The sequence below is a fragment of the Neovison vison genome, chromosome 7 (genome assembly GCF_020171115.1).
Source record: "Neovison vison isolate M4711 chromosome 7, ASM_NN_V1, whole genome shotgun sequence".
NCBI classification, from domain to species: domain Eukaryota; kingdom Metazoa; phylum Chordata; class Mammalia; order Carnivora; family Mustelidae; genus Neogale; species Neogale vison.
The window spans coordinates 6726835-6830012 of NC_058097.1; the positions used below are offsets into that span (position 1 = coordinate 6726835).

The following is a 103178-nucleotide window of genomic DNA, read 5'->3' on the forward strand; positions in this document are numbered from 1 at the left end:
GTGGGAGCTTAACTGTGCTGTCCAGTACCAAAGCCACTAACAGCACATGGCTGTCTATATAAATTTAAAGACAAATTAATTACAATGAAATTAAATTCCTCATTCATACTAACCACATTTCAAAGGCTCCACAGACACGTGTGGCCAATGGCTGTCATACTGGTGTGCGCAGACGAGACATCTCCATCGTCAGGGAAAGTTCTTTTGACAGTGCTGAGCTAGCAGGAGAGTTGCTAAGATGGCATTTATATATGACCAAGGTGGACAGAGGTAGCTATGGCTGCATGACAGGACAGTTTAGTTGGTACAATCATCAGAGAATTCTGTGGTTGGCAATGGGAAAAAAGCGGATTAGCCCATGTGTTTGTTCATTCACTCATTCATTCATTTGTCCCTCAAATATGGAGTGCCACCCATCTGATGGGAACAGTTGTACATCAGAGAGAGGAAAGAGGGGAATGATCACAGACTTGGGGCCTGGAAGCCGGGGTTGCTGGGAGACAGACAGGAAGAAGCAGAGAGCCAGTGGAGGACGGGAGTACCATGGAGGTACTGCCTGGCAGGGCTCCTTCTTGAGTCAGGTTGGGTATCTCCCAGGCTTCCTCCCAAGTCACACACACGTTTGCCACAAGCTGTCCATGTTGCCTCCAGGAGCGATACAGAGACTGTAGGAGGGGATTCACTCCCAGAGGGCGGAGGACTATGTATAGAATCACACATGGTCTGCCCTTCGGAGGGTCCGAGAAGCTCACTGGGCAAGCTGAAAGCCTTCATCTCCACCCTTTGATGGGGAAGAGAGGAGTTCATGGATGTGTGCCCCCTCCTCTGTTTTTTGGACACACCGTATCTTCTAATTCTGGCACAGACCTGGCAGGTACTATTATTATCCTCTTTTTTAATTAAGGAAGCAACTGAAGCTTCCTGAGCTTATGCCCATAACATGCAGCAGAGGTGGAAGATTTGAATGTGGGATCCTCTTACCTTATCATTAGGGGAAGGAGCAAGGAAGAGGAGGCTGCCTTTCCAGAGGCCACTTTTCCCATGGGATGTGTTGCATCCATAACGCAGTCATGAGGTATAGAAGTAAAAACTGAATTTGAAAAGTTTTTGTGCTGTAAAAAGCAAAACAAAACAAAACAGCGTTTTGTTTTTAAAGGCACTAAATGGTGCCTTTAATTAGCCAGCGTGATAAACTGAGCAGATAATGTGGAAATCTTGGTTAGCAGGGTTCAAGGTGACAGGCAAAGTCCCAGGAGAGGGGGCAGCTGCCTCCCCAAGGGAGAGTGACAGTGGTAAGCTCCAGAATGCCATACTCTCCACAGGCCTGCCTGACAGGGCAGAAGCAGGGTGTAGGGAGTGGTGGGAGGGCTGCCCTAGGACTCCTGGAGTGCACGCTTCACCACTAACATGAAAGACCATAATTTCCCCATTAAAACTTAGGAGGGTTCATCAATTCCACAAAGGACTACTAGATGCAGAGACTAGTGTCTGTTGGGTAGAAGAGATAGAGAGATGCGACATCGTAACTACTGGACCCAAAGAACTCACAGCCTAACATGGGAGAAAAGAAGGCAAAGAGTAAGTATTATAACAATGTGCCACGCCTAAGAGGTAGGAGGGACAAGACTGAAAGGCCGAGGGCATTACTGGTAGAGAAGGAAATGCCTTCCAATGCCTGAGCTGAAACTCTTTAATTTCTACTGTATTGTGCTCAGGCCCAGTCAGTGAAGCTTCACAAAAATTCAACTTAAATAACTGCTGTAGTCCTCATGTTTCAGCCTCCTAACTAATCTTTCCCATAGTTCCTCTTTCCTTCAGCCCCTAGCCACCGTCCGCCCTATTGCTCACCTCCTGGGAGCAGACTCCTCCTGCCTTCCTGCCTCCAGTCGCACCCACTCCAGTCCGTCCTCTTTGCTGCCACCAGGTGACCTGGCTAAAATGCCAGCCTGATCGTGTCACTGTCCTATTTAAAATCCAGAGTTTAGCACAGTGTCTGGCATGTAGTAGGTGTTCAACAAACATATACAGAACGAATGAATGTCCTGTGACGGCACTGTGCTGTCACCATCACATTGGTTTGCTAGAGCTGTCGTGACAAAAATACCACAAACATGGTGGCTTAAAGAGAAATTTATTCTGTCACAGTTCTGGAGGTCAGAAGTCCAAAATTAAAGCATCAGCGGAGCCATGATCCTTCTGAAATCTCTAGGGAAAAACCCCTCCCTGCTCTTTCTAACTTCTGGTGTGGTTGCCAGCAATCCTGGATGGTCCCTGCATCCAGTCTCTGCCTCTCTCGTTAAGTGGCTTTCTCCCTCTGTGTCTATTTGTCTCCGTGCTCAGATTCCCCTCTTCCTTATAAGGACCCCTGTCACTGGGTTTGGACCCACCCTCCCCCAGCACAACCTCATCTTGATTACATCTGCAAATGCCTTCCAAAGAAGGCACATGCACAGGTACCAACGGTTAGGACTCCCAACGTGTCTTTTTGGAAGACACAATTGAACCCATAATAGTCACTGAATAAAACAACTTAAAAGTAGAAATTTAAGGGGCACCTGGGTGGCTCAGTGGGTTAAACCGCTGCCTTCGGCTCAGGTCATGATCTCAGGGTCCTGGGATTGAGCCCCGCATCAGGCTCTCTGCTCAGCAGGGAGTCTGCTTCCTCCTCTCTCTCTGCCTGCCTCTCTGCCTGCTTGTCATCTCTCTCTGTCAAATAAATAAATAAAATCTAAAAAAAAAAAGTAGAAATTTAAAAGGACTTATTTTTACAGCCAAGTTCTCACAGTTTCTCTCTCATTGTCTCTTGCTCTCTTTTTTTAGGGCCAAATACTTTTAAACTGTGCTAACACAGAAGTAGATTAAATCGCTCTGAGGACATAGAAGCCATGGAAGTTAAGTCCTGTAAATCTCTGTAGAAGGCTTCAGAGAAGAGGTTTATAGTTGAGATGTTCTTGAGAAAAGAATGCAGGTATACAGACAAGCATAAAAGAGGAGACTTTTTTTTAAGGAATTTATTTAGAGAGAGAGCACATGTGCATGTAGGCATGGCCACTGGGACAGGGAGAGAAATCGTCAAGCAGACTCCCCACTGAGCACGGAGCCCAATGTGGGGCTTGATCCCAGGACCCCAAGATCACAACATGCACCAAAACCAAGAGTTGGACATTCAAGTTGGACTGATCCAGCCAGGTGCCCCAAGAAGAGGCATTCTTGGAAAAAAAGTACATGTTCAAAACAGCAGAATACCCCTTGGGGGATGGTGAAGGGGGCTTTAGTTTATGTTGGTTCTGGGATACTGCCAAGAAATAAGGATTTGGTGTTATAGAGCTTCTCCCTGAGATACACTTTCTACTAGTTCTGCCCCCACCCCTATCTCCAACCCCACACCTTTCTTCCTGGCTAGTCCCTCAAGACCCAGGTTACTAGCCACCTTATAGAAGCAAACAACTTAGCATAGGTGAAAACATGGACTCACCTACATACACATCTAAAAAACCAAGAAAATACCACCCACCATCCTATTGCCTGAGGTCATTATGAGATGGTCCCCAAGTATAAAATTGAAACCATCAGGAATGTGTGCACAACACAACTCACCTGTGTGAAACATGTTCATGGGATCTGATATGGAAGTCTGAGTCTTCAAGTAGGATCAACAACATGAAAAACCCAAAGATAACTGATCTGGTTCAAATAAGCGCCAAGTCCATACATAGCAAGACTCATGAAGATGTTCATGTGCTGTGGGCTAGGCAAGGATTCAAGTTCAAGTAGCTTAATTTGGGAGCTGAAGCCAGGAAATGCCAACAAGGGCATGGGGAAGTGAAACAAAGAGGGAAAAGGTCAAAGGTGCATCATCAAGGCTGTTCCCATCGTGGGCAACTGAAGCTCGATCTGGCTGTTGGGCTGTGAGAAGGGGTGTGAGCATGCTTTAGAGTTCTCTTAAGGGATCTGGGGGACAGATCCACCAACACTGGCCAATCAAGGGTGAGAGTTTCTCCCAAGAAAAACTCTTGGAGTTTCTTGGAGAAACTCTCCCAAGAGGTGCAAACTTCCAGGCATCATCATCCTGTCCATTGTTAGCAGAAGGGGGCAAAGAACTACAGGAGCTTGCATTTAGAAGCCTAACATGGTAAGTGTGAGGGGTCAAGATGAGCCCTTGATAATGCCTGCCACAACTCTTAGGAGATAGCTCAGGCTAAATGCCAAGAACAAGAAGATGTTCATAGCAGTGTTGACCAGTACTGTAATACTGAACACATAATAAACAGATGAGGAAAACCACACAAAGTATCCAGCACTGTGGGAACGGTGTAGTAAATATCTATTGAGGGAAAGGAAGCACAGCTCCCACCATGCCAATTCCAAAGCCTTCAGCAGCATGGGAAAGGCCTACCATCTAAAGCTAAGTGGGAAGTGTCCTATGAACTAATTATGTGAACACTACAGTTGTGCCTGGCCAAACACCCATCTCCTAGGCAAGAAGCACTTGAAGGAACCACAAAGAAATAAAACTGTATTGGGGTGAGGGGACCATGGGGATTCTTTTGTTATAATGTCTTTTAGCTGAATGGAGGGCAAAGATTCAATTCAGTTTATGACCAATAAAAACACCAATTCACATAAAACAATGTACTCCCCGTCTCTCCTGCCACTGTCTCCTGCAATCCCTCTTAAATAGATTGCTTTCTCTAAATTTCTTGTCTCAGTTAACTTCTAGAAGAACCCAAACTAAAATGGGTCTGTTCCCAGGACTGGGATGGCTGGGCCATAGGGCATGAACAACTCTATGGTTCTTTTCATGGCCTTAAGTCCCCATTTAAACCAAATTCACTCTCTCTGTTTTCATTTGCTGGTCTCAAAAATCAGGGTTTGGAGGCCCAGGCAGCTGGATCAGACACTGGAAACAGACTCACATGGGTCCAGCCACGTCCTGTTTCCTTTCTTCATGTACACAGATGTTAAGGCACACTGGGAGCTGACATCACCAAGATGAATTCCGTGCCCAGGAGTCTGGAATTTATCAGAATGTAAAGAATGAAAAAGTGGAATTTAGCCTGCAGATTTGCGCTTGTTATCAAATGTCTCCAAGCATGTTGCATGAGGGTCATAAATTAAGCCTTTACCCAGGAGATACATTATCGCTGTATGAGGCCTTCCACATAGTTTTCTAATAGAATTCATTAGAACCTTGGCCCTCTGAGATAAGAGAGCAATGTTTTCTGGGTTGCAGGCTATGACTCAGCAATGACATCGAGTCCTGCCCTGGGCTATTGGCAGGGCTACTCCAGAGGGCATGGAAGGGCTTCTGGGAAAGCAATGGGGGCCAAGGGTCAGTCCCGGTGTTGGTTTGAAAACTGGCATCTTTACATGTAGGGCAGGGAGAGACCAAAGAAAGAAGCCAGTCAGTCCAGACTGGTAGGTGGCAGATAATAAGCGGGGGACTTAACATAAAATGCTTGTCCTGGGTGCTGCAAGACGAGTTAATCTCTGTCCTCGCTGGCCAAATCTTAAAAGTTTATATGGACGCTTTAACTGGGTTCAATCATGTATACTGTCCAGATGGTTTCAACACCATATCATTATCTTAAGGCTGTGTCCTTGGGACAGCTTCTAGAAGTGGGGAAGGCAAGCAGAATGCACGTTCCAAGGACAGGGAGGGCGTGAGGAGCTTCTAATTGCCTGGGTCCCATTCATAGGTCAACTAGCAGTCACATCCTCTTGACCTCTCCCAATACCCAAGTTCCTGGGAGAAGGGGCCAGTCTGACAAAGGTTCATTGAGTCTTACTGTGGCCAGTCATGGGATGTGTAGAGATTAAGAGACTATCTCTTTCCTGCAAGAATAAAATGACCCAAATGTCCATCAGCAGATGAATGGGTAAGGGAAATGTTGTATATCCATACACAAGACATTATTCAGCTATAGAAGGGAATGAATTACTAATATACCCTCCAATGTAGATGACCCTGCAAAATAATTATGCTGAGTGAAAGCAGCTAAACACAAAAGGTCACACTTCTGTATAATTCCATTTACATGAAATGTCCAGAATCCATAAATTCATAGAGACAGAAAGTAGTGGTTGCCAGGGACTGGGGAGGAAAAAAAAGTTGAATTATGTTAGAGCAAGGGAATAATTTAAAGCCAGGTATTAAACAACTGTGTTCTCTAAAGCCTTTGGCTACACTGCTATAAGAAACTATTTGACTAATGCCTTTTCTTTTTAAGATGTTATTTATTTATTTGAGAGAGAAATCAAGAGAGAGAGAGAGCGAGCACACAAGTATGGAAGAAAGGCAGAGGGAGAGGGAGAAGCCAGCTCCCTCCTGAGTAGGGACCCTAGGATCATGGCCTGAGAATGATGTGAGCCAAAGGCAGACACCCAACCAACTGAGCCACCCAGCTGCCCCACTTAATACCTTTCTTGAAGGTTCTAGAGTCCTACCACATTGTGTAGTCAGTTCTCCAAACTTGAGTCACTAACATCTTATGCAGACCAGTCATCCAGCAGTGTGCTTTGTTGTAATAGTGCAAACCATACCCCTGGTGTCTCCCCATCCTAACCCAAAGGGTCTATCAAGATATTTTCCTAAAGAAAATGTCACCAAGAGGAACTCTGGTGTTAGTAGTTAAAACCATTTTCCCACCACCAAAGCAAGTTATTGTGTCAAACTCAGTTAATTTGGAAAGCTATCACGAACAACAAACATTACTCAACAAATAAGGAGCTGAGGTGGAGAATGGATTGGTTCTGGAAAACTCTTTATTTAGTTTTATCCTATAAACTTTTACTGAGTGCAAAAAAAAAAAAAAAGAGTAAAGTAGTGAAGTAATGGTCCAAGCTACAAGATGGAGGAACCTTGAAGACCCGACGCTACCGTGAGAGGAGCTGGTCACAAAGACCGCATGTTATGTGATTCTGTTTATATGACATGTGCACAGCAGGCAGACCCACACACCCATAAAGGAGATTAGTGGCTGGCAGGAGCTACAGGAGGGAGGTTTGGGAGTGAATGCCAATGGATGAAGGTTTTCCTTTCCGGGTCATGAAAATGTTCTAAAATTGATCATGGTGAAGGTTGCACAACTCTGTAAGTATACTAAAAACTACTGACTTGTATATTTTAAATCAATGGATTGTATGCTAGGTGAACTCTACCTTAATTTTTTATTGAAAGAAAGAAAAAGGAAACTCAGGAGAGAGAGGCATATTATATGAGGCAAGTTCTACAAAATACATGAAGGAACTGATGTTTGAGATAAGTCGTTTAGGTGAACAGGGCAGGACTAGAGAAAAAATGGCTCCTGGAAGAGGGAACAGCATGGGTACAGAGGGGCATCAAGGAAGGTCACCAGCAGTGAACTATGATAGAAAGAGATGGCACTTTGAGCTGTTAGGGGGATGATGGACTCATGGAGATGTTTTTTAAAAAGAATTTACTATTTTGAACAGGTAAGACATTCACATAGTACAAGACAGAAATTTTCAAAAATGTGGCCAATGAAACAAAAAAAGTCTTGCTCCTTCCTTTGTCTCCCACTCTCCTAGCTCCCTCCACCCCTGACCCAGGCATCACTATTGCCAGTCTCTTTTAAGTCCTTTGGGAGATATATTCCACAAATACAAATAAATGTTCATAGATATTTTTGTATAAATGGGGTCGAACCATCAACAATGTCTCATACTTTGCTTTTAAAATTAGCAAAAATCTTAGATATCCCTCCAAATTTATATAGAAAGAAGCTGCTCATTTTTTTGTGCATTTGGAGAATGTACCAATTTTGTTGACCACTTTCTAATCAATAGACATTTAGGTTATTTCCAATCCTTCCTTCTTTCAAAATTCTGTAATAAATAACCTTTAACATATGGCATATTGCACATGTATGAATTTATCTGTAGGTAAAACTTCTAGAAGTTGAACTCCTGCTTTTAAAATATTGTCAAAATCGATATGGTCCAATTGCCTACGATGGAGGTTGTACCAATTTACACTCCCATCAGCAATGGGTGAGTCTATTACCCCATACTTGGGGAATGTGTTTGAAAATATTATCAGTGGCAAGTTCATACCAAGCATTGTATATAAAACTAAGAAGCTTGAACTTGATCCAGAGGTCATCACACACACTGGAGGGTTTAGGAAGTGGGTGAGAATGGACAGATTTGAAGTTTTAAGAACTTGTTTTCATGATGATGTCAGAACAGTTTTGTAGAAAATCTGTTTTCTCCAACAGGCATGACTAGTAATGTGATGAGTCAGAGAGGGAGACAGCCGTTAGGATTTAAACTGTGCTGGGCAGAATGTGATTATCATTTGGGCACAGCCACCACTCTAGACAATAGCACTGGAGATGAGTGCATCTTGGTTTGTTTTGTTTTGTTTTGTTTTTGTTTTTTACCATCCCATCACTCTCCCTTTCCTGCCATTTTTCCTTTATCACATACTTCCCACATGCTAACGGCTTCTTGCAAAAAGAACAACGAAAAACCCATAGCAAGGAATTCTTTTCAGAAGCTAACAGTTGATGGAATGACAAGCAGACAGGTGAGACAGCAGCTATACGTCTTTCTCAAAGACTGTTTTGCAAACTAATTGGACTTGGAACAGGAATTGAACAAAGATCTGGGCAAAGCAAAAATGCAGACACATTCATCCTGAGGCTTTTGTTTCTTAAACAAGAGGTAGTACTATTATTTGATGACAAGAGAGCAGGAAAGATGGATGGCAGATGGCTGTAAGGCAGCCAGCATAAGAAGGACGTGAGTGCCAGCTCCATCCAGACGCTCCAGCAGTTGCTCAAGGATGAGTGCAGTGGGCTTGGTGCTCTTGGGGCTTGCTCTGAGGTTTAGGGCTGCAAGCTCTAAGCCAGAGGAGGGCAGCTTTTGCTCGAAAAGTCAAGTGGCCTTCAGAGACTCGTGCTATGAATTTGTGCCTCTCGGTCGCACCTTCTCTGGTGCCCAGAGCTGGTGTGAGGAGCAAGGGGGCCATTTGGTCTTCATTCACGATGAAGACACCCAGCAGTTTCTGCAGAAGCACATCTCCCAGGACAGGGAATGGTGGATTGGACTCACAGGGAACTCGGCTCAGAACGGAACCACAGAAGGTAGGTCCTGTGAAAGCTGTATTTCATGGGAAGCTTGTGGCTGTGATTCTAACTATTGCTTCTTACACAGAACCTCATGGAACAAATTAACATATCCTAAATTCTCATGAGGATACCCTCCTCTTTGACTGTTTTGTGGATCAAATGAAACAGCTCATGCACAGTACCTAGTGCAGAATCTGGCACTTTGCTGACACTCTGCAAACTTTCATTGTTTGAATGTTCCTGAAACGAAGACTAACTATGACTCCTCCAGTTCTTTCTGGAATAGTCCCAGGAACTATCCTTAGTCCTTCTCACCCACTATCACCTTCAATCTCTAAGATAACCAGTGAGATAACATTGTTGCTTCTATTTTACAGATGAGAAAACATCTTGGGAAATAATTACGAAGCTATTTTCAAAGCACTTCCAGGGGGCCCCTGGGTGGCACAGTCAGTAGAGCATCTGACTCTTGGTTTTGGCTCAGGTTGCGATCTTGGGGTTGTGATCTCAGAGTCATGAGATGGAGCCCCACGTCAGGCTCTGCACTCAGCACAGAGTCTGCTTAAATTTCTCACTCTCCCTCTGCTCCTCCAGCCACCCTCTCTCTCTCAAATAAATAAATCTTTTTTTTTTTTTTAAGAAAAAGGCACTTCTACATGCCTTTCCCCATTTCTTAAGGATTAAAGCAGGTTTAGAACTTGGCATCATTCCCTTCACATTAGACAGTTTCATTCTAATGGCTCTCTCAGAAACTCTTCCTTACCTTTTACTTTGTGAGGTCTCCCTCCTCCAACCCCAGTACAGTCGAGTCCTTCTCTCTGCACCTGTAGGGCCCTGTCCACAACCTGTGACGTTACTTCCGGCATAACTGCAACTTTTTACGTGTCGCCTTCCTTCCTAGACAATGAGTTCTTCGAGGCAAGGAAACATATTCTGGCCATTTTGTTTTCCCAGTGCCTGTACGTAGCAGAGAACGGACAAATGAACATTCATATTTAATCCTTGCACCGGCCCACGAGGTACACATTGCTACTTTTATCTTATGAATGAGGAACTTAAAGTCCAGGGGGAGGAAATGGTTTGCTCAAGATGATGCTGCCAGTGAAGAGCAGTGAGGACTCTGCCCGTGTCCCAGCACATCACATAGCCCTGTCAAAGCTACTGGGTTTTAGAAATGAGTCACTCGGTGTGGGGCTAAGCACTTCTATATCAGAGTGGATGGAAAGTCTTAATTAGGGAACAGTTGGAGAAGCTTGTTTTAGGAAATGCATAGTCTCGGGATTTGAATTCTAAAATGCATCTTCAGGCAAGATCTATTGAATGGTTTCCTGACTTGTAGACATAGCAGTTGTGGATTTCTGTATATTGAACGTCCACGCATGTGCAGTTAGAGTTGTGTCTGTTCGAAAATCACCAAGAGCTACCACATGGCTGTTACAGAGCATGAGGTAGCTCTGTGTGGGCTGACATGAAACCACCCCTAAGATTTAATATTATTTAAGAAGACAGGGTGCCGGGTACAATACGATGGCATTTGTGTGAATTGATTTCAGGCACTCATAGATGCTGATAGGTGGCTATAGGTCAGTCTGGATAATTCACAAGAAACACACCAGTAATGGGAGTACCTTGGAGGTTGGAAGAAGGGAGAGGTTTTCATTTTATATCCTTTTTCACTCTAAATTTTTTAAAAAATCCATTTGTATGGATTTTTAAAAATGAATAAATACACGTTTGAGTCTTCAGAGTAAATATTTTGCTTGTTTGTTTGTTTTTAAATATTTTATTTATTTGTCAGAGAGAGAGGGGTAGGGGGAAAGAGCGCACGCAAGCAGGGGGAGCGGCAGGCAGAAAGGAAAGCAGGCTCCCCACTGAGCAAGAAGCCCAATGTGGGGCTCGATCCCAGGACCCTGGGATAGTGACCTGAGCCGAAGGCAGACACTTAACCGACTGAGCCACCCAGGCATCCCTGAGTAAATGTTTTATATTTAGTGTTTTCTAGATTTCTAGTGTCCTCGAAATGCCTTTGTACCCCACACACATGCACAGGGCATTTCTTCCAGAGCACACCAAGGTGTTCCAGGGGCTGAAGAGTCTCAGAGTAAGGAAAACTGCTTCCATTTTAACTCAGCATGGCCCAGATGTATTTGGCAAGGGCCCCTGCCTCTCTACAGAACACCTTTGAACATACTTCTGTGCTCTTTTTTAGATTATGGTAAGACAGAGCTGGAAGCATCATATACTGAATCAAACCACTTTGTTTGCGCTTCCTGATGTGGCACCCTGGTTTGTAGGTTGAGTTCTTCTGCCTGGATGTTGGAAGGTAACAGCTACAAAGTCCCTTCATTGGCATGGGAAAGAGAGGTGTTCCGCCCGTCGGCCTTGACTGAGCACCTCCTGCTTCCCAGAGCTGAGCTGAGGCCAGCCCTGTCCATAAAAAAGGGTCAGAGAAACATTTCTAAGTCTTGGTGGTTGTGTTCCCATGCCAGGGTCAGGGAGCTGGCTGGACACCTCAAATGTGAGCTACAGCCACTGGCACGGAGGACAGGCCTCTCCTGCCCCAAATACCTGTGGTTACATCCAGAGAGACGCTTCCTTTGGGTGGGCGGCCTCAGACAACTGCACGCAGCAGTTCGCCTTCATCTGCGAGTTTGGTGAGTTGGTCTCTGTTGTGAGTCTCCCTCCTTCTGTCTCTCTGTGTTCTCTGTGTGTCTCTGTCACCAACTCTGTCTCTGTCTCTTTGACTTTGTGTCTCTGTCTCTGTGTTTCCCTACATTCCCACCCATCTCTGTCCGTGTGGTGCTCTGTGCCTGTCTCATACTGCCTTTCCAGCTCACACCCCGCCTCTCGTTGTCCAGTTACCTGCCTACCTGCTTAACTGATTTCATTCCCGTCCCTCTTTTCCTCTCAGATACCTGCATCTAGGAGCAAATGCCCAGCCCTATTTATTCTCTTTTTCCACTCTTCCAATGAAGGAGATGTGGTCCCGGGAGGCTGTTCTCACTCACCCTTGATTCCTGCGGCCCTGGCCGGCCTGGGTCTGAGTCCCGACCGTCCAGCATCCCGGACTCCTGAATTCTCCCACACTCTGCTCTTGTGTCCTTTCTAGCTGCTGTCCATGGTGGAACCCCTTTGCACCCGGGGCCCCTTCCCTGGGAACTCCGTGTAAGAGCCTGAGAGGCCTATAGTCCCATCCTGTGTGCTGCCTGCCATGTGGGGCCCTGGTATAGGGGCCTGGCCTTAGAGCCTCAGGGCCATGGCCTCCTGACTTTCAAGCCAGGCTTGACAGAAGCTTTCAGGCTTCCTGGGCTCAGTCCCCTCCTCCAAGGCCCTCAGTGAAGAATCCTAGCTCCCAGGGCCCACTCTGGGTTTGGGTACTTACAGAGCCCCCTGCCTCACTTCCCCTATGTCTGGGTTTAAATAGGTGTCATGTAGGCCCCTAGCCTGGCTAATTCTGAAAACTTGTAGCTTCGGGGACATATGGGTCATAAAACGTCCCCATTTATCACAGCCCTCCCAAAGCCTGCTCCCCTTCTGCACCCAACCTGAAATGTGTCTCAGAATCTGCCAGCCCCCAGGATCTGGGAGTCAAGCTCCGAGGTCACACCATGTACAGCTGACATGTATCCAGCGGGACCTCCAGGCACAGAGCTGTGCACTCTGTGTGTATTCACTAGAGGTACTCAGAAGTGCCTCTGCTCTTCTGTTGCAGGCTCATTCTAAAGCTAAGAACAGTGAGGCTCAGAGAGGATAAGCTCCTTGCCCAGGGCCACACAGCTGGGAAGTGACAACCTGGGTCTGCCTATGGTCAGACAGACTGGCAGATGCAGGGTCGCTGGCTTTGGGATGGAAGAGGGGTCACAATCCAACAAACGTGGATACCTCTGGAAGCTGGAAAAGGCTAGCGAGCACACCCTCCCCTAAACGCTCCAGAAGGAACCACCCCTTAATACTAGCCTAGTAAGAACCACTTTGGACTTCTGACCTTCATAACTAGAGGATGATCAATCTGTACTGGCTTCAGTCTTTAGTTTGGTGGGAATTTGCAGAGCAGCTGGAGGAAACAAACACAGATTTTGTCTCATCCCCTACCCTGTGACGTTCCTACCAGGCAGACAGGACTGAGTATGGATCCAGTTTCCTACTTTCTGGCTCTGCTGATCTGAGCCAGATTGTTCTTTTCCAAAAAATGTTTACTGAACATGGACCACATGCCAGGAGCTAGCCTGGAGTGGGGTCTCAACACAGTGACCCCCATGACCCTGATGTTCCTAGTGAGGAGGACAGGAGCCCAGTTTCTAGGACTGGTATAAAGACTCATTCATTCAGCAAATGCTTGTTTAGCATCTATCATATGCCAGGCGTTGCTTTCAGAAAAGGCTCAAGGAAGGTGCTCAGAGTAGGAGAATATAGGGCACCTGGGTGGCTCAGTCAGTTAAGCGGTTGTCTTCGGCTTGGGTCGTGATCCCAGGGTCCTGGAATGAAACCCCACATGGGGAGGGTCCCTACTCAGTAGGGAGCCTGCTTCTCCCTCTGCCTGCTGTTACCCCTGCTTGTGCTTTCTTTCTCCCCCTGCCCCATGTCAAATACATAAATAAAATCTTCAAAAAAAAATAGAATATAGTTGCCAGTTGTATAGTCCTTACTCTGCAAGTATAAACTCATTTAATCCTCCTACAGGCCCTATGTGCTGTGGTGCCGACACTCCCCCATGCTGAGGGGGCACAGAGAAGCGAAATAATTTGCAGAGGGTCACACAGCCAGTGCATGGGTGGTGGCATCTGCACCTTTGCAGTCTGGCTCCAGAGCCGTGTTCATGCCCACCACGTTCTATTTCTCACCCCTGTGGACCCAGCTCCTGCTGTGTCCCTTCATCTCAGCTCTGACCCCTGACACCCTTCCACTTCCCATCAACCTGCCCAGGCATGGCCATGATCCCTCCTAAGGTATCCCCTTTCCTTTGTCGCAGGTGCTGGCCAGAGTCTAGCCTGTGATGGCCTCAATGCCACGATGCACTGCGGCTCAGGGGAGGTCATCCGGATCCAGGATGCCTTCTACGGGCGCCACACCCCACATTACTGCACCCAGGGTGCTACAGGCCCCTTGGAGGAGGAATGCAGCTGGACCAGCGTCAAGGACGAAGTGGCAGGTAGGACAGCTCTGGCTGTGGAGGAAGAGCAGTTCCTGGTGTCCCATCTTCAGCAAAAGGGTCTGGAAGGCTTGAACAAGCTTCATATCTGGGCCTCCAACATTAGGAAAATGGGCCAGTCTCTGCCCATAGCACCGTACAGGGAAGCAAGGAAGCCGTGGCTCACCTCCTCACGGGACAGCAAACCCACCTGGATGGGCGAGGGAAGCATTTTGCTCCCCACTCCACTTGAACGCAAGAAACATTACTTTTATAAAATTTAAAAAATTTCTAAGTACTCCAAACATATATCATATGTATTATATACAAACATTTCAGTGAACTCGCATAGATTCACTACTCTTCATTGTAAAATCTTAACATTATGCCATATTTGCTTAACGTCCCCTCACTACAATAGTGAGTATGGCTTTAAATTTGCTCTTATCCACGTTGATACATGTACCAGTTTATTCGTTTAGTCTATTGTATAACTATACCATAATGTGTCTCTTTCTCTGTTGAGAGCTGAATGGGTTGTGTCTTAATCCTTGCTATTATGAATAATGCTGAAACACACATTTCTGGGGGTATCTCTTGTTCATATGGGAAGGGCTCTGCATGGCCTTGTTTTTCTAAATTAGATTAAATCTTCCTCTGAGCTACACTTGCCTGGTGATAAGGGCTCAGTTTCAGAGATGATGGGGGTTCCCTGCACCCTCCTGAGGGGTGGTGCAAAGTTCTCAGAAACTCTACTGTCCAGACACAGGGGCCTGCCTACTCTCTGCTGTGGTTAGTAGTGTCGGACCTGCAAGGTGCTAGGAAGGCAGGTGGTCTGTTGCTTCTGGGCCAAGTAAGGACACAGCAGTCTATGCCCAAGCTGAAAGCTCTGGGGCCTCGGGCTGGATCTCAACACACGGGCTTCTCAGCAGTTCACCGAAGGGCTCTGCCTCTACCCAAAGGCCCTGTGAAGCTTCAGGGTAGAATGCCCTATACTCCCAGAACTTGGCAAGTAGCCTCGTCCTCGGTTTGGGGAAGCCTGCCGTGTCTCCCTCTCCACGTCTGGTCCACATCATCCCTGGACCCTTAGAGCACATAGCGGGGGAAGGAAATGCTGAAATCTGCCACCTGGCTCCCACCCACTCTCCTCATTGCTCTCACATTCCTAAGGCTGTGGCCCCTCTTGAGAGGGAAAGGCCTGGGCTGAACGGGCTGAAGGGTGTGCCTCCCTCATGGAGGCCTCGAGGGGACTCAGTGAGCTATTTAAGCAAAGGCCCAGAAGCAAGTTCCCAAACCTTGCAGCCATACCCCAAAGAGCACCTTGGAGAGGAGCCCTGCATCCTTCTGGGAAGGGTCAGAGGAACAGAGCTGGGCAGGATCCCAAGGGAATCTGTTCGTATCTAAGTACCATGCTCACTCATTCATTGTCAGGTGGCCAATAAACATTCGTTGAGCCCAGCATTGTGCCAGGCTCTTTCCTGTGCTCTGTGGATAAAGGGAGGAATCAAACAGTCTGTTTTTCAAAGAGCTCGCAATCTAATGGGGAGACAGATATGGATACAAGCAATTACCTAACGCTGTGCTCAATGCCACAAAGGAGGGAGCAAAGGTGCTATGTATTTACTCGTGCAAAACTTATTTTGCATCTGCTATGTGCTGGGTACTGTTCTGTGCACTGGAGTAGAGATACAGCAGTGAACAAAAACAAAGCAAAACATTCCCTCTCTCTTGGAGACTGTAGTCTAGGGCTGTGGATGCACATAGTAAGGGCACGGAACTCTGACTAAGGAGTGTATCAAGCTAGGTCCCATTAGGAAAACAGAAACCATGCCAGGCCCTTCAGCAGAGGAAATTCAATGCAGGGAACATATTACCCAGCATGGAAGTGCTGAGAAATCAAACAGGGGATAATGATACCACCCCAAGATTAGCAGCAATGGATAGCCACTGCCACTCCTATGGGCCAGAGAGATGGCTAGAGGGGATGGACTTACCAAAACAGGAAGTCAGGGCCCTCCAGCCACTGCTAGAATCATGGTGGAGGCTGAGGACCACGAAGTGGAAGCGAGGACCACATGGAAGGACCTGTCCAGAGACAGCTGTGGTCAGAGAGAGGATGAAAAGACAGGATGAAAAGCATTCTGCATGAAAAAAGAAAGAAAGAGAGAGAGAGAGGAAGGAAGGAAGGAAAGAAAAGGGAAGGGAAGGGAAAGGAAAAGAAAAGAAAAACACTGCCCCCTTATGTATTCCCATCTGGGATAGCAGAGGTATGGCCCCCAAAATTTGCTACCCTAATCCCTGGAACTCTAGGTATGATGAGATATCGTGGCAAAGGGACTTTGCAGATGCATTTATGATTCCTAATCTGGATTATTCACGTGGGCACAATCTAACCACATGATCCCTTAAAAGCCAAGAAGTTTCTTTGGCTAGAAGCCAGAGACGGGGCTGATGGAGAAATCAGAGTTCAAGTGTGAGACAGATCCTATAGTACATTGCTGACTGGGAGATAAGAGAGGGCCACACACAAGGACCAGAGAATGGCCTCTAGGAGCTAAGGGGGTTCCCAGCTGACACCCAGCACAGAAGTGGGAGCTCAGTCCTACAACCAGGTAGCACCTGTCTGTCCTCTTCCTAGGCTTCTCTGTAGGCCTGGGCTCCCCATGCTTCTCCTTTTTGTGGGCACCTGGACGGGATTCCTGATCTTTCCCCTCTTTGCCAGTTCTCAAAATGTAAGTTCCCACATTAGGCCATCTGACTGGATGCTACTGGACTGGTGGTTCTGAAAGTGGGGTGCCTGGGCCAGCAACATCAGCACCACCTGAGAGCTTATTAGAAAAGTAAATTCTTACACAGCCTCCCCCCTACCTTCTGACTCAGAAGCACTGGGTGTAGGGTCTGGAAATCTGTGCCTTCCAGAGCCCTCCAGGAGATGCTGGTGTATCGTAAGATTTGAGAACCCCTGTGCTAGACCCTGAGCTGCTTGAGGGCAAGAATCCTACCTCTCTCTCCACCTAGTACCTAGGTCACTGTCTGGTCTTCCATGGATACTTGCAGATATTTCTTGGGCGGATGGTGGGTGAATGAATGAATAAACGAATGAGAGGTCATTTGTCTCTGTCTGAACCTGTCCCTTTTTGTCTTTCACACTGTTCCTGCTCCTGCTGGGATTCGGGCACTTCCCAGGCCAGTGCCAGGGGCTGCAAGTATGCCAGGTGGCAGCAGATGGGACCTACTTTGGAGACCTGTGCCCCACCCAGGGAAGCTACCTGTGGGTGCAGTACCAGTGCCAGGAAGGTGAGTCCTCAGCAAGAAACAAGGAATTCCCTTGTTTCTACACCAGGTCCAGCCCCACTTGGAGCAGAGGGAGGAGCACTTGGAGCAGAGGGAGGAGCCTCCCATGGGAGCCGATCTGTGTGCTAAGAGACTTCCTGACTCACACCTGATTCCTTGCAGCTGAACCCCCTGAAGTGGCCTAGTGTCATGGGGTAAAGAATTTGAGGCTATTGTTGCAGAAATGAGCTGTCAAGCCAGAAATAAAAAACGTATAATTTTTAATTCCCAGGACCCTTCCAATGAAATATCATGGGCGACCCTATAAACACGTCAGACAAAACCAGTATTGCATGACTGAAAGAAGTTAAAAGAGGTCTCACTACCACACCCCATGCCCACTCAACCACCACCCTGCCCATAGGCTGCATTTTAGAACACACAGGGACTTTTAAAAACTACAAATTTCGAAAGCCATAAAAATAGCCCGTATTACTACGCTTTATAAAAGTTTTATAAATCAAGGAAAAAAAATTCCTCCCTTCAATTCTACAGTCCTACTCTCCTTAAGGAAACCACCGTTAAATGTTTAGTTTAGAGTAAGTTCTTCTCTGCTTTTTAAACTGTTTTCATAGACGTGACTGTGTATGAATATATATACATAAAATGTAATCATGTTAAATATATTGGTTTATAGCTCAACATTTTTTTTTTTTTACTTCATAATATATCCTGGATGTCCTTCCCAGCCACGACCTTATTCTTTTAATGGCTGCGCAGTATCCCATCGTAGGACTGTGTCAGAATTCACTGGACCGGTCCCCTGCTGATGGACATTCAGGTTGCTTCTGATTTTTGCTGTTAAGTGTCACTCTGTAGCGCTCATTCTTGTGCATTTATCTTGACATGTGCCTGGTCATTTTTAGAGGCGAGATCCCTAGTAGAGGAGATGCTGGGTCCTAGGGTATATGCTTTTTAAATGTTAATCGAGATTGCAAATTACACGCCAAAACGGCTGCACTGATTTACATTCCCACTCAAAGTGTACATGTGCCACTTTCCCCTACGCCATTGTCCAGGGAATTAGTCACAACAGCACCAACAGAAAGGAGAGAGCGTGAGTGATGGTGCATGGAGCTCTGAAGGGAAGAAGTGACTCAGGGAATGCTGGGGTCCCCAAGGGCCATCCGAGAGAGCAGGGTCCGTGGGTGTAGAAGGGAGGACCACAAAGAGATGAGGAGAGGACAGGTTTCACCAGCAACATCAGTTTGCTAGGCACGCTTAGGTGGAGTAAGAGCAGGATGTCTTCATTCTATTTTCTGGGAAGAAGAGGCCATGGGGTTTGGCAGTGGTTTCCATTTGGTGCTTTTGCTAATGGACAAAGGGTGCCCTTTGGAGGTCCGCCAGTTGCAGTGCGACTGTCATTGGACCAATGTGTTGCTTCGGCTAGTAGGTATATTAGGTCTAGAGACCTTGGAGCAGATTTCCTGCCCCAACTTTGATTTCATATATCCTGCCCCCTTGTGAACCAGTGAGTTCTGATCACAGTGTTTCTGATTTGTAAAAGGAGAGACTTTATCCAGCATTCCCCCATCCCGTGCCCCCCACCACAGTACCCAGGAGGGCCTAGCAACAGTCCAAGTTTCCTCAGACAGCTGTGAATCAGGACAGCGACAACTTTCTGAGCAGCTTAGGAAAGCTCTTTTCGTTTACATTTAGCTCCTTCTATCTCTTCCTTCCTCAGTAGTGCTTGGAAACTGAAAGATTATGCTGCACAAATTAGCCCAGGCCTGTATGAAACCCTGGCAAACTCTACCTCACTCCCCATCCTCCAAGCTAACTTTGAAAGCTCAGTTTTATAAAATTTAATGTGCACTAAATGGCTTACAATGAATCATCAGCCACCTTAGCCCAGTCAATTTTCCTAAAGGTGCTTGGCCTTTTGTCTTTTTAAACATGATAAAATACATTTAGACAATCAATAGAATCCTGGTTAAATAAATTAGGGTACATTGTGCAGCCATTACAAAGAACAAGGCAGCTCTAACTGAATTCATTCAAAACAATCTCCAAGATATACTAAGTGAAAAAAAATGGAGGGTGTCAAATAGTGAATATACATCATGCACCATTTGTATAACTAGGAAAGCATGGATGTGCTTGGGGGGAATGTATAGATATCCCGAAAGTGACCCTGGATACTGGTAACAGTGATTGCCTCTGTGTGTGGGGGGATATGCTGAAGAAGGGAAGGAAGGGTTTCTTTTCATTCTGAACCCTTTATACATTTCAAATTTTGTAACTTGGTCACCTATTATCTATGAATTCAAAACAAAATTCAAAAGAACTTTAAAAAGTAAAAATAAAATTAAGAAATCTTTGAAAGTCCCACCTAATGATGAAGGACAAGTGGATAGAAGAGACTAGGTTTTAAATAGAAGCATGCAATTTTGATTTCTGATGGCACACAGCATTTCCCTTTTTGATCTGCAGGCCTCCAGCTGATGGTGTCCAATGAGAGTTTCATCTTTGACAATGTCACCATCTCCCTGACATGGCTTCTCTCTCCCTTCATTGGAAATCTGTCATGTATAATCAGTACAGGAGATGGCCACACTTTTGATCCCTACTACCCCCTCAGGTAAGAGGAATCTGAGACTTAAGTAGGGCTGTATCAGTCAGTTTCTGCTGCATAACAAAACATCCCAAACTTAGTAGCTTACGGTATTATTTCTCTGGCTTCTTTGGATAAGCTAAGTGGATTTGCTTATCTGAGCCAGTTCACCCTGGGGGTGGATGTCCTCAGAATTCCTCACTTGCATGTCTGGTGATTAGCTGAATGTTGGTTATGGGTGTGTGTTTCTAATCACCCAACAGGCTAGCTTAGCCTCACTGGCATGGTGTCTGAAGATTTCTAGCAGCAAATAAGAACAAGGCCTCATGTGCAAGCATCTTTCAAATCTCTACTTGTGTCTCTAATGTCTCATTGGCCAAAGCAAGTTCCGTGGCCAAGCCCAGTTTCAACAGATGGAGAAACAGACTCCACCTGTTGATGGAAGGAATGGCACAGCCACAACACCAAGGAGCATACATTCAAGAAGGGGAGGAAGTGGCACTCACAGGTTTTCTCATTATGGAGGCCACATGCACAGTCACGAAGAGCTGGGTCCTTTTGGCTTGGTTCTGGGTAGATTCTCTCCCAAGTGACCATCCAAAGAGTCGGTAATGAGGTGAAGAAGAAGCTCACCTGGGTGTGGGAATGTTTTCTGTTGGCAAGAATGATAAAAAATAGTAGCAACATTAAAAACAGTTCAGCCAAGCAACTCTCAGGTATAATCTCACATATAATCTCATTTCACCCTCACTGCAACCCTATCCAATAGAATAGCCACCTGCCGCATGCACTATTGAATAGTTGAAATGTAGCAGGTCTTAAGATACACTGTAACTGTGAAATACATGCAGGATTTTGGAGATTTAGTTCCCTCCATCTAACCTCCCATAAAAAATGTAAAATATCTCACTAATTTTTACGTTAGTTGCATGTTGGAATGAAAGTATTTTAGATATGTTGGGTTAAAGAAAATAAATTATTAAACTTAATTCTACCGATTCTTACTTTTTTAATGTGGCTATCAGAACATACACACCTACACAGTAACACGGCTCACACTGTGTTTCTATTGGATAGAGCTGAGCTAGGTAATCATTATCTTGTTTTTACAGACAAAGCCACTAAGGCTCAGAGGGGTAAAGCAGCACTGCCCAAGCCATGCAGCTAGTGAGTGGCAGCATAGTGGTGCAAGACAGGACTGTCTGGCATCAAAGCTGAGGCCCTGAAGCCCCCCAAGATGGATTACACAGCATGGGGGCACAGGGCCTGAAGGGACTGTGCTCTGAATCCTCTAGGGGAGCAGAGCCTCCCCAGCCTGGTAAGAGGCTGAATCAAGTTCATAACATTTCAAAGTCTTACCTGGGCCTGGGGTAAGCTCTTTTCTGCTCTGCTGGGTGCCCGAGAATGTTCCAGAATTTTCAGATGCTCATTGGGTTTGGCGGCTCCTTCCAGGGGTCCTGAGTTCAACATGAATCCCCAGGGAAATCCTGAAGGCTGTAACTCCACAACGTCTGCAGCTCTACCTTGAGGGAGCTAGAGGTTCTGAATCCATCCCTGTGCACGCTCTGCTTGCAGGAAACCCTGGGTGGGGCGGGTCCAAGAGGGGCCAGCTCTATCCGTGGCCCAAATCTGTCCCACTGAGTGCCAGTTTCAAACTCAACAGTCCTCTGTGGTCTCAGGCATCCTTCTATGCCATCAAAATAAAATGCCTTCTCCGGAAGGTTCTAATGCCAGCGAGACAATCCCTGGTCTTGGGTTTCTATTTCCTTCCCTGTTGCATTTACATTGATGACTGCCTTGATTGTTTCCTGGAGTAAAATGAGAAATTACATGTGAAGATACTCTGGGGAAGAAAATGTTTAAGTGACATAAATGCCCATGGCCTTGTTCTGCAGGTTTCTTCCTGCTTGCTACCATTCCATTGGTAAAACAACAAATGCTCAGCTACACAATCTTCCAGCCCCCAAATTTTAAACAACTTGCATTTGGCATTAGTCAAAATTGACTGTCAGTAGCTCTCTAAGACCTTTAGTTAAACAAGGACATTCCAGTAATGAGCAAACAGTAGCTAAAAACTGGAGAAAATGGGACAAAATGCTAGTATTTGTCAACTCTGGACGGTGAGGCGAAGGGTGTTTTTATCTTGCTCTCTGGATTCTCTGTGGTTTTTTGATAATTGAAGAGAAACAGTAATCAGTGTTTTACATTTGCAGTCCCTCTCGGCATTCGCTTGCAGCCAAAGCCACTGAAATCTTCTTTCCGAAAGAAATAGATGGTGAGAGCATCTGCCATCACTCCTCTCAAATAACCCAATTTCATCTATTTTAAAAACTTGTTGGACTTTGAAACTACCTGGCCACCACCTTCTATAATTTTTGTTAAATTTGGGAGATGTATTTCTGATGCTTTTTTAGCACGAGCAGCCTCAGCTAGAATTTTAGGAATGGCATGAAGTTTAAGTACACAGAAGTCACATAACTTGTGTGACCATTACTGTGGTTTTCTCTCATATGTTTGTACAGAACCCTGCTTCTGCTTAACTCCTTGTTAAGCTAAAACCTAAATCAGACACTTGAGCTCTGTTGTAGACAGCATGAGCTGACTGGGGAGAATCCAATCTCAAATAGAAACAGTGTAATAAAAGTCTAAGAATTTCTCTTTTAGAAGCTCCTTTTCACCTTGCATTTCCCATGTCTTGTGTTCACTTGAACCTAAGGCTGTTTTGCTTTACTGTTTGTTGTGGAAAACTGTCTTTGTTTCTGAAATTTATTATGCACCAATTTATTATGCAACAATTTGCGAAGGTGAAATTTTCCTTGTCCCGTGTTGGGTAACTTAGCGCCACCTATTGACATATTCGGAGATTGTCGTCATTTTGGGGTCTATTTAGAGCTGCCTCTGCACACAGCTGAGTCTGCAGGGGAAACTTCCCGGAAATCGGTAATTCTAAGACAACACGAAACGCAGAGTGACCTAGATGTACACAGAATGTTGGGAGGCTCAGAGGAATTATGTGGAGGGTGAAGTGATGGTCACAAAGGACTGAAGTCTTTCGGGGGAACCAGGCAGGACCAGAGGAGGTACAGCAAAGGAGGTCATGGATGTGAAGGGGTTGAGGTCCCCTCACGGAACTTAGAGCCCCGTAGTACAACAGGATTTCAGAGGTGTGTGGGAAAAATGAAAGACAATGCTGGAAAACTCAAAAGGGGTCTGCTGATGAACAGCCTTGCTGCCAGCCAGTTTAGAGAAATTGTTTTTGGAGAATATATAGGTTGGGTACCAGGAAACTGATTTGTGGCACAGGTTTCCTGGGGGGTACCTGGATGGAGAAGGGGCAGAAGTTGGACTGGGATACACTAGCAACACAGGCCCCTCTAAAACCCATAGAGAACTCTAGAGCTAGGACCTGTCTTGATTGAAGCAAGAGAGTGGAACCTTTGTACTCTGGCCCTGGGCAGCCATTGGAGGTAAGATGGCATTTTGTGGGAGGCAGCTCCCTTTAGCTAAGGGGAATTCCTGGAGATGGATTCAGCTGTGAGCCCTCCAGCACTAACAGGCCAAAGTGCTGGGGGGATGCAGACCTCGGTCTCAGAGGACAGGCTCTCGGTGACGTGCATCCACTACAGAGGATATATAAGAATCTTTAGGCATTCAGGTACATGATCTGTGATTGTTAATATTATTGCAAATATTGCTAATATCACTTGGTAATTTAAGGACTAAATGGGACTAAAAGAAGAAAAGAACCAGCACAGAGTTGATTCTCAGAAATGAACAACTGTGGCCATTATATTCATATTACATAGAAGTAGACACTACCTTTATTTCTAAGAGGCTAAGTGGCATAAATGTCATCCTATTATTACAAAAAAAATACAATATTTGAGTCCATTACATGCCAGGTACTTACTCAGCCATGGTCTCATGTAAACCCTAGAATGACCCAGCCGGGAATGGCTCTCGCCTTGTTATATGGACAAGGGCACTGAGACATTAGGTTATGCAGGTGACCGATGGAGCTCTGGAGACCTCACTTCCAGCTTCTGACCCTCTCCACTACACCACACTGCCCGATCTGTCCACGAAGCTGGCTAGCAACCTGTGAGTGACATGAACAAAATGACACAGACCTTGGTATTCATAACAACTGGACATTATGAGCAAAGATAAAAAATAAGAGCTATCTTCTCCATTTTCTTTCTAAAAGCCACATCCCATTAATGTCAACTACTAAGCAGCATGTACAAATCAGTGAGTGGCAGTATCTTAAAGTAATTTTAAACTTTTTATTGAAGCATAGATACATGCAAAAAATGCACACAAAGACACAGCTCAGTTAATTTTTACACAGTGAACACACCCATGTAACTAGCACTCAGATCAAGAAACAAAACAAGACCTGCCTCCCAGGAATCCTCCTCAGGCCCCAGTAGTACTGATTCCTACCACTATCAATCAGTGCGACCCGTTTGAAGCTTCTGTAAATGGAATCATAAAGTGTATTCTTTTTGTGTCTGACATCTGTTCAACAATACCTTTTTGAGATTTGTCCATATTGTTGTGCGTAACCATGATTTTTTTTCTCATTCTTATATAGCATTCCATTGTACGGACTGTCTTCAGTTTACTTATCCATTCTAGTGTTGGCAGTCCTTTTGGGTGATTTCCCATTTGGCAATTAGAAATTGCGCAGTTGTGAGCATTTGAGCACGTGTCTTCCGGTGCACACATGTACATGTTTCTGTTGGGTTTGTACACAGGAGTGGAATTGCTGGCTCATAGCGTCATAACAGAAATGTTTAGTTGTTGCCTCTGTTGCTTTGTACTCTGAGCATATCTTCTCTTTGTTGGCAGCAGTTTCTAAAACCACTTTGTTGTCTTTTCCCTTGGGTGAGCTCACTGGGAGACAAATTAGGAAAAATCCGTTTCTCTGCCTTTTAGTCCTGGGCAATTTCAGTTGGCAGCAGAGTTCAGAAAATGGAACGAGTTGCTTCTTCCAGGCAGATCCCTGAAAAACAGGCCAGATTTTGCTATTCAAAACCATCCTTCACATTTCTCTAAAGAGTCAGTGTTTTCTTGTTCTGAAATCTACCTAGTCTGATATTAATAAAGCCTTCTCCATCATTTTTTAATTAGTGTTTGCTGGTGTAGCTTCTATACTTGTACTTTTAACGTATCTTTATCATCGTATTTAAAGCGGGCTTCTTGTAGACAGTCTTTGGTTGTGTCTTGGTTTTTTAAAATCCCATTTGGCACAATAATTGTTGTGTTTAGACTATTTATATGTAATTATTGATATAGTTAGGTTTAGGTCTACTATATTTTGTTACTTGTTTTCTCTTCGCCCTTGTTTATTTTTCCCTCGGTTCCTCTCCTTTCTTGTCTTCTTTTGGAGTATTTGCATATTTTTAGTATCCGATTTTAACATATCTATTATTTGGTTCTCTTTATTACCTTTCTAGTAATTGCTTCAGGGATTACTATATATATATATATATCTAATCTTTCATTGTCCAAATGGAGTTAGTATTGACTTCAGTAAAATGTTGAAGCCTTACTGGCATATGGGTCTCATTGCCCACCCTCCTTTATAATTGTCCTATGTAGGACACTTACATACATCGAAAACCCTTTTCAACAGTCATACACATTTAAAGAACTTAAGGGAGAAAAGTAGCCTATTCATTTACCAAAGTAAGTAACCATTACTTGTACTCTCCCTTCATTCCTGAAATTCCAAGTTCCCCTCTGATATTTCCCATCAGCTGTAAAAACTCCCTTAACCATTTCTTTTATAGAAGATTTTCTGACAACAAATCCTCTTAGAGGATTTCTTTATTCCTGAGAATGCCTTTATTTTGCTCCACTCCCTGGAGGACTTTTCTGCTGGATATAGAATTAAGTGTTGAAAGTTCTTTTGTTTCAACACTTAAAGATGTTGCCACAGTCTTCTGACCACCATGGATTTCTGAGGGGAAATCTACATTCATTCACATGTCTACATGTAATGTGCCATTTTTTCTAGCAGTTTGATTTTTTTATTTATCTCATTAATCTTTGACTTTTGGCAGTTTGATAACTATATGTGTAGGGATGGTTTTCTTTAACTTTTTTTCCTTTGGCGGGGTCTGAATCTTTAAATGTAGGGTTTTCCCAAATTGAGGAGGTTTTCACCATTATTTCCTCAGTATATTTTTCTACACCAATCTTTCTCTTCTCGTTGGTACTCCAATGACACAAATATTTTATCTTTTCATACTGTCACATGGATTGGTGATGCTCTGCTCATTTTAAACAATTCAATATTTTATTAATATTTAAATGTATTTAACATCTGTTCTTCAACTTGGATGCTTTCTCTCGCTCTATGTTCAAGTCCACCAACTTTCCTCTGTTGTCACTATTCAGCTATTGCAGGCATCTAGTAAAATTTTTTTATTTCAGATATTGTGGTTTTCTAAATTTTCATTTTTTAAAAAATAGTTTCTGTTTCTCTGCTCAGAATGTCTAGCTCTCCATTCATTTAAAGAGGATTTACTTTTATGTCATGGAGCTTGGTTATGATGGTGGATTTCAAGTCTGTCTGATAATTTCCACCCCTGAGTCATCTATAGGCTGACATCTATTATGTTTTCCCTTGAGACTGGATCAAATTTTCCTCATTCTTTGTTTATCAGGCAATTTTGGATTGTATTCTGGACATTTTGACAGTAGGTTCTGAGACTCTGGATCCTGTTTAAATCCTCTGGAAAATGGCTTGTTGTTTTGTTTTAGCTGGCAGCACCCCTTGTTAGACTCAGACCACACTTCACAACTTGCCTTCTGTGAGCCCTGTTTCCCATGTCCATTCAGTTTCCAAAGCTGTTTGGGTCTGCCCCACACATGTGGCACTCCGGGTAGTGTTTATGTTGTAGTCTGACTTCAACAAAGCCTTAGCTGTGTGTCTTTGGGGCTGTTCTGCACCTGCATAATTTCTGGGTGAGGTCATGGTTTGTGCTGGGTTGTTCACAGAAGTGGGGGATCCTCCTCTCCAGATCTCTCCTTTTCAGGTTTTCCCCCACAGTTTCCAGCTCCCACAGGTCTTTCTCCATTGCTCCTCTGGCTAGAAAGATGGGTTTTCTCTTGGGGATTTCATGTTTGTATCCCCTTAAGTAGTCAATGCAGCTCTGAGGGAGGATAGCCTAGGTCAGGGCCAAGAGAGAAACAAGAGAACACAAAACAGATATTTTCCCTGTGCTTTCAAGCTCATTGGGTCCCTTTCCCTAGTTCTCTGGCTCAACAGAGGGTTTTTCTCTTGAGGTTTTTGTTTTCTTCATCCGTTGTGCAGTTTCATGACTCAGGCTACCCTATGGACAAAGCCAAGAGATACAGGAGGTTAAAAAATACACAAAACAGGAAAATTCCATCTTTATGGATAACTCTTAAAGTTTTTACTTTCTTCCCCACCTGTCAACTGTTGTTTACTTTTCAGTATCTTCGGGAAGTTTCTTTTTGAAATCTGCCCAGGGTTTTCATGGTAATCAGTGGAAGAAATAGGCTGTGGTGGGCTTACACTGTGGTGGCCAGCACCAAAAGTCAGGTTACTGTTTTCCATGCTTTTTCACAAATATGCTCATTTGTCAAATATTTCTCAGCATCCACTCTGTGCTGGGCACTATGTTGGTGTCATATTTATAACTGAGAATTAGACACTGTGTGGACAACCTTGCAGAAAAAAACGAGAGTGACTGAGCAAGCGCACAGGGATGAGTGTCACCCAGGAGAAGCAACGAAGCTGCAGCATTTCCTACATAGGGAACCAAAGGAAGGTCTCCTTGAGGAGGCGATGTTTAAGCTGAGAACAGAAGGAACAGTGTGAGTGTGAGCAGAGATGGGCAAGAGCTTTCCCAGCAAAGAACAGCACACTTGCAGGCCTTGAGGCAGACAGGAGGTGGTATATTCCAGGAACTGAAAAGAGGTGGGAGTAGGCATTGAGCTAGGGGGCTGTGGCAGGAGATGGGGATGAGGTCAGGAAGGCAAGTCATGTGGGTCTTTACAGGCCCTGTTAAGAGATTTTTAATTAGTTTCATTGGGAAAATGAGAAGCAAAACATACCCATAATTCTGATAGATTTGGGCTAGGGTCCCCTTTTACATATGGGAAAATATGGCTCAGAAAGGTAGACTGGGGCATAGTATTTTACAGATGAAGCAAGAAAGGGGATTTATGTGAGCCACAGAAGAAATAAATAGCAGAAAAAGGACTTGTAACCAAATATTCAACTCCCTGGCTGGTTATTGCTCTTTCTTTCACTTCTACCTGCTCCAGACATTTCCATGTAATCTTCATGAACACCAACAGCTTGACTGACTAGCGTCTTTTTCTTCATTTATCTTTGCAGAGCAGGGGAGTGTGAGGCGGGTGAGTGCATGGGTGCACACATGTGTGAATGTATGTGTGTGTGTATTCCTAACACTGGTAACACCGACTATTGCCGGCAGTTCATCCAGCAACATCATCCACCAGTTCACGGCCCCCGGGGAATTCACTGTGTTTGCGGAATGCACAACCACTGAGTGGCACGTGATGGCTCAGAAGCATGTGACGATCCGAGACAAGATAGGGCAGCTCAGTGTGACTGGGTGCTCCAGCCTGGCCCAGTCAGGGGCCAGCCCTCTTTGCCGCACTGTCTTCGGGGACACATTGTGGATTCAGGTGGTGCTTGATGGAGGTGAGTCTACAGAAATGGTCAAGGTCAAGGCAACCTTGATTTTCCCCAAATCTATCCATCCAACTCCCAGGCTTTGGCACTCAGGTATCGAGTCAGTTTTTTAGCTCATTTTCTTAGCACCTAGTATGTGCCTGTAACTGGTCTAAGTGCTTTACATGTACTAGTTTTATCTCCATGTACTGTTACACGTTACTACTATCATCTCTATTTTACAGATGAAGAAACAGAGGGAACGTTCAGAAATTGGCTCAAAGTCTTAAGCCCAGTAAGCTAGTGAAGCTCTCAGCCTTCTGAATGCCATTTTTGCACGCACACAGTCCCGTAAGAAGAGCTGAATTTCCAAGTCACTCCTCGTTGGGGGAACTTGACTAGGGCTGGGAGAGCTACCAGCTGGGCCTGAGGCCATCCCAGTTCAGCCAGCACTGCCCAGCTTGGCACAGTGATGCTGCCCCCAGTCAGGGCTGCTAGTCAGTGACGAGCACTGCTCCAGCGACAGCACCTCTTATGGCTGGCGTCTGCTCTGACTGGCCAGTTTCTTTTCTGATTGGTCACAGAGGCCATTCTAATTGGTCATTGTGACCATTTTCATTAGGCAAGGTGTCCCTTCTGATCGGTCACAGCATCTGTTCCGATTGGTCACAGCGTCCATCCTGATTTATCAAAATATCCATCCTATTTTGTCGGGAGGGACCCACGCAATTTCACCTGTTGAATACTCTTGAATATCATCCCTTTTCTCACTAGAGACCCTACCAGCTAAGACCCATCATCACCGAAGGCAGCCTCTTTCCTGCAGGCACAGGTCCAATGTGCGACCTGGACAGAAGCCTGTTGAGGTAAACTGCGTTGACGTGGAGCTGCAGAGGTGAGGACGTGACTCAGTCCGACCTTGCAGCTCCCAGAGCCTCACTCAGCAGGGACTTCACGGAGCCATTGCGGGCCCTTAAACGCGGTACTTGGGGCTCCTCTCTGTTCTGGTGTCCTTGTCGGCCGAAGATGGCTGCTCTCTGCACCTGGGAAACCCAAAATAATCCTTCATTCATTTTTCATTCTACAAATATAATTGAGTGCCTGCTCTTCACTGAGTGTGGGGAGAGGGAGCAGTAAATGGGAGAATCAGAGGGCTAACATTATTCTATTCTCTGCAGCGTTAGCTGCGTCGTCCTTGCTCAAACAAGAAAATATACTCGCTTGGTTTCTATTGGAGAGAATCATAATTCCGTGGTTTAAATCCGATTTTCAGAGTCAACCAAAGTATTCCGCTGGACAGCCAGTGCCAACCTGTAAGGGAGCCCCATCTTAATGGGGACAGGCTGCGTGTTCCTGAGGAGCAGGGTTCCAGGCAGTCTGCTACAGAGGTGGAAGGAAACGGCTTCAGCTACTCCTGCCTAGAACAAGACTGGAGGCTAACTGTCATGCACAAAAATCAGCCATGCCTCGGGACATGCTTCCTTCTTAGCCTTCTTCCAAGGCCAAACCTGTCAACAAAATGTTCTCAAATCTTTATTACAAACCTTTAAGTTTATGGGTAGCACATGCATAGTATAAATTAGAACGTGCAGATGAGCAGAGAGGACCCAAAAAGAAAAATCCTTCATGCACCCATTACTCAGAGATAACCACAGTTAATACTTGGGGTTGGGACTCACACTTCCACATGTCTTTATGGCTATACCATGCCCCTAGCTATATCCAGAACTTGACCTCAGAGCTAGTCTTGACTACCCTGGTACAGTTACCAGCATGGTTGTTGCCAACATTCTTAAATATTTCTTATCCCACACAGGAACAGGGGTGACTTACACTGTGCTGTCAGGCAACACAAGCCTGGCTGAGTTCACCACACTGAGCGGCCTGCTGCCCTACAATCTGACCCTGGACCGAGCGGCCCAGCAAAGGATTGGCCCTGGGATGCACCAGCTGGAGATCCGAGCCACCAGTACCAGCACCACCTCTGCACCCTCTAGAAACATCACAGTCCACTTCATGGAGCCTCTGTCAGGGTTACAGGCCTCCTGGGGTTCTGACCACTTGGAGCTTGGACAAGACCTACTGGTCAACATCTCGGTGGCTCATGGTGTCCCAGAGGGGCTGACCTTTGAAGTGGCAGGACTCAATGCAACCCTCACCCACCAAGAAGAAAGCCTCAAGGCGCCATCTGGGATTTACCATGTGGCAGTTCCTCTTGAAGGTACTTGGGGTTGGCAGATCCCCTTTCCAAACTTCCTTCCTCTTCCCTTCCAGACTTGGGTGTCCAGCATCCTGCCAGCCAGTTTCAGTGTGTCCTGGTCACAAACCTGGTTCACAGCATCCAGCCTATGTCACAAAAATAAGGAAGAGACTTATTATCTGCCTTCATAGAGTTCAGAGTCACAGGAGTTCTCAATTCTGGCCCTTCTGACATTTGGGACTGGGTCATACTTTGTTGTATGACCCAGTGGTCATACAACATACAATGGGATGTCCCATACAATGGACTGTCCTGCCCATTGTAGGATGTTCAGCAGCATCCCTGGCTTCTATCCACTAGATGCCAGCAGCTCCAGGCCCCTAAGTCCCAACAAACAGAAATGCCTCCAAACATTGCCAACTGTCCCCTGGACAGCAAAATCTCCCCCCACTGAGAACCACTGAAGGAGGGCTGGAGTGGTCCAGTTTTTCCATCATTTCTACTTGAGTGTGTGGTTCAGGAAACTAGTCCATGCCCTTGGGGGAGAGAAAGAGGTAAAAACAAGGGTGGGAGAGGGAGGGAGAAGAGAGAAAGTGTCACGATGTGGCTGGAACAGAGAGAGGGTGACAGACTGGCTGGCACCACCAGGGGCGGAGGCCACAGCAGATATTTGCATTTCATCTGGAGAGAACAGAGTCCTTCAGGGCAGTGCAGTGAGGTCAGCAGCAGGAATGTGATGAGGGTCACAGAGCCTCCAGCCCACCCAGAATCTTGCCCCCAGGGTCCCTAGCCCTGGGTCTCAGAGGTATGTCAGAAAGAGGGGAACACTGTACAGGTATGGGGTTATCATGCCCTCAGCAGCAGAGCTGGCAAAAGACATAGCAGGTTAAATGACAGATTTGAGAAGAAGAACACTGGAACTCTGCCAGGTATCAGAGGTCCAGCTTGAAACAGGGGGTATCCAGAATGGAATGAAATGACAATGGAAAATACATACAACATATAGGCTATAATTCAAATGCAAATTAATTTTTGTCTTCTATAAAAGTTGCTTGGCAGGGGATAATAGATAAAATCTTTGCAGGCCCTATGAGGTTTTGGCTTACTCTTAGATGATAAGTAGTCTTCTCCCCACAAGAAAAACAGATTTGGATGGCTCCAGGAATGAAGGGGGTGAGGAGGAAGGAGAGGGAACCAGGTAGGACAGAAATCCTCACTTGGTGGCATTGGCTCAGTCCTGGCTGGTCTTGCTGTCAGCAGATGTTTGCAGCTGTCTTATGGGAGCTTCTCTGGGCTTCTGAGGCCCCTGCTGTGTCCCTCAGCTTCCGGGACAGGGGTGATGCCTCTCCCTCAGCTGGCCACAGCTGGCCAGCTGCTGCTGCTTCTGGATCACCAAGAAGGTCAATGAGAACAGAGGTTCTCATTCTTGCTGCCCTTTCCAGCACTCCCTCTCCCCTAGACAAACAAATGGTCTGCAGAAAATTCTCACCTTTTCCTTGGCCAGCTACCGGTAGTGACTGTAGTTTTTTCCAAAGGCAGGAATGCAGAACTTTTCCTCCCTCCCTCTCTCCCTCTCACTCCACCCTCTGTCATAGACCCTCTGTCATGACCCCCTGTCATAGACCATCCTCCCAGGGCATGAGTAAGGAACACTTCCATGGGGGTCCTCAACCTCAAAGAGCACACATTCACCTTTCCAAGCGTCCCCTCTCATGAGTTTCCCTCTAGACTTGAGAAGGTAGCACCCACCACCCTTCCCCATGACAGAAGAGGGGTGGGATACATATGTACCCCAAATAAGTCTTACAAATTCTCTTCTGTTTTCTACCCCGCAATCTTTTAAAAGTTCTGTCATGTCTTTCCTTCTGCTGGAATCTCTCCTCAAAGGATGGACACTATTTTTGTCCTTTGAACTTTAGTTTTAACCCCCTCTATGAACCATGATCCATGATCCATAAAGTGATCCCCTGCTCCGTGTCCACAATGCCCCCATACCAATTTCTGCCATGGTCTGGCACTTGGTCTCTTGCATATCTACTAGACTATAAGGACCTTGAAGACAAAGACCACATTTCATTCATCTCTGTGTCCCCAGAGCCTTGCACCATGTCTGGTATACAACAGGGGTTCATTAAATGCTCAGATGATGAAAGATTCAAATTCTGCCATCAGTGGAACTGAGAAGTACATGCTAGGAGAGCTGTCTTAGCAAAAGTCAAACAATTTACTACAACACCCATAATTCTCTACCCTTTGCATTGCAGGTACCTTTCTGGTCACTGTGATGGTGAGGAATGCCTTCTCAAACCTAAGTTTGGAAGTCGGAAGCATCACTGTCACAGGCAAGGAATTTCGGGAAGTGGGTACAAAACTCATGACCAGAGTCTGGGGCGTTGCACTTGCTTGGGATCCAGTGAGGAACTCTTCAAAACAAAGCTCTGAAATACTTACCTCGCTCTATAGATGTTAAGGGGCAGTGAAATAAGCAGTAAAACATTCAACCATTGTTAAGAATTCTGAAACATCCGAGTTTGTATTCATTATGTTGCTTTAGGCTCCAAGCAACAGAAAGCCCAACAAAGGAGGCTTTCTGCTCAAGGTTTTATTGTTCCACCTACTAAGAATTTAGGAGGTAAGTAATTCCAGGGTTGGTTCAGTGGCTTAGTGTCACCACAAGGACCCAGGCTCATTCTGTTGACATGTTCTTTTTTTTTTAACAATTTTATGTATTTATTTGACAGAGAGCATAAGCAGGGAGGGGGGAGCAGGCAGAGCGGGGAGCTGGACTCAGGGCTTGATCCCAGGGTTCTGGGATCATGACCTGAGCTGAAGGCAGGCACTTAACAGACTGAGCCATCCAGGTGCCCCTGTTGTCCAGTTCTGCCATCCTGAGAGCTTCTGCTTTGTTCTTAGGCTTGCATCTCATCAACATGGCTGCTGCAGTTCCAGACATCACATGTCAGTCCAGCATTACCCAGCAGCTGCTCCAGCTTTTTTCCCTTTCTGTAGCTCTTGTTACTGGGGTGGGGAGGGAGCATTTCCCCCGCTCATCCCTAGCAATCTTCCTGTCAGATACCATCACCCAGGGTCATGCACCCCAGTTGTAAGGAATGCTGGGAAGCAGGTATCCCGCACCTCCGGCTTTGTGGGAAAAGGTAGATTCTGGCAACCGGGAAGAGTGGGGAACTGGCTGCTGGGTAGGCAACCAACAGTGGCAGTCACAGAGCTGAAAGTTCATCTCAAATGTGTTTGCCAGGGCTCTTTGAGCAGCAATGGACAGAAAAACAGCTCAAACTAGCTCAAGTCAGAGGAAGTTTTATCAACTCAGAAAAGGCCAGGGTTTAGTCACAGCTGGATCCATCACTCAATCATCAGTCATCAGAAATCTGTCTCTTCCCATCTCTTCGTTCTACTCAGGCTTCATTGTGATTCCCTCTTCCCAAGCAGTAGCAGGATGGCCCCAGGCTTCAATCTTTAACCCTAGAGGAGGAGTGCCTCTTTGTGGATATTTCCAGAAGTCCTAAGGTTGCCTCTCCTGGTCCAAGCTTGGTTCATGTTCCCTTCAGGACCCAGTGCTGAGGCCAGGGGAAAGTGGTATTGGGCAGACCAGAATCACATGTTCACCCAGAATATGATGAGGGGTCAGCTTCACCCAAACCAAGTACTGAGAGTGGGAGAAGGAGGGTTCCTCAGGGAAAATGTCACCTGTAAGTGCTCTTACCAAGAGAAGGGGGACCTGAAAACCTGGATGGGGGAAAATGACATCTGTCCTTGTTACTGTCCATGGCCCTCATTTTCCACATATGGAATTTGAGGCTGAGAGAGGTTAAATGACTTTCCAGAAGTCACTCAGCTAATTCATAGCAGGATCAGAGGTAGCAACTACTTTTCCTGATTTCTTCACTCAGGGTTACTGGACCATCTTTCTTCTTAAGATTAAGAATGGTGGGGCGTCTAGGTGGCTCAGTGGGTTAAGCCTCTGCCTTTGGCTTGGGTCATGATCTCAGGGTCCTGGGATCAAGCCCCCCATCAGGCTCTCTGCTCAGCGGGGAGCCTGCTTCCTCCTCTCTCTCTGCCTGCCTCTCTGCCTACTTGTGATCTCTCTCTCTGCCAATTAAATAGATGAATGAAATCTTATATATAAAAAAGATTAAGAACAGCTTCTGTGTCTAGCATCTTAGCTTTGCTTTGTATAATTTTTACAGACCTTCGAAGTTGGAGTTCTCTGAATGGGAATTCACTGGGAGAGAATTTTTTACAGATCAATGGTACTCAGATCTTAAAATAACCAGGTCACTGGGGTCTAGAGACGCACATGAATCTGCCAGTGCAGATAAAACACATTCCTATCTTAATCACTATACTTTAATATATTCATGGTTTAGTATTTTCAGAGCATACCAACTGCATGTACATTTTCCATTTTTTAGACTTGATATAATAATATTCTTTACAGATATATACAGATGACAAAGCAATTAAACACAGCATTCAGCCCTTGAGAAATGGGAATTGCCTTGCTGTAAGGGGTGAGAAACCTAAGACTCAGAATAACTAACACTCCGAGGTTCACACAGCCGGTAAGAGGCCAATAGAAGAACCCAGAAATGTACCATGGTGTGCTGAGGCTGGCTGCCAGCAGCTTGTGAGAGCTGGTTCTGTCCACCTCTTTTTTTTTTTTTTTAAAGATTTTATTTATTCATTTGACAGAGAGAGATCACAAGTAGGCAGAGAGAGAGGAAGGGAAGCAGGTTCCCCGCCGAGCAGAGAGCCCGACGCGGGACTCGATCCCAGGACCCCGAGATCACGACCCGAGCCGAAGGCAGCGGCCCAACCCACTGAGCCACCCAGGCGCCCCCTCTTGCTCTACAATCACTGCCGTCAGCTTGGCAGCTTGAAATCTGCCTTAGTGGCAATACAGACACCAAAGAAAGCAGCAAACACTACAAATCAGAGCTCCCCACTCCCTCCCTTAACTGGTAGTTAAACATTAACAACATACGGCCACAGGCCTGTCTCCAAATCTTGTGTTATCTGCACTGGCAACTGCCTGCCTCTTTCCTAACAACCAAAGAGGTGTCTTTAGTCCAATGGTGGACAAGATGGTTTGAGTTTTTACCCATTTCTATGGCCTAAATGTATGCTAAATTTCTGAGCATACCTCTGCCTCTGCCCTTTGGCAATCTCATCAACACTACCCAAGTCTGATGCTTGTTCCCACTGTGTTTATAGCTCCTTCCAGTCTGCAAGAACCAGCTGGAATAAATGCCAAGGAAAAGAATGTGAGTATTTGTTTTTTTAGACACTTAACACCTCACCAGAAAAAGATGTCTAAACACTCTACTTTAGTTTTGGTTTTGGGCTTATTGGTGCTAATAGCCAGAAAACTAGGAAGCATAGAGGTTTCTTCCATTTGAAAAGAGATCCAGAAGGAATGGAATCAAACCAAGCATATTCTCCAACCACTACAGTATCACATTACAAATCAGTAATAAGATATCTGGGATAGGTACATACCTTTTAGACATCTTGGATATTCAAGAGCATATTTGAAAAACATCAAGAGGTCAAAGGAAAAATTCACAAGGAAAACTTTAAGATATTTTTGAGTGATGATAGTACAACCTATCCAAATTTGTGGGATGAAGCTAAAGCAGGGCTCAGAGGAAAATTTATAGCTGTTGATGCTTAGAAAACACACCTGGGTTCCTTAGTTTTTACAGCAAGACTAAGTCCTCAACTCCTTGCTATTGACATTGTCTGTGCATGTCAATAACAAAAACTGTGCATCTACATTATCCAAGGCCTGGTGTTAGGGACTGCAGCTACAAAAGCGAATAAACAGCCATGGTCCCTGCCTTCTTGGAGACTAGTAGGTGAAACTACTGAATAAATTAGCATCTGGTTAGGAGTTGTGATAAGTGTCTAACTAGAAGCAATGGGGTGCAGTGACAGCAACCAACACAGGGTGGCCTAGCAAATGTGATCAGGCCTGTCGGAAGGAGACATTCAAGTTGGAACTTGAAGATAAGACAGTCAGTCATGCTGGAATGCAGAATAAGAGCTTTCAGGGTGCACAGATATGAAGGCCCTGGGGCTGGAATTTGGCCTGAGGCCAAGGGGGCTGGGTAGGAGGAGCATGTAGGAGATTACAGAGAAATGGACAGAGGCCAGATCCCATGAGGTCTTAGGTACCAAGACAAGGACTTGGGTTTTATTCTTAGGCCATGGGAGACCACTAGGGGTTGAGTTCTGCCATGTAGCTTCCTGCTATACAGGCTGTCCTCTCAGGCTGGCCGTTTAATAGGTCCTACTAGAACTTACTCAAGGAGAATACCTTATGCCTCTTGATCTCTCCTCCTAGAACCCACAGGCTCACTTACTCCTCTTCCTTCACAATAGCTCTATGATCCTGTCCTCTGGAGAAACTTGCCCTGATACCAGCTATCCACTTTGTAGAGGTCATAGCTCTGTGCCTTCCTCTGCACCAGATACAGCAGAAAGCATGTCACACCCTCCCCTCATTTAATCCACAGCAGCCCAGGAATCGAATGATATCAAATCTTCATAGAAGCAGATGTTCTCAACCTACTGCCTCCCTCTTACACATTCTCACAATCCTCTGGACCCCCTCTCTCCGCAGCAGTTAGCACTCTGTATTTTGTCTGTTTCCTTGTTTGTCTTCCCTCCCAAACTTAAGGGCAAGGCCCAGGTCTCTATTCCTGTATCTCTGGGCGTCAAGCATGGGGCCTGGTCCAGAGCAGGCTCTGTTAAAGGTGGATGCATGGTGGACCCTTAACACTGAGCCCACATTCAGACTAAAGTTACTTACCCTGTGATTCATCCCTGGAGGTGAGCCACGTGGGTCCCACAGGGTCTGTTTCCATTCCACACCCTATACTGTGGGTACCCTTGGCACAGTTGCTGTGGGGTGGGAGGTGGTGTGCCAACTGTGGATGGGCATTTCACCAGCCAGCTGTTTTTTCTGCAGAGAGAGAAAGGGAACGTGCAGGTATACGTGGAACCTGGTCAGTATGTGGATCCTTTCACGACTGTGACTCTGGGCTCGCCAGACAGTGACAAGGATTTACGTTTCCAGTGGTCATGTGGTAGGTGTCTGCAGAGTTCTAGAACTATCCTATCTCGCCACAAAGTAATGGACAGAGGTCAGCTTTGCCATTTTTTAACCTTCACACAGGTAATCACTTTTGCCTGCCCCTTGTAAGTGCCAGATTAAGAATTCCATGGAAATGGCAGGGTGGGGGGAAGCAGTGGGAAACCAAGGCAGATGTAGCCTTGAAGGCAGACAACAAGGAGATGCACTATCTGTAAAATATGTGAGAACAATAATTAATCCTAAAAGTCAATCTGCTTTATTTTCACCGCAAAAGTCAGTAATAAAATAAAAACAACAACTGCCCTCCTTTCACTTCCTTGCCCTTGATACATTGCCAGGGAGAGTCTAGAAGTGAGGAGGCATTTTCAGACAAATCAAGAGAGTAGCACCAGTGCCCATTACTTAGAAATGGTTGTCCTCCTCTCTATAGGGATATAGCCTAGGTGGGCAGTCATTCTTTTGAAAATTAATGCCATCCCTACTGTACATATTATTTTTGTTAACTGTTTTTTCTTTGAACAATATATCCTGCATATTTTAATGTCATGATATCTTCTCCATCTTGATTTCACAATAAGTGTATAATAGACTGTCCAGTTAGTGTATGATCATTTATTTACTGGTACCCTATTTTTTGGACATTTAGGTTGTTTTGAATTATTTGCCCTTATAAACAACATTGTAATGAACATCCCTATAGTTCTATCTTTATTTGATTCTCTGGTTACTTTCATAAATAAATTTTTAGAAAATAATAAATTTTAAGAAATGGAATAGCTGGGTCAAAAGTCATGGAAATCTTGAAGCCTTTTGATATCCACTGGTAAGTGCTCAGGATACCCTTTTGAATATTAATTCTCATTATCAGGATTCATAGAGGATGCACATATAGAGTTTGGGTGGTTGAGCTGATGGCCTGACCCTAGATCATGTCTCATGAATGGCACTGGTGGAAATAGCAGATGATTGCAAGCACCCTGAATATTTATCAAGAGGTACATCCAGACAGGGAGGACTACATAGCTGTTAACAAAAATAAGGCAGCTGTATGGCTACGGGATGCTTACTAAGATGCATTAAGAAAGGCCAAGTCCAGAAGGGCATAGAGAATGCTATGTGTGGAACAATGAAACACACACAAACATACATACCTATATTCCGACGCAGGCAGGGATTGGCTCTGGAAGGACACGCCAGAACTCTGTGCAAGACAAAGATGGGAAGGCAATCACCTCCACTCTGTGCGTTTGGTACCTATAGGGAGTTAAATACTGAATCCGAAAGGATACGTTCATGTCCTCATCCCCAGAACAATGACCTCTGCAATGAGTCTCTGCAGAGGTAATTAAGACTCTGCAGATGAGGTCATCGTGGATTACCTGGGTTGGCCCTAAATCCAATAATGAGGGGGACGGGGGAAGCGAGGTGATTGATGGATAAACATCCATCAACAGAGATGAAGGGCAAAGGATACAGGGACTTACTGAGATGGTATCATAAAGCCAGAGGGGACATGCGGCCTCTCAGATGGGATACAGGCCCCAGGTCCCCAGGTCCCCAGGTCCCCATTGTACCCACAGGGACGTACAGGTGAGGTCAGCCTTCCAGATGGAGTGAAATTACACCAGGGACAAGAAACTGCCTGGGTGCTCACCCAGGCAGAGCTGTCTATCCTCCTGGCCTCTCTCCTGCTGTATGCCTGGCCGTTCATTCTTCAGCCAGTGGCCGGTGCCACATGAAGTAAAAGCAGCTGACATCCCCTGCAGGTGTGCTCAGAGTCAGGGGGAAGCTCCAATCATTTCCCCAGGAGCATCCTTCCGCAGCACTGTCGCCACACCCTACAAGTGGGAGTGCTCCTCAAATTCTCTCTTTGGAGCTCCTTCTCTTATCTATGACTCTTTTCTTCCCCAAAACGCCAAACCGAAAGGGTCCTTGGATTGGTAACAGCATTTTCCCCCTTCCCCTCAGGACGCTGCTGGGCCCAGTGGAGCTACTGTGTTGAGAGGCAGCTGCTCCGCACGGACCAAAGGGAGCTGGTGCTTCCTCCGGCCTGCCTGCCACCGCCCAACTCCACCGTCACCCTGCGCCTGGCCACCTGGAGAGGCGGGGAGCTGCAGAACCGGGAGGAGCAGTGCCTCTATGTGTCTTCCCCCCTGGAACTCAGGCCTCGAGTCAGGTGGGGGCAAGAGAGCAAATTCCTGTGGCATTGCCATCCCTTCAGCCACCATTTACTGAAGACCTAGCTCGGGATGTTATAGACATAGGGACAAGTCTTATAGGAGTGGCCCAATAGACCTGGTCACAGTTCTCACACGGAGTGCTTCCTGGTGGTCAGCAATGATTGGCCCCAACGAATGCAGGGAGGTAGTGTATCCCAATGACAGCATCCCGGACTTGGGACCAGGGAAGGTTTCCCTTAGCAGAGATGTGAAGGAAGAGGAACTAGCATGGCAAGAAAAGGGGGCAGGAGAGGAAACTGGATGGCAAAAGTAAGGAGCACAGAATAGCTGGAAGTGAAAGAGACAGGTATGGCTCAAGTATGGAGGGAGAAAGAGGGGCAAAAAGAAACTGGGAGAAAAGGCAGGGCCTGGCTCTGGTGGAACCTTGTGGGTTATATCACAGACATCATTTTGTAGAGTTCTGGAAAAGTCACCCAAGAGTTGCAAGTAGGCCGGGGATGGGATCGTGCCTTACTTCAAAATTCTGTGGTAACAGGGTGGAGAGTGGGTTGAAGGAGGGCAAGAGAGGGCTCCGGGAGATCACTTGAGTTCTTGCAGGAGTCAAGGTGAGAGCTCAAGGTAGCCTGGTCTATCAAGTGGGTGCGAGCAAGAAGTAGATGTCTCAATTATCATATGATCTCCCTGATATGAGGAATTTGAGAAGTAGGGCAGGGGGTCAGAGGGGGAAGGGAGGGAGAAAAAAATGAAACAAGTTGGGACCATGGAGGGATACAAACCATAAGAGACTCTTAATCTCAGGAGACAAACTGAGGGTCAATGGGGCGTGGGGGAAGGGACAGGGTGGCTGGATGATGGACATGGGGGAGCGTATGTGCTATGGCGAGTGCTGTGAACTGGGTAAGACTGATGATTCACAGACCTGTGCTCCTGAAGCAAATAACACATTATATGTTTAAAAAAGAAAAAGAAGTAGCTGTCTCCCTCAAACTGGGAGTTGATGAGAGTTGGACAAAGGGTCTATATGTACAGATGCAGGCAGGGATAAGGGAACAAACTAGGGTTGGCAGTGCAGGACTACAATAGGAGGAAGCCACTTTCCTTCTCAGGATTGCATAGGAAAGGAGGGGGGATGGCATTGCTAGGACCACCGGGAGCTGGGGTCTTGGTTAGAGGAACAGCCATTGCCAACTCCTGCCCACCTGTTAAGGCGCAGGTTCATTGGTAAATAAATACCCACCTCCCCCACCTTCACCATCTGATCCCCAGCCAGTGCCTCCCATTGCTAGACCCAACCAGAAGCCAGAGGCATGGAAACTCAGGTGACACAGTCCATGGAGATTAGTCACAAAGATTTGTAGGAGAATGTCTGGTACACCTGTGCTAGGATGGACATGAAGACAGAAGTAGGGAGATTGAGAGTTGCAAAGAAGTTAAAGCTGAAAGGTCCTGCACATGGACTGGACACACGGCAGGCGCCAGAGTGACCTTTTATTGGCACTAGGGAGGGAGTGGGATGCTAGAGAGAAGGCCCAGTGTCTGAACATAGACGTGTTGGTGCGTGTTCCCTTTCCCCACTAAGGAGTTATATGACCTGGGACAAATCACATTGGCTCCCTGAGCTTGCTTTGCTTGTCTGTGATAGGGGATTCTAATACATTGCTCCTAGGGTCGTGGTAAGCCCTGGATAAGCAAACAATGATGCAAATCATTTATAACCTGTGGCATGCATGCAATAAAACCACAGCATTCCTTTATTACTGTTAGAACTAGAAGGAATCACGGAAATATCGTCTGCTCTTATCACCCCTTGCCACTTTGCAGGTGAGGAAACTGAGGCTCAGAAAGTTAAAGTGACTCATGCAAGGTAACCATTCTTACGAGACAGGGACAGGATCGGAGGACCCTAGGTTTCATGCACTTTCCATACCATTGTCTTTCATCGGGAGTGAAGTGGGAATTCAGTCAGGCACAAATCATTCCATCTCCATGACCAACGCTATGTCCTGGTTTTGGTTGGGGCATGGGTTGCTTTTATTTCCTCTTTCACTTGAAAAAAAAGCCCTCTGCCACCTTCACAAATGACCTGAGAAGAACCAGACAAAAGACGACGAGGCCACAAGGCTGAAGTGAACTTCCACACTCTGTTCTATCTCCCTCTCAGCTGTGAGAACTGTGGACCAGCGAATGCCAGTGAAGATGTCGTGCTCAGAGTCACCATGGGGGATGACTCCTCAGTAGCCATGTTCAACTGGGACTTAGAGGACGCCTCTCTGGGGAAGGTGAGGACACTGGCAGCCACTCCTGTTTTGGCTGACTGTCAGCCACATGTGTCACATGCCCAGGACTGAGCTGAGGATAGGGGGATGGGGTGGTGGTGTTCCCCAGAGGAAAACCAGGGCATTGGTCAGAAGGGAGAATGAACACAAGGGAGCAGAAGCAATGGGGAAACATCACAGCAAATGCTGCGGGGGCCCCAGCTCAGTCCCTCTGCCCAGGCTGACACACCCGTCCCAGCCTCTGTGGAGGGACTGCTCACTGGTCACCGATGGACGCGGGGGTCTAATGGCCCAGCCCCCTGCCTCTGAGTAAGAGAACTTCTGTGGTACAGCTCACGCTCACTGTGGGATCAGGCTGAGGCTGGCTGGACACCTCCTGAAACCATTTCTCTGCCCTCTGCTTCCCTCTCCGCTCTGGTTTTCCCAAGAGCCTCCCTCAGTAAATGACCTGCACATGAATCCCAGTCTAGGGGTGTCCTTCAAGGGACACCTTTTGTCTGATCTCAGACAAACACCTACACTGGGCTAGAAATTGGGTATTTGGGCTGACTCGGGGAAGCGTGTGGTGTCTTTGCTCGAAGGCCCCAGGGGTGAGAAGCCACTGTCCTGCTGAGTCCGGGAGCCTGGTTGAAGCCTCAGGGTCTCTACGCTGCTGCTCTCTTTCAGGCTGAGCCTCTCCCGGCTGCCTGCAGATTCCGGGGATTTTGGCTGAGTGCTTCAACCCTCCCTCAGAGCAACACCTCCACACTGCGGCGGAACAACTCCTTCTTGCAGACCTGGGGCCAGGCCACGCGGATCGGAGCCACAGGTGTGCAGGCCTCCGCTCAGTTTCTTGTCATGGGTCCCGTCTGCCACAGAAAGTGAACCAAGACAAACCCAGAAGCCCTGAAATGTGGGACTTTGGTGCAGGGTCAGGGGCCAGACACAGGCTCTGGGGTTCATCCCTTTGCCACCACTTTCTAGCTGGGAGGCGAGGCACTTCAACTCTCTGCACCTCAGTTTCCTGCCTCTGAATTGCATTATGCAGGGTGGAGGAGACAGATTGTTCCGGGGTGGTGCAGTCCGCGTGTCCTGCCAGAAGATTCTCACTTTAAACAAGCCCAGTGCGGTAGGAAATGTAGATTCTCAAAACGACAAATGATGGGTGATTATTCTTTTGGGGATGGATTCACTTGACTCAGTTTTTCTCAAAGTGGCCCACGGACCTCCCATACTGGAACAACCTGAGGTACTAATTCAAAATGAACACTCTGAGGTGTGCCCCGAACCTTTTGGATTAGGTCTACACTAATCATTTTTTTAAGATTTTTTTATTTGTTTGACAGAAGGAGAGACACATCGAGAGAGGGAACACAAGCAGGGCATAGTCAGAGAGGGAGAAGCAGGCTTCCCGCTGAGAAGGGAGCCTGATGCGGGTATAAAGGGCTCGAGGGTCATGGCCTAAGCCAAAGGCAGATCCTTAATGACTGTGCTACCCAAGCGCCCCTACACTAATCATTTTGGTTAAAGATTGGTTAAAATTGGTTAAAAATTGGTTAGGACTTGGTTAAAATCATATTGGTTAAAATTCTCTTTATGCCCAGCTCTTCCAGGTATATATTCTTTTTGAAATACCAGTGATATAGGATGCTGGTGCAGGTGGAGGCCTGGAAAAAGCAAGGCTTTGGGCAGAATCAGCCTGTTTCTAGATTCTGGGCATGGCCCTTCTGAGCTCGGTGACCTTGAGCAAGTCATTTTGTTTCCCAAACACTTCCTCCTCACCAAAGCGGTGAGGAAGCTACTAATATTAGCCCTTTTTGGGTGCCTGGATGGCTTGGTTGTTAAGCGTCTGGCTTCAGCTAAGGTCATGATCCCAGGATCCTGGGATCGAACCTCACATCAGGATCCCTGCTCAGCAGGAAGCCTGCTTCTCCCTCTACCACTTTCCTTGCTTATATTTCTTCCCTTGCTATGTATCTCCCTGTCAAATAAATACATATAATCTTAAAATATATGTAAAATATATATAAAAATGTGTGTGCGTATATATATAGATATAGATATAGATATAGATATAGATATAGATATATATCAGCCCTGTTTTACAGATGAAGGACTGACTCTCAAAATGTGAGGCCCCAGGATACCCGGCATCAGGGAGAGCTGTGAGATATGCAGATTTCTGGGCCTCAGTCCAGAACCTCCAGAGAGGTCTGAGGCTCAGGGTCAGGACACGGGCTGGGACTCTGCATGCTTAACAAGCTCCCAGGGCGATCCTGAAGCCTGGTGGTCTGTGTGACCCACAGAACCCCTCAAGCACCCTTCGTCTTCACTCCCAGCAGTAACCAGGCACGCCCACGGAGAGGACACCCATGTGATCAGCTCTCTGCCTCCCCCTGCGGTGCCCACGTGCACCATCACCCCGGAGGAGGGTACCATTCTGACGCGCTTCACCATCTTCTGCAATACATCCTCGGCCCTGGCCCCCCTGGAGTACTGCTTCTGCCTGGAGTCAGGTACCGGCCCAGGGCTCCTGCTCTCCCTTCAGCTGCTAGGCTCCACTTCTCCTAGAACAGGGAGCCGCAAAAAGTGTGTTGCATGTGTGAAAGAGGTTTGCAGAATAAAGAAGCGCCTACACCTTAACCCCAGCCCCAGGCACACTGACCCAGCCACACACCTGCAGGGAGGGGGTGCTATTTTTAAGGTCTCCTCCTCCTCTCTTCCTCTTCCTCCTCCTTTTTGTAATTTAGTTTGTTACCTTTAATTTTTTTTAAACCTGTAAAGAGGGAAACAATTTTTGAAATTTTTTATGGATTCCAGTAAACTTATTCCAAAGTCCTAGCAGAATATGATTACCTAGGGAGGCCAGCGGATCAGTATAGGTGGCTGTGTTCTCTCTGAAAGCATGGGGTCCCTGAGTGCCTGCCATGTCTTCATGAGCTGTGGGTTTTGTGTCCTTGTCAGGCTCTACCTTGGTGGGTTTCCAGTCTCCCTGGAGCCTGGGAATGCCCCCCTAACTGTTCAGTTTCCATTTACCAGGTTCCTGTCTACACTGTGGCCCAGAGCCTGCCCTCCCGTCAGTTTATTTGCCACTTGGGAAAGTAAACAATGACTTCATGCTGACAGTGATCATTTCTGTCTCCAGTCTCGCAGGGGACAAAGAGCAGGCCCACGCAGTGGTGAAGGTGGGTGGTGACGGCCTTCTGTTTCTTCACTGAGAAAACTTGTTGACCCAACTTAACCTCACCAAGTTGGTGACCGGATTGAAGAGAGCCAAGGGCATGACCAGATGAGTCACTGAGCCATTCCTTCCTTCAACTAGTATTTTCAGAGCACTTGCTATGTACCAGGCCCTGGGGACACAGCTGTGAACAAAACAGACATGGTCTCTACCTTCGCAGCTCCTACATCTCAGTGGCCAGAACAGGGGTAGGGCCTTGGATGAGACAGACCAGTGCCATCAGAATCTAGAGGAAGGAGGACCCAAATCAGCCATAATGAGTACATGGCTGAGGCTGGATAAAATCAGGGTAAATTTGAAGGGTAAGGGGCCAGGTGGAACAGGAAGGGATTGGGAGCACGATGAGGTACGTGGCGAGGGTAGAGCAGAGACTTGCCCAAGGCTTGCTTTCAGTGGCTGTTGGCTGCCTGCCTCCAGTGGGCCCAGCTGCCCTCAGCCTCAGGAGAGACTCCGCACCAGGTACAAAGCCTTCCAGCCTTGCTCTGGTTTGCCTCGAGAGACTGACTTCAGGCTCCAGGTTTTGGAACAAGAACTGGTGAGCTGAGGTCTTCCATGCACTGAATGTGCTTCTGGTTTCCCTGTTAGGTGGGACTTGGAGACACCCGTGTTGAGAACGTGGCATTCCAGGCTGCAGTGCTGGAGAATATCACCGCCACTCTGCAAAGCGAGAGGGACCCTGAGCGGCTCTTCCAGCTGGCCAGAGCCGTAACATCCGTGCTAGACCAGGAGTGCCAGGGGCACGGCTGCAGGCGGCTGCTGAACATGGACATCAGACAGAAGGTGCTCAAGATGGGCCTCTTTCATGCTGTCCGCTGGGCCCCGGGGTCTATAACAGCCATTCAGGGTGAGGAGTGAAATTCACAGAGCTGGGAAGCCTCGGTATCTGCCGAGTTGATGCCTGTTGACATCAGCTCCCTCTCTGGTCCTTTCGCAATAAGTGACCTAAAATGATGGAAATCTGCTTGCCCTGCTCGGCCTCATGGAGTCAAAGGCTTCTATGGCAGGGGAGAATTTAAGAGTATTGCTCCAGGCCTTCCTGTCAAAGATGACAAATCCGAGGCTAGAGGAGAAATGTGGCCTGGCCTCACTCATATAGTTAATGGTCTGGAGTTAGACCCTGAAGGTCATCTCACCTCTGCCACTTGCCATCTGTACTGTCATGGCTGGTGAATGAACTTCTCTAAGCCTTAATTTCTCCATCTGGAAAATAGGGTTAATAAATAGTATTTTTCCTCATAAGGTTAGGTCAAGCCATTTGAAATTACTGACATTCAACCAGTGTTAATCCACAGAGCGGCCATCTCACGTGTTACAAGCTGACAGGACAAACGGCTATTGCAGAGTGGATGATGACTTCCACTCCTGGTATCCGCTGTATGAATATGTGTGGGTGCAGGTGTACACACATGCGTGCGCGCGCGCACACACACACACACACACACACACACACAGCATCACATATACTTGCTGGGCATGGAGAAGAAAAGAAAGACTTCTCTGGTCCCCTGAAGAGTTGGCATGAAAGTACTTAGCATGGTACAGGACATGTGGGAAGTGATGGCTGTCATAGTAATTACTTAGAAATAAATAACTGACATTTACTGACCACCTACTATATCCTACCAGCCCCAAGAGCTTCAGGGATATATAATTCTCACTAAAACCCTACAAGGTAAATGGTGAGATCCCCATCTATGTTACAGAAGAGGAAATAGGGCAAGAGAATTTTAAAAGTCTGCCCAGGCCAACATTTCTAAGAAGGTGGTGAAGATGAGGTTCCGACCCAGATTGGCTCTTCCCTGTCCACCTCCTGCCCTCCTATACCTCTCACCCCTACCCTTGTTTTACATTAGCCCCTCTCTACACCCCCACACATTCCTGGTTCTCAGTCTGGGTTGCATTCACTCTGAACATTACCTATGGCAGACTTCCATTTGGATGTCCTGCAGTCCCCGAGCCCACAGATTATGCAGCTTGACCCAAGGTTTCCTCATGAAATACCGGGGTCCTGGCAGGAGGAAGGTATAAAATTCTAATGGAAGCACTAAGAAGAATTTAAGAAGGGCTCTGTTGATAAAAATTGGAGTTCAGCCTGAAGTGACCAGAATCTGGAGGGGGCAACTGCATGGTGGGGGTTCCCTGGTGGAAGCAATGGCCGCTGAAGAATGAGGCAGTTGACCCACCAGTGGCCCAGGCACCAGGAGAATAGCTTCTAGCTCTCTCTCTTCCTGCCCTCTCATCTCCCACTGAATGAGCTCACTGGCCAGAGAGGCAGAAGCCAGTAGCATCTCCATAGAAGCTCCCTCCAGGATAGTGATGGAGGAGGGAGGGAAGAACTGCAGAGGCAAACAATTTCTCCTACCGGAACATTCTGACCAGAGTCCCCTATATACTGGCCTATTCTCTCCTCCATCCAAGCCAGAGCCTGTTTGCACCCTAAGCTAACAGCAGACACACCCGAGCTCTGCAGATCCAGGAAGGGCCGTCAGACAGGTAGGCTGAGTGAGTAGGCCGGGGGAGGGGGACGGTTCACTCAGATCTGTGCTGTGCCAAATGGTCGCCACTCACCACATCTAGGAACTTACATCTGAATTAAACATTAAACATTAAATTGAAATAAAGTTTAAAATTCAGTTCTCCAGTTGCACTGGCCACATTTCATGGGTTCAAAAGTCACATGCGGTGAGTGGACAGTGCAGAGAGAGGACCCTTTCGTCACTGGGGAAAGTCCTCCCTGGCAGTGCTGAAATTATATTCTTAGTTTTTCTCTGTGACTGTCAAGGCCAGCCCCCAGCCAGCCCTTCTTAGGGCTCTGTGGCTTAGAAAGCACAGTCCCCAGAAGCCTCTGTGCTCCTCTCCATCTTCAAAGCCAGCAGCTCAGCACCTTCAGATCCTTCCCCCATTCCCTCCTCCTCTCTCCAATGCCTCCTCCCTCCCTTCCCCCAACTTACCCTCCTCACTCCCTTTCCCTTGTTCCTCCAGCCTCTTCTTCACCTCTGCCTCCATCCACACATCTTCTCTGAGTCTGATCATCCTACCTCCTTCTTACAAAGACCTCTGTGGTTACATTGGTCCCACTTGGTTCATCCAGATCCACTCCCATCTCAGAACCCTTAACTTAATTAAAATTCCAAAACAGGGGCCTTTAGATAGCTCAGTAGGAGGAGCATGTGACTCTTGATCTCAGGATTATGAGTTCAAGCCCCACATTTCAGGGCAGAGTGTACATAAAAAAAAAAAAAAACAGAAAACTCCAAAACAATTTGATAAAGTGTCTTTTGCCCTACGAGGTGACATACTGGTGTGTTTCAGGGATTAGGATGTGGACATCTTTGGGAGGCCATCACTCTGCACACCACACATCCTACAAAGCAAACAGAGGTCTCTTGGCTTTGGAAAAGCTTTTGGAAAACCCCAGATGAGCCTAGTCCTTTGCCCTGACTCCAGATCTTTCTGAAATGGTTTCATCAAGCCACTGGAATTACATTTCCTCTCCCCATCTTCCTCCCTCTGCATCAAGGTCAGAGAGCATGTGCTGGGGTCACTGTCTGCGGTCCCTGCCACCCTGGGGGACATACAGAGGATACAAAGCTTGGCCCAGGTGCTAAGAGAGGTGACCCACCCCCCCGAGGAGCTCACGCCCAAGGCCCAGGTAAGTGAGGCCCATCTGCTGTCTCAGGCCAAGTCATGCAACACATTCCTCCTCAGTGGGTAAATGACAACTCATCCCAGGTCGAAGGTCCCTCAATCACAGGGTCAGCGAGGCTTCAACCTTCTTGTTTCTAAGGGTCCTGCGTGGGTGGTGCCAAGGGAGGGATGATGTCCTCCTGCAGCCCCTGTATCTTATTCTGGATGTCATAGCCTGTGTACTCATACACCCACTCCCTCACCTACCAGTGGCACCTCAAAGGAGTAGCTGACTCTAATCACTGAGTGACATTTAAGTGTGTGCCCAGATGCTGCTGCTAACCTGCCCATGTTCCCCGTTTCATATGTTCCCATGTGCCCCAGTACATATCAGACTGATGTCCAGCTGCCAGGTCCTGCCTTTCTCTCTTCTACGACCCTGACTCACCAGTCACTCTGCCAGCCCACATCTTAAATTTGTGGCTCAGGCTCAGCTTCTTGGACGACTCAAACGAAATCACCATGCTCCCAGTGTTATTGTACCTAAAGGTTAAAAAAAAGAAGCCCTAAGTCAGTAATAGGGGAGACCTTACCCTGGCTCTGTTCTACCTACTGGCAGGAGGTTGTGCCTTTCAGATTCTCCATCCTGAGGCCAGCAAGGCTGAACTTTATTTCTGGGGCCATGATGCTATTAACGTCACACTTGCCACTGACACACCCATTTGCTCATCCATCCATTCCATGTGCATACATCTATTCAGTGCCTGTGTACACCCATTCCTCCACCCTTCCATTTACTTGTCCATGCATGAATTTACTCATTCACTCAACAAATGCTTCCTGAATGTCTAGTATATACCAGGTACTGGGCACACACTGTACATCAAGAATATGCACTCAGCATATACTTGCTGAGTGCTGTGAAGTGTGTAAGCCTGACAATTCACAGACCTGTACCCTGGGGCACATAATACATTATATGTTAATAAAAATAACTAATAAAAAAAAGTTTTAAAAAGTCACATTATAAAAAAGAATGCCTGGGGGCACCTGGGTGGCTCCGTGGGTTAAAGCCTCTGCCTTCGGCTCAGGTCATGATCCCAGGGTCCTGGGATCGAGCCCCACATCAGGCTCTCTGCTCCACAGGGAGCCTGCTTCCTCTTCTCTCTCTGCCTGCCTCTCTGCCTACTTGTGATCTCTGTCTGTCAAATAAATACACAAAATCTTAAAAAAAAAAAAAAAAAGGAATGCCTGTAAAGCAGATCGCAATGAAAATATTTCTTTTAGTTTAAAAAAAAAAAATTCAGCTAGTAACACAGACATTGTCTCTGCCCTCACGGCTCTTTTAGGGCACTGGGGCAGCAAGGCTTTACACAGTTTCACAAATACAGGCAGAATTACAAAACGGGAATAAGTGTCTTGTCCATCCATCCTTCCATCTATCCATCCCCCACCCGCCCATCCTGCCGCCCATCTCCTCAGCGAACGTTTACTGCTGTGGGCTAGGCGTTGTGCAGGGCACCCTGGAAAGCTTCCGAGATGGACGAGGCTACTCTCCTGCAGGAACTTAGCACATTGTAGGGAAAGAGAACCTGACCTCAAGTCAGTGACACAGGCAGCCTGTGCAACAGGCCCAGATTTCCCCTAGTTTGTCTCCCCACCTCGCTCCCCTCTCTTGCAGCCCTTGTCCTCTGAATGGTGCAGGGGATGGTCTATCAGGCAGGGGCTCACGCTGCCTTTCCTTCTCCTTTGGGTGAACCCAGCGGGAGGCCATCTGGGCTCTGCAGCATGCCAGTGAGGCCCTGTTGGCAGTGAGTTCCAAGGTCCAGCCTGAAGACCAGAGGCGCCAGGCGGCCACCAAGGACCTGTTTCAGGCTGTGGGTAGTGTGCTGGAAGGCTCCCTGTTCTTCCAGGGACCAGAAGAGCCTGCAGAGGCCAAGGGCAGCCAGGTAGGTGTCTCAGCCCAGAGGCGGATGACATGCCCACATGCTACCCAGCTACCATATGCGCAGCTCACACCAGCCTTTCTAGATGGATCTTTCTCCTCATCTTGCAGATAAGGAAACTGAGGCTCAGAGGTTAAAGTCCTCTCTGGGGAGCTGGAAGAAAATTTACAGAGACCAGAGCTTCCGGGAGGCGGAGCAAAGGCTCTGGAGTGAGGCAGCCTAACTTCTCATCCTGGCTCCATCGCTTTCAAACCTTGAGACTTGGGCAGGGTACATGACTTCCCTCCTTCTCACCCCTTATCTGTAAATTGAGGCATTCCACCTCATCCCAGATAAACTGCCAACTGGAGAGATCACATGCCTAGCCCACAGAGAATGTTTTTAGAAGAGAGGCAGCCGTAGAGTGAGAACAGATGAGGCACGGTCTCGTGCGGCCCCAGCACTCCTCACGGGGTGCAGCAGGGGGAGGGCCTCCTAGGATGGCATCATGATGGAGCAGGACAACCTTTTCTTGCTGCTCCGGAGTCCTTTAGCATGTGGGGAACACACACACAGTCACACTCACACACTTAAACCCATGCACTCACACATATCCACAGACACTAACACATTCACTCACACTCATACACCCTTACAAGCTTTCACTTATACTCCCACACATGCCCTGAAGCACACAGTCTTGCACACACTCACAGAGATGCACGTTTATCTCATATCTTCACAATGGCCACACAGCCACACACACTCACACGAACAGACTCACATACGTGAGTCACATACAAGAAGCACATACACTCATTTATGTTCGAACACTTACACTCACACACACCCTCAAACCCACATTCACATTCAGACACACAATCACACACTTAAAACACGCAGATACTCACCAACACAAGATTTCTTATTTTCACAGGTCACCCTCAAACACGCACATACTCACATTCACTCAGTCACACACACACAATCTATGAGGACATCCGGCCCTTCTAAGACACTCACACCAGCCTTGGCTGTGGCGAGGCTGCAGCCTCATCTGGGGGTCTGGGTATAGTGAGGAGCAGTCTGGGTGACCCTTGAAATGGCTCCGCCTGTGGTTTTCTATCTGCCACAAATAAGACCTGGGTTGTGGGTGGCTGTCAGGGCCAGAGCGAGCAGCGCAGAGGCACACAGTGGGATAGCTCAGCACAGACTTGGGAGCCAGAGTCCTGGTTGCCTGTGAGTCCTGGAACTTGCCTTTATCAACATGTGACCTCCGCAAGTCACTTAACCTTTGTGTGCCTTTGTTTTCCCATCTGCCAAATGGGTCTAGAGATAGCACTCACCTCCCAGAGTTGTTCTGAGGATGAAAAGGGATTCACATGCCAAAAGGGGTTGGAACCTTCATAAATGCTTATTTTTCACTCCCCACTGAGCCTGGCACTCAGTAAACAGCAGTGCTGTCCCTTCCTCTCTCCTCTGCCCTGTCCCCGTCTCTGCTGAAGGTCCCACACTAACATGGTGACAGTAAACAAAGGTGGCATACAGAGACAGGTCTCCAGCAGTATCTCCTGCTTTCTTTTCCAGATGGCCTCCATTCCCCAGCTGCTCAGAGTTGTGGAGCATGTGCAGGATGCCCTCCTTCTGGGGACACTGCCAGGGGATCTCCCAATCACTCTGGCCAACCCCTCCATCTCCATATACACAAAGAGGTAACCAGCTGCACTGAGGTCCCCAAGAAAGCTTGCCCCCTGACCTGGCTCAGTCCACACCCACATCCCAAGACGTTGTAACGAGCAGAGCCCAGAAGACCAGCCTTGGAAGTGGGAGATGTGAGGGGAGCTGGAAGTGGGAGGGCTTTTCACTGAGAGAAGGTCTGTGTGTTTGCACAGCGTAGGAAGGGAGCTGGTGAGTGCCAAGTCCCATCTTGGAGCCACCCACAAGTCCTGAAAGATGGGTCATGATGGAGCCATGCAGGGAGGGAGGCCGAATGAAGGAGGCCTGCCCATTTTTAACTACGTTCCCAGTGCGCCGGGCCAAGCCCATAGTTCCACAGAGCTGTGGGGATTCAAGATGCTCTGGCCTTGGCAATCCTTTACAGAGCGCCTGTCTCTCACTATGCCCTCCAGAACCTGAGGATACCCCCACCCTGCATGCCTCCACCTGATAAGCAGGGGCAGGCACTCCTGGGACCCCTGCAGTGAGCACCCTTCTATGATTCCTTGTGCCAGGATTACCCTCTTGGGGGCCAGGGACAGTTTCCCAAAGCAGCATTCTTATCAGAGCTAGGGTCTGAGATAGGTCCCCAACCTAATCAGATGTACGACAGCAAAGGCCAGAGAAGATGGGTCTAGAAGCCCAGGACATCAGAATCAAGTAGGTAAAGGGGATAAGCCTGGAGAAATGTCCACATCAAAGCTCATTTATTCATCCAACAAAGTATGTGCTGACCACCATTACACGCCAGGAGCTCTTCTGGGCATTGGGGGCGCAGCAGTAAACAAAGCTGGCTAACGCCCTGCCCTCGTAGAGCCTCCAACCCGGTGCTGGGGGCGTCAGCTGCCTCTCCTGTGGCTCCTACTGATGCAAACACGCAGAACCATCTAAGGGGACTGAAACAGAGCCACCTACTCCGATAGCAATGCCAGGATTCCCTGCAGTGCAGGAGATTTTCCTCTGACACTGGCTTTCTTCTCTCTCTTGGCACCTCTGCTCTCACCCTGTGGCCAGAATACAGCCCAGGAGCTGGCGAGGCTCCTCTGTGCACACTGCAGCTGCCGGCTCTGCAACTTTTATCCTGCCTGCTGCCTCCTACCTTGGCTCCATGGAGGACAGCCCAGAGCCTGTGGACATCAGGGTAACAACAGCAATAACCTCTTTGGGAGCAGCCCTCTACAGCTAATATGGCACTTTCACATGAGTTTGCTCAGTTTCGTTAACAACCTGTCCGTTCCGTAGTATTACTATACCCATTTTACAGATGAGGTTCAGTGACTCACCCAAGGCCACAAGCAAAGTGACAGAGCTGGGACGCAGATTCAGGCCTTCTGATACCCAAGTCCATCCATCTTCCACTGCATTGTGGAATTTCTCCAGCAGCCTTGGTTCAATTAGTTACTGGAAATAAAGCTCTTCAGACTTCATTCCATAAGCAGGAAATGGAAAACCCAGTGCTCCTTTTGCTCCCAAGTGAGGGCACATCTGACTGTGATCCTTGAGCCCCAGAGAAGGCAGACAAGTATCTCTCTCCTAGAAAATCATTGCCTTTGCCAAGAAGAAAGGGTTGGAGAGCTTCATGGTCCATTGGCTGCAAAGCTCTATAGGTCTGAGTGGGTCCTCAGCCCTGGAGGGCAGACACACACCAGGAAGGCCAGACACAGCTAACAGCAGTGTCCCTCACTCACCCCATTGGGTCACTTGTCTGTTCTATCTTAGGAAACCTTATCACTCACATAAGGACGCATTCACCTTCCAGCCCTTGGGGGCCTTGGCCAGCACTCCTTGTTCTTGGTTTCAGGTGATGAGTTTCCCAAAGAGCCCCTTCCTGGCCCAGAGTCGCTTTGATGTCAGTGGAACTGTTGGTGGCCTCTGCCTGACCAGCCCTAGTGGACATCTCATAGCCATGAAGAATCTGTCGGAGAATATCGAGGTAGAAGTTGGGGGTGCTGTCAGAAGTCCATGTCACTTCTGTTTTCTTCTTCAACTTGGTTGGGACCAGAAGTTGATTAAAGAGGAGAATCATTAAGAATGGTCATTACGCTATGTGACACACTGTATTTTAACTTAAAACTATAAATGTATATCGTTGATCTTTGGGTGTACGATCGAAACGTTTCTTTAAATCTGTTAATTGGAATTTTAATCATCTTCATTATATAAACCACCCTTAAAAGGCAGCCTCTAAAATGCCAGATTTTCTTTAAAATGAAGCAAAAACATAAGCACGCCATGGTGCAACAGGAGTTCAGATTCTTTTGAGATTTTAGTGAGTTTTTTAATCTTCTAGTTTCCTCACCAATGACCACTAACAATGTTTAGGGATTCATCTTTCCTATGTCTTCTCAAAGCATTCGACTTAAGTTCTTATGCAAATAATTCTTTTCACACTACTAATCTGCCACTCTCTGTCACTCTGTGAAATGTATCTCAAATGTACCTTTACAAGCACAAGTACAATGGACATAAGCAGCTTTGGGATCAAACGTAAGTGCTGGTTGGTGAGCACCCACCTCGGCTGACAGGAGAGAGCTGCCAGGGGTTGGGTTCTCTGGAAGCAGGTACTAAGGAAGAGCTTGGGGTGCTAGATGTTTGCTAGAAACAGTAAACAACCCTGGCTGTGAAGAGGGGGGAAGGACAGCAGAACTGGGCAGAAGAAGAGGTCAGATTGCAATTCAGACCTCACAAAGACCCAGTCAACCCAGAGGGAAGCGCTGTAGTAACTATTAGCTATCAGGCCTGTATTAATCAACCTTTTTTTTTTTGTAACTTTTGATATTTTGATATCTTAAAAATCTTGCTGCTAAGAAAGAAACTGGCCCCTACCAAGGCCAGCCATCCTTTCAGATAGCAAAGGGCTTTGCCAGGGCATGCCTTTCATATGCAGGCTAACCAATCCCAAGTCCATACCCTCAACCAGCCCCTTTATCTGACTCTCACACACCAAGGCAACATTTCCCATCCAAAGCCATCCTGAGGCCATGTTCCAAGTTACCAGAGACCATCCCTATAGTCCCAAAACTGCCCAAATTATTCAAATGGGTTTACTCTGTCCTGCCTTGCCTTTCCCGTGGAGAACCCAGTAACAGCCCTGACCTGAGCGTTCCCCTGGGCCTGCTCCTGCCCCCTAACCAGGTATTTCTCCTCTGGCCCTGCATGGCATTGTGGTCTCCTCCTCTCAGGAAACGTAAGTAATAAATTCTTCTTTCAGTGGCATTGGCCCCTCCATGTCATCACTCAGACATCTCCATAAATTTAAATCCCACAGGTACAAATGAGAAAAGTGTCCCAAAGCAGGTCAGTGTGTCAGAGCCTTGTACCTTCTTCTTGACCACTGGATACAGGTGGCCCCAGGGAGGGTGTGCCTCAGACAAGCTAGGTCTCTGCTGCCAGGGCTGACTCTTAAGGAACTTCCAGCTGGAGCCTGTCTGTTGGCCACACTCCCTGTGACTATGTAGCAGGTCCTTCCTGGAAGGGGAAGCAGGGTGGACCGTGCTCATGTCTAACACAGAAGGCCACCAGGAGTAAACAGTGCATGGTAGACATCAATCAGTCTATTTAAAAAAGGGAACACAGCATCAGTTAATCTGGAAAGCTAATTAAATAGAGAGTGGTTAGGAAAACTTCTAATCTACGAGTAAAAGCAGAATAGTAACAGCTGCTAATTTTTTAGTCTTACTGTGTATCTGGCACTTGGCTAAGTATTTTGTATGTGATACCATTTTTAATACCGTCAATGAGTGTATGTGTTCTTTTCATGACAAGGAAACTGGCTCACAGGGGCTTGTTAATTGGCCAGATGTCCCAGGGCCCACATAGGACAGAGCTGAGATCCCAAAAGAGCTCTCTGCCTCTGGGGCCTGTGCTTCTAACACTTTACTTGCTTGACACTGTCATCAACATGACCACTAGTTCACAAAGCACCTTCGAGCAAACTAGAAGTCTCCCCTCTTTCTGTGCAGATGCAGCCCCAAACCATGGTACATAGCGTGGTAGGTGAACAGCAGCACCTCCAAGGATGTCCATATTCTCATCCCTGAGCCCATGGATTTACTACCTGACATGGCCAAATGGACTTTGCAGGTGTGGTTAAGGATCTTGAGATAGATGATCCTGGATGACCTAGGCAGGCCCAATGTCATCATGGGTGCTCACAAGAGACAGACAGAAGAAGAGTTAACTACAGATGAGAAAAGGCTGATTTGATGACAAAAGCAAGAGGTTGGGTGATGTGAGGAGGGGGCATGAGCCAAAGGACATGGGCCCCTCCAGAGACTGGAAAAGGCAAGGAAGGGATTCTTCCCTAGAACATCCAGACAGCATAAGCCTGCCAACATCAGCCCCTGTGAAACTGATTTTGGACTTGCGCCTCCAGAACTGTAAGATAGCAAATCAGTGGTGTTGTAAGCCACCAAGTTTGTGGTCATTACTTAAGCAGACCCGGGAAACTGACAGAATGAGCACAGCACAGAGTGGATCTCAGTTCCCCAGGTGCTCCCCCTGCCCTGCTCTGTCCAGCAGCCCTAAAGGTCACTGGCATTCTCAGCCCCGCACACCCCTGATTTGATAGTTTTTGATAACAGATCCTGCTGCCGAGGCTTTCGGAAGGACACGGTGAGCCAACTGTGTTAAACCTGACCAGTCCTGAAGCTTTGTGGGTGAACCTGACTTCAGATGGGGCAGCTTTGGGGATCCAACTGCACTGGAGACCTGATATCCCACTCATACTCAGCCTGGGCTATGGCTACCACCCCAATGAGACCAGCTATGACGCCAGAGCTCAACTTCCACCAGTGGCTACTGCAGGTATTCCAACAACTGGGCCAGCTTCTTGAGCTTCCTGGGGAATGGGGAGAGGGTGACCAACTTAAAACGTGAGAATCAGAAACCATAGAGGAAAAGCAAAATGATTTGTTACATTCAGTGCTGATATTTTTGATGTTATTATTACTGCTACTATTGTCATTATGATTTTTTTTGGGCAACATTAAGTGACCACGTACTACATGCCCTGAAGAAACTGACAAGCACTTATAGAACCAACCTCATAATCCTCATTACAATCTTTGGGATGGGCACTATGGACATTTCCTCTTGCCAGATAAGAACAGAGAGGTTAAGTAACCAATACAAACTCACACAGCCAAGAAGAGGCAGAGTGAGTATTTGAACCCTCATCTATCTGACTTGGCAGGTGTGCTCTGCACACTGACCTGGGAGTGCCTCCGCTCCTCTGCTCCCAAGTCTTGGTGGGGAGAGGGATTTCCTAGGACATCAAAGAGACCCTCAAGATCAGCTTCCCTTCCAGCTCACCTTTGTTCCTCTCTTCCATGCCATTAGCCCCAGTAACCATGAGGCTTCATGTTGACCTGGATCCCTCTTTTTTGCAGATGGGCAGTCCACGTGGATCCTGAACCCAGAGGACCTGCATTTTGGAGAAGGTGTCTACTATCTGACCATTGTCCCCGAGTCTGACCTGGAGCTGACCACTGGCAGGGACCTCACAGTTGGCATTACAACCTTCCTGTCCCACTGTGTGTTCTGGGATGAGGTCCATGAAACTTGGGACAACTCTGGGTGTCAGGTAAGGAAAGGACACAAAGGAGAAGATAGAGCAGCTTTTTTGGGTATGTCCAGCTCATTTAGGGTCCCCTTTCACTGGCCCTGGTGGCCATTTTGCACCCCTCCAGCAATGTCTTTGTCTATGCTATTCCCTGTGCCCAGAATGCCCCTCCTCCCCAATCTAGTTAACTCCAACTTCAGATCCTGCCACAAGTGTCACTTCCTTGAGGAAAGTGTTACCCTGGCTAAGTCAGATTTCCCACTATAAGCTCTCCTGGTACAAACATCCACTACTCCATAGCACTAAACACAGCACTATTCATTTCATATCTACTCAGGAGGCCACTGAGACCATGTCTGTTCCCTCAGTGCACCGGGAACCCCACAACTCAGGAACAGTGTGCTCGCCATTGGGAACAAATGACCATTAAACAAATGGAAAAATAACTGGGAATCCCTGCTGACTCTGGGCTTCTGGGGAGCCAGGGTGTCCTCTCCAGGGAACTGAACTCAGAGCAGAGCCCTTTATTCTATGGCAGGTGCTGTGTTCCATGCTTTACTTGCATTACCTCATGAGATCTCCACAATAGTCTCTAAGATGGTATAGGTTCTACATTCTACAGGTGGTAAAACAAAGGCTCAGGAAAGTCAACACATTTACCCCAAATCCCTTGCCTAGCAGGTGGGAGAGTTGGGACTCAAACCCAAGTCTGTCTGTCTCCAGAGCTCCAGGCACTGTCTCACCAAGAACCAGGATAGCATATGGCTCTATTAAATGCGATCAGATTACTATCTCAGGTCAGCTCAGCTCAGCTCTACCCATGACATGTCCAGACGTTGGCTTAGAGGCCATCAGAGACCATCTCTGGGGCATTAGTGTTCCTCTTCCCCCTTCCATGACCCTCAAATGCTGTTCTCTCCCCCGGGGACAACCTACCCTGCCCAGAAAACTCCTATTCACCCTTTGATCTCCCACTCTGATGCCACCTACTCAGAGTCTCCAGACATCGGGGGTCTCCCTCTGCTGGACTTCCACAGTACTTCACACTGTCCCCAAGAACAGTAAGCTCTGCATCTAGCTGAAATTTATCACACATCTGTCTCCTCCATCTACTAGACCATAAATACCTTCTTCCATTTATTCAAAAAATATTCACATGTGCGAGGCAGTGGCAATACAATGGTTAGAAAAACCAGTGAGCTTTCAGTCTGGCAGGGAGCATAGCCAAGAAGCAAATGGCACACATGATCAAATGACAATGATCACAAGTCGTGTAAGAAGCCAGGCCCCAGGAGAGCTACAAAAGGGGACTCAACCAAGCTCCTTTGGGGTTTGATTCTGCCACAGCTTCAGCTTCCTTGTCAACTCCTGCCCTGGCTTCTGTCCACCACTCAGAGCTCCCCAAGTGCCTATTAGTGCATTGGGCGCCTGGGTGGCTCAGTGGGTTAAGCTTCTGCCTTCAGCTCAGGTCATGATCTTAGGGTCCTGGGATTAAGTCCCGCATCCGGCTCTCTGCTCGGCAGGGAGCCTGCTTCCCCCTCTCTCTGCCTGCCTCTCTGCCTACTTCTGATCTCTCTGTGTCAAATAAATTAAAAATTAAAAAAAAATAAAAATTAAAAAAATATTGTTAAAAAAAAAAAAAAGACATGGATGCATTAACATGTCCAAGAGACAGCATGTTCCCCACACTTGCAATAGAGGCCTTTGTACCTCATTAACAAGACACTGGATGTGCTGCAACCTTCCAGAGCCTTCACTCCCAGCAGCTGTCTGACGCCCATGCTGCTGGCCTGGGATGTCCTACAAGGCTGTCCTCGGAGACCCGATGTTCAGAAAGGGGGATGGTTCAGCAGCTGGGGGCATGGGCTCTGCCATCAGACAGACTGGGTCTCATCGCATTTCATCAATATTAGCCAGATGACCTTGGATAAGTCACTAGACCTCTCTCAGCATTCCCCATCTGAAAATGGGGATAAAGGGTGGCTACCACTTACAGTTGGGGCAGGGACTAGACGAGACAGGCAGAGAAAGTAGTGTGGTGCCTGGCCCACAGTTAAGTGCTCAGCATAAAGTGATTGCTATGTTGAACAATCTGAACATAGAGAAGACAAAACTACATATAAAATGGAAATCAGGGAAATAATGAACATGAGATTTGGGTGGTGGCTAGGAGGGGGAGAGCAGACTGAAGGAGGACCATTTAGCTAGGTGTAAGTTATTGGAACGTTTCTAGCTTTTGAATAGATAGGGGGTCTTCAGGTCCTTATTATGTTATTGAAATATACACCTACTAATACTAGCATACATGAATATGGAAGCATGTCAAAGACCAAAAGTTATATGAATCCAACAATGTGTACTTGATGCTCATTATACAGACAAAGATACGGATACGGATACAGATATAGATATAGATATATAAAGACCACTGAGGAACCATAAATAAGTAAATGGGATCATCAAATTTGGGTGGAAAAGCAGCACCAAATTCTCTAAACGGCCGAAGAAAGCTCCAAACCTATCGTCTATAGGAACTTCTCAGAGGGTAAAGGCAGAATTACTGCTTATATATTTTCTCAAAGATACTAAAGGTACCATTACTGTCACAAGAGAATGAGCAGATTAATTCCCAGTGTTCGAGAGACTCTCATGCTGGAAGGGTTGGGAAAGCCCAAAGAGGCAAACATGTGGGCATAAAATGCCTGGTCCCTGAGTTCACAGCACTGACTTGGGTTTCTTCTCTGAAACCAGCTGGCCCCCTCCAGGTGTGCCAGGTGTTCCCATAAGCCCCATAGCTGCATGCAAAATGCTGACCAGAAGTGGGAAATGGAAAAACAATGAAGCAAATAAGGAACGAAAATCTATCAATAAACAGTTGGGCATCTGTAGTGCAAAATTTAAAGAGGGTTTCATTCTTGGGGTCACCTAGGACCTCGCTCTAGACACAGCTGGGTGGTATGTGCTGTGATAGGCGCATCCCCAGGGCCCCCTGACTCCCCATCTTGTGCAGACGGGTGCAGCCTGAGGACAGCTAGAGTGGTACTGCTCAAAGAATGAGCCTAGGATAGGGGCCCCTGGTGTGTAGACCTAAGGGGTGAAATTTAGAGAACGCTTTCTTGGTGCTGAGACACCAACTTAGGATTTAAACATCTGTCTTTCCCATTTCTTTACATGATTCCCCCAGCCTGTTTTTTGTGGTGGTTTGTTTTTTTTTTTGTTTGTTTGTTTTGTTTTTTGTGTGTGTGTGTGAGATGACCAATCAGACTAGTGTGGCTGACACTGGGGGCGTCTTAGGACACAGGACTTTCATGTTTAGAAGAAGGAAAGTCTCTGGGGAACTGAGATGATCTGATTACCCCAGATTTCCTCTCAGCATCCAGCGTGTTGCCTAACCTGGAATTAGCACTTGACATGTGTATCTGTCCAGTGAGTAAGCATCAGGCAGAGAATATACTGGAGTGATATGTATCAAAGTTGTGATAATGGCTGCTCATGGAGAGTGGGAGGCAAAGGGAACTTCAACTTCACCCATATTAGTTCTTTAAAAGGGTAGAGAAGACTTGCCCACTGAGAATGATGGGTATAAATTGCTACAGATAACATTCTCAGCATTTTAAAATTTTTAGTTAGGGCGCCTGGGTGGCTCAGTGAGTTAAGCCGCTGCCTTCGGCTCAGGTCATGATCTCAGGGTCCTGGGATCGAGCCCCACATCGGGCTCTCTGCTCAGCAGGGAGCCTACTTCCTCCTCTCTCTCTGCCTGCCTCTGCCTGCTTGTGATCTCTGTCTGTCAAATAAATAAATAAAATCTTTTAAAAAATTTTTTTAGTTAAATAAAAAAGCTCATGGGAATCCTACAGCTGGTCTCCCCAGTGCCCCCTCACAGCAGCGTCCACCTCCCCTGGGCTGGAGCATGCCAAAGATACGCTGGCATCCCCACCAGGGCCTCTTTGGGGTTGCAGGTGGGGCCACGGACCACCCACTCTCAGACACACTGCCTCTGCAACCACCTCACCTTCTTTGGAAGCACGTTCCTGGTGATGCCCAACGCCATTGACGTCTGCCAGACTGCCGAGCTCTTTGCCACCTTCGAAGACAACCCTGTGGTTGTGACCACCATGGGCTGCCTCTGTGTGGCCTACGTGCTGGTGGTGATCTGGGCAAGGAGGAAGGATGCTCAGGATCAGGCCAAGGTGAGGCTGCATGACCTTAGGAAGGGGAGGGGAGGAAGAAGCAAGGTGTTCCCTTCAGAATCTCCAGGGATGGAGCCCAGGTGGGGAGCCAAAGGGCTAGCAGCAAACCCGTGTTGTACCATGCAAGCCAGTTTGCCAGCCTCAAATGTCAAATGGCGTTTCTTATCAAACTGTCTGGATGATTCTGTTACTGACCTTTCACTGAGGTTTTACTATATGCCAGGGATTATCCCATTTAATGCTCCCCCACAGCTCTAAGAAGAAGGTACATGTTGAGAGTCCCCAAGACCCTCCTCAAGTTCAATGATTTGCTGGAAGGACTCACAGAATTCAGAAAAACTGTTAAACTCATGATTATGGTTTATTACAGTGAACAATGCAGGTTATACTCAGCAAAGGGAAGGGTCCAGGAGAGATCCAGCAAGAGCTTCCAGCTGTACTCTCCCAGTGGGATTGTGTGGACATACTTCATTCTCCTAGCAATGGAGTGTGACAGGACAGACGAGCTGCCAACAGGGGAAGCTCAGCTGCGCCCTGGTGCCCAGGGTTTAAGTGGGGGTCAGTCATATACATTTGGACTGCTCATATGACTCAGTTTGGTTAAGCAAACCACTGACCATCACCACCACCATCCAGAGGTCAGACTGTTTCAGGATGGCCCAAAGCCCTCACATTGTCAGCAGAGACTACATGGTGTGGGCCAAGGTATTCAAAGACACACTTATCATGCAGGATATTCTAAAGACATAGAGATTATCTTTCTGGAGCTGCCCAAGAGCCAGGGCTTTCTTTGAAATGTGGAGAGTTTGGACAGCCCAGGCCTTCTGAGACCCCCACCCCCATTTACTGTAGAGTAGAAGAGACCAAAAATCTTCCTACAGAGTAAAAGAGACCAAAGACCAGAGAGGGCAAGTAACTGGTCCAAAGCTACCTCCTTGAAGCCAGAATTCAAACCCAGACCTACTTGATGATAAGACAGGTCTCAGGATAGAAGTGAGTTCAAACAACAAATTGCCAACAACAAAATTCTGATTATTTTTCCAACATAGGCACCATGTCTGACATTTAGTAAGCCTTCAATAAAATGTTGTGTGTCTTGAGTAAGAGTGTACCTTGTGCTCATCAACAAATGCAAGGATGCACTCCCCAAAGCTCTGGAACATTCTCCATTTGCTACCCTCCCCCAACACAGCAACACCTCCTAGGATGTTAAGGTGGCATGAACCTTAGTAGTAGCTGCAACATTTATACTGCTGTCTTCGATCCACTCAAGGGATTAAACATTCATACTTTAAGTGCCTCACCTGTAGGCTGGTTCCCAAAACGCAGACTCTGCCATGGAGTTGAGCATTCAGTATTGCACAAAGTGCTTAGGATCAGCCCCTGGAAAGGGAGGGAAGGACACAAGATGAGCAGAGAGAGAATCTGAACTGGGAACTCCAGAGACGCCCTGAGTTGGGTTAAGATGCCCACGTCTTGATACCACCCAGACACCACATCAATTTGCCATTGTGTGTCAGCCTCTCCAGGAGAGCAGGAGGCGGCTCTTGCATGCCTGACATCTGGAGGAACAACCCCTCCATTGGCAGGAGATCTGGGCGGCTCATCAATCTACAGAGTCTGGCTTTGTTTTGTTTTGCTGCTAAATCACCCTTATGTTCACTCCCTTTAGATTCCCTTGGAGTCCCAGTCTGGTCACCAATGTTAGAAATTCTCCATAAACAGAATTTGTGTCATTCACCAGATCAATCATTGAACAGAGTCTCAACTTAATGCCAAGTTCATTTCCTGTTTGACTATTTTGAGCTTTATTTAATATTAGATGCATTTTGTACATTTTCAAAAAGCTTTTTATTTTACTTGTTCTCACCTAATGGAATGAATAAATAACGTACATAATTTTGCTCTATCCCTTTGTCATGAAGATCAGTCCCCTCTTAACTGTCATGCAGTGGATGAACCCCCTGAACAGGGCCCTCCTAATGCCATCCTTCTGTCCAGGTGAAGGTCACAGTGCTGGAGGACAATGATCCCTTTGCCCAGTACCACTACCTGGTGACAGTCTACACTGGACACCGGAGAGGGGCAGCAACTTCCTCCAAGGTACGTGACCATGCAAGTTGATCATTATGTCCCACCTACAAAGCACTTGCTGGTCCACTGTTGAGTTGCCTTAGCACAGTGGATTTAGTGCTGAAAATTGTGTTTTTTTTCTTTTTGTTTTTGTTTTTTTTAAAGGAAAGAATCTTTTGCCAAACAAAACATCCCCTCCAAGTCCCAATATTTAAAAAGATAAAGGAGAATAGGTTAAGGAATAGTTGGGGTCTAGCACCGTGCCACCGGTCACCTCCCTTATCCCTACCAAAGAATAACTCAGTTGGTAACCTGCATGCAAGTCTGCTCACATATGAAGAACACAGTCAGTAAACTGCTATCAATGAATAAAGAGGAAACAGAATTTTTAAGAGAGAAGGGAGAAAGGAAAGAAAGAAAATATGCGTACCGTTTGAAAGCAATGAGTCTTGAGTTACATTTTTCTAGGCAAACTGATTAGCAGGCATCTAGCTAAGAGGTCAGGCTGAGCCATCTCTCCTTCAGCAGGCTGACTAGAAGTAGTGAAGAAACTATTTCACTCGCTTATAAATTCTCTGAGGTTCTTGAGCATTTAGCTGTGGAACATATAGCAGGTTGTCTCTGTAACGTCTCACCATCCTTAGTTAAGTCTGGCCTGTGCCACATCACTCATCAGAATATACTGTCCTCTGCAGCAGTTTTGAAGTTTCCTTTACTAAAACTGAGGGCCTCGTGGAACACAGCTGGAGAACCAGTGGTACTGTGTATACTAACCTGGAGAAAGCTCTATTTTTTTTTTTTAATAACAGTAAGATTCATTAGAGTGGAGCATTTGTCTTTTTACCTTTTAAATCCTATTTTTATTTATGTATTTGTTTTACTTTCATTTTAAAAATTGTTTTATTTTGATTTATTGCTGTGTCTAGGGCCCTCAACCAGCTGTCTAACATAGAGTAAGTGCTCAGTAACTACTTGTGGAATAACCATAGGAATTAATTTCATCATCTAATGAAACATTCTTCTCATTTCCTTTAAACATTCAATAGTCCATCTTAATAGGAAAGGAGTGAAAACTTGCAACCCATAAGCCAATTCTTTTTCTGGAGAGTTGCAGTCACTTTTTAATCTAATATTGTCTTAGTATGGGGATCTGCCAGAGACCAGGGATGCTGCAAAACATCCTATGGTGCACAGGAAAGCCCCCAGAGCAAGGGATTATTGGGTCCAGAATGTCTATTGTGGAGAAACTTTGTGGTGGAAACAGAGTGAAAACAAGGATTTGAGTGTGAGTAGTTGATTTGGCAGGGGGTGGTGTTGGATCCTAGACGCCCCAGTAGAGGACTGAGAAGGTGACAAGGGAGGGACAGAACCAGTAAAGGATGCCAACCCATTACCTATCTGGGCAGTTGCAGCTAATCCCACAATGGGACTATGGAAAGTAGTAAACAGCATGGGCCTCAAAGTCATCTCCACTGATGGCTGAGGGAACTGGCTTATTTACCCACCAATCCCATGAGTTGTTGATGGAGGACAGCTCACAGAACCATTAATTCTCTGGCACTTCCAGTCTCCACTCTCAGAGCCCAAGAACCTCCAGGAAAGCGATGCAGCTACTGGCAGCTGGACATGGGTGCAGGGATCGCTGCAGCAGTGAGGCTGAGGGATGTGGGCCAAGCACAGGTGGCAGAACTGCAGCTCTTTGGCTCAGGAAATCAGGCATGCTCATCAGCATCACCTGGATAACTGCAGAAAAGCATATTCCTGGGCCCTGTTCCCAGCATTTTTAGTTGGTAGTTCTGGAGTGGGGCCTAGAAATATGTATTTATGAAATAATGGGCTCTCATGCATTCATGTCTCAGTGCCAGGCATGCTGGGAGACCCTGGGAATAGAATTGTTGGGGGCGGGGGGAACCAGTTCTTAAACTAGAGCCCTTATAAACAAACACATGAAAGTTTAAAAAGGTTGCCGAGAAATGTTTTATAATTCATGCTGAAGACAAAAATGCAGGCAGTGTTATCCTAAATCTTCATATACCTGAAAAATAGCTCAGGCAGGCCCAAGATGGGAAGAGAGGAGAGAATGAAGGGGCCTTGCAAGGTTGGTTTTCATTGGGCTTTGGATCCTTCCAATGAAACATGGCCACCGGGGCTTGGTTATCATGTGGAATTGGCCATTCCTCGTCTCTGAATTTCAGGTGACTGTCACCCTATATGGCCTGGATGGAGAGAGTGAACCCCACCACCTGTCAGACCCTGACATCCCAGTTTTTGAGCGAGGAGGAGTGGATGTCTTCTTACTCTCCACCATGTTCCCCCTGGGGGAACTGAGGAGCCTGCGGCTTTGGCACGACAACTCAGGAGACCAGCCATCCTGGTAAGTCAGGGGTGGGAACACCATGAGAACCCACTATGTGCCACACCAGGGCTGGGCATTGTGCATTTGCTGCCAAGCTAATCCTCACAACCCTCCTCAAACACACAGAATGGATCCCCATTTCATAGAAAGAGACACGGGGGGTTAGAGAGACCCAACCATCCATGAGCCTCACGGCCTGGATCAGTAGCTAGGACAAGGACTAGAGGTTGCAAGCCTGGGGTCCAGTACTAGCTCCACTCTTGGCACATTTGCAGCATTGACCTTCATTAGGCCCCAGTTCCCCATCTGTAAAATGGGGATAGATGCCCATTTTGAAGGTAAACTTGCCCAATAAGGGGAGACTAAATGAGACATTGGGCTGGTTATTTAGTAGAAGAGGTGAGAACAACTGGCACTCTGAGCATTAAGCTAAGCCTTCCCGTTTCTGTGCCCTTTTCTCATTGGCTCCTCAAGGACAAGTGTTCTCATTCTTGTTTTACAGGTGGGAAAATTTAAACTTAGGCAAGATAAGTGACTTGCCCAAGGTCACTGAGCCAGCAAGCCCAGAGATGAGAATCCACCTGAGGATTATTTGGCTTGTGAGGCCCAAACTAGTGACCTAAATGAGTCATTTCCAGCCTGATCACCCATCACTGGCTTGCAATTTTAGAAAAACAGAGCACTTCTATTGATATCTTCAACTTACCTAAGGGATTAAACATTACTACTTTAAGTGCTATATGTTGGTTCCTGGGAAGCAGACCCTGAAATAGAGTTCAGGGTGCAGGGTACCTAGGACCAGCTCCTGGGAAGGGAGAGAAGGAAGCAGGATGAGCAGAGGGAGAAGAGCTTTGATGCAGCACAACAGCTTGGCTGACCTCCATGGGGAGCTCTGGAGCGTCCTGAGTTGGGTCAGGATGCCCAGGTCTTGATCACACCCAGGCACTGCACCCATCAATCATTGGATGTTAGCCTCCCCAGGAGGGTGTGAGATTCAACAGAGGGGTCTTCCTGGAAATGAGAAAATGCATGTCTGGAGCTTTCAAGCATAGTCCCTATTACACAGTAAATACTCAATAAAGAGGGGCCCTTGATACCGCTCTTTTTTTTTTTTTTTAATCGCTATTCTTATCAGCCATAAGGCAACTGGGGAAATGGTGGCTCCTGCATCTGACATCCCAGCAGAGGCGAGATCATTCCATTTCTTCCCCAGGTCTCAAAGACCTAAATCAGGTTAGATGACACCCATGAGGTCCTGAGTCTAAACTAGATGGCTCACGCCCTGGGTGTGCGCCTGCAGGAAGACCAGCATTTGTGTGCCTGTGTCTGTGCCTCCCTGAATGCCCACAATGTAGACAGCTTGGCTTTTCTCCCATGCCTCTGGACTCTGGTCCTGGACTTGCAGGCCTGCAGCCAGACTAATAGTTTCAGAAGGCACCCTCTTGCAGCATACATCTTTGAAAACGTGGCAGCCTCCAAGAGCTGGCTCTCCACACTAGCTGAGCTCCCACGTGAGGCCACTTCGCCCCCTGACTGGGGCATTTTGGTCAAGGCACCAAGAACAAGGAAGAAAAATATAAAATCTGTCTTTTCAGGAGTTCTTGTTCTTAAACTCAGGTTTGCAATGGTGTTAACTCTCATTGTATCCAAAGAAGCCTCACCCCACCTCAACACTGTCCTCAGAAGTGTGGGTCCCTTCTCCAGGTATGTGAGCCGGGTGCTGGTGCATGACCTGGCTAGGGACCAGAAGTGGCATTTCCTCTGCAACTCGTGGCTGTCCATTGATGTTGGAGACTGTGTTCTTGACAAAGTATTTCCAGTGGCCACAGAGAAGGACAGGAAACAATTCAGGTACTTTTTTTTTTGTAAGCAAATTCTATTTATCTTGTTTTTTCGTCTCTAGGGAAGATGCATCACAATCCAGCTGAAGCAGAATAAAGGCACGTTTCAGCTCTCATGCCTCGGTAGCTTCGAGTGTGTGACATTAATGACCAATCAGTTTCTCTTGTTGGGGCTCTGGAGGGATACAGACCCTCTGACACAGAATTATCTTGGAGGTGGTGAAATGGTTGAACAGTTATTCATATTTCCTTACACAGGACATAGAATAATATGTTTCATATGAGTGAACAGAGTGGTTTGAATGGTGATGTCATGTCTGCCCATCTGAGGCTCCTTCTTCAATCAATTTTACTCTAAATAGGTGTTTCAGCATGTGTGTCCCTTGGCTTTCCTTCCTTCCTTCCTCCTACATCTGATCAAACATATCAAAGCACACGTGCTCATGTGCACACACACAATACCACAGAATGCTGCTTATTTTATATCTTTTAAAATGGTATTACTCTAAATATGTCATCTTATTTCTTTGATGACAGACCATGAACATCCTTCCAGGACAGTATGCTTGGGTCAAATGTGCCCTTACTGGCTGCAAAATATCCACAGACTGGATGTCCCACAACTAATTCAACCATTCTTCTATCAATGGACATTTAGTCTGTTCCCAACCAATATTAAAAAAAATTCAAGAGACTCCACAAGAATCTGGCAAGTGTGAAGGTGGTGGGCCAGGGTTCCTGCTTGGTACCAATTTGCTAGAGCAGAGTACTAACATTTTTCTTTGAAGGACCATGTGCTCTCTATTTTACCACAGTCCTTACCCACCCCTAGTACCTCACTCCCACCCCACTTCATTTAATTTGACTTATTTACATCTATCCAGGCCCCTTTAGCATTTGAGTTTGTGACCTCTACTTTAAATGGCTTCTGAGTTAGGTTCAAAACAAAGTCTGTTTCCAGTGCATTTACTGAAAGGTGTCTTTCCCTCCCAGCTGCCACTGGGAACAGCTCAGCCTGCAAAGGGAAAAAGTCCAAGTCAGAGACACTTGGACCCAAGGGCAGACAGAACACTGATGTGGGCACATGGCTCCCAGTTTCACATGCATGCTTCTGACTTGCTACATGCCCTTGCAAAAGTCAGTTCACCTCTCCAGGTCTCAGCTTCCACATCTGAAAAATGAGCTGTTCAATGTGCCTCCCCCAAGGAGACCTGCGCCGGTCCTGTGAGGTGATGTGGGTAGTATACTCAGCACAGTGAGCGGCTCAGGGTAAGTGCTCTATTACATGAGCAGATAAGATCCTCCCAATGCATCTGACTTGTGATACTTGAAAACCAGACAAAGAGCTGCCTAAAGGCAGGGCCATGTCATTCCCTCATGAATCTCGGTGCCCAGCAGGACACCTGGCACACAACACCAGGCTCACCAAATATTAGTGGAACTATCAGCAGAACATTGAGTAGAACAATCACGTGGAAATCACTGTTGTTGACAGCTGACCTCTCTCCTTATGCACCTTTACTGAGTCCAGGCCACTCCCACAGCACAGACTGTGGGACAAAGTACCATGCAAGTCTGAGGGGTGCTGGCATCAGCCACCAGAACGGGCACCAGTCGGGAGTATCAGTTCCACACAATCTCAAGGTGAATGGGGGCCCCTTGTCAGTCCTGCGGTTAGACTAAATTCTAGACCAAATCCTAGACTAACACAGATGCCTAAGGAGAATATGGTACCATTTTCAGAAATCCTGTCTTGCAATTTTGATTCTCTTAAACTGAGTCTGAAGCTAAAGCCTGGGATGTTTAGCCAATATCATCTAATGTACTAGTTATAATAAACCTAATAATACTATAGTTATAGGATTATATTAAAATTACAACAAAAATGATAATGGCTAACACTGACGAGCACTCACATAGATGTTGGCTACTTTGCCAAATGCTGTACAAAAATCATCACTTAATCCTTTCAGAAATCACATGAGGCAGGTTCTTTTATAACCCCCATTTGACAGATGAGTAACTGACATGCAGAGAGAGAGTAAAGTAACTTGCCCGAGGGCACACAGCAGGTAGGAGGGCCACCTAGGATTCCAACTTTCTCTGTTCAGAACCCCCATCACTAACTAAGTGATGTTAAGATGCTGTATGTCTTCCACATGAGAGAAAACAGGATAAACCTTAGAAGCAAACACCTTCCTCTTATCCTAAGATTGCTCCGAACAGACCAGTCTTCTCCCATCTCTGCCCCCTCTCACTGCCTTTTCACAGGCACCTGTTTTTCATGAAGACGTCCACGGGCTTCCAGGATGGACACATCTGGTATTCCATCTTCAGCTGCGCAGCTCGGAGCAAATTCACCCGTGTCCAGAGAGTGTCCTGCTGCTTCTCCCTGCTCCTCTGCACCATGCTGACCAGCATCATGTTCTGGGGTGTTCCCAAGGACCCAGCTGAACAAAAGATGGACTTGGGTAAGTCCCGATGTCATGACAGAGCTAGTGGTCAGTGGGTGTCACACAATTCCAGAGGTCCCAAGACCACCTTCAGGTTCAAGAAGTCTCTAGAAGTACTCACAGAAGTCAGAAACACCATTATGCTCATTACAGAAAAAAAGGATACAATTAAAATCAGGAAAAGAATGAGGCACATGGGGCAGGGTCCAGGGGAGACCAGGGCAGAACTTCCAGTTGTGTTCTCCCAGGGAAGCAGTGGCAGTGGTCAGTCGTCCCAACAATGATGTGTGACAACACACATGGAGTATTGCCAACAAGGGACACTCCCTAAGCCCTGGTGTCCAGAGGTTTTACTGGGGCTTGCTCACATAGACATGGCTGACCCCCGCATGGCTGACCTTAGCCAGTAGCCCCTCCAGAGGCTGAGGTGACACTGTGTGGTGAAGGCCCGCCCACACCATAAATCACTGTTAACATAGACTATACAGTGTGGCCTAAGACCTCGGGTAAACAAGGTATATCTACCAGACAGAACATCCCAAGAGCTTAAAGGTCACCTCCCAGGAGCCACTCAAGGGCCAGGCTCTTTTGGGCAAGGTCAGTCTTTACTGCACACCCACCTTCTGGAAGTGGTGGAAAAAACATTTCCATTAACCCTTTTCTTCTTCTGTCCTAGGTAAAATTGAATTCACTTGGCAGGAAGTGATGATTGGACTGGAGAGCTCTCTCCTCATGTTCCCCATCAATCTCCTAATCGTTCAGATCTTTCGAAACACCTGTCCTCGGGTCACTAAGGAGCAGAACACTGAGAAATGGGATAGGGGCTCCCCTAGCCTGGCCTCCTCACAACAGCCCGTGGAGAATGGCCTTCTGACACTTGAAGTGGTGACCAAGGCATGTCTTCAACCTTGATGGTGTGGGGGTGCTCTGGTCTGGGCAGAAATGGTTGGGGGAGGACTGGGGCTTCAGATCTGGCAACCCCATGATGGATGACAGCATCAGCCTCCAAGATTCATCAATGACACACACATGTGTGTGCGCGCACACACATGCATGTTCAGTTGGGCACATGTGTGCACACATGTATACACACTGTGCAGGTGCATGTGTATATATGCATACACTTATAGACAGGTATACATGCATGTGCACATACATATACAAAGGCATATACAAACACATATATATATGCTTTTGCACACCTGTACATGTACACACATACATATGCACACACACCTACCATAGACATACATACACACACGTGAATACATACACACACACACCTACATATGTACATACACTTTTGGGGTACATAGTGTGTACACAATATTATACCTTTATCATAGATCACAGCTGGAAACCCAGAGAAGGGACTCCCTCTGCATTCATGCACTCAGTAAACATTTCCTAAGCACCTACTACATGATGCATTTTGCGAAATACAACCTGGAATGCGCCAGTTCGAATCCTAGAGAGAAATGGCTCAGGGTGATCCAAAATCATGTCTCTGTGGGCAAAGCTGGGATTCAAACCCAGACGGCCAAGCCCCAGAGTGAATGCTCTTAACCACGATACTGCCTCCCTCACCTTTGCTCATGTTCCCCTTACCCTACCTGGGCTGACTGGCAGGATATGTGGAGACTCGTCAGATCGCTGTTGAAAGCTCTGAAGGTGCCATCACCTGCCTCCGGCTGGGACTCAGCAGCGCTGATGGACATCAATCACCTTCTGGCCTTGGTGCAGGAAGTCGTCTGTCTGCAGAACATGGCAGGGCCGGAGCTCTGGGAGGAAGCCAGACAGAGAGAGGACCCTTTAATGCTCCCTCTTGGGTCTCTACGAGCAAAAGGTAAGTCATGATGTTTCTGAGCTGAGAAAGGGGGCACATCTGGACCAGGTGGATACAGGGCTTAGGGCCGGCTCTGTATCACTAGGGAGTGAACATGTCCTACAGGGTGTCCTCCCTCACCGACCTCCACTGCAACCACCTGCCATCACTTCCCTCTCTCTGCACACAGGCAACCCGCTCTCTTCACAACACCAAGCTGCCTTCCCACTAAAGACCATCCCACATCTTGTCCTTCCATCTGGAATGTTCTTAACATCTCCTAAGCATCTCTTGCATTGCTTTTATGCCGCCCTGCCAAATCATGACTCGTGGGAAGAGCTGTTTAAAGTCTGCAGCCAACTTTGCTGGACTGTGAGCCCTGTGAGGTCAAAGCCATCTGACTGTTCTGTCTCCGTCATTTCCCTAGTGCCTGGCCCTGTACAACACATAGAAAGCATGCAGCAAACATGCATGGGGTGATGTCAGCATAGGAGATCATTATGGAAAGCACAAAGCAAAAAGGCAGGCTGGTCTTTCCTATATGGTAAGAACAGCATTGGCCAGCCTGGTAACTCTGGGTACTGGCTCTGCCATTAATGGGCTGTGTGACTTTGGACAGGTTACTTCAGTTCTCTGGGCCTCAGTTTCCTTTTCTGTAAAGCATTGGGGGATGCAACGTCAAACCAGATCCACTTCTAAATGTGAGGGGCAGGACACAAGATGATGGACAGGACAGTAAAAACATTAAAGAACACTGAGTTGTAGAGTGAAAAAGTCCCTCCTCCATTCTGTTCCAGACTTTCCAGGAGCAAATCTCAGTTTGGTACAAGTGTGTCTTTAACACCCTTTTAACACTTGTTCTGTTTGGCAGAGAGATCGCAGGTCTCAAGCTTTTTCAAAGAGTATTCAGCTAGAATTTAGTACCATTATTTCTTTCCTGTCCATCTTCCACCCACATCAATGCCACCAGTGTTCAGACCAGGCTGTCCAACAGAACTGCCCACAGTGCTGGAAATGTTCTGCATCTATGCACTGCAGATGAGAGCCACGGGCCCCATGTAGCTCCTGAGCACTTGAAATGTGGCTGGTGTGACTGGAAAACTGCAGTGCTCATCTTTTTTTTTTTCTTAAAGATTTTTATGAAATTTATTTGAGAGAGAGAGAGAGAGTGAGAGAGAGAGCATGAGAGGGGAGAAGGTCAGAGAGAGAAGCAGACTCCCCTCAGAGCTGGCAGCCCGATGTGGGACTCAATCCTGGGACTCCAGAATCATGACCTGAACCAAAGGCAGTTGCTCAACCATCTGAGTCACCCAGGTGCCCGTGCAGTTCTCTTCTTAATTTCAATCAATTAATGGGGCCAGTGGCTGTCATAATGGCTGGTGTGGGTTAAGAATGCTGCCATTTTTGATACACCAGGCTGATCACTGTCTAAATCTTATTTAGAACACAGACATGGATGAGGTCTACAGAATGGGGAATTTGAATTCATAAACTGTTGGCCACACTGATGTAGTGAATTACATTTCTGGGGCTGAGGTCGGGATCTGCAGTTTTAACCAGTCACTCAGGTGACTTTCGAGCACACTTTTTTTTTTTTTTTTAAAGATTTTATTTATTTATTTGACAGAGAGAGATTACAAGTGGGCAGAGAGGTAGGCAGCACACTTAATGTTGAGAGTCAGTGCCCTCAAAACAAAATCCCACATCCTTATTGGCCAGGCTAATGCTGACCCCGTGGTCAGCCCCACCTTGACCTCCATGATCCAGCCACCCTGGAGGATTTGTCCCAGACAGTTGGATTTGGGCTGCCCATGAAGGCTGTCTTGCAGGAGCTCTGCAGATGCCTGGACTGGACTCCTGGCTTTGAGTCTGGGCACTTTGGTGTTCATAGCAGAGGCCTTAGAACAGGGACTCTTGAGTCAGCCAGGCCCTAGGGCTCTCCCTGATGCAACAGTAGCTGTGCAACTTTGGACAAGTTGCTCAGCCTATGACTCAGCTTCCTGCCCTGTAAAATGGGAGTATTGATCCACTTTGCCTCTTGGCTCATTCTGAGGACTGAATGAGGTCATAAGACACAGGAAAACTTAGACCCAGCCTGGTACAAAGCAGGTATTCAGTAAGCGGTGTTACAATTGATTGGGAGTGATGGTATCTTCCAGAAACATTGCCAGAGGGCTTGCAGCATGAAGGCTGTTGATGTCAGAACCTGCAGCTGTGGCTTCAGCAAGGAGGGTAAGGGAGGAGGCCTGAGTCAGAGGGAGGCAGAGTTGTCCCAGACCTTCACGGTCCTCTAACCCGAGCCCAGTTGCACGCTTCTCCACAGTGCTGGTTACCTTCCCACTCATTTACGTCTCACTGGTGACTGCAGAGGAGCCATGGGGTGAGTGTGCTCTCTCCTGCCACCTCCCATATTTGGTTTCACATTCCTCTTGCAAACACGGGTCCAATCAGCCTGGACACTGACTGCTCTGGGAGACAAGCCCAAGCTTCCCCTAGAAGGAATCAGGAATAGTGGAAATGTTCAGGGTTTTTTTCTTGCAATGAGTAATTTTTTTTAAGATTTTATTTATTTATTTGACAGACAGAGATCACAAGTAGGCAGAGAGGCAGGCAGAGAGAGGAGGAAGCAGGCTCCCCACTGAGCAAAGAGCCTGATGTGGGGCTCGATCCCAAGACCCTGGGATCATGACCTGAGCCGAAGGCAGAGGCTTTAACCCAATGAACCACCCAGACGCCCCACAATGAGTAATTTAAAACAGAAAAACACCTTTGTTTGTTTTAAAACTTTTTAGAAAGCTGAAATTTGAACAAACCACTGTACAAAAACACTCATGAGATATTCGGGGGGGAAACTTGACCTCTCACTGGGTATTTCACGCTATTAAGGGATTATCGTTACTCATTTTAAATGTTGATAACAATATCATCATGGTTTTAATTTTTAAAAGAGTCCCTATATTCTCCAGAAGCATATCAAAATTAAAATAGCAGTGACATGACCCGGGCCTTGGAATTTGCTTCAAAATCGTCCACATGGAGAGAGTAGGCTGGGTGCCGGGGAAATACAACTGGTCCTGAGTTGAGAACTTTGAGTAGTGAGTGTGTGCGCAGGTTCGTCTCATGACTCTACTTTTCTAAGTTTAACATTTTTCATAATAAAAAGAAGTTGAAAGCAAAAGATTAAGACTAACACTATCTTTGGCACCAGGCAAATCTTGTGTATATTAAAATAGTAATTTATTTGCTGGGATGCCTGAGTGGCTCAGAAGGTTAAGCGTCTGCCTTCAGCTCAAGTCATGATCCCTGGGATAGAGTCCCATATTGGGCTCCTTGCTCAGCAGGGAGCCGGCTTCTCCTCTGCCTGCCACTCTCTCTGACACTCTCTCTGAGTGCACTCTCTCTGACAATAATAAAAATCCTTAAAATAATACTTGCTGATGAGCTAATACCATATCTAGGATTTGCTTTAAGGTATTCCAGAAAAAGAAGAAAGTCGGGGGAGGGGGCAGAGACAAAACAACATTGGCAAAAGGTTGGTGCTTGCGGCAGCAGGTGATAGATACTTATTCTGTTCTCTTCTGTCGATGTGTACAGAAATTTTGAGAATGCCCTTGATAAAAGGTGAAAGAGGAACGTATGAATCCTAACTGGCCATGGAAGCCTGGTAACTTTCCCCATCTTTCTAGATTTCTCATGCCATGGTGCATAGGAAGTGTTCAATACTGAAAGCTGTTACTAACGTCGTTCAATGGCAGGCAGTCGGCTCTTGGCATTCAGCACCAGCTAATGCTCTCTGTCCCATGTCCTCCAGAACAAATGCGATGCCTGATGCCAGAGGTGGGCCCAAGTGACCCTCAGAAGGACAATGCCTACAAGCAGTGTCTCTACCTTCAGCTGGAACACATGGAGCAAGAGCTTCAGCTGGTGGGGCCCTGTGGCTTTCCCCAGAGCCAGAGCCACGCCCAGGCCCTCAGCCAGCTGCAGATGCTGAAGGGCTGTCTGGGGGGACAGCTGGGCACCCCACCCCCAGCATACACCAGGTAATCCTCTCCCCTGGGTGCTGAGTGGGCGCTGCCCCCCAGTGGGGTGCCTGCAGAGAGAACATACCCCTGGCCACCTTGGAAGGATGTTCACCCAGATCACATGTTTAATATGAATAATATATTTCCTCAATTCTAAAGATCCTTTTAAAGAGAGATAGGCCAAAGACTATATTTTCAGGGATCATTTCTGACAAACCATAAGAGACTCTTAATGTCACAAAACAAACTGAGGGGGGCCGAGGGGAGGAGGGTAGGGAGAGGGTGGTGGGGTTATGGACACTGGGGAGGGTACGTGCTGTGGTGAGTGCTGTGAAGTGTGTAAACCTGGCGATTCACAGACCTGTACCCCTGGGGCTAATAATACATTATATGCTTATTTAAAAATTTAAAAATTAAAAAAAAATAGAATAAATATGTGAAAATGGAGGGGGAAAAAAGTGAGATAGGCCAGCAATTTACAGGAAATTTCCCCTCGGAAAAAACCCCCAAACACCAAGTTATTAAAACTGCCCTTTGAGATGGGTACCAGATACAGAGGTGGGTATGAGATGCCAGATAGAATACAGAATAGCCCTTTGAGGTGGGTATGAGGTACAGAATCTGAGAGGTCAAGGAGTTTGGCCACAGTCACAGAGCTGGGGAGGTTAAAGTGGGATTTGAACTTGAGCCTGGCAGGCGCTACTCTGATCATACCCATCCTGCATTTCAGCTTCCCGATGGCGAGCAAGCGTCCTCGAGGCCTGCCCTGGTGGTTCGTCGTGGTGGGCTGGCTCCTGGTGGCAGCCACCAGTGGCGTAGCAGCCTTCTTTACCATGCTCTACGGCCTGCACTATGGGCGGGCCAGCTCCCTGAAGTGGCTCATCTCCATGGCCGTCTCCTTCGTGGAGAGTGTGTTTGTCACCCAGCCCCTGAAGGTCAGGCTGCCCTGGACCCCTCCGCCCACACTTTCCCTCCTGCCAGCTGCCCTGTCCTTAGGCTCAGCTGTTCTTTGTCTATTCGTTACAAACCTACACAGCGCCTTGCTGGAGAGGTGGTGCTGGTAGCAGGTAGGGAATTATAATGAGCTTAATCACTACGATAATCCAAGTTCTGGGACAGGGGCTCTGGGACAGAGACTCTAGGCCAGGCGGAGTGGCTTATCAAGATGTGGCAGTCAGCATCGGAATCACCCTCAGGAGGGTCCTTGCCTCTGTTCTATATATGACAAGAGGTTAGGAAGGGAAAGTCACAAATATCTTGCCCTAGGTTACATGTATATACCATATTTCCCCAATTAATACCATATTTCCTCAATTCTATATTATATTCTATAATATATAATTATATATATAATTATAATATATATATTCCATAATTCCTCAAATAATACCATATTTCCTCAATTCTAAAGATGCTTTTAATTTTGAGATAGGCCAGCAATTTAGAGGAACTTTACCTTCAGAAAAACAAAAACAACAACAACAAAAAACACCAGATCATTAAACCTGTGTGTCATTTGGAAGACATAGTCCTATTTCTGAAATGTAAAGTTACTGTTAGAGTTGGAGAAATACTGAGCCCCAGCCTGGAGCTTGGAGCCTCGGCTCCCCCTGGAAGGAGTCAGGTGGTAGGAATATACTGTGTGTGTGTTGGGGTGAGGAGGCAGGGGCTGCAGAAAGGAAGAGACATTCACAATGAATCTTTACACCTATGAGACTCTCCAAATCCCTAACCCCCATTTTACCTGATAGTCCCCAGTTCTTTCCTGAATACCCTTTATCTGCTGATTTAAACAACTCCTGACATCTCCTCCAATCTAGTCTGAGAATAGTAAGAATGGAGACGTGAGCCACTCTGTTCCCAACCAAAGCCCAGAATACTACTAAGCTCCTGCTCTACTGGTGCAGAGGTGAAGGCATGGATGGAATGAAGAAAGGGGGAGGGGAGGAGGAAGGGAGGGAGATGTAATTCAGCACTAGAGATAGTATAAGAAATAAGAGGAGACAATCTTTTTTCCACTGTATATTTTTTCCTGTTTTGTCGAAGATTATTTGACCATAGAGTTGAGGGTCCGTATCTGGGCTCTCTACTCTGTTCCACTGGTCTATGTGTCTGTTTTTATGCCAGGACCTTGCTTTCTTGGTGATCACAGCTTTGTAGTAAAGCTTGAAATCTGGTAACGTGATGCCGCCAGTTTTATTTTTGTTTTTCAACATTTCCTTAGCAATTCGGGGTCCCTTCTGATTCCATACAAATTTTAGGATTATTTGCTCCAGCTCTTTGAAAAATACCTGTGGAATTTTGATCGGAATGGCATTAAAAGTACAGATTGCTCTAGGCAGTATAGACATTTTAACAATGTTTATTCTTCTGATTCAAGAGCATGGAATGGTCTTCCATCTTTTTGTGTCTTCTTTAATTTCTTTCATGAGTGTTATGTCGTTCCTAGAGTACAGATCCTTTTAAAAAAAAAAAGAAAAAAGAAAGAAGAGGGAGCTCTACCAGCAGGGGAGTGCAGGGGCGAAAGTGCAGTGGGAAATCTCTGGTACGAGAAGCAGGGGGAGCTCAGGATTCACTGTCTCTGCTTGGGGGCCAGGTGCTCTGGCCCTTTCCCTTCACAGCCACATCCCCTCTTGGCACAGAATGGCCTGGTTCCTACCTTATTTCCTCAGAGCATGATTCTGTGCCCAGGACACAGATGTGGCCTTGATCCTGACCCCTCTCTGATAAGGAGCTGGCAGTGTCCAACCCAGGCCTGGGGTTCACAGTGGGTGTTTTTCAGGTGCTGGGCTTTGCTGCCTTCTTTGCACTGGTCTTGAAGAGAGTAGAGGATGAGGAAGAGCCGGTGGCCTCCCTCCCAGGACCTCTGTCTGGCCCAGGTAATAGTGCGTAGGTGGAGGCAGGGGCCTAGAACCCAATGAAGATGAGACGGCCCTACAAAGCCCAGTTGCTGACTTTTTTGCCCCATCATTTCTTCACCCCTGAGGAAGAAGCACCCCCAAACCCTCCAAAACTCTATAAAGCAACCTTGTTCATTCTCTACCCCAGCTTTTGTCTCTGGCACCAAAGCACGACCCCTTGGCCAGAAGAGGCCCCTTGGGGGGTGCACTTTGCACGGGCGTCATTCTCTGTGTAATCACAAGCAAGCAGCTTTCTCCTCCTAGGCTCAGGGCCTTGGTCTTTAGAATGAAAACCAAAACCGAAGATGCTTACAGGTGGGCTACAGAGTTCCAGGACAAGGGTCTGTAAACTACAGCCATGAGGCCAAATCTAGCCCACTTTCCATAAATGAAGTTTCCATAAATGAAGTTTGATTAGAACAGAGCCATACTGACCCCTGCTGGATGAGGCCACTGAGCAGCCCCCTGTCCCGCAGCCTGGTCTCTCATTTCACAGCCTAAACTCCTGAGAATGCCTACAATAAGATAATCACAAAACAAACAAGCGAACAGAGAGAGTCAACACTCCAGCAGTGTAGGCAGAGATTCTGACATTCGGGAAAATACAACAGGAATAAACAAAAGGCATACCCATATTATTGTACTGATATTATTACATAGTGTGGTTTCCTCCTCATGGGCTGGTATTCTTCCACTCTAGGATAGGGTTTGAGCTTGTTTTGTTTTGGCTTTGAGGTTCCAAAAGGTCCATTAAAATCTTCCCAAGACAAAAGAGTAATTTTTGTCCCAAGAGACGCCAGCTTCGAGAACAATTAAATATTCATTCAGTCATTCTTTTGGCAGCCACTCAGGGAGTACTCGCTGTGTGCCAGGCAGTTCGATGGCTTAGGACCATGATTTACATAAAACCCACTCATTGTGAGTGTGTAACTCATTGATTTTAGTAAATTTCTAGAGTTGTGCAACTATCCTCCTAATTTGTCATCCTCAAAGGTTCCCTCTTGACCATTTAAAGCCAATCCCCGCTCTCATCCCTGGCAACGCAGCACAGGATAGAGCAGGTTGCCCTTGGAAAGCACTGCCCACAGGGAGACACACATTAGACAAGTAAACAACACAAGCGCAAAATGTGAGAACTCAGGGAGCACACAGGAGAACGCAGGCCTCTCTGCTCAAGTAGTACCTATGTTGGCTACTGGAGCCTGGCGAAGGGAGGGAATGCACACTGGGCCCTTGCAAAGGCCCTGAGGTGCAACAGATCTTGTCATTTTACAGTGATTACAGACAGTGTGGACTAAGCAAGGGGAATTAGGGGGAGAATGGTTCAAGGTGACGACCGAGAGGTGGGTGGGGAGCAGAGCCTTGTGGCACCCGGGTGGGTGCTGGGATTCCGGAGTGCTGCGGAGGAGAGAGGCATGATCTATCTTGTGATTTGAGAAAGATCACTATGGCTGCTCTTAGGAAACCAAAAGTACTGGGCCAAAAGTACCAGTGGGGAAAAGACTACTGGAATGGTCCAGATAAGAGGTGACCTGTCCTGGCACTGGGGGTGGAACGGAAGGCATGGATTCAAAAGACATTTGCGGCAATATGCCCCTATCAGAATGGCTCTAAGTAAAACGTAAAGTAAAAAATGCTGACAAGGATGCAGAGAAACTGGAGCGTTCACGCACTGCTGGTGGGAATGGATGCCGTCACTCTGGAAAAGTTCGGCAGTTTCTTTCAAAAGTAAAAATGGACTCACCATATGCTGCAGCAATTGCATTCTTGGGCATTTATCCCAGAGACATGAAGACTTATTTGCATGCAAAAACTTGTATATACGTGTTCAGAGCAGGTTTATCTAAAAGAGCCAACTGCTGCTCCTAGGAATCTACCCGAGAGAAATCACCTGTATGTGAATGTTCGTAGCAGCGTTATTCCTAATAGCCAACACTAGTAACGATCTAGATGTGAATGCATGGACAGGAGTGTACCCATACCAAAAAAGGAACTAAATACTAATTACACAACAACATGGATGGACTCCAAACCGTTATGCTAAGTGAAAGAAGCCAGACACAAGAAACGATGCACTGTAGGATTCCATTTATATGTAATATCCAGAAAAAAAAATCGATAGAGACAGCAGATTAATGAGGCTAAGGGTAGGACAAACTGGGAGTGGGGACTGACTTGACGGGGACGTGAGGGAACTTCCTGGGTTGATGAAAATGTTCTAAAACTGGGTTATGGTGATGGTTGCACAACTCTATAAATGTACTAAAATCATCATATTGTAGACGTCCAGTGGGAAAATTTATGAAAACTATAGTTCAATAAAGTGGCTTAAAAAAGAAGATACTTAGACATGACAGGACTTTGAACTATTAGTGACCCTCCTTCTTCCATCCATTACAGTTTTGGGAACACTGGGCTCTGTCTTAGGGTTCAGAAGCACAGGGAGGGGAGGGTGTGGTGCTTTCAGTATGAGGTGAATCCTCCAGCTGGAGTAGGGTCAGAATTTTGAGCATAGGGATGGCGGTGGCAGAGGCACGGAGGGCAGCATTGGGAAATGGCTCCTGAGGAGTAGGAATGGCAGATCCTGTTGGTCCTGGTGAAGACAGGAGGCTTCTGGTTGCAAAAGTTGAGGCTGGTTCCACTGCCTTTTGGGAGACGGTCCTCATGTCCTTGCTTTCACAGACCCCTCTGCCTTGTTCCGAGCACGACGATGCAGCAGGAAGGACATTTACCAGCCGCCTTTGGCCGCTGATGTCGAGAAGATGAAAGCCACCCATCTCAAGGAACAGAAGGCATTTGCCTTCATCAGAGAAATCTTGGGTAGGCAACCAAGGTCACCCACAAGCAGTCTCCTCACTCACTGGTTGTCAGCACAGACTTCTTTGACAGACCCACACTGTCTCGCCCCAGCTTCTCCCTTATACTTAAAATCCCTTGGTGGCCCCACATGGCCCTTAGGATAAAGTCCAAACTCCCTACTGTGGCTCTGCCCACCCTGGGTCACCTCTTGCAGCCCGTTGTGCTCTGAGCTCTGGACACACCATGTCCTGCTGCTCCTGGGACTCCTTCACTCTCTGGACCCCAGGCCTTTGCCCAGGCTAATCTAATCTGCCTGGAATGTGTCTCCTCTCCTCCCCGTCTTTTCTTTTGACTAAGTCCTTATTCTTTAATTCTCAGCCCAAAGACTATGTCTTTGGAAAGACTCCCCAAGCCTGCTTTCAAACATCACTGTGTATCTTAGTCTGGGTTCTCCCATAAGCAGATTGGGGTACAAGTAGTTGCTTTGGGAGGTGATCCTGGGAAACACTGGTAGAGAAAAGGAAAGTATAGACGAGAAGGGAGGTGAAAGGAGGTGTGGTGATGAGTGGGTTCCGTGTGAGAACTGGAGCTCAGTCCTGCTGGGGACCTCTGTGGGGGTTTATAGTACACACCTCCAGGTTGTCACACAGGTCACTGGTGAAGGCTGCTCTCGGGGAGGACATGGATCCTGCAGCACTCCTGCCCTGCCCTCCCAATGGTTGAGCACATACTGCCACACAAATGCAGAGAGCAGGTGAGCTTGCACAGGAATAGCAGCATGAATGAAGAGAGCCTAGAGGTGTGGGCAGAGCCCCAATTCATCCCAGGGAGGGCTTGCTGGGATGCATATTCCCAGGCCCTGAACCCAGAGATTCTGGGTAATACTCTGCACCCCCCACATTCTGATGGCTGACCTCCTAAACGAAATCTTTGTATGTAAGGGGCCCTTACATCACACTCACCTGTCCACAGGTGAGCTCCACGAGCGCACAGAACACAACTATCATTTTCATTGCTCTATCCTCAGCATTATAACATGGCAGAGCCCCATTTTCAGAAGATTCTTTTTAAGAAATGTTCATATAGCATGAACTCTGGGCAAGCCCTATTTTTAAGTGCTTAATAAATATTAATTTATTATAACCTTATGAAACAGAATTATTATCCCCACTTCACAGATGAGGAGAGTAAAGCAGAGGGGTTAAGTACTAGTGAAGTCACTAGTAAATCTAGTGGCTAGGGGTTAACTAGGGGTTAAGCAGAGGGGTTAAGTCACTAGTAAAGCACATAGACAGGAAGTGGCGGAGTCAGGATTTGAACCCAGGTGGCAAGCTCATATCCGTGGATTTAACTCCTTCCCACTGTCTAAGGATTGGTTCCACTGTCACTAGGGGTCAAGAAGCTGGTCTACAAGACCTCAACTATTCGGAGTTGTATGCCATTCTGTTTCCTGCCTTGGGCTTGGTGGAATTTGGGAACCCTGCCTGACCGGGGGTTACGCCTCCACTTTCAGCATACCTGGGCTTCCTATGGATGCTGCTGCTGGTCGCCTATGGGCAGAGGGACCCCAGCACCTACCACTTCAACAGACACCTTGAGCACAGCTTCACCCAAGGCTTTTCGGCTGTGTTAAGCTTCAGAGAGTTCTTCGTGTGGGCCAACACCACCCTCCTGAGCAACCTATACAGTTATTACCCAGGTACTTTTCCCTCACCTGAGGACAGATGTCAGCCCCCTTTTGCAGACTGCTTTCTAGGAACAGGAGTGGGTCACCATCACCATCAGCCTCACAGAGAGCCAATAACCACAGGGCCATATGCTTTGAAAGAGAGACCCTCAGAAGGCTGTGTGTGCACAAGAGAGGGGCCCTAAACCTCCCCTGATGTAGAGTGGAGGACATTCTAAGTGAGAGATACATGAGCATGAATCAGCTGGGCAGAAGCAGTATACCGGGTGCAAGGGACAACAGGGGGAAAGGCAAGCCTGAAGTAGCAAAGCAAGTCCCTGGAATTACAAAGCGCTGAGTGTGGCTGCAGTGTAAGGTATGAGTTGAGGACCAGTTAAAAGTAAAGCAAAAGAGGAATAGGGGTCAGATCATCAAGGGTCTCAGAAGTTCTATTTTATGCTTAAGGAAATGAGGCATTGACAGTTTCTTCGGGAGGGAGTAACATAATGGAATTTGCACTTAAGAAGGATCATTCTAGAATCATGTGGAAATTGGAATAGAGAGTAGTTAGGATGCTAGAAACGATGGGGCTGATGGAGGCATGAGAGGAAGGGGTGAATGGAGAAATGAGCATGGGTGCAGACAACAGTGAAGAGGTAGAGTTGATGAGCCTTGACCATTAGGATATGAGCATTGAGAGAAAGGGTACAAAGGGTCTCCAAGTTGATGACCAGGTGGTGGGGGTACCATTCCTCAAGAGAAGTTATGCAGGAAGTAGACCACAGCTAAGCGTGGAAGATGGTGATGAATATAGCCTGTGATTGGCCATGACCTACTTACTCTTGACTGTTTTTACACTGGGTACACTGAAGTTCATGTTAACATCCAGGCCAGGATGCACTAAGACAATTTTGATGGCTAGGCTGACCCACCTGTTTTTCATCTCCAGGCTTTATCACGGATGGGAATTCTAAGCTGGTGGGCAGTGCCCAGATTCGCCAAGTGAGGGTCCGGGAAAACTCTTGCCCTCTTGCCCCACAGCTGCAGGCTTCTCTCAATGGATGCCATGCACCATACTCTCTGGATATTGAAGATCTGTCAGACTATGGGGAAGGCTGGAATGCCTCCATACCCAATAACAGCAGTGGCTTTTCCCAGGCTTGGCAGTACCAGAGCCAGAGCCAACGCCGAGGGTATCCCATCTGGGGCAAACTCACTGTGTACCGGGGAGGAGGTTATGTGGTCCCCTTGGGGACTGATCGCAAAAGCGCATCAAGGTAAGACTCACTTGACTCACGTATACCCAAGGAAAGCCATTTCCTAGGGTCTGGGTCTTATTAGCAGGTGCAGCAAAGCTCATTCATGTCATTGTAGGGAGGAACTGGGGAACGCAGAAGTATTCAGATTGTATTTCTGGGTCCCTGGAAACTACAATCTCAGAGGCCCTCTCCAGCACTCTCGGCCTGGTGGCTGAGTCTGGTGGCCTCTGCTAGAGCCAGTGTAGGGATATGGAGCTCTACTACACAAAGACATCTACTACCAGGCAGATAGGAAGTGGCTAAGGCTCGTAATCTTAGCCAAGAATCATGCTTTTATGTGCAGTGAATTATAGTAGCAAGGAAGAACACTGAGTTTGGAGCATTCACTGTTTCTATAGTGACAGAAGCAAACCTGCTCTTTATCTGAAGGACATTACCTTATCCCTCGAGGTTTCTCACTGCAAACACAGCCTTAAGAAATGGCTTGGGTAAAGCCCAGCCAGGACCTTGCATTCCTGGAATACTTAACACGGTGGAGCAGGGACATCCAGGGCCTATGCAGACTGCCTCTCCCAGCGCACTCCAGAGTTAGACAGCCCTGAGTGTGAAACCCTGGCACTGCTCCTGTTAGCTGTGTGGCCCCAGGCAAGTTAGTGAACCCATTTGCACCTCAGTCTTCTCGAGGAACACAGGAAACAAAACCCTAAAGAGAACAACTGACAGGGGTCCCCTGGGATTCAGGACAGGACAGGAATTGTCAGTTTCCGTGTAAGAAGTGTTTTCCTGCCACTTGCAACAACTGATGTTCTCTCTTCTAAACACGAAGCAGGACACAGACCCAGTGGGCACAGGGCATATCTTAAAACAGGCCCATCACTATTGATGCCAGTAATGACAGCTGTCCCTATTTCACACAGACAAACGACACACTGTTGCATTTTCTCTTCACAATGTTCCCGAAGCACTGGTGTTAACACCACTGTAGATAAGGAAGCTGAGTCTGCTTGCCTAAGCCCCCTGATTTTCTATGTGGCTCCTCTCACACGGGTGGTCCTCAAACTCACCTGGTCACCAGTGTCACACTCACCTGGAAGGCTCATCAGAACACAGATCTGCAAAACACAGATCCCCTAGAGGAATTTTTTTCCAAAGATCTGGGATGGGGACTGAGAATCTGCATTTTTACTGAGTTTCCAGATGATGCGGATGCTGGCACTATGGGGACCACACTTACAGGACCTTTTCTCTTAACGTCCAGGAGACCATGCGTGCCAAGACACTGCACCATTGGTGGGAAACTGATCACTCCCAGGAGGAGCCCCCAGGCCCTATGGCCCAGGGGACGGAGCAGAGCCAGAGGGAGATATTTCTATAGGAAACCCTGGCCTCCTTTCTGGGCAGGGGGGTAGGGAGCCACTGTAATTGGAGATGTCCCTAAACAGTCCTTTTCCTACAGAATTCTCCAGTACCTCTTTGACAATACCTGGCTGGACAGACTGACCAGAGCTGTTTTTGTGGAGTTCACCATCTACAATGCCAACGTTAACCTGTTCTGCATCATCACTCTGACCCTGGAGACAAGCGCCCTGGGTGGGCAGCCTCACCTGTGACCCCATCTATAGTGTTCTAGAAGACTGACACCCCTCCCTCTGGGCCAGGGCACCTGACCAGGCTGGCCCTTGCTGCCCCAGGGCCAGAGTTCTGGGGCCAGTGTTGTTTGGGAGACTTGGGGATGGGTCTTGGTTCTTCCTGGGCACCCAAAGCTCGGGTTCCAGCATTGCTCCAGCCTTATGACTAGTTGCCTCCACTTCTCTCTGGCCCGTCTCCCAAGATACCCTGAGGGAACCAAGCTGGGAGTCTGAAGACAGCTCATCGTCTTCAGCTTCCTACTCTGGGGAAGGCAGGCTTGGGGGCTGGCAGTGAAAGGCTGGAGAAGGAGTGACCTGGTAACAGATAATTTCACCTAAAACAACATTTTACAACTTGTACCTCAACCTACAGGACGAGGTACATTTTACATTATTTTCCAATACACTCACATACAAATATACATAAACTGAGACAAAAGCTTCAAAAATATTTTCCTTCACTACATGCAGTATACTCTGATATTTTGTGTTCTGTTCCATTTCTTTCTTTCCATTTCCTGCCTTCCACCCGCTATCATAATCTATTGAAAACACTGACCCAAAGCTTCCTCAGCTAATAACCGGTTTTCCTAAAATTCAACCATCTTTCCTTTAAAAATTAAGCCATTTTTAGCACCAAATTACATTTTTAGTAAAACAAATACATACCCATAGTTTTTAAAATTTCAGAACCGTGTAAAGTGAAAAGTAAAAGGCCTTCAACTTCCATGATCTCTGGCCACTATGAAGTGCTTATTTCAAATCCTTTTGTTGAGGGGAGTAGTATTTGTATCCCCGTGTTCTCCTACTCTTTTTGCCACCTTTTGTGGCTCATAAGGACCAACTAAACAGACTGTCCCCAAACACATCTGATTAAATTATGTGTTTCTACAAATGAGAAATGAGGAATGGGTTTCAGGTCTGGTTGGTTCAAGCAGCCCACTGATGTTGGCAAGGACTCAGGTTGTTTGTGTCTCTCCATTCTGACATTCTCATGGTTGGCTTTGTCTTCAGAGGCAGTAGCTTTATCAGTCAAACTGTTTTTTTTAAAAAATCATTACAAAATATGATTATAATACTCCCCCAAAAAGACAAGACACACAAATGGATGAAAGATGATTCAAAAGAAGGCTGAATTTCAGGAATACTGGTCAATAGATGAATTGATCTTCAGTGAACTCTCTTTAGGTGAACCAGTTTTAAGTGAGCCAGCCTGGAGTAAATGAATGTTCAGTGGGATGGTGTGCTTTGGCTGGAGGTGACTGAGGACACAAATGGCCGATACCAGAGGCAGAGGATAGGAAGCGGCTCTTCCAGCTAAGCTTCCTGTATCCCCTCTAATATGTTCATTGCCTTTGACATCCACTGTGCGCCCAGTCCCTTGGGTCTGTGGGTCTGAAGGATATTTATCTTCTCTTCTGCCCTTGCCAGCCCTCGGAAGGGCCTGAGTTTGCATCATGTCACTGATGCCTTCCAGTCAGAAATGGTGGCTCTGAGCGGGCGGGTGACTGGGTGAACAGGACACCTTTTGCTTCCCAGGAACCTTCCTTACACATGTGAACCTGCAGAGCCTGCGCCTGTACCCCTTCACTGACGGCTGGCACCCCTTCGTGGTAGCAGCAGAAGCCATCTACCTCCTGTTCCTCCTCTACTACATGGTTGTGCAGGTGAGGGATAGATGACAGCTCCATTGGATGGAAGCAGCAGTGTGCCTGTCCCCTGTGGACCTCCCCTGGAGTGAGGCCTGAAGAAGGGAGAGGGGCACATTCTGCTAACCTGTTTGCCATGGCACCCTTTTGGTCCTTCTGCAGTCCTGAGGGCTGACCCAGCTCAGGGACTAGTTTTCAGGACCTCTCAGGAACTGAGACTCAGAGGGTGATCCTTCCTGGGTTGGGAAGGGAGAAGAACTGAGACCTTTCAAAAACATCAAAGGTAGCCAGTGGTTCACCTGTGGTCCCTGGCAATTAGGGGAAAAAATCTCCTTTGCTACCTTTAAATACCACCATGTTGCAAAATGAAGGTGCAGATGTTGATAATGATGGAGGTTTGAGGAAGCTGGGAACTCATTCCATGCTCGGTATATGCCCCTGCCCCACCAAAAATGCAAGTCAGACATCTTGAAAGGGCATCCCCATCCCCTGTTCAACAGTCACAACAACCACTTTAAAGTAAGGACAGTACTTTGAGAGTTTACCACAAGAAAGACATTGTGCGAAGAACCTTTAATACCAGGAGAGGGCGCCTGGGTGGCTCAGTGGGTTAAGCCTCTGCCTTTGGTTCAGGTCATGATCTCAGGGTCCTCAGATGGAGGCCTGCACAGGGCTCTCTGCTCATCGGGGAACCTGCTTCCCCCCTCTTTCTGCCTACTTGTGATCTCTCTCTCTGTGTCAAGTAAATAAGCAAAATCTTAAAAAAAAAAAAAAATACCAGGAGAAAGGTTCAATTGGCTCCACTTCACAGAGTAGGAAGCTGAAGTCCAGAGACGTTTAAGGAATTTATTCAAGGCCAAAACTGAATCCAGGGAGTCTGCTCACTGAACTTCAAACTCAACACCTCTGTTGCACCTCAGACTTATAAACCTGGATCCCACGGGGCCTCTGGGCATCACCAATGCAAACCGAACAGGGAACAGTCATCAAATAACAACCTAAGAACATCAAAGGAGGCCCATCCAGTCCCCACCCCACCACACCCCCCAGATCGCTCCTCCCACTCTGGGTTGCCCTCACCCTCTGCCTGCAGGGGCAGCACAACACTTATCTCCAAAGCCCTTAAATCTTTCTCAAAAACACCACTTAAGCAGTTCTTAAAATCTTACCCTCCTTCATCCCTTTTTAATGGAGGTAAACTTTAGCCTCTTAGCAGCCAAACACAAATCAGTTCTCCTGAAGAGTAGGGAGGAAGAGGGAAATGTAACAGACCTGGAAGATTCTCTTTAGTGGGAGGGAAAAGCAGGAGGCTTAGAACTTGCACAATGTAATACCTTTGACGTGTGACACCTGATGGGGAAAGATGATTAAAACAAAGTCTCCTACCAATCTAGAAAACCTGTCCACAAAGGTAGAAAAAAAAAACAAAAAAACTACTTTAACAAAATTACCCATTTTTAAAAAAATTTTTAAAGATTTTTATTTATTTATTTGACAGACAGAGATCACAAGCGGGCAGAGAGGCAGGCAGAGAGAAAGGAGGAAGCAGGCTCCCTGTTGAGCAGAGAGCCCGACGCGATCGAGCCCGGCTCGATCCCCAGACCCTGAGATCATCACCTGAGCTGAAGGCAGAGGCTTAACCCACTAAGCCACCCAGGTGCCCCAAAACTACTCATTTTTAATTGTGGTAGATAAATATATATAATATAGAAGTTACCCCCGCAACCTCTTTAAATGTACAGCTCAGTGACGTTGCGTACATTCACACTGTCATGCAACCATCACTACCACCCATCTCCAGAATTTTTTTCCTCTTACAGAACTGAAACGGTATCTGTTAAACAGTAACTCCTAACTTCTCCCAAGAAAACAACTTTTCTTATTGAATAAGCATGACGCTAAACTGTGGTATGCGTCCCAGGCAATCCAGTAAGAAATTCCAAAGACAGAAAGGAGTCTCACTTTTGCATACTGCAGAGCTAATGGGATCCATTACATATTCATCCTTAAGATAAATAGTAATGAATCCTCAAGAGGATGCATGGCATCATCTGTCCTACTAGTCCACCCTAAATTCAGCTAGTAATTAGGATGGCCACTTGTGTTTGTAACCGCCTTTATCGAAAGGAAAAATAAATGTACATGTTCACACTAGGAGGTAATTGTGCAACCTGGAACCAGGTGCCTACCACTTGGTTCGTACCCTCCCAGAGAAACTGCAAATGAAGGGTACTACCTTCCTTCATGTTCACCTTGGGAAGAAAGCTCCCAGGTCCTTTAGAAAAACATTCCTGAAGCTAGTTTAACTTTCAAGAAGATTTACATACATCTCAAAGGGGCAGAGAAAGATTTCACAGTGATAGGTTTTCTAAAGTAAATGCTCTATGAATGAGTGAGTGGCCCTTTCCCATTCCCCAGTTTTGTTTTGTTTTCTTTCCATCAGAGATAATTAAATATTTTTCTTGTTAGATGCTGTTACTCTTATGTGCCCCCAAATTCTACAACCCAAGCTGGTGCTGAAAGCAGATGAGGTGTGTGCACAAGGCTGGGGAGAGGCCCCAGGTACTCTGGGGCTTCTTTATTGAGAAGCTTCTCTAGGATACAGTAGGCCCCTGCTGGAGGGTCATCTTGGATGCTTTGGAGAGCCATGGTGGAAGGGGTGGGGAGGCACAGTTCTGGCTACAGCATGGGGTAGAACCTCCAGCTCCTCTCCCAGGGCAAGCTCATGAGGAAAGAGAGGTGGTGCTATTTCTATAGCAAGTGGAATCTTCTGGAGCTAACCATCATCCTGGCCAGCTGGAGTGCCCTGGCGATGTTTGTGAAGAGGGCCATCCTGGCAGAACGAGACCTCCAGCACTACCGGAACCATGGGGAGGAGTAAGTGGCTCTGCCTCGGGGCCCAACTCCCATATTAGACCTGTTTCCTCCAGCTCTGTGGCCCCAGGGTTGCGGCGGGGTGGAGGGGGGTGGCCTGCGGGTGGTGGTGTGGCTTTTGAAATCTTATTGATCCTCAAAAGATCAGGGTCACTCTTGAAAAACATAACTATAGCTATCACTTAGATTCAGGTTTGGGGCCTAACACATCTTTAGTTGAGAAAGCTCTTTAAGACAAAATAGAACAGTATCTTACTTTTGAAAATCTTACCAAAACATAAAACCATGTGACACCCTGTGAAGGTCCCTGCCCAGAAGATGCAGCAGCACACCAGTCTGCCTACATCTCATACCATTTACAAAGTGTCCACTCTGCTAGGCAAGAAGCACTAGCCCACCAGATGCTCAGGAGAACCCACAATGGAACATGTTGTTACTACTTGAACATGAGTTTGCCTCTTGGTGGGTGTCCAGCCAAAACACACCACCAAGCCAAAAGAGTAGGAAAAGGGAGAATTTTGTTTGCAACAAGTGAAGGAGAACACTAAGGATCTTTTCCAAAGCAGTGTCTCCTCAAACAACAAAACTGATGGTTTTGAGGTAAGGGGGAATGCATATTCAGAAGGGGCTTGCAGGCACAATGGGAAATACACCACGGCCTTGGGGCAGAAGTCATCTTAGGGTAACTGAGTCCAGGTCAAAGTCACTCGGGCTGGCAAAGGTCAGCATTATCAATTCCCTGGCTTTAGTTGGTCTGGTATCTGAGTACTCAAGGAGGTTTAGATCCTGCAAAGAGAACTCAAGAATGCACATCAAGTCAATCTTGCTTTTGTTTCAGGCTGACTGTCCCTGATATGATCAGACTATCTCTTGGCCTGATAATGGCTGTTTTATTCTTACATTCCTTCACAAGATGGCTGGGGGCCTAAAATGACTTCCTATTGTCTAGAAAGCTAGGTCTTTCTGTTTCTGGGGACACATACTTCTTTCTGCTTACATTAACACTACTCCATTTTACAAATAAAGAAATTGAAGGGATGCCTGGGTGGCTCAGTCATTTAAGCCTCTGTCTTTAGCTCAGGTCATGATCCCAGGGTCCTGGGATACAGTCCTGCATCCGGCTCCTTGCTCAGCAGGGAGCCTGCTTCTCCCTCTGTCTGCTGCTCCCTGGATTGTGCTGTTTCTCTCTGATAAATAAATAAATAAAAGATTAAAAAAGAGAGAGAGAGAAAGAAACTGAAATTCAGAGAACTAACTTCCAAGCCACAGAGTTAAAAGGTGGCAAAGAAGTAATGTAAACCTAGCTTATGAGAGGGGCTCAGTCAGTAGACCATGCAGTTCTTGATCTTGGGGGGTATAAATTCGAGCCTCATGCTTACAAAGTAATTTTAAGATTACTTAAAATTAAAATCCTTAAGGAGTACCTGGCTGGCTAAGTCAGTAGAACATGTGACTCTTAATCTCAAGATCATGAGTTTGAGTCCTATGTTGGGTGTAGAGATTTCTTAAAATCTTAAAACAAAACAAAACAAAACAAAACAAACAAACAAACAGAAAACCCCAAAACCTAGCTTGTGTGTCTATAGGATCCCAATCCTTACTTCAAACCATTTTGCGTCTTGCCTCATCCACTGATTTTATTGATATGGAAAACATTTATTTATTGTTGGATGCTGTACTCTGTTATAAAAACACTTTAAAAGCATCATCTTATATACTTTAATCTTCCCCAAACTTCTAAAAGATAGAATTATCAACATCCACCCCCTTTTTTTTTCAGGTAAGAAAGGCAGGCAGGAACAAAGCCCTCCACCCCCCAACCAAAGAGGAAAACAGCCTTAAAAGCATTTTACACCACCCTGGAAAGAGCCCTCCATTCTTTCCCACTGATGGATGACAAAAACCTGATTGAATGACAAATGCATGGAGGGTTTATCAGATTAAAACAACACAGCAAGCCCATAAGGACCCTTAGATTTAGAAACTCCATGGCAAGCCCAGAGGTCCCCTCCCTCTTCAGGAGCTTTGTATTATCATTTGACTATTGCTCAGGAAACTTTGCTTTGCTGCCCACCACTCTTTGTCTGGTCTACCTCTTCATTCTTCAAAGTGTTGTGACCCAGAACCACAGGCACCAAAGGAAAAGGAAATCCTGTAACAACAACCTGTTCTCCATCCATGTCACCAGATATAGGTCTACTCCATTTTACCTTTTTTTTTTTTTTTTCCTTAAGTAGGTTCCATGCTCAGTGTGGAGCCCAGCACAGGGCTTGAACACACAACCCTGAGAACAGAGCTGAGCTGAGATCAAGAGTGGGATGCTTAGCTCACTGAGCTGCTCAGGCACCCTTAGTTCTATGTCATGTTAATGATACACCGACATTAAGACTGAATTAAAAGTCCAAATATAGGAAGAGAAGGGAATGAAGGGCAGAGAAGGGAAGGGAATGAAATCAGACATGCCTGGATTCCAACTCTCATCCTTCCGCCACTAGTTATGTCACTAGCTCTGTGACCTTGAGCCAATCCTTCATCCTTATCTGTAGAACGGAGACAGTAATACTTACCTCATCCAGTGATCTTGAAGGTCAATTGAGACAATGCAGTTGAGGTTCAACAGGCCCTAACTTAGCAAAGAAACTGAATGGTACTTCCATCCTTCCTTCAAATGCAAGAGCAGGGCAGGCACACACTCAGAAAGTGTGAGGGAGGGCATGGCATCTAAACCATGGACCCCAAACCAGGAGGGGAGGCTTACAGAATGCCCTTACTTCCATCTTCTTGACACTGGGAGGATTCCTCCTTTGCTCTTCTTCCATAGCTCTGCAGCCATTAACCAAAAATGCGAGGTAATGGTCCCATGACTACCATCAACATCATCATCCCTATCATAGGCATCCTCCTCCCCATCATCCCCATCATTACCACCGCCATCACTATCATGTTCACATCCTCACCATCATCCCACCATCACCATCATCACCAGCTCACCATTACCTGGCTGGGGAAATTGGACCAGTTCTATTTCTCAGACCTATTATGGGAAGTGATGGCCTCTGGGATCATGTTAAATCCAATCCAGCCTCCTACGCTGAGCTTCTCATAGTCTCTGAGACCTGGTCTCCCCTTTTGGTCCCACAGGGGGATCAGTTTTGGTGAGACAGCAGCGGCTGATGCTGCCCTTGGCTACATCATTGCCTTCCTGGTACTGCTGTCCACAGTGAAGCTTTGGCATCTGCTCAGGTTGAACCCCAAAATGAACATGATCACTTCAGCCCTGCGCCGGGCTTGGGGGGACATTTCAGGCTTCATCGTTGTCATCCTTATCATGCTTCTGGCTTACTCCATTGCGGTGAGTGGTTCCTTCAGTAAAACCTTCAGGGCTGGTCTTCTTGGAAGCAAAGGCTTCTCAGGGGTGGGGGGTTGAGGGTTAGGGTTGAGAAGACTTCGGTACCTGAGAGAGATGATGGGGCTTCTAAGTCCAGGGCTTTTCAGCTGGGAGCTCATAAACTGGCCACCCCAAATGAAAAAGGCTAGAGACCTCAGATGGGTAAGAGTGAGGAGGTATAGTCTCTAAGACTGAAATGGCTAACTACCTCCAACAAAGAATTCCCTTCTGTATCTAGACCCTGTCTGGATGTGCCAGGTCTCCTGACATCCCAATTGCTCAGACATGCACAGAACATTCCCTCTGTGTTGGGGGATGTGGAGATGACTTGCGCAGATGGGGAAGGAAGGACAGACACATCTGCAGACTATGTCACTGCCTGATGCCTCGCACATGAGGCATGAACTTAATGGTGCCGAAAATCATTTCATTCAGTCCCTTGACAGTGAGAGGTGTTTGGCAATCAAATCTCTTTTGTGAATGAAAAAAATGTTGCACTATCAACTCTTTCATTTTCAGTTAATGTGAGAAACAAAGACCCTCTGCCACATTTTGATCTCCATCTAAATATGCCCCCAATCTCTCCAAGTCCACATTCCCCATAGTACCAGGGCCCCCACTCCTCTCTGACCCTTCACCCAATCCTGACCCACTCTCTACCCCAACTCTTCTCCCAGTTCTCGCCTTGGCCCCATCCAGTCTCACATTCCATCATCCCTGACCACCCAGTGGTGTTTTCCATGGCCTCTCTAACCCTCTCCCATTCCTCATCCTTTTTCTGTCCCTGTTACCTCAACCCTGACTCCTTAGTCTCTGAGCCTACTCCATCTTCCTCTCTCACCCTGAGAAATGGGTGAGGTGTGTCAATGCAGTGATGGAGGGTATACACTAAAAAGCTGGATTCTGGTTTTATCAAAAATACTCCACCTGACCCTTCAGTTGACATGGATTTATTCAGTCCTCCATCTGCAGTGCAGAAGCTGGGGATACTGCAGTGCTCTCTGGGACCAGAAGTCACCAACTCAGAGCCAAGGGAGTGCTGGGTCTCTCTGACACAATAGTGGAAATCTTTGGGGGGAAAGGGAGGAGGAAATAGGGTGTGGGGGTGTAAGGTCCAGGCAGAAACCTGGGTTTGGTTTTGTTATGCAGCCCAACTCCCCGAGAGCAAAAAGGTTGGGGCCTAAAGGAGCCTAATTTCATCATGGATTCTTAGAGCAGTCATCTGAGTGAACATAACAGTGGCCTAATGGGTGATGCCTGAGCCCCAGAAATGCATATTTATCCCTTACAGAACTGGGTATGTACACATACCCACTTGCAGGCCCTTGTAGGAACTGGCAGTAGGGGTACAGCTAGGCCAAGGATATGGCTGACCCAGAACACTGACTTTACTGTCAAACAACAGGCGTTGGGGGTGGAGTGGGGAGGTCACTTGGTTTCTTTCTGTGTTCATGAGGACTCTTTCCATAACAGTCAAACTTAATATTTGGTTGGAAACTCCGTTCCTACAAAACTCTCTTTGATGCAGCAGAAACGATGATCAGCCTTCAGCTAGGAATCTTTAACTATGAGGAGGTAATGGGGTGTGGTGGGTTGGGGGTGGGGGACACAGACATTGCCATCTACATAAAGCCTTTATGAGAAAGAAAAAGCGCCCTCCTCAAATGCCTCCTCCTGGATGGATGTTATCCCTTGAGTCCATGTCAGATAAGCACAGGGTAACTTTGGACAAATAAAATTGTTCCCTTTCCTCTAAGCAGATAGTCCCATACTAGGGCCCATAGCTCACCCTGCGGACACCTGCTTACAGGAGAACATCAGGCACTGGCTACTCAGGAGAGGGCTGTGCTGGTCTCTAGAATGTTCCTGGCCCTAGCCAGAAACGGTAGCCATATTTGGAAATGGTGGCAGTAGGGAGTAAGGGGTGCTGGCTGTCCTTTTTCCTAGCAGCTCTTGAGAACACTGCCCATTTTCTCAGCTGCCAGGCAGAAGCAGACCTTCCTGGCTCCAGGCCCTGTCTCATCTGGGAACCAGTTTTTCCTCTGAGGGTGCCTGGGGGAAGTGGCCACTAGGTCACAGGACTTCTGGGGATGAGTCTTGCTTTCTTCCCCACAGGTCCTGGACTATAGCCCAGTGCTTGGCTCTTTCCTGATCGGGTCTTGCATCATTTTCATGACATTTGTGGTGCTGAATCTGTTTATCTCTGTCATCCTGGTAGCCTTCAATGAGGAGCAAAAATATGATCAGGTGAGTCCCTTTGGTCTATTCTTCAACAGTCACTGACCTTGAACTAGGAAGAGATCGAGCAGCATTAGACATTATGGGTATTTGAGAGACCATTGTCGCCCAAAGTCCCTGTTTCATGGGAGGGGAAACAGGTCCAGAAGGAGGAAATTACTTCCTTGAGATTACAAGCAAATGAAGGGCAGACTAGAATTGGGTCTCCTGATTCCCGAGGAGGCACTCCGTTCACAACCCCAGTGATTCTCAGCCCTACTTGTACATTAGAATCACATGGGGGCTTTTGGGACATCTGCCGCTGCTGCACTGGGACCAATAAACACAGAATCCCTGGATGAATGAGTCAAACACTGGTATTTTTGAAATCTTCCCATGTGATTTTAAAATACAGCCGAGGCTGAGAATCTGTTAAAAGATGATTAAAGCAGAAATCTTAGGCGATACAAACTTTAACACTTCATGAAGTGGACAGTCTCCATTCAGAGAAGTACAAATCAGGCGGAACACAGGAAGCTTTACAGGAGAAATAATAAAGAACAAGAAAGAAAAAACTAAAAAAATATATATATCTGATTGGCTGGGGCCACACAGTCAACCTTGTTTGGGGTGAGACGGAAGTATAGAGCCCAGAGGTGGCTTTGTGTTTGGGGACTGGCCAACCTGATATTCTAGGCAGGGGAGCATTTACAGGGACACCAAAAGTTCTGTAAGCTTCGGTTTGCTGTCATGACACGCCAGGCAGAAGCAGCTCCATCTTGGGCCTAGAAATGTATTTCAACCAGTCATATGGTAACTGGTTTAAATTTTGAGAAGCCAGCAAACTATTTCCCAAAGCAGCTGCACTGTTTCACATTCCCAGCAGCAATGCACAAGGGTCTTTGCACATACATTCCTAAGAGCCTCTACTGGGGGTGAAAGAGGGAATTTTATCATTTTCGTCATAAGGGAAGAAGGAACCTCCTCGGGATAAAGGTGGGAACACACACCCTTGGGATTTGCAGAAGAAGGGGACTCCCAACACAAAGTTGACTAAATACCGAAGTGACTTTGGCAGAGACCGAAATGGACAATTATACCACGGTTTCTCCTTAGAAAGAAAGAGAAGCCTCCAAAGAGGATGGGTCTATGTACGTCACATGGTTCTTTTTCCCTCTTCAGCTGTCGGAGGAAGGAGAGATTGCTGATTTTTTGCTGATGAAAATACTCGGTTTCCTGGGGATTAAATGTAAAATAGAGGAGCCTGGAAACAGCAGTGAGCAGCCCAAGTAGCGGGTCAGAGGCCTGGCCCCCTCCACCTGCACCAGCTGCACCCAATGGTTAAGCTCTTCAACCAAATACAAGCAGCTATAGAAGGGGAAGGCCAAAGCCTCAGACCTATGTTTACTGGTGATTCTACATTCTCTCTGGATGTTTCCCTGTGTGCATAGAAAAGGCATCGCATCCGGCAAATGAAAAAATAAGAAAAATATATAGAGAGATATGTGCAATTGCCATTACTGTGATAGACTGTTCAAATGTATTTCCTTCTAGAAATAAAATGAATATTGTCTGGAGTTTGGGAAAAATAATGTCTGTGGACTATTTAATCTTCTTGGTTGGTCAGGAATTGCTTCTGAATGATTCTAGTTCAGAGTTTCCCAAACTGTGTTTGGGAAGAGAGGTTAATAGCCATCATATAAATTGGCTACAGTTGCCAGAACAAAGTAGCACAAACTAGGTGGCTTAAAATAACAGATATTTATGGTTTCTGTTCTGTAGGATAGAAGCCCAAAATCAAGGTGTCGAAGGGGACATGTTCTCTTCTGGCTTCTGGTGTTCTTTGGTGTTCCTTGGCCTGAGGATGAATCATTCTAATCTCTGTGTTGTCACATGGCCTTCTTCCTTGTGTCTGTCCCTGTGTTTCTTTTCCTCTTATAAGTTCTCTAGCCATACTGGATTGAGGGCCCATCCTACTCCATTATGACTTTGTCTTAACTAATTATATCCTCAACAACCCCATTTCCAATTCTGATCTCATTTTGCGTATTGGGCGTTAGGACTCCAATGTATTTCTGTAGGGAGCACAACTCAACATAACAGGTGTCATTCCCTCAGAAATGTTTCTGAATCAAAGAAATGTGAGAAACACACTTGTATAAAAGGTTATACAAGTTCTCTGGGATGGGAATTGTCATTGTTTTAAAATGCTAAAAGGGCACTGCTGGGAAGAGATGAGCACAAGAGAGAAAGTGTATTGCTACTCCCAAACCTCTCTGACCCAGGGATCCAGTACTGCAGCACCTCAGTCAAAGCTAGTGTTCCTTAGAGGACACTACGGGAATTGTTGATCTACACCAGTGTTTCACAACCTGGGCTACACGCTAGAATCTGCAGACTTCATTCCAATACATGAGAACCTCTGGGCTAGGACTCAGGCAACAATAGTTTTAAAGACTCCCCAGGTGATTCCAATGAGCAGTCAGACTTGATAACCAGGCTCTAAATTCTGAGAACCACAGATCTAGACAATAAAAGGGTTGGTTTGTGCGACTAAGGGCACATCATCCCTCCCCCATGCACGGGACACACCTCACATATCCTCTCCAGCTCACATGTCCAGGCCCTCCTCTTCACATACCTGTGATAACAGATCCTCCAGGCTGCCTGCCCCAAATCCATCTCATGCTTTCCTCCTCACTGTTGGAACCCAACTTTGTTCTGGTAGACCTCTACCCTTTTCCCACATGACTCATGGGAAGGTGACCCTGTAGCAACCTAAGGTAAATCCTGATTTGTCTTAATAATCCATTCCCTTGATGTGAGGGAGTTAGGGTAGTCACATGACCAGTTCTAGCCAATGAAAACTGAAGTCTCCAGGATACTGCCTGGAAAGGTTTACTTGCTAATAAAGAGAGACACAGAGACGTGGGGTCTTATGCTGCTAGATATTGTCTGGTCTGATCAAGACTCCTGGAACTTTGGAGGCTACCTTGAAATCATGGCAAGCAATCCGAACATAACAGAGCAGAAAGATGAGAGGAACATGAATGCTTGATGACTGACTTAATCAATCCTGGAATTGAACTACTGCCTTCTTTCTGGATGAGAACTTAAATGTCTTTTTATGACAGGTGAATCAGGATCCCACCCTGACAATAAAAACAAAACAAACACAAAAATACCCTGGATCCTTTATAAAGAGCCATACAACATGGACATTGGGGATTTCATCATCTTCTATCCTACCAAAAGCCCATCATCCATTCTTTATTGTGTCAGGTATGAACACTAGCTTTAAGTGAAGAGATGTTCATCAAATAACCCATAGCAAGGTGTACACACATTCTCAATAAACTGGTACAGAGACCTACCCAGATAGGTACAGGCTGTTTTTGTATTTTTATTTTTTAAGATTTTATTTATGAGGGCAAGGGGAGAGGGATGTGGGAGAGAGAGAGAATGAGCCAGGGGAGAGAGAGAGTGAGAAGCAGACTCCTTGCTGAGCAGGAAGCCCAACTTTGGGCTCCATCCCAGGACCCCGGTATCATGACCTGAGCTGAAGGAAGATGCTTAATCAACTGAGCCTCCCAGGTGCCCCATACAGTTTGTTTTAAGTAGGAAAAGTTCTAAGATCTGGAGAATTTCTAAGTTCTTCATCTCTCTCATCTTTCCCATCTACTCTACAGTCCTAAACTGACTGTAAATATCAAACTGGCAACTCCTTCAGTTGTACTGTTATGAGAGGAAAAAAAAAAAAGCTTTAAGACATGAGTGGGTCCCTTGGGCGCCTGGGTGGCTCAGTGGGTTAAGCCGCTGCCTTCGGCTCAGGTCATGATCTCAGGGTCCTGGGATCGAGTCCCGCGTCGGGCTCTCTGCTCAGCAGGGAGCCTGCTTCCTCCTCTCTCTGCCTGCCTCTCTGCCTACTTGTAATCTCTCTCTGTCAAATGAATAAATAAAATCTTTAAAAAAAAAAAAAACTTTAAAAAAAAAAAAAGACATGAGTGGGTCCCTTTTGAGGTATTTGCAATTTTCAGGTGTCTGTACCAAACATGTTATGAGATGACCTTTCAAATCTCAAGCCATGGATGTTACAAAGGTTATCGGTTATGAAAAACAATTTTTTTTGTTATCCTAATGCTTATTAAAAAAATTGACACAATTCCTACTGTTTTAGTGGAAGGGCATGTGATATTGTCCACAGACTGGTATGTGACCTTGTTTTTTCCACCAAATGCATTAATCAAACAAGGAATAAATATTTTAGGGCATGGTTTGCAGTATGCTATGATGACTTATAAAAAAACAACAATAAAAACAGAATATTGACATTATAGAAGCTAGCCAAGATCTGGACTTTAGAGAAGACCACTGTGAGCCAGTCAGCTTCCCAAAGGGAGGCACATAGTAACAGAGTTTAAGAGCAGTTGACCTTGAATCCAACTAGAGGTCAAGTTCTGCTACTACCATCTAATAGCAGCTTGAGCTATAAATGCTTTCCCTGTTCCACTCTTGGGCAAGTCATTTAACCTTTCTGAGCCTCCAGTTCCTCACCTGTGAAACAAAAGTAATACCTATCAGAAAGGGGTTTGGAGAGGATTAAAAAGGTAATGTTTGCACAGTCCCTGGCACATAGCAAGGGAAAGGAAGATGGAATATGACAGATGTGCTGACAGTGCCTATTTTATGAGTGGGGTAGAAGCTCAGTGCAACAGCATGGGTCTTCTAAACAACACCCCCCCACCACCACCAGACACACACATCACTTTAAGGTGCCCACCCTGTAATAATGAAGATGTGCAGCTTGAGGTGTTTTCACTCTGGTGTTTCTTTGCTGATTCCTGCCTACTCCATAAAACTTGTGTTGACGGTAAGGTCTCTCCCAGAACTTAAATTATTTTCCCCAGAACTTGATTATTTCGTCTCTTGAATGGGAACATGTCTTCTGCTTTTCTGGAAAGGCCTTGGTCATGGGGCTGGCTACTTAAGCAAGGAACTGACCATGGTGGGTTTCAGCTTTTGATTGCTCCTGCATTAGCTGACTGGCTTCCACGCATCCACCAACGAGACATTTCCAACCCTTAGACAAGTCCTTGCACCTCTATGAGCTTCATGATTCTGTCTGTCCCATTTGGGGTACCTAAGCCTCTCGGGATCTGTAAAGTAATAAAGTTGGGTTCCTGGATTGTTTCCAGTATTTTTAAGTGTCAAAAAGACACTGTGTTGTCAGAGCTCCTTTGGCCAATGCCCGGCTGGTTTCTTTTGGAATGAGTCAGTTTAGACCAGGCCACCTGCTCTGGGTGACATTGATTCTCTGTAGAAGGAAGGGAGGGTAGGTATCCTTTCACAGGACTGGGGATACTCTACCTTCCCGGGGACCTCAGCGACGCGATGGCACACGAATGCGCGCCCCGAGAAGCCATC

At 46.8% G+C, this 103178-nt stretch overlaps 1 protein-coding gene and 1 long non-coding RNA gene across 2 annotated transcripts; one reads left to right on the forward strand and one right to left on the reverse strand.

Moving 5' to 3' along the window:
• Positions 1-8809: 8809 nt before the first annotated feature.
• PKD1L2 (polycystin 1 like 2) lies at positions 8810-99047 on the forward strand. The gene is made up of 43 exons (XM_044256016.1): positions 8810-9110; positions 11585-11749; positions 14065-14244; positions 17410-17520; positions 19990-20137; positions 28591-28820; positions 30607-31011; positions 33255-33332; positions 36223-36272; positions 37982-38099; positions 40076-40283; positions 42449-42566; positions 43230-43371; positions 44882-45058; positions 45582-45727; positions 46369-46563; positions 49304-49435; positions 51174-51359; positions 52923-53047; positions 54066-54192; positions 54853-54984; positions 57635-57857; positions 58442-58635; positions 62574-62804; positions 64806-64907; positions 67073-67251; positions 68938-69084; positions 71346-71545; positions 72204-72421; positions 73157-73373; positions 77164-77392; positions 78105-78309; positions 80157-80253; positions 82957-83094; positions 84587-84772; positions 85689-86016; positions 87455-87588; positions 89166-89293; positions 91992-92152; positions 95291-95501; positions 97011-97112; positions 97653-97784; positions 98937-99047. Exons 1-43 carry the CDS (start codon positions 8810-8812, stop codon positions 99045-99047), a joined length of 7347 nt encoding a protein of 2448 aa, XP_044111951.1.
• LOC122911207 lies at positions 20638-25385 on the reverse strand. The gene is made up of 4 exons (XR_006385444.1): positions 24646-25385; positions 24021-24209; positions 21470-21918; positions 20638-20762 (listed from the first exon to the last, which is right to left on the reverse strand). It is a non-coding gene; the product is annotated as an uncharacterized LOC122911207 (long non-coding RNA).
• Positions 99048-103178: the final 4131 nt, after the last annotated feature.

Coding starts and splice junctions, on each gene's coding strand:
- PKD1L2 (XM_044256016.1), top strand. CDS start 8,810: ATGAGTGCAGTGGGCTTGGTGCTCTTGGGGCTTGCTCTGAGGTTTAGG. Junction 49,436..51,173: donor AGCTCACGCCCAAGGCCCAG/GTAAGTGAGGCC, acceptor GGGTGAACCCAG/CGGGAGGCCATCTGGGCTCT. Junction 64,908..67,072: donor GGGCAGCAACTTCCTCCAAG/GTACGTGACCAT, acceptor TCTGAATTTCAG/GTGACTGTCACCCTATATGG.